The sequence below is a fragment of the Gallinula chloropus genome (assembly GCF_964237585.1).
Source record: "Gallinula chloropus genome assembly, chromosome: 4".
Taxonomy (NCBI): domain Eukaryota; kingdom Metazoa; phylum Chordata; class Aves; order Gruiformes; family Rallidae; genus Gallinula; species Gallinula chloropus.
In genome coordinates, this window is record NC_140088.1 from 50,370,159 (window position 1) to 50,514,337 (window position 144,179).

General features: G+C 43.6%; 4 protein-coding genes across 5 annotated transcripts; 1 reads left to right on the forward strand and 3 right to left on the reverse strand.

The window, feature by feature from the left end:
• Positions 1-14,969: 14,969 nt before the first annotated feature.
• On the forward strand, positions 14,970-20,828 carry EXOSC9 (exosome component 9; the record flags this gene model as incomplete). Its single annotated transcript, XM_084262772.1, has 12 exons — positions 14,970-15,035; positions 15,270-15,364; positions 16,740-16,859; positions 16,962-17,064; positions 17,483-17,620; positions 18,061-18,143; positions 18,455-18,587; positions 18,746-18,834; positions 19,043-19,189; positions 19,536-19,717; positions 19,990-20,068; positions 20,591-20,828. 12 exons carry the CDS (start codon positions 14,970-14,972, stop codon positions 20,670-20,672), a joined length of 1,317 nt encoding a protein of 438 aa, XP_084118898.1. The 3' UTR covers positions 20,673-20,828.
• Positions 20,829-26,861: 6,033 nt separating this feature from the next.
• Positions 26,862-32,070, reverse strand: CCNA2 (cyclin A2; the record flags this gene model as incomplete). The annotated part of the gene is made up of 8 exons (XM_084263653.1): positions 26,862-26,913; positions 27,377-27,510; positions 27,957-28,070; positions 28,903-29,107; positions 29,675-29,898; positions 30,236-30,351; positions 31,491-31,722; positions 31,942-32,070. The coding sequence occupies 8 exons, from the start codon at positions 32,068-32,070 to the stop codon at positions 26,862-26,864; spliced, it is 1,206 nt and encodes a 401-aa protein (XP_084119779.1).
• Positions 32,071-33,039: 969 nt separating this feature from the next.
• BBS7 (Bardet-Biedl syndrome 7) lies at positions 33,040-54,496 on the reverse strand. Its single transcript, XM_084264062.1, has 19 exons — positions 54,418-54,496; positions 54,023-54,088; positions 52,864-52,926; positions 51,850-52,025; positions 51,032-51,218; positions 49,787-49,859; positions 48,068-48,184; positions 46,605-46,735; positions 45,508-45,592; positions 43,721-43,823; positions 42,962-43,154; positions 41,403-41,477; positions 40,312-40,377; positions 38,001-38,140; positions 36,941-37,105; positions 35,775-35,884; positions 35,548-35,651; positions 34,159-34,282; positions 33,040-33,209 (listed from the first exon to the last, which is right to left on the reverse strand). The coding sequence occupies exons 1-19, from the start codon at positions 54,451-54,453 to the stop codon at positions 33,073-33,075; spliced, it is 2,151 nt and encodes a 716-aa protein (XP_084120188.1). The 5' UTR covers positions 54,454-54,496; the 3' UTR covers positions 33,040-33,072.
• A 990-nt stretch (positions 54,497-55,486) lies between these two features.
• TRPC3 (transient receptor potential cation channel subfamily C member 3) lies at positions 55,487-100,028 on the reverse strand (the record flags this gene model as incomplete). Of its 2 annotated transcripts, XM_084263315.1 has the most annotated exons (12): positions 55,487-55,781; positions 57,927-58,002; positions 59,473-59,556; positions 60,872-61,081; positions 62,798-62,993; positions 64,717-64,981; positions 66,504-66,737; positions 68,350-68,566; positions 70,766-70,930; positions 77,595-77,780; positions 90,072-90,843; positions 99,805-100,028. In XM_084263315.1, the coding sequence occupies 12 exons, from the start codon at positions 100,026-100,028 to the stop codon at positions 55,639-55,641; spliced, it is 2,772 nt and encodes a 923-aa protein (XP_084119441.1). In that variant the 3' UTR covers positions 55,487-55,638. The 2 variants fall into 2 exon arrangements, with proteins under 2 accessions (XP_084119441.1, XP_084119442.1); XM_084263316.1 differs by lacking the exon at positions 59,473-59,556.
• Between the last annotated feature and the right edge of the window lie 44,151 nt (positions 100,029-144,179).

The following is a 144,179-nucleotide window of genomic DNA, read 5'->3' on the forward strand; positions in this document are numbered from 1 at the left end:
AACGAATGTCCCTTCCCCCCTTCCTCCTCCTTTCTCTCAACTTTTACTGCTGAGCAGATGTGATACTGCATGGAACATCCCTTTGGGTCAGCTGTCCCGGCTGTGTCCCCTCCTGAGATCTTGTCGCCCGAGCCTACAGGTGAGGGGAGATGCGTGCTGGCACACACCAGCTCCCAGGAGCTGGGAATACACCTTGGTGATCACAGCAGACTTGTAGTTACTTCAGCATTTAAAGATACTGAAAGCTGTATATTGGACAACAGAAGCGTCATTTACTAACACAGAGATTCTGGTGTACAAAGACTGGAATGGACAGTAATTTGCATTCTGCTGTCATTCCATATCTCCACCTAGTAGAGACCTGGTCTTTTAACCCTTTTTGCAGAGTCCTGTATCTATCAAGACAGATTCAGAAAAAGAGTACAAAATTATTTTCTAAAGAACACCAAGAAAGACAGAAAAAATAAACCAAGCAGATTGAAGACATGCATTTCATCCTTGATTATTAAAAAAATAATAAATCCAGAAAAAGTGGAGCATTATTTTAAGACCATTGCTATTGACATACTCTCTTCTGAAGTCTGTTTTTCTCAAATAAAAAATAAAGGACGTGCATTTTCAGAGAGAAGTCAGCAGAAGGATATGTTGCTGAATTTCACCAAAACCCCCACACTTTTAGTGAAAAATATATAATATTTGAATTTGTGAGGCTTTCCTTAAACAATTCCTCCACTAATTGCCACGGGCTCGCATAGAACTGAATGATACTTCCACTTTTGTCACTACATCAGGTAACGTATTCCCCATTTTCTAAAACTTTCAGTCATTACCAGAATGGAAGTGATAAAGTATCAATCTAACAAAGCTCCCAAATTTTCTCTTGTAAGTCCAAATCAGATGGACCATCATTTTCTGCATTGAAAGCTCTGTGCATTTAAAGTCCTTTCCATCCATCTGAAAAAAGCATCTGATGTTTCCTGCACGAGGGAGATACAACCGCAAGAACTTGATTAACAACCTTCCTCCCTTTCAAACACTTTCTTGCATCACAGGATCTAGAGAGCTTCCTGAAAATGGAAACAGATGTGTATCCACCCACCTGAATCCAGGAGCTGGAACTCTCAAACCAGCACTGAGCCTTCTGAGCGTGACACAAGCTGCAGGAGCCGGTGGCTCAGCTCAGATGTGAATGGAAAACCTTTCAGGCTTAAGTCCCACCATGGCACCTCAAAACAGGCCTTAAATGACTGTGAGAGTTTTGATAGCTCTCCATAGAAGTGGATTTTCAAAGTAAAGTTTGAGAGATGCAACAACATGTGAAGGGAAGCAAAAGAACAAAGAGCTGCTTGGGAATGCCGAGAAATTAAAGCTACTGAGCTGTGGCTGTGAGTAGAGCTACCCTACATGTCACTGTGAAAACACTCATACCACATTAACCATCAGGTTGTCACAGTTGGTTTAGAGTATTTGCATATGCCCAGAGTAGGACATTCCTGATGTAATTCTTCAGGCCTCACTGGAAATGATTTTAGTCCGCTGAGCCTTTGTGTCTTTTAATGTGGAGATGGGAAAAGAGGTGGTTACATAGCCAGTGCCTCTTCATAAAAGCACAGCTTTATTCCCTCCTGTGCACGGTCTAGTTTTCAACACACAAACACTGAGCTTTGTACACTTTCCTTGGGAGATTACTTCTTAACACATTTTATTGACAAGTACTTTCTCCTGCTATTAGTTTTACTAGTCCCTATCTGTACTCTGTGTTACTATGACTAGTTGCAGATTATGTGAAATGAATCATCTTCTTCCTCAGTGTCTGTATCTCTCAAGTATTTGCAGATGTTGGGGTTCCCCTATAGCTGCCAGCTAAGGAAAGCACACATATTTAACTGCTTTATTCTTTCTTTCTAAATTCCCCAAAGGCTTTTCACTGGTCTTATCTGAATTTCCTCCGGTTGTTAACAGCAGCCTAGTAATGAGGTGTCCTGACAGCACCCAGGCCAGAACAGGGCTGAACATAAAGGAGACCTTACCCCCTCCTAGGACAGGATATCTGTGTGTACACAGTTCATCAATGCACAGGACACTTCTGTTGCTTTGCAAACTCAGGATTAATTTACTACTAATGATCACATCTTGTGTTTCTCTCACTCCACAGTTTATTTGTTTACGTCTTCCCAGGATGATTCATCTGCCTAATCTTTCACAGCCTTCAGCTGACTTCTGCCTCTCATCACTGATTAAGAAAACCGGTGCATGTCTTTCTTTGTGAAGCTGGACACTGGGAATATAGAAACTTCCCAGAAGAGCTCTGGACAGTGAGACAAGCTCTCTTTGAGCAAAGGATGGCCTGTTCCCCTCTCTGAGCAAAAAGACCAGGGGCTATCAGCAGTGTCAGTCTTCATCTGGAAAAACAATCGGATACCACATCAGTGCAGAGGAGCTTGAGCTCCATTCACCTTTCTGCCCCGTGACCATACCACTGGAGGGGAAGGTGTTGCCTCCACAGCTGTGCCCTACAAACCGTATCAAGAAAAAGAAATTCATTGGAACGGTGCAGATGTTTGATGCCTCTCGTGTATGTGACAACAAACAACTCCCCTGGTTGTCCTTCTAAATTATGCTGTGAGTGACAGCATTGAAATATGGAGATTACTTCCAAGGAGCACTCCTCTTGTTTTCATACCAGTACTGCATTTCAAATAGGAATAAATACCCCACATTTCCACGGCAAGCAAGACAAACCAAAGAACCGATAACCTCCAACTTATTCTAAACGTTTAACTGAGTAGTCCCTCCAAACTTTTCTATTGCCCTGCAGATATATCAGAGCAAAATCATCTATTAGTTTCCATTGTCCAAATAAAGGTAACTCAGCCTGTGCCCCGTCAGTCACACTTGTGAAGAGTCATTACAAAAATCAGATTATCTCTATTTCATGCAATACAGTATGAAGTGCTTCTGCAAGCCAAGTTATTAAAAGTGCCCCAACTGTTTGCATTATTCTGAAATACTGCAGGGCTACTTATCTGCAAAGTCAGCTGGTATAAAGGTGCCCATGCAGAGAATGCTTTACAGTTTTATGGCTACTTATATTAATTGAGCAAAACCATTAATGACTCTTCTTTCTAATCACCGACATGAAGCCAAAATCATCCTCTCCATTTTCACAGAGGAAGAACAAGGAAACCCTACAGTTTTAAGGCTGACTGGTCACAGTCAGGAAAACCTGCACAGTACTCTTTTCTCATAATTTTCTGAACCACGAGTCTGAAAAAGCCCACCCAAGAGCACAGGAAGGCAACTGGGGCACCAGGCATGGCCAGACTAGGGAGAATTGAGGCTCTGGCCTTCACTCATGCTGCAGCTCTGTATGATTTTGACAGACAGAATTTCCTTCAGCAAAGCTGACTTTGTCCTTGTCACCCTATGCACTGAAATCCTCGTGGTGCAGGAGCATGCTGGGAAGCACTGCCATTCCTGCCTGTGTGACCCGTTTATGGCCTCAGGGTCCAAGAACCACAGAAGAGCTGTCTTGGGCAGTGGAAGGCACAGTCTTGACCTCCCCAGATCCAACCAGCTGGCTACAGACAGAAATCCCTGTGGCTGAGGTGTGTGAGGCAGGATGACACCAGCTCCAAGCTTCCCATACTAGTAGTGTCCTGTAACTCACAAGTGTTCTGTGACTTGCAAAGCCCTGGGAAAGCAGATAGGTGTTGTATAGGTGGTGACAGGGTCCATACTGATGCAAATAAGAGGCTGACATAAAGCACAGAGCACACAGTAATTTCAAAAGCTTGCAGTCTAACACCAAGGCCAGCCATATGGAAGAAGAACTAGAGCAGTGCCAACACCCTCTGGAGTAAGGCCTCTCCCCACTTGTTTTTAATGTTACCCCTGCACTCTCAATAGGTTCTTCCCCTGATGACAAATGACCCAGCAGTCAGCAGAAGAGGGTTCAGACTGACTGCAGCAGGGGTTGGGGAGCTGGGACATTGTATGGGCATTGTGGCCTCTTTACGTAGCCCTCGTCCTCGCAGCATGCTGCCTTGCGACAGAGAAAGGCGCGGCGGGTGTGAACACAGCAGACTGTGTACTGAGAGGAACTTGTTTGAATTAGCAGCATCCTGCCCTGTAAAATACACCCCACAGCAATGCTGGAGATCTGGCTGCCTCCAACAGCTGCTTTAATGTGACATAAAAAAACCCTAAGAACAAACCCCACGCATTTAAACAAGAACACCAGCTCTAGAGCACTTATATTTCCTTTTGCCAAGCTTACTGCACAGCTGATACACCTATCCTTAACTTCTCCACACGACCTTCCCGTAAGGACAAATCAGAGTCTACCCTTCACCACGGTGTAGAAACTCACTGCAGAGCTTTCCTTCTTTGCCCTGCTAAGTAAAGGTGGTTTGCTTCAGGGTCTGCCACTTGCCATCCCAATGGCTCAGTAAAGCCTGGCTCAGTGCATTACCAAGCAGTTTCCCTTTGCCTCAGGGACCCAGCAGGTATCTGCATGCCATTCGAGCCATCCAAAGCCATTCCCAGATGCTCCACTCTCAGATTGTTGTGCTGAGAAATGTGGGAATGGTGAGAGGCTTTCATAAATAAACAACAGAACCAAAACGTGGCAGGGTGCGCGTCATACACAACCACAGAACTCACACTTGCTAGAGCGCTCTTTCTGAAAGCCACCATAGTACAAAAGAGCTATTGAAGGCCGCCAAAGGTCTTCTTCAAGCAGACCTTTTAGTTCCCTAAAGGCCCAGTAACAGAGTCACTACTCTGTGCTTCGCTCACAGGATGTGGGCAGCAAGCAGGAGGGTGCACCATGCCCCAGGGCCCCCTGACCACACCTTGCAGACACTGGCCCCCGGCACTGCCCAGGGAACAGCAGGGGCTGTGCTGGAGCCAAAGCGGACCCTGGGGACATCAGGGATGGGGAGAGGTCAGCCACAGGATGTTGCCAGGTCTGTCCCCACCTATGGGGACTGAAGTCTACTTAGCATTTTATATGAAGGAATAATTCCTGTGGGATAAAGGGAGGAAAACTGGGTTAGATGTGGTTAAAGTAAAAAAGAAGTAATTAAAAAAGCTACACGTAAAAAGCCTCTAATCGGGACAAATTCAGATCTCGGTACGCCAAGGTAAAATCAACATAATCTCCTCTGCCAAGGGGGCCCATGGGGCATTTTGTAATACTTTGTCACAGAGCAAAAGCTGCAGGGCGAGCTCACCTCCAGCCCCCCGCCCGAATTTTGCCTTGCGAGCCCAGCCACTTCAGAGAGCAGCGGATCAGAGGGCGGTCGCGGGGGAGCGCTTCAGCGGGGGAAGCGGACAGAGCAGGAGCCGCAGAGCGCGCCCGGACGGTGCCTCCCCAGGGGACACGGCGAAACGGGGGCGGCCCTCCGTCCGTCCCTCCCTGCTTCTTGCCGCCCGGAGAAGCGGTGGACTCACCTGCGGGGTGGCCCGAGGTGGCGGCGAAGACGGGTGTTTCGCGGCAACGGGTGGTTCACAGCTCCCGGCACGCACCCCAGGGCTGCCGCGGCGGCGGGCGGCGGCGTGGCGGGGCGCCCAGGGCGCCGCCCGCCGACCCCCGTAGCTGCCGGAGGAGCAGGCAGAGCAGCAGCAGCAGCAGCAGTAACAGGAGGAGGAAGAGAGCCAGGTAGAGGAGCAGGTTGAGCTCCCAATCCATGCCGCCCGCGGCACGGCAAGGCGCGGCACGGAACGGCACGGGCTCGACTCCTCGCCGACCGCCCGGTTGCTGATGCCCGGTGCCGGTGGCGACCGAGCCGCCGCTCCTCTCGCCGCCCGGAGCCTCCTCCCCTGAGGCAGGGCGGCCGGCGGGCGGAGAGGGGCACCGGGCCGAGGGGCAGCGGCCGCGCTCCCGCGGAGCCACTTTGCCTTCAACCCCCGCCTCTGCGGCACCTCCCTGCCCGGGTAGGGCAGGACGGGGCAGCCCCGGGCGACAGGATGGCACCGGGGCGCTGGGTGCGGAGGACACCGTGGCTACAGCTTCTGGGCCCGTGGTCCGAGCTGGGGCGCCCCGTTACAGCAGCGATGCTCCAAAACCACCCGTCGCCACAGAGAGAAGCTCAGTGGTGTGACTTGCTCTGAAACCGAGCCTCCCATCCAAACTGAGATGCCCACATAGCAGTACTCACAGGCAGCATCCAGCCTCCCTAACTCCCCATCCCAATTAAAGGCATGTCCACCAGCATGGTCCAAACAGCTCTTTCCTTGATGACATTAGAGAACTGTCCCCTTGGCCAGGAGTGAAAACATTTGTCAGGTATTGCCATGGGAATAGATGTTGCTCAGATTTTTTGGCCACTTGACTCAGATTCAATGAATGATAAAATTGTGATGAAGCCACCACGTCTCTGACATGAAAAAAATATACGTAAAAAATACCAGTTGCCCTTCAGCATCTTGTATTGCTAATATCCGTCTACCAGGCAGGTAACAGAGCAAACCACCCTCAGAGCCAAGGGGCACAACAGGGTTAGACCTGGCATGACCCAGTGTCTCCCGCACAGACTCTGGGAAATGCTCTGCTCAGTGTATGAGCCTCCAGACTTAGCAGGCAGGTTACTGAGCAGCAGAGTCACTGCAGTGGCTCTCTGCCCCCTCGGGACAGCAACACCCATTGGAAAAATCCTCAGATGTATTTCACGCTCACAAACTATTGCTTCAAATCTCCCTCTACTTCTCTCAGCTCCCCAAAGACCACGCTGAGGCTGCAGGAGAGCAGATGAGGCGAAGGGCGCAGAGGGATGTCAGCGAGCTACTATCCTCAGGGAAAACCCTACTTGCACTTCTTGGGTACCCTCTGTCACTCGACCATGATTCACCTCATCTCAAACCACATTCCCAGTGCCACCGTGGATTTATAAGCACAGGAACTGAAATTTCACAGAGTGAAAGTGAGCACTGCTGCATATATTGGAAATTTTGTCAGGGCCATAGAAAGTTTGCTACTTCCTGAAGAAATACATCAAAAAAAAAAAAAAAAAAAAAAAGCAATACAAAGCATAAATTCTACTTCTTAAGGCCTACCAAATTCTTACCATAAGTACAGCATCACAACAAGTTTGAGCTAAGGAGATAACTACATATTGGGTTTATCATTTTACACTGTATCTTCTGTCTTTATTTGACCTCTAGAATACTACTTCCTAATAATGCTCAATAAAAAGTTTGAAGCCATTTGGAAAAATGACCGTTCACCTTTTCCTGAAGTACCAAAACTTCATTCTGACATCCTCATCACTACTGGAGAAAACATCTGATCAGCATCCACCATTTGCCAGCACTCCCATACCACCCAGCTCTGTTCTCCAAGGCACAATCACCACTTGTGTAATTAGTGAGGAATCAAACTACTCAAAACACGGTATTTTTATAACAGGTGATTCACAAGCAATTGAAAATTAGGCTCTTTCTGAAACATGTCAGGATTAACACTTGAGTTTGATACACAGAGAATATTGATCAGAAGCTCTGTAAAAGGGTCTGCTCTTGTGCAAGGGACAGCAGTGATACAACGCCTGCTGCACAGCTGCTATACACAACGGCAGGTACTTCTACACCACATGCTTAACCTTTAACAATGACTGTGTCTCATGAAACAGCTGCAAGATGTGAAATAGTATTTAAAACCATCAACAAAAAGATGTATTGACTTGGGGGTTGTTTGTGGGGTTTATGACCGAAACAGAATTCTGAAATTTCTTAAACCTGTATGGCAAAGAAATAGTTTGTCTTCTTTTTGCTATTAAAATGCTCTGTGTAAACTGGTAACTAAATAATGCAGGGTGTTCTTAGAGTCTGAGGAGGAAAGTGAAACATGCAACCTAAATAAGGGTATATGCCAGCATTCCTCCCCAGTCCTTACTCCTCAGACAAAAGCAGCAGTCAGGCTCTATGGAACAGTGGCAACAGAATTACTCAGAGGCAGCATAGGAATACATTTTCTAAAATGTATCTCCTGATTCAAGAGAAATTTTTGTACGAAGATTTATTAGTCTGGGGAGAGGTCCTCCATACAGAACCATGAAAAGACTTGCCTGGAGAAGGTTATGACTTCCAGCATTTCAAATAACCAGGCAGTCAAGAATAATTTCTGGCTTGTAACAGATACTTGGAACCTGAATAAGCAGGAGAAATAATTGAGGAGAGCCGTTCTGAGGTAACGGTTTAACTCAATCACTTATTATTTACCCCACCTATGACGGGGCTGGTGCCACCTGCCCTGTAATTGCGTAAAGACACTCTGTTCTAACACGGCTACAGCTGGTGACACCGCCGCGCGTGCACAGCGGCACTTCCCCAAAGGTTCAGTTATCGCTCCGAGTTACGATGGCACTTCAGGGGCTCTGGGAATGGGGCTGCTACTGGTTTGTTGGAGCTGCAAAGCTGTGCGGATGACGAGAAGGAAAATAAAACGGACACCAGCAATCCAATATGAATCATAACAGGGTGCCAACTTTATTGCGCCGCTCGTAGCTTTATATATGTTCCAGCGCTGGATACATCTGGAATACAGCCTGCCTATAGGTTAAGCCCGAAAAGGTCGCATTTGCATACCACGCCCACTTGTTGTTTCTTGTTCACGGTGGAATTCCCCTTCCACCGGTTCCAGCCGGCTATGCCTCGGTTGTTTTCCCCCTTGAAGGATGTGGCGACCTTGCCGAGCCTCCCCCCACCCCAGCTGTGCCGGAGGCCTAGCTTGGCCTAGGCATGTCGAGGCCATTCACAGTAGTTCCCTCCAGGTGAATGTCATTCTGTTGGCCCACCAGCTGCATATAATCCGAATGGCCCCGTTCTGCGAGCCATTCCCCAACATGCGGATTCAGTTCAATGGCAGCGGAAATCCCGATCATGCTACCCCGGGCACTCGGTAGATGCTGCTTCCACCAGCACACAGCAGCGGCATGACCTGGCGTTGTGAGAAGGGCGGCACAACACTGACAGGAGCTCTTGTATCAAGTACTTACCCGGTTTGCAAGTAGTAGTTAAAATCAGGGTATGAGAAGGTGGTTTGTTGGGGGGGGGGGGAGGTGTTAACCATTTTGATTTATTTTTGCTTACTCTACATGAAAGAAAACGACAGTTTCCACTTTACCAGGAACATCTGCTACTTTTTAGGAGGATCTGAAGATGCTTCCAAAAGTTTGAAAATCTTAAACAACATGAAAATCTTAATCCAGGTAATAGTTTTGCATGTTTGGAGCCTTCAGCTCTGTCTGTAACAACTTTGGCTGAACATGACACTTAACTCTGCAACTGCCTTCACTGGAATTGATAACAGATCCTGTACACAGTTTGTCTTGAGTCAGAAAAACTGCAGGATGCAGAGAGAGTGGACCTCTGGGTATTCAGCTGTTGTGTTGAGGCTCAAAAGCTGCAGATTAATTAACTGCACTCACAGTGGCAGAGCAGAATTTCAGCCATTTCAGTTGCTCATCGGAAGACTACAGAGTGGAACTGGCAGCAGTAGCAAGAAAAGAAGGGGTGCAATTTCTTTCCCCCAACTTTGTTGCTTGTCTAGAAACTAGCACATACTTCCCAGTTTCCCAAAAGGAAAGTGCTGAATGCAGCACTGTCTGTAGGACCCGCACTTTTTGGAGAAAAAAACATCTTTCCCAAGTATAACAAAACCCAGGTGATTATGTGAAGGCTAAGTATGGGTGGAAACAGCAACACTATTTTGGGGTTTAGTTCGAAATCTAGCCTATGAAAGACGATCAAACAAACATCCGGCGAGCAGATGAAGCAGAAGTTACAACCAACTCGCTTTCAGCTGATCTGCTGACAGTTCAGAGTCCCTTCTTTTGGAGTAAAATTACTTTAACATATATATCTTAGGCAACTACATTCCTAAATTTCAGCTGTGCAAGCTGTGACACCTACTTTCTAGTAAGTACGGGACAAACATGCATGCGACTTGGCTTCAGATAAAGAGCTTGTTTAAGTGCTTCTCTGGATGAGGGCCAGAACACCCCACACCTCACTGCATCAAGCTGGTACACAAGATGAACTCCTAACACTTTATTTCTGCCAGCTGCACTGCTCGCAGTGATTACCTGTCCTCCCACCTGCATGGAACTGGAACTGTTTCCAAGCCTCTGAGACTCTAAAAGCAAACTATAAATTATATTATTACATCGATGCAGAGCCTTCCTCCCCAAATAATCTTCTTAACAGAAATCCTGTACACATCACATGGCACACACGAGAGCAGGACTTGCAGCTAGCTGGCAAAGCCCATTATAGTTAAGGCTACCTTGAAAAGAAAAGATCAATATATATATTTTTTTTATTAGGCCATAAAATGTGGTTGCTGGAAGCCTGCTGTCAAGGCGCTGAGATTCTGATGCAGTTTGCTTTTTTCTTCAGCCCTCAAATGTGATTTTCCCTCCTGTCTCAGTTTGGTAAGATAATCCAATTCAAGCCTTTCACCCTACAGATCATTCATCTCAAACAAAGAAATGCTTCTGTGTGGGCACAATAGATCATTAGGCTCTTCTTTCTGACAATTCCCCCTTTAGCCTAAGTGCCTGTGATTTATTCACTCATTTATTCACTCTGCGGCACAAAAACACTCATTCCTTTTCTTTCTGGTTTCAAACACCCCTAGTGTTTCTATGACTTGATTACAACTGTAACTCCACCTCTCACCATGGAGAAAAGTAGTGATTCCTCAACCTCTATTTTATTAACCTATGATGTTGACCTCATTTTCCGTATAGCCCGCTTCAGATTCCCAGCACTGGGATTTTATGCCTCCTTTATTTGCGTGTGAAATTCTTCACCCTTCTGAGTGCACTTGCATACCCAAAATCTCCAAAGAAGATGGCATGAATCAAAAGAGAGCGCTGATTTCCAGCTCTGCCCCTGTCTTGGTTCCCCTGGAATCACGTGCAGCTCCTCCTAAAGTTCACCAGCAACTGCTCTGTGTGCTAATCTCCAATGGGACCAGCATCAGACGAAAGAAATCCACCATACCTGCCTCCCCAGCAATAAAGGCATGGTTAGCACCTCTGGAAATGTTTCTGATGGAACACGCATTAGTGCAAGAAAACCTGATGCAAAAGACTGACACCACCGCTGGATGTTCTGGTTTAGTGTTCAAAACCACAACAGCTTAGAAAACACTATTTCATCGAAGCTTCTGTAAAACTTCTTTTATGGAAAAGCTGCAACTCCTGCAAAGCCCAAACCCGCAGTCGCTCACTTCTGTCAAGAGAAGCGAAGCCAAAGGACACTTTGCCGCCAAGCTGAGAGGTCGAGGCATGGGATGGTTCACCGGAAAAGCCGGGACAGGAATTTTTCCCACTCTGGCCCCAAGCACAAAACTCAGCATATGCCGAAATGGACTCTTTTTATAACTGATGGAGAGTGGTAACACAGTTTAGATGGCTCCTAAAACCAATACAAACCCTCCCAAGGTTGGTGACAGCAACTGAAGAGAGTAACGAAAAACTCTTTGGTTTTGAAGTGGAAACGCCTTCCATGTTTCACAAAATCAGTTCTCATTCTGACCGCTCTACTGAGCAACCACTTACAGTAAAAGTTCCACTGTCTATATAGCTTACAATATTAGCATATTTTAAACTATATGAATGCTTTGTTGAGTAATACTTCTATTTCCAGGTTTCAGTTTGTTTTCTCAAGGGGTGGGTGCTATAAGCATTTTCTCGGAGAGTGTCAGAAGGATTTTAAGTATTCCTGTTCTTTTGCAAAGCCTGCACACAAAAGCGTAACGAGAACGTGCTAGTGAATGAGAACAAAGTAAACTGAATTAACTTATCATCAAGATAAACCAAATGCTGAATAAATAACCCAGTGAAAACCAGCCTACTCAAGGAAGTCCTCCTCTGATCAATATCCCAACTGCTGGATTACTCAGGGGCTGAATGCCCCGCTTAAGAGTGAAATTCAACCCCATCGCCTCTTCCATAGATGCTACCGGAATCCGGCTAAGCTGAAAAATGCTTAAACCCAATCGCTTGCCCGCTATGATGGAACCGAATACAAATACCAGTGTTCCAGTCCTCTCACTCGGAGCACAACTGACCCCAAATGAAGATGGTAGCAAACAATTAGGCTATGAGTCTGTGCTCCTCTAAACCAGGGCAAGGAAGAGGAAACTACCCTGAAATTCTTGCGAATCAAAAATGGGAAAACAAAGTTTGGGTCTTCAAGAGCCCACTTCTAAAGAAAGGTAGATGGTCTCACTCATCTTTTATGATAACTACTACTTTTTTACGGTAGTGATTTTCAACATTATGCTTGTCCCCTTATGCAGTGGGTTGTATTTTTTCCTCCTAAAGAAAACCAGAGGAAAAGCTGGAAATAAATAGTAAAGAAAGGTGAATTTAATGTGGGTTACCGCAACAGAGGTGGAGATCACTCACTGAAGAGAAGGGCCTGTATCGGTGTTCCTAGCATCGCAATCAAACAGTGTGCAACTCCTGAGGAAGACCTCCCTGGTTGCAAATTCAGCCTTCCCATGCCTGTATGTCCTCTGCCTGCTCTCCAGTAAACATTTGGGTTTTCCATGCAGAAAAACGAAGAGAAGGCAATGTTGTCGGTGCGCATTATGCCTGACTGTAAGCTGACAAAATGGCTCAGCAAGGCACTATGTCCCACCACCTCTCTTAGGAAATGTCCCACGAAGACATCTTCTCCTGCCTGTAAGCTGTCGGCTTTCCAAAATGAATCAGGGTTCTGCAATTCAAACAGGGATCGCTCCATCATCACCAGTAATGGCCAGCCAGACCAGGTGTCTAGTGAAACCTATGCAACCTTACTGACTGTGTGGGTTTCCCGCACAGCCCTTCAATCTGAACTTAGAAACAACCAACAGCAAGGAAATAATCCAGTTCATTTCTGTTCAGCCACTTGATCCATTCATGCATGTCAGAAAAACATACGTAATACCGCTCCTGCCGCTAATGTCGGTGCCTTTGAATACGCACAGAACTTGCGTTCTGAGCAATGAGATACCTCATCTAAATAAAGCACAACGACTTTGCAGCACTGAGCTAACAGCTTATGCTCCTCACAGGAGACTTTAACCATTCCTGTATCCGCTGAGAAAGCAGCGTAATACGACTGTGCTTACCAAGCAAGTTCTGTTCGCTGAGATGTAGAAAAGATTGGATCTCTGTTTATGTTATGACAGAAATATTTCACCAGCCTGCTTTCTGAAAATACTGTGACTTAAAACATGGGTGAAATGGGCTCCTAATAAGTATACAGAATCACAGAATCTCTAGGTTGGGAAAGACCATCGAGTCCAACCATACCCATCCTCTACTAAACCATATCTCTGAGCACCTCCTCTACCCGTCTTTTGAATACATCCAGCGTCAGTGACTCAACCCCCTCCCTGGGCAGCCTGTTCCAGTGCCTGACGTCCTTTTTGGTGAAGAATGTTCTCCGAACATTTAATCTGAACCTGCCCTGGCGCAGCTTGAGGCCATTCCCCCTTGTCCTATCACCCATAGCTTGGGTGAAGAGACCAACACCCACCTCTCTACAACCACCTTTCAGGTAATTGTAGGGGATGATAAGGTCTCCCCTCAGCCTCCTCTTCTCCAGGCTAAACAACCCCAGCTCCCTCAGCCGCTCCTTATAAAGTTTGCTCTCCAGCCCCTTCACCACAGCCTGGTTGCCCTTCTCTGGACTCGCTCGAGGACCTCAATGTCCTTCTTATGGTGAGGAGCCCAGAACTGGACACAGCACTCGAGGTGCAGCCTCACCAATGCCGAGTACTGGGGCACAGTCACTGCCCTGGACCTGCTGGCCACACTGATTATCACGAAATTTAAGCAATTAAAAAAAATCAAAACCAGACAGAATTTCTACTTAAAGTCCAAGGAAAATTCTCAGCCAACCACAGAGCAGCGATGAGAGAGAACTGTATGCCAAACTTTTATCGTTTTCTTGGCCAGAAAGTTGCCAACATTACATAACTTTGTCCCTTGTTATCGTTGCACATGCAGCACCATTTGGGAAAACTGTTTGCTTACTTTTGTCCCATCAGAAAGAGGGTCCTTTTATAATCCCATCTGTATCCTTTCATGCTGAATATTCGTGCAGATATTCACGTGTCATAACGTTAAAATAGGAAGCCAGTGCAGAAACACTTGGGACAGTGCTTGTTCTCGCTCACAGAGAGCTCAAGTTTCTGAGAGGCTCTTTAGTTCGCGCCAGACCTTCGGTACTCTGACAGGGCTTAAAAAGACCAAACGCAGATACTCCGGTGATTTCATGCGAGTAAAGTCAGAGGTTTCACACTGGCTTAAAGACGCAGCAACCCATTTTCCTGTCTTAACTCCACCTAAGCAGAAAGGCCACAGGCCAAGGCCTTTTTTACTCACAGACAATGCTCAGGAACAAGGAAAAGGCCGTTTCTCTGGCACCTTTGGAGCTTTTGAGGCATTTTTGCCCACGGGCCCATCTGTCTTGCCACACATGCTGCTCGCCTGTGCACCAGGGCTGTGGAACTGTCACACTGTGAGGGCCGGGTTGGGGGGCTACGACACTGTTAACCACACGAGAGGCCTGGTACCCGGCTTTGCTGCTTCCAGGCGGGCACACTGGCGCAGGCCCGCGCGGCCTCCGTGCCCCCGGCGAGGCGCGGGGAGCCGTCACGGGGCGGATACCGCATCGGCCCCATCCCAGGCGGGGGGTGGCCGGGCCTCCGAGCCGCTGTGCCCATCGTTCAGAAGGGCTCTACCAGGAGACGACTGATAGCGACCGCCGCCCCACCGCCCCGCCGCGCCTCACCGTCCGGGCGGCAGCACTGAGGACTGCGGCCTGCGGGCGGGACGGAGCGGTCGGGGCGGGAGTTTCGCGCCTGCGCACTGGCACACCGGCCGCTTCCATCCGTCCTCCTGTGGCTGTCGCGCGGCGATGACGGAAGCCGCGGCGCGCGTTGCTCCTGAGCGGCAGCCATGAAGGCGACGCCGCTCTCCAACTGCGAGCGGCGCTTCATCCTCCGCGCCCTTGAGGAGAGGAAGGTGCGGGGCCGGCTCGGCCCTCCCGCAGCTCCCTCCCGGCTTGGCCCTTCCCGCCCTGGCCCTTCCCGCAGCCCCTGCCCGGCCCGGCCCTCCCGCAGGCCTTTCCCGCCCCATCCCTTCCCGCAGCCCCTTCCCGGCCCTTCCCTTCCCGCAGTCCTGTCCCGCAGCCCATTCCCGCCCCTCTGGGGACGGCGCGTTAACCCGCTCTGTGTTTGTGTGTCTGTGGGCCCGCAGCGCCTGGACGGGCGGCAGTGCTATGACTACCGGAACGTGCGCATCTCCTTCGGCACCGACCGCGGCTGCTGCATCGTGGAGCTGGGGAAGACCAGGTGGGTGCGTAGGGGAGAAGCCGGGCAGGCCGCGCAGCGCTCAGCGGCCGAGGAGAGGCCTGGCAGAGGCTGCCGTACGCTCTCACCTCAAGGCATTCCAGTTCTAAGCCTGCAGCAGCAGTGCAGGGGCACAGCGGTGCATGTTGGGTGCCACAAAGCCCATCGAGGGCACAGCAAGCGGGTTGCGAGAGCTGAATCCAGAGCTCACGGTGCTCGAGGGCAGGACTGTGGGAGTGGGACAGGATGGGGCTGCTGTTGTTCTGGGTCATGGATATTTTATGTAGTACAAAGTGATTATAACACAGCGATTGTAACTTTTCACCCCTTGATTCCCTGATCTCACAATATATTGTGCATTCTTCCACAAATTGCACGTATGTGGAAAACTGAGATACATGCACTTAGGTCTAGGGAAGAACAGCCCCAGATACCAGCACAGGTTGGGGACTGGCCTGATGGAGAGCAGCGTGGGTGAGAGGGACCTGGGGTCCTGGGGGACAGCAGGATGACCATGAGCCAGCAACATGCACTCTGGGCTAAGAAGGCCAGTGGCATCCTGGGATGTATTAGAAGGGGGGTGGTTAGTAGGTCAAAAGAGGTCCTCCTCCCCTTCTACTCTGCCCTGCTGAGACCGCACCTGGATTAGTGTCCAGTTCTGGGCCCCTCAGGTCAAGAAGGACACAGAACTCCTTGAAAGAGTCCAGTGCAGGGACACCAAGGTGATGGAGGGAGTGGAACACCTTCCTTATGAGGAGAGGCTGAGGGAGCTGGGCCTCTTCAGCTTTATGAATACGTAAAGGGTGAGAGTCAGGAGGATGGAGCCATGCTTTTCTTAGGGATAGCCACCGATAGGACAAGGGACAATGGGTGCAAGCTGGAGCAGAGGAAGTTCCATGTGAGTGTAAGGAGGAAATTTGGCACTGTGAGGGTGGTAGAGCAACTGGGACAGGCTGCCCAGAGGGGTTGTGGAGTCTCCTTCTCTGGAGACATTCAAACCCCACCTGGATGTGTTCCTGTGTGATTTAGTCTAGGTGTTCCTCCTCTGGCAGGGGGGTTGGACTAGATGATCTTTCAAGGGCTCTTCCAACTCCTAATGTTCTGTGATTCTGTAGGTAAACATTTATCTATGGATTCACATGTATTTAAGTGTTTTTAACCCTAAAAGAGAGAAGTTCTGATTTCTACGTTTGATTCTCTCAGTTGTTGACCAGAGTTTAAATACATATGACAGGCATTGAGTGAGCAATTGCCAGGGGTGAGAAAGACAAGCTAAAAAGCCTAAGCACATGTTTCTTCAAAGTATGCATTTGATTTCTAGTGGTAGGAGGATTTTTCCTGCTCAATTTGTGACTTACTGGTTTGTTTGCCTTTGCAGGGTTCTTGCACAAGTCTCATGTGAACTTGTTCCCCCCAAACCAAGTCGCCCGACAGAAGGTATACTTTTCTTCAATCTGGAGCTGTCACCAATGGCTGCCCCTGGTTTTGAGCCAGGCAGGTACGTAACATTCTTTAAAAGAGTACACAAGGATGACGGAGGAGCCATTGCTTGGAACCACGTATGTGTATCTTCAATTTTGGGCTGATTTTGTTTTAACAGGCAACCCGATTTGCTGGTGAATCTGAACAGGCTGATAGAACGATGCCTGAGAAATTCCAAATGTATAGATACCGAATCCCTCTGCGTGGTTGCTGGTGAAAAGGTACAAAAACCTACTGATTTCAAGTGGTTTTGAACTACAAGGTGCGTGTAGTCTGATCTTAAGGGGGACTCTGTCTTGTTTTGGAAACCAGTAGTTCTGTTTCGGGTAGCCGTAAGGATACACACAGCAGACGTCATGGGTGTTTTTAACTACCTGGGCTCTGAAGTAGGTGGGACACTGCACACTCAAGTATCTCTTTGCAGAATAAAGTTTAAACTGTACTTAAGTGTTAATGTATTTTGCCATAATAAAATCTAGCACTCTGGAACATGGCAGGATGTTTCATCTGCTGCAGCAAAGGCCTGAGGAACAGATGCTGGTTCTTTTTATGGTTCAAAACCGAAATTATTGTGAAAAACAGCGACTCCTGTTGAATCCCCTCCCAAATTAGCAAGCAGTTTGGTCGTCTTTTCCTCAGGTTTGGCAAATTCGCCTGGACCTGCACCTGTTAAACCACGACGGCAACATTATTGACGCTGCCAGCATCGCGGGAATTGTCGCGCTGTGCCACTTCCGCCGGCCCGATGTGTCTGTGCAAGGAGAGGAGGTCACCGTGGTGAGTGGCACCCGTTCCTTCCCAGTTCAAAAGGGAGAATCACATGGCTGTGTGAGCAGATAAAGGCTGAGATACCCAAGGTTTAGGGTAGATGTGTTGCTGTTCAAAATGTGCTGAATACAGAGTTTTATCACCCCTGGTTTATGGGAGTATTAATTGCAGAAGGTAAGTATTTCGCAGCATTATGACCAAATCAAGCACAGGGCTGGTGTGTGCACGCTGTATTTACCTGTAGGTCACAAACACAATTGCACAAGGAGCATGAAAAGAGGGTTTTTTTAATACTTAGATGACTTTATTTAGAAGAGTTTGTTTAATATTTAGATGACTAAACATTTACTAGCCTTTTTTTCATTGTTTTTGACTTCTTTAGCTATCTTTGTACAACACATAAAGTGGGTTTTGTAAATAATTGTTTTCTGGGCCAATTCTTTTCCAAGTACACGCCTGAGGAACGTGATCCTGTCCCCTTGAGTATCCACCACATGCCGATTTGTGTCAGCTTTGCTTTCTTCCAACAAGGGTAAGATTTTTTTAAGTCCTTTGACAGAAGCAGCTTATTGTCTGTTCTGCAGAACTGATTTTGCGAGTCCTAAGGATATTTATCTCGACAAACAAGCTTCTTAAAACCAATTTATCTGAGGTCAGATGCGTTCTGCATGGTGTAACTAACCAGCAGCTTTCCACTGGTGATGTAGAACAACTTATTTTTGGGGGGTGGTGGTGTAATATACCCATTAATTACTAAAACCAATTCCTTTGTGTAATTTTTCTAAGGGTGGTAACTCACCCAAAATGTTTACTGTTGCCTTATATTTAAAACCTTGATTCTAGGACCTATTTATTGGTGGATCCAAGTGAACGTGAGGAAAGTGTAATGGATGGCCTCCTTGTAATTGCCATGAATAAACATCAGGAAATTTGTACCATCCAGTCCAGTGGAGGGATTATGCTGGTAAAGGATCAGGTAAATCCTTGCCTTTCTGCTGTTTCAACTTGCAGTCGGTGCAGTCCCTCATGCTGAGGTGCAGCATTTTATATTCAGGGTCTGTGACTCCCAGTGTTCTAAGTTGGAGTTAAAACCATCTTGTTTTTGGGATCATAAACTCTATCTGTAACGAACAGGTTCTGAGATGCAGTAACATAACGGCTGTTAAGGTCGCAGAAATAACAGAACTGATTCAGAAAGCCTTGGAGAATGACCAGAAAGTGAGGTGAGTGTTTTGGGAAGGAAGGGAAATGAGTGTTTTTAAGAAACATACTGAAAATTAACACCCAGCTGTAGCTTGAGCAGCAAACTTTCATTTTTCTTTGTTTTAAATGGCAATATTTAAATATATATATGTAAAAATATATTTGGACTTGGAAAGTGGCTTTTAAGTGTGAAACACCCTGAGACAATGTCTGTCTTTGAATGGCTAGGAAAGAAGGTGGGAAGTTTGGCTTTGCAGAATCGATACCAAATCAAAAGATCACCGCCTTCAAAATGGGAAGCGCCGCTGTGGATACTAACGACGTGGAAGAGCAAGCGGAAGAAATCATCGCTCAAGCCGACCCTCCTTCGGACGTGTATCTTTTTCTGTTGCATTATTTGTGGGGGAAGCCAGGCTTCCCACCCCTGTGCTAGCACAACTAGAAGCTTAACACACACACCTGAGGTTCCTCACACCTTAGGAAGCCACCTGGCCTGCAAAGGAAGACATCGGCATTATCTCGGTTTGGGTTCTAACTGCTTTTAGGCAACTTAATTCCTAGCATAAAGTGCCAAACTGAGGTCTGGGGTCACAAGTTGTTAGACTAACTGGAGAAGTACTCGTTCTTGTGTCCCCTTTAACCATGTTCTCCGCTGGGGAGAAAAGTTATCGCTGGTTTGCTCTCAGAATACAAAGTCCAAGATTTTTCTCAACTACTTCAGTTTTGCCACAGCAATATTGCACACTCCTGGGACGGCACAGATTGGGGAAGGAATAGAAAACTCCTGGGGAGACCTTGAAGAATCTGAGAAGGAAGAAGCAGCGGAAGAAGATGAAAGTGAGGCAACTGCTCTTGAGAAGATAGAAACTGAGGATGCAGACATGATGAGGGGAACTAAGAAGGGTAAATATTTTGTCTTGATACCAGCTGTGCTGCTCATGTCCCTTCATTAACAGCCATAGCAAGAAGGGAGAGCCATTGTAGCCATTCTTCATTTGCTACACCCATTTGCTGTTTGCTTCACCTGGTCACTTGTTTCCTTCAAAAGGAAACTGGATCGCTGTGGTATATGGAGGACTCCAAGCTGAGCACTGTCGCCCTGTTTCTTTACAACTGCTCTGGCTATTAGTTATGTTTGTGTAAAACTGATCATGTTTGTGGTTGGCTTTTGTTAGGTGAACCTATTGTGCTGTCTGACAGCGAAGAGGAGGAGGTGGTGATTCTGGAACCCCAGGAGCTACCAAAGAAAACAAGGTAACCAGCACAAGGAAGCAGGAGGGGAAGAGGGGTTGGGAGGAGTCTTTTCAGAAAGCACGGGGTTTTGGCAAGGCTAGGAAAGCTCTCTGCTGACCAAGGGGACAACGTAGAGAGCTGAGGAGGAAGTTGCAGTCTAGGCTAGCTTGCCCTGTACAAGGAGGCCAGACCTCTTGGCTGTTCAAAACCTTTGGAGGTATTTGCCTAACCTGTGCTCTAAAGGGAGTGAGGGCATAAACGTGGAAGTGCATCACCTGCTCCTTAAAGGTGCCACAGAGATTTTGCATGCTCCACTACAGCTAATCTTAAGTTTTATTTCCAAGAGGTCAGGGTTACGGCCATACCCCTGCAGTAGCCATGGAGCCCCTCCTTGTTTCAGGCAGCACACTTCCTAGATGCTAAGTTTCGCCTCTGCTTCGAGTGTGGCGGGTGGTGGCCTTGGTAGGGGGGGGATCAGCTGGTCATCTCTTGAAATTAGGCTATTTAGTGTGTTTCTTTAATACCAATGTCACTTGCTCACAGAACGCAGACCAGCTTGAAACAAGAAATCACAGGTAAGAAAGCATTTGCCAAAAGGAGAAAAAAGAAGAGAACTGCTCCCTGAAGCCATCACCCTCCTCCAGGAATGCTATATATCAAATTTGGTCTACTGTTACTGAACCTGGTTTTGTAGATAATTTTATTTCCTCCCACCCCACTTCTAGGTGGATTTTATAAGACTATTGTACACAGCTTTAAATAAAAAAAAAATTGCATGTAAGTGAAATTGTATAGTTGGTTTGTATCCAGCTGCAGTAGATGCTCGCAGTGAAGACTCTTAACATTTCCAGGTTGAAGAGCAGATGCAGGATTTGTTACAAAACAGCCTCTGCTGTCACTGAACTGCTGAGCCTGGATGGTAAAAGGAGTGACAGCTCTAGTTCAGTGCTAGGAAAAGCTGCTTTGCATTAAAGTTGTTATTACCCCCTGGGGGAGCATTTCATACACCTAAGCATGTTCTACATAGAGCCAAGGGTGTGCTGTGCTTAAGACCCAGCTTCTCACCGAAATAGCTTTGTAGGAATAACAAGAGATGCTTGTACTTAGCCCGCAGCGCTTTGGGAGAGAAGTGACTCATACCAGCAGTGGTGTTTCTTAGAAAGTTTAATTAAATATTACATGCAGGGGACAGGAATGCTTCTTCACACTGGATTCAAAGAGCGATGCTCCAACCTTTGAATTGGGTAAAACAATGAGACGACAAGGCGCTTTCCCAAGCAGCTGACTGAGCCCCTTCGTGCAAAACCCAAGTCAAATTGGAAACATACATGCACATATTTACAAGAGCAGAGTAGGACTATTTTACATCTGACCTTAGTACTTAATGAAAGACGAACAAGAGAGAAAATCCCATTGCAGGTGTTACATTCCCCAAATCAGGTTTAGAATTTAAAAACGCTAAAAGCCCCTGCTCCCCAATATGGAAAGCTTCACTCAAGTTGTGCTCCTCCAGAAAGGGCCAAACACTAAGAGCCCCATGGCTCCAGGAGCAAAACCCGCATGTTATCTTAGTGGCAGTTCTTCCAACCTAAAGTCACTCGAGTACAAGTGAGGCATTTGTTTCTTCCCCAGTACCACAGGACAGTAGCTTCTTCCAGGCAGCCCATTGGTACTACTTGCACTGCTAATTCTTTGTTGACACACATAAGTCATACCCACAGCCTTAGAGGCTGTTTTGGAAGGATCAGAAGTTAAATGGGATAGGCAGAACAGCGGTACAGTACAGCCAGGGGCATTGGTTGAAAGTTTAGGAGCAAGAGCTAGAACCGCCTAGCAAGAGCTACAGCTTTGGAGAACGAGAGGATGAAGGAGATGCTGCTTCCTGCAGGTGCTGTCAGGGAGGAGGAAAGAACCTCATCATAGCAGGCAGAGATGCCAGCCCCCAGCTGAAGCATTTTTTTTAGGCTGTAGAGGAAGTTGCAGCACCATGTTGAAAATAATGCTGGGTGAGAAAAGGAGAATTGTCCCCTGTGCCATGGGACCAGTAACGGAACAACTTCCACCAAAAACGTACGTTTCAAGGAGATGTTAAGCAGCAAATCAGTTCCATGAACTGCTGAAGTCCTTCCACTTAAGTACTGCTACTTGCTCTTTTCCGGGGAAAATAAGTTATAAGCTTCCTCTACTTTACTCCTCTTCCAGTGTCCCTATTTCTCAGTGGTCTTGCAGAGTTTCCAGCGTACCCCACAAAAAGAGAGGAAGGCAGAATCCACTGTCTTAAAGAACAAAGGCCAGGCAGCATTTTTAGTCGCCCTTCTGAGGTGACAAACCAGTATCGTGACTGGCAAACGTGTTCCTGTCGGTACAGGTTAGAGCACTTCCAGTGCTATGCACCAGACACAATCCATGTTTTCTATGATGTTACTGGAAAGTTATGATCTAGTTGCAATCATGGAAACATGGTGGGATGATTCCCACAACTGGAATACCCCTGTAGAATGGTATCTCCTTTTTAGAAGGGATAGGCTAGGTAGGAAGGGTGGTGGAGTTGCCCTCTATGTTAAAAAGTGGATAGACTGTGAGGGGCTCTCTCTGAAAAGTGGTCAGGAGCAGGTGGAGAGCCTGTGGGTCAGAATTAGGGATGGGACTAATGAGGAACAGCTGGTGATAGGGGTCTACTACAGGCCACCTGATCACAGAGAGACTACTGATGAGGCTTTCCTCCTTCAGCTGCAGGAGGCATCCTGGTCACAGGCACTCATCCTGATGGGGGACTGTAACCACCCAGACATCTGCTGGGAAAAACCACACAGTGAGTTGCAAGAGATCCAGGAGACTCCTGGAGTCTGTAGATGACAACTTTCTGGTTCAGGTTTTGGACAGACCGACCAGAAATGATGCATTGCTGGACCTGGTGCTCACCAATGCGGGGGAGATCATTGAAGGTGTTAAGGTTCGAGACAGCCTGGGCTGCAGTGACCATGTTCTAGTTGAGTTTGCGATCTCAAGGAATGTGGGCCTGGCAAAGAGCGGGATCAGGACCCTGAACTTTAGGAGAGCAAACTTCAGGCTGTTTAAGGACTTGTTGGCCAAGATATCCTGGGAGGTGGTCCCGATAGCAATGTTGAGGAAAGTTGGCTATTCTTTAAGGATGCCTTTCTGAGAGCTCAAGGGCTCTCTGTCCCTTTGAATAAAAAAGTGGGCAGGAGGGGCAGGAGACCAGCATGGCTGGGCAAGGACCTGCTGGCCAAACTGAGGGAAAAGAGAGGAAAATACAAGCTCTGGAAACAAGGGTGTGTTGCCTGGAAAGAATACAGGGATGCTGTTTGGACTTGCAGAGACGGGATCAGGAAAGTCAGGATGCAGATGGAAGTGAGCTTGGTGAGGGATGTTAAAAACAACAAGGGATTTTACAGGTACATTGGCCAGAAGAGACAGGCCAAAGAGAGCATACCCCCTTGGTAAATGAGAAAGGAGAATTGGCTGCAACTGACATGGAGAAGGCTGAGGTACTGAATGAGTTCTTTGCCTCAGTCTTCTCTGGCAGCCAGGATCCTCATAATTCTCAAGTCCCAGAACCTTGCATCCCGGGACCTCTAGGTGGGAACTGGGGGAGTAAATCCCCACACACTGTAAGGGCAAAGCAAGTCCAAGACTGCCTCATGAGACTGAATGTCTACAAGTCTATGAGGCCGGATGACATGCATCCCAGGGTCCTGAAGGAGCTGGCTGATGTGGTTGCCGAGCCACTCTCCATCATATTTGAAAAGTCGTGGCTGTCAGGAGAGGTCCCTGGGGACTGGAAAAAAGGTCACGGCACTCCCATTTATAAAAAAGGGCGCAAGGAAACCCAGGGAATTACAGGCCGGTGAGCCTCACCTCTGTGCCTGGGAAGATCCTGGAACAGATCCTCCTGGATGACATGCTGAAGCACATGAGGGATGAGCGCGTGATCTGGGTCACCAAGGGAAGGTCATGTCTCACCAATCTGGTGACCTTCTACGATGGAGTGACAGCATTGGTAGATAAAGGGAAGGTGACCGATGTCATCTACCTGGACTTGTGCAAGGCCTTTGACAGAGTCCCTCATCACATCCTTATCTCTAAATTGGAGAGATGTGGATTTGATGGGTGGACCATCCAGTGGATAAGAAACTGGTTGGCAGGACATAGACAAAGGGTGATGGTCAATGGGTCTATGTTCAGGTGGAGGCTGGTGACAAGTGGGGTCCCCCAGGGGTCTGTCTTAGGACCGCTGCTCTTTAACATCTTTATCAATAATGGAATTGAGTGCACCCTCAGCAAGTTTGCGGATGACACCAAGCTGAGTGGTGTGGTTGACACAACAGAAGGAAAGGAAGCCATCCAGAGGGATCTTGACAGGCTGGAAAGGTGAAGCTGGGTGAACATAATGAGGTTCAACACTGCCAAGTGTAAGGTGTTGCACTTGGGCCAGAGGAATCCCAGACATAGATACAGACTGGGAGAAGAGCTCCTTGAGAGCAGCCCTGCTGAGAAGGACTTGGAGATTCTGGTGGATGAGAAACTTAACACGAGCCAGCAGTGTGCTCTTGCAGCTCGCAAGGCCAATGGTATCCTGGGCTCCAACAGAAGAGGAGTGGCCAGCAGGGACAGGGAGGTGATTGTCCCTCTCTACTCTGCCCTCGTGAGGCCCCAACTGGAGTCCCGTGTCCAGGTTTGGGGCCCCCAATACAAGAAAGACATGGAACTGTTGGAGAGGGTTCAGAGGATGCCACGAAGATGATTGAAGGGCTGGAGCATCTGCCCTACCAAGAGAGGCTGGGGGAGCTGGCCTTGTTCAGCCTGGAGAAGAGAAAGCTGTGGGGGGACCTCATTGCAGCCTTCCAGTCCCTGAAGGGAGCAGAGAAACAGGAGGGGAATCAACTTTTTAAAAGGGTAGATAATGGCAGAACAAAGGGGAATGGATTGAAGCTAAAGGAGGGAATGTTTAGATGAAATATTAGGGGGAAGTTCTTCACAGAGAGTGGTGAGGTGCTGGAACAGGCTGCCCAGAGGTGGTGGATGCCCCATCCCTGGAAGTGTTCAAGGCCAGGTTGGATGGGGCCCTGGGCAACCTTGTTTAGCTCCAGGCCTGGAGGTTGGTGGCCCTGCCTGTGGCAGGGGGGTTGGAGCTCATTGATCCTTGGGATCCCTTCCAACCCATGCCATTCCATGATTCATTAACCATTAGAAGACATATGAAAGTCAATGTGCATCCCAAAGAGCTCAGATTGGCCAAAACCCCCAGGCAGCCTCTGTTGCTTACTTTGGTCTTTGCTGGGTAAGCCACTGTCATCGCTCGGCTGGACCAGCTTTGCAACTGAGGCAGAGCACGGGGGGCTCGGCGTGTGGTCAGCTCCTGCCTCAAGAGGTGCGAGCTGTCTTGCTGCTACACCCGTTGGTCAGTGTGACCAAGGGCTGCTGCTCTCTTCAAAATTTATTACAAATACCCCGTGTGTAGTGACAGCTGCTGGACATCTGCAAAGAGCTTACACTGGGTCCTGCTGAGTGCTACCTGCAGACACCCAGCGTCGAATCATGCTCAGGTAGCGCAGGTGTCACGGGGCAGCCCATGCCAAAGAGCTTTAGAAGTCAATGCCAGTTTAAGACGGTAGTACTGGTTTTAAGGTATTGGCATGACCACTAACATTAGATATAAAAATTATTTATTAGCCAACCTGGAAATGGGTTATTTAAACCCATTTCCATGCACCCTTTACATGCAAGAAATAGCAGGTAACAGGACAGCATCATGCCCTTTACACAGGCTGAAGGTTAAGCGTCTACTTGATCTACGCGCTAGTTCTAGAAACCTCTATTAGTTCTAGAACTAAGGGAAAGCGATACCAATTGGTCTGCGTGTTTGCTGCGTGCCACAGAGAAACCTTTTCCAAGCAAAGGGGATGTACAGAGTTCATATGGTTCCACACACCGCCCTGCCACGCCAGAAGACGTCCCCTCCTCCCAAAGGCACTGAGCGGTACTTCACCATTCTGCAGTTTAATCCCACCCCTAAAGACATACAAGCTAAGACAACTGATTTTTAGTAGGTATTGACAGACATTCAGGACAGCTAACACATCAGTGGGAACCTGGCAAGTTTAAACTAGTACCAGCTTTACACCTTGACTATAAAATACCTGTAATGAGACTGATTAATAAGTCCAGGAAGAAAGGAGCATGAACTGGTGTACCAGTTTGAGCCCTGCAGCGGTATTAACCTTGAACCTAGTAGAGATGTGGCAATACACGACACTGCAGTTACAACTTCCCGTAAGCGGCACAGTCTGAAGAGCCTCAGAGTCAACCCCAGCGAAGGGTTCTCCTCACAGCTATGTAGTTTCTTCTAGTATTACAGCCACTAATTAAAATTTCAGACCTATACTAAGTCTCAGTTTAAACTAGACAGCATAGAAATGCTACAAATACTGCTCTGGAGTCCAGATCATCCCTACTTAGGGAAAAAGCCCTATTCTAATAACCCACAGCTAATATTAATGTTTAGTCTGAAATTACGCAAGTATTTCACTTGGTTTGCATGATTAATCCCATGCTTGAAGAGAAAGTATTTATAAAAACCCAGCTAAATATTTTAACCAGATAGCATGTACAAAAAAAGATTTACATTAAAACCATGTAAAACTAATTTCATAATTAAATTCATCAAAACCTGTATTACTATTCCGAGCGATCACACCTAGAATTGTGAACCACATTTTAAAACTGTACATCATTTCCTTATCATAAACATTTAAAAAATAGTAATAAAAAAGAAAGATCAGTCTCTTGATTACTACAATATGTTTAGTGTTTCTGGTGGGTCAATAAGCGATACTCCATGGTACCTAGAGAGGGGAAAAAGAGATGCAGGATGGTCACCTTGCTCAAGTGCTCTCTGCTGTGAAGAGCATACTTCTCTCTCCACAGCAAAGTGCGTCTCTCTCAAAGCACAGCCAGCAGAAGACATTTTGGGGCTTGTCAGCTGCCATGCCTACACATATTTATAGGAGCATCAGTACTATCTCCCACCTGCCAACTGTAGGAACATCAAGACAGCTCCCCCAGGTCCTACTAGACAGTTTGGGTAACGATAAGAGGTCTGGTGGTGAACACCAAGTGTTGCTCCACAAAACACTATGCAGAAACCTGGGGGCTCTCTTCACCATTTCACTTAAGTGGTAGATTTGGTTGGTGGCCCCCGATGAAGACTCAAGATACACCCCCCCCCCCACACCCCACAAAGTAGTTACATACTAGGCAGCTCGGGTATAACATCCCAGCTTCTCACATGTTGCTAGGGATACTTACTTCGTACTCTTGTATTTTTCCCTTATGGACTGTTGCGTGTGCTGTGCTGCTCTGAGGTAGGTCCCGTGTAGGTCCATGAGGCAAGGCTTGATGTCTTCAAGGGTGTAGCCTGTTACTTTGCACAGGGATTCAGACTGAGGGAAGAAGGAAAAGAAGAGGGGCATTTAGCCGTTTCCATTCACTCACGCTGACCACCACCAGTGTGGTTCTTAGCTTCCTGTTGAACTGCCACTCCAGTAGCCTGGCAGGGTGTCACCTTCCCAAGCACAAAGCAGTTCAGTTCTCACTGCACACACTTTAGCGGTCCATGTAGATTTAGAGTAACCCTCAGGACTGTCACATTCTCTACAAGCATCCCTTGCCTTCAGGGCTTAGGCTTCTTTACCACTCGTCTCCTCATCCCTTGGAAGTTGCTTACAGCTTTGAGGGGGATCACCAGGATGGAGCGCATCGATAGATGCCTCTTCCTTCCAAGGAAAGGCGCACGGCGCAGCGCCCACCCTGGTTTTTGTCAGAAGAGCGCACGAACAGGCAGAACACACGTAAAGGTGAGCGAAGGCCCAGGTCTCAGTGCACCTACCCATGTCTGTCCAGTGATCGTATAGCCCGCTAGGTGAAACGCTGCAGCAGCAATAACTGACGGCAAGTATTTCAGGTAAGGATCGGCATCGATGAGACTCAGCTCCCCCAGGTACTGCAAAGGAAAGGAGAGAAGGGGAATCACCTGCTTTGGAAAGCAAGTAGAAGAGCATCTAACAGTTGCGCTAGAACCCGGATTTCAGCATCCAATCCCGCCACCAGTCACAGGAACAGCTTTTTACCGGTTTCCGCTCACTTTCTCTTCTAGCAGCTACCGTTAGGTACTGTCAGCATCCCCAGACACTCTTTCTCCCCACTGCATTCTGCACTTAGAGGTATGTGAGAACTAGAAGTAAGAGCGTAGCCAGGTGTGACCTTTACACAAGGGCTTCCATGTAGGAGCTCTGGTACCTGCTATACAGCCAGGATTGAGTATCACTTTAGCTGGCACGTTAACCACGCTCTGCTCTGGAAATCAGCTCCTGGATTTAGAGCTCGCTGCCCGTTGAGGGGAAAACCAAAATAAAGCCCTTCTCAGCCAAAGCAGGTGGGTAGGTGTGATAAGCTTCAGGTAAGACAGAGGGAAACGTCTAGCAGTGAAACAACCACCAAATTCAAGATCATCGATCTCTGCCTGCCCTGAGTAAGCACGCCATCCTTAGGCAGGCCAAGTGCTGGCCTGTGATAGGAATGGAGTATCTTAATAGTAAGTGGCAACAGGAGCGGGAGCTTCCAGCGGCGTGGCACCAGTTCTGGAGCATGCGTCAGACCGTGTGCACTCTCCACAACGCTCCCAGAGAGACTAAGCATTGAAAAATAGGAGGCTGCAGGGAAGCCTGGACTGAAAAATCCTTTAGCCTTTCTTTTCTACTGGGATTATGAGAGTTTGGAAAGCACATTAGGAATACCAAAACTCTGGCTACGCAGGCTAGGCGTAGGTTCCTTACCATTGAAAGACTCTCCACTTTAGCATTTGTCTGCTGATGTAAGAAATACTGAGTGAGGAACTGGTTGATTGTTGGAGCTGCCAAGTCAAATGACAAAACCTTCAAAATTAAGTGCTCCATCCTTAGAACCTGCTTCTTGGTATAGGTGTCATCTGTGATGTAGACAAACTCTGCCACTTCGGGAGGGTAGATTTCTTCAAACTTCCTGCCAAGAGAAAAAAGTTATGAGCAAATGATTTGGTACTAGGAAACCAGACAACGTTTGAGGAAAGCCATCATGAAACGTAAACATTGACTTGTGAAGCAGCTAGGTACTGTTACCCAACAAGTTTGCTGCACTTGGTTCAGTAGCTCTTGAATCACCAGAATTTGAAGTTACGGAGCTACAATAGCCTCATATTTTAGCACTGAACAATGTGGAAACCAGTCTCAGTGAAATTCCAGAAAACCCCACTACACTAAGCAACCAGTGCAAGCAAAGCTTCCTTGTGACGTGTCTTGCACGTGTTCCCTCAAATACTGTTTAGAGGTCTCCTGCAGCTGCAGCTAGAACGAGCAAATCCTCACATTAGGGCAGTGCCCAGAGGTAGCCTAGAACCCCTCTGCAGAGTTTCATGCAAGCTGCCAAGCTTTCAGGTGGATAATTCCCCGTTTTTCTTCTAGCATGAAGAAAAAGTCACTCTGGCTGCAGGTAACAGAAGAGCGGCAGCCGCAAGGTTTCTACCTGTATGAGACCAGCAGGGGGAATTTTAAATTAAGCAGTTTCACTTACGATGCAAGCAGCATAGCTGCAGTACCCACGAGCTGAAGTTTTCCTCTCAAGACAGACATTGAAGAAAGAAACCTATCAATGTAATTTACAGCTAAGTGCAGAGTTTCATTCTGTAATTTGTATTCCTCTCCAACTTCCACCAGCCAGTCCACAAGAATCGCCCGCATGTTGTTTGTGATATCGGGTTGCTTCTTCATGTAACCCATTTTAGGCTTGCATTTCACCTGTAAGTGTAGACAACAGGTAGGATTTGAGTTTGGACTAAACACCAGTAGGGAAGCAACAGCTTCAGCTCCATTTACAACAGTTTAAGCAGATCAGAAGCAAATGACAGTAAGCCTGAGATCAACAAGTTTTATTTCCATAATCTTGCTTTCCAGCTTCTGCTCAGCACATGGCACTCAGCTGGATCACAACAAACCAGTCTTGTGCTCAATGCAGCAGACACAGCATCTTATTTGGCTATTTCTAGAGAGCTTTAATTCAGTCACTATTTAATGTTTGCGTGCATTTCTCCCCCATGAACTGGATACAAATAAGGGGAAAATGACAACAGCTCACCTCCATTTCCCTGAGGTAGGTGTGGATATCGTTGATATAGTCTGGCACATTATTAACGTTTGTTTTTTTCTCTTCTGCTTCTGAGGTTATAGAAATATCCATAATACTGGGAGAATCTAAGCAGAAGATAACAGCCACATTAACGCAGGCACCCCCAGACCACCCCCCTGCAGCACAGGCAAGTAACCCTGCTCTGTGCTATGTGACAGAGGCTCTCCAGGACTGTCTCTCACCACCTAAACAGGTAGGAGAGGGCAGCCATCACTCAACTAGGCTGGGATTTGAGGGAGCGCTGGGGAAGCCAAACTGTTTTCACAACAGGGAAGCTTCCCATTCTCCTGCCTACTCTTCCCCCCCCGAGAGCAAAGGGATGGAAAACTCTTTTGCAATATGTAAAGCTCACTGGGTTGTGTCGGCTTGTTACACGGGTGTGAATCCCGTAAGATGAGCTATCCTGGGCTAAACCAGGGCTGGAGTAACTGAGCTATTTGTAGACGGCAGAAGGGGACCACGATGGAATCAGTCCTCAGACATTCGCATACGTATTACAGAAGACAGATCTGACACCCCCCCATTTCTTACATACTGGGAAGGGCTTAAAATACTCTAAAGTACAGGCTGTGACCTGGGAGAAGAGTCCAATGACCCTCAGGATCTGCCTGAGTATAAAATCACCTTCTAACTCTATAGCAGTAGCAAAGGGTGAGGCTTTAGGGGCAGCTGCTCTTCTCTGCAGTCTGGTTTCCCTCAGGAGATACCAATAGCTAAGGCTCAGGGCATAACACGACCCACAAAGAGTATGGGGTGCAAGTGCAGGGGCTCAGGTAACTGACAGGCGGAGAGAAAAGCCACTGTGCAGCAATGGCAGGCTCCAAGGAACCAAGCCAGTTTTGGGAACTTAAAAGCTACCTCCCAAGCCAAACCAAACCAGAGTACATCCCACCAGCCTCAGGATCTGCAGTCCCCGGCCAATTCCCTCAGGGGATCATTCCCGGGCCAACGCCTAGGCACAGCCCTGCTCCCCCGTGATTCCCGCGGGAAGGCTCCCGCGCTGCCCGGAGGGAGCAGGTGGGTGGCACCCCGGCACCCCCAGCGCACCGGGAGCCCGGGGCCGCGCCGCCATCCCAGGGGCTGGATCGTGGATGAACCCCAGGCAGGGGAAACCGGGGGCCTGCCGATACTCTGGGGGGGTTGGGGTGGGGGACAGGAAGGCGGGGAGGGGGGAGAGGGGAAGCGGCGTGCGCGCCTCACGTACCGAAGCTCATGTCTATAGCGTTACCCAGGGGCGCCAGGGGCCGCCGCTGCCCCATGGCGCTGACGGCCGCACGCAGTCCCAGGGCTGCTTCCTCCTTCTGGGTGGCCGGGGCGCCCCGCCGCCGCCGCTGCTGCTCCCCATCCGGCTCATCCACATGGATGGTGAAGGCCTGCTGCCCGCCGGCCGGCCGGCCCGCCGCCGCGCCATGGCCCTCGCCGCCGCTCCGCGCCGCCTGTGGGAGAGCGGCCCGTCAGCGCCGCAGAGAGCCCAGGCCGGACACCGAGAGCCCCGCCCGGCTGCTGACAGCCGCCGCTGACAGCTCCCGCCGCCCCAAGGCGGCGCGGCAACCCCCCCCCGCCCGCCATCCCCTCACACGGCCTCCCGGGCACGCCGCCCACCCCGCACATCGCCTCCCGGGCCCACCACCCCAACCCTCCTCCCCCCCCCTCACCTGCAGCGGGAGCCCGGGCCGCTGCTGGGCACCATGGAGCAGCCCCAGCGCCACGCGAGCGGCGCAGGCGGGCGGCGGCTCCTTGGTGGCGGGAGGAACGTTCTCCCGGTTCTCCTGCTCCTCCAACATCGTCGCGACCGCGGGCGCCGCTGAGGGAGGACCGGGGCGGCCGGAGGGGGACGGGGGCGCCGCCGGATGACACAACTCGCACCGGCGGCCGCCGAGTCCCGCGCCGCGGCGCCGCTCTCGCCGTTCAAGTAGCCCGCGACTATTGAATCGGCCAATGAGAGGGCGCGGAGCCGCTGCGCATCACGCGACCTACGGGCGGCGGCGGGGGCCAAAATGGATGGGACGAGCCGCGGGCGGGGCTTACGGCTGCCAGGCGTTCCCGCCGGCGGCCGGGGCGCAGCGGAAGGATGGGTGACGCTCCTCCCCCTGGGAGCGCGGCCGGAGGCGGGCCCGCGCCGCACCCTGGTCCAAGGGCGAAGCGTGGCATTGCCTTCGCTAGGGTTACTGTAACTCTCACTCCCTCCCGCCCGCGTCGCTGCAGGCGGGCTGCTAGTTCACCTGGGACACGGGGTCCGGGGAAGCAGCAGGGGGGGAAGCACGGCAGAAACACCGGGGCGGGGGGGTGGGGAAGTGTAACCCTGCCCGCCCCGTAAGCGAGGCTGTCCGGGCAGCTGCTGGCGCCTCAAAGGCAGAGCGCGCTGCCCCTCGCCCGCACAAGCCCGGCGGGACCCTGACGCAGGGCGGCAGACACACACAGCGCAGTCACACAGCGTTTAACGCTTCCGATTTATTCAGAACCTGGCTGGTTCTCGGGAAAGCCAGCTGCTTCACCCATTCCCGCCTCCGTGGCGCTGAGCTCTGCGCCCAGCCGCCAGCCGCAGGGAAACCAGCACGGCAGTGGGTGCAGCTGAGGCCCAGCTTGCTGTAGCGATGAAGAACAGGGACACGACCGCTTACAGAACTAAAGGGGACTGCTGGGTTCGGTAGAGTAATAAATATGAATAAAGCCTAAGAGGTGAGGGTCCAACAGAACGGTATTTTTTCTTAAAAAGTGTTTTTTTTTACTTGAACTGCCTTGATTAAAAAATAATAATAATTACCAAAAAATACCCTCCTTCCTCATCAGGCTGCCGCCTCAAAAAAAGCAATTAGTCCATCTAGATCACAGCCATCCAGGATTTCCAGAAGAAGAGGAACTTTAGTTTTCACATTGGTGCCTTTAAATTTAAATTTATCTATGAAGAGATCTGTGATCATACCTGCAAAGGTAAAATGCAAGGACTTAGTATTTGCCCCTGTTTTCATTATGAGGTATCTCTACTATTAACACGTTACGATGTACCATCTATGCTAATGGGTCTGGGTTTAGAGACAAGACTTTTTTTAAACTTCATGTTTCAAACAATTATTTCCTTTCAAACAAACCCAGATTCTGGCTTCGTGCCATGGTGGGCATTTCTGCCTTAGAATTACCCACATCTGAAACACTGGAGAGAGAGGAGCAATCACAAGGATCTACTTACACTGTACATACATCGGCTTAGTAAAGCTGGTGTCTGCAGAGATTCTCTGAGCTAGAAGTGTATGGAGAACACCAGAAGAGGGTACAGAATTTCCCTCAGATCATCTCCCAAAAGTCTCTCCTTCTCACCCCACGTGCATTTTTTCTGTGCTTTTATGATGTTTTCTAACACTTGGTTACTCAAAACTTAATCCCTCCTTTCACTTGTATACGCTCTTAAATGCCATCCTGAATTTGCATACAATCCTTAATCACTTGTGTAAAAACAATCATCATCCAGATCTAAGAAGCTGCCCGTGTGGGAAAATCACTTGCAAATAACCCTGGTCTTTTCATCCTCAGTGATAAGCTTCTGATGCCACAGTTGTTCTCAGGTGATCAATCCTCCAGAACCTCCGGAGAGTTACTTGAAGTTTTTAATAGCACACAAACCATTGTCAGTATGTGCCAGGTTTTACTGCCTCACCTTTAACTTCAGGTTTTTCTGATCAAAACCATGATGCAGGCGTGCAGCCTTGGATGGGTGACCAGACCGACACACCTACTGTTCTCCTGAAGCTACCCCAGTGTACCCAAACTATTTCAGTTCTGCCAGCACTAACTCAGTAACTATTTCAGGCATGTCCAGCACACTCTCTGGACCTCAAGTTGCATTTAAATAAAAAAAGCTGAACTCATCCACAAACCGTAAAGTCTCTCGAGATGTGCAGGTTGGCGCTTGTATTCCTCAAGCAGCTGATCAGCCTCTTCCAAAATGCTGCGGTATTTGGGTAGCAGGAAGTCCACGCTGCCTTCATGAACTTGTAATTCCTCAAAGACATTTTACATCGTAACAATTAACAACAGTTAAGTATCACAAGGGCATAAAAGTAGTCAGTAGTTAAGCTCGGGTCTGACAGGAGCAGGTACTTCAGAGACAAGACAATCTGCTTCTAAACTAGCAAGAGGTATTTTCAGAGTGCCTCACTTTCTAGTCTTGTACTGAAATGCCAGGTACTACTTGTCACTTTTCATAGACTAGATTCTCAAAACCCCGTGCATTAGAGCTCACAGCTCCAACTACCACCCAAACTCCCACAGAATTGAGCCTAATGAAGGCTGGAAGCCTTCACCATGTCTCCATTTTCAGAGTAGGTCAATTCCTAGAATGTCCAAAACATGCTACAGTCTGAAGGAAAAAAGAAACTCTGGAAGTGTCGCTCAATTAATGACAGTAAAAGATAATAAAAAAAAAAAACCCAACCCCAAAAAAACCTGCCTAAAAAAAGCCCCAAATGGTCAAGATGTACAAGATGTGCAGCACCATTCTTATTGCACAAACACAACATGCATTTAAAATTAATTCTCTGTTATTCTCTAGCTCCCCAGTTTGCCAAATGAAGACTAAGTAAAATACTTCTAGTGATAATACAGGTGCACACTATTGGTAGTCAGTTTTTCTACTAACCAAAGCTTCCTGACAACTAGTATTGGATCCCCCCCAAAGGACAAGGAGAACCAGTTTTGCATTTTCACCTTCCCTCCTCAACAAAACAAAAGAGATGATGGCAAGTTTTTGATAGGAAAACCCTGGTTGCTGGAAAAAGTCCAAGAACTGAGAGAAGCTGCCTAACTGGTACCACTAACCACTAAGGAGGGTATTAAGATAAACATTAATGAGTAATTTGGAAATTATGACACACTGGGATGAAGCCCCAAAGCAAGGAAGTCGCATCTGGATCATCCCAGATCTAAAAAAACCACCCCACTTTCAAAGGGTTAGTGGGATGAGACAAAAGAAGAACTGGAAAGTAACAGCAGACAAAAGGAGAACGTTAGATGATAAAGCTGGCTGCCTTCTCCTGTGCGATTTAAGCATCCCAAGCATCACTCAGTAATCCTGCATCTTACTCACTAGTTGCACAGTACAAGTGGGAGGTTTACTTGAGGAAGTCTGCCTCCTGCATAATTAAAACACATGTCCTGGGAACATAAACTGATACCAGTAGGACATGCATCTGACTTGAGCCTTACAGCTTGGTATCTGACAACATAATACCCTCCAGAAATCCTTCCACAGGGCTTCAGTTACTTACCCTCAAGGCATCTATTAAGTGAACCTTCTTGGCCAACAGCTGCTGATACTCCAATTTAGGGTGGATAAGCTTTAACGTATGCCTCACAGATTCTTCATTTACATCTAGCAGGGAGCCAAAGAAAACACCCAACTTAACAACAACAAAACAACAAGCAAATGAATAAAACATATTCCATTTGTAAGAATACAAAACGAAGGCAAGGACAACAAAATGCAGAGTTTTACCATATGATATATTGAGATTAATCTTCCTTTTAGTAGCCTCTTTGGAAAGCACATCTTTTAGGATGGATATTGTCGAAATGTTGTCAGACTTAAAACATCCCTCACCTTTTCTGTAAAGGAAGAAAAAGAACTTTAAACGAACAAATTTTGACACATGTGCATGCATTAGACTTGTCCCTACATTAAAACAGAAGGCTAGGGAAAACAGCCTTGTATATGGATGTATGGAGAGTGTAAAAATGACTCTCAGTGTACCAGGTGGCTGTATACACACCTGTGCTATTCCCTCCTTCCCTTTGCTCAGCGGCATCTTCTCAGAGAGCGATTTGAAGCAAACAGTAAATAAGACAAAGCCTGTAGGCAAACCTCAGGTACACACAAAGCAGTTACCTTGTGGCACTAAGGTATTCACTCCTCCTAAGCTTTGTCGTTGCAATACCTTGAAGCCAAGCAGCAAGCTTCAATACCAGAAGGGGAAAAAACCCGACTCCCCCCTTCCCTCCAAAAAACCACCACCCAGCTACTTTGTACATTATAAGCAGACAACACATACGGTGGGCTGGGAGCAGTCTAGAATCTACCACTCTACAGTAGCATTTTCAGGTGGATGTGTATCTTCCCTCAGCAAATTCTGTAACTAATTAATTTGAGAACTGAGTATTAATGTTAAACACAGAAATACCATTTGCCTAATACAAGTTGCAGAGAACAGTTTTCACCATAGTGCTTATCACATTTTTCTTTGCATGACTATTAAATGCTTTTTAAGTTATTTCTGCTCCTCAGTACAAAAAAAGAGAACAAAATAAAAGAACAAGCATTACACAGTAATTTCTCGGTATTGTTTAGCTGTGTTCTTTAAATTCTAAAAGCAAGCCATCATCTTAAAAACATACCAAGCCTTCTCCCCCTGGAATTTTTTGGGTTTTGGATCATCTTGGAAGAAGCTCAAGCTACAGATTTCATCATTAAGTGCTCAGCCCTGGTAATGTTTGACAGTCCTTTTAAAGAAAGATTCCTGTTCTCTTTAACAGGAGTTTTGATGGGGTTGAGGGTGGAGAAGTGAACAGTAATACATGTGTGAAACAGTACTTGCAGACTGGTCAAAAATGAAGATGACAAAAGCCCCAGCATAGTCACATTGTGCCTTCAGAACTGTATTTTACCTGTAAGTACTTTCTAGCTGCGTATCCAGGAAGGTGTTCTGAAAATAAAAGGTGATACTCTCTCCAGATGGAGTCTTTTCAGGCACCTCAGGCAAGCAGAACACAACCCATGAGTGAATCTCAGCAAAACTGAACTGGCCTTTGAGTGTCAGTGTATTCATGGGTCTATGGCATTACGGAGAAAAAAGAGTTAGCAGTTATGAAGGAAGCACACTGGTTATCCCTGTAAAAAAGTTGAGTTCCACCTGGTGGTCTCCTTTTAATCAACATCCTGTAACAAGTCGGGCATCTTGCAAAGTCATTACATACAGCTACTGTTCCCTACTTGAGCTACACACATTCAGGTTTCATCTCCTATTAGGCATGGGAGAACTGGGTAAGAAACTAGCTGGAGGTTTCTCACAGAGCCCATTTCAAGTTGTTAAACCTGAAATTTGTGGAAAAGGTAAATAACTGACAACACAGCAAATATGACAGCGTCCCACGCTGTAAACCACAGCTGCAGCACTTCTATCAAGAACAATGCACAACGGAGCTCGTTTGCACGTTGAGAGATTTGAACATTTGGTATCATCCCTTCGATCTTTCAGGGTTTTTTTTGAAGCAGGCTATACTTTAGTGGCAATACAAGGTGTTAACTGAGCATGGAGAAAAATAAATCAAGTAGAAACTGAGTAACATACTAGGTTTCCAAGAGAGAGGTAAGAGGAAGGGGGAAGTCTTGGCTCAGTTTTGGAGCCAAATTAGCTATGGGAAAGAATTACATTAAAAGGGTGGAGGGCATAATGAGGTTGAAACTGAAGACTGTGGTTCCTAGCAGAGGAGTTTCCTTTCTGCCACACCCTCAGCTCATGGGGCTGCACCAGAACCCAGGTCAGTAAAATGAAAAACAACCTGAAAGCAAAGATAAAGAATGTCAAGGAAAGCAGGAACGCATTAAATTTGCTTTTTCTACATGCTGTTGTAGGTTAGGAGGCAGAAATTGCATGCTTGAGTTTATATCAACTGGATTGTGTCAGGTTTTCACAAGAAAAAGGCATTGATTTTTCTTTGCAAATACCTGTCATGGTCAACAGAATGAGTTCTCTGATGAAGTGAGAGTGGTTTAATTTGATATTGATGAACTTGGCAGGTTTTTGGTTGAATTCTTGGAGTTACATATGCTTGAAGTGTCCCGTACTGTCCTTCAATTGATCGAACCTGCAGAAGAGCAGAAACACCCCCCCAGAAATTACAAAAGGTAGAAGATTTAATTTACCATGATTTGGAAAACTGGCATTTAAAATACATATAAACAACATATGAAATACATATTTTTAAATATATAAATATATAATTTTAAATATATTTTTAAAAGCACTGGGGTACTTGAAGAATATTTAGAGTACTATATTTACTTGATAGTGCCACTATAAACACAGCAGATCAAGTACATACAGCTAGTGTTCAATCAAGTGCTGCTGAATGAAATATTAAGAAAATAAAACCCATTAACTTACTTTCTGATCAGTTAAAATAAAAAAGTCTGTAACTTCCTTCTAATTTTTCAGTGGCCCCATTGGTTTTTGTGGGGGTTTTTTGCTATTGTAGGTTTTTATGTGTGTGTTTGGTTGGTTGTTGCTTTGTTTTCTTAAATCAATGAAAAAGTACCCTCTGTAGTGGTTGGTAGCAGAGAATAGATCAAAGAATTTAAAAGAATAAAGTGAATTTCAAAGTACAAGTTTTGTATCAAAGTTCTTCCTGAGCTGTTTTTGGAGAAATAAGAGACCAGATTTAATTCACAGAACACCCAACAAGCAGGATGTACAAATGCTTTCAAGACACACCTCTGAGGACACAGCAATGCATCAGTCACTTCTCTGCTGAGGCCAGTTACCCAACCTACACTAAGCAGCCTGCCACTCACATGGACTTCACAAGAAACAGGAGTTTGCTCCCTAAGGCACCAACCCAACGGTGCAATTAGGCAGAGGAGCTACTGAAACAGCTTTACAGAAACACAAGAGTTCACTTACAGGTTTGCTTTATAAGCTTGAGTACGTCCCCTATTTCCTAGGATCTCAGAACACAAAACCCAGTGTTTTGCAGGAAGTCATCCATTTCAATGGATGCCTTTTTAATAAAATGAGTAAAAAGTTCTCTTTGGAAATAAAATCTTAAGAGTTCTATTGTCTGCATGTGCATAGAGGAAATACAAGAAGAGAATGAACTCTGTGTGGCAGGTGTAAATCACTGGAGATTGCTGCATTGCAGCAGGGTGGCAGTAGAACCTGTGCAGATCGAATCCATCAGGATCCAGATGCAAGAGTGACACAGTGCAGTGTTTCGATGACACACTGTGCTATGATGACACGCAACAAGTAGTTCATAAATGCTCTTAGCAGGAGAGTAAAATGCTTTGTGTACATCTTGAATGTATTTGATTCAATTTGCTTGTGTTATTTTCCCATTACCTTGTATTTTCAATATTACAGGCAGCCAGGCTCACACTCGTAAATTAAAACACAGGAACTGAGAGGCAGGTAAGACCTGCTCAGAACCAGTAAGCACACTGAAGCATTTCCTTAGGAAGGGGATCTGAGAAGTAAGAGTCTTAATTCTGCGCACTACTGCAACCTCACTGAGAAACAGATAACCACCCCCCACCTCCCTGCTTCTGATGCACCTCATGCAGGCTTGTATTTCTAATGATAATCTTTGGATTGAGAGTTTTACATAAACGCATATCAGTTTAGGAGGCTGCAGTGTTAGGTGACCACATAAAGAGAAAACCTAGAGTCTATGTGCATGTTGAGGACCTTCCTAATGATGATTTCCTTCACTATTTCCTCTGGTGGTAGCCACAAAACGTGCAGATTTGGTGAATCATTAAACATAAACCCCCAAACACTCACATGTCTTTAGTATAAGCATGGAATGACCAGATTTGCTTCCTTTACAAAACACAAATCCCATCTAGATTTCAGTGGTTACTTCCCAATGTAGCTTCCTTCAAAGACTTCCGAGGACAAACAGCACCAGAGATTTCTTTCCCGTGCCTCTCTCTACTTGAAGTTCCACACACTGTCTCCAGAACCAAGGACTGTCACAGTCTGTAATTTCCCCACTGCTTTCATCTTAGGGACACTCAAGGAGGATCCCAGGTTCTCCTCTGAAATAACACACTTTTAGAAGCCTTTAGAAACCCTACAGACAAATATAAAGGAACACAAGCCCCAGGTGAGAAGGTTGTCAGGAAACAACCAGCAGTAGAAATCGCACTGATCATTTGGTCAGGCTAAGCAGTCAGTCCAGGCAGAGATCTCTCCATTCTTATGCAGGTGTCTACAGAATCGTTAATTCACCACAGAAAACATTTTGGAGAACTTTACCTTAAGTTCAAGTCTCGTGGTATTTGCTTGACATCGGTAAGTCGCAAGAAGAAAGTTGCTATTTGGCTGAAAAAAGAAAAAAAAAATTAAATAAATCCAAAACAAACTCCAGAAAAAGTTACAGGAAATGGGTCTGTGCATTCACCAAAGTTCTACTGGTTTGTTTTAACTGTGGACTTGTACAGCAAAGTTTTTGCTATTTATGTACACCTGTTTTACCAAAGGTAAATTCCAACTAATTTGAATTATGGTAGAATTGAAGAAAAATAATAAATCTCTATAAGAACAAATCAACTGAAGCCTCTTATATGCTTTAATAACCACTATAAAAAGTACATAGAAATCTACTTTCTGTATGAAGAATGCCTGTCAGCCTGCCCTACTCATCTCCAACAGTAGTCCAACATCCAAAACTTAAATAAGATCAGGAAGAACACCCCCCCCAAAAAAAAAGTAAAAGCTAAGTTAATCATCATAAATGACACAAAACTTAAATTAAAAAGTTGATTTCTGAAAGCTCCAGGGTAGACTAATGATCAAGTTTAGTTCTTAAAATAAAACACATAGAGGACTGTAACAAGAAAAGAGACTTCACAGACTTTTTCCTAATCCTAAGGGAGATTCTGTATTTCCATCTCGGCCCTAAGCATCATTAGTAATTCTGCAAGTATTTAAGTTTATAATTGTTATATTAAAAAATGCACTCAAATGTATTAGTCCTCACATGAAAGAGTTTTCATTTTCTAAAGTGATTTTTAAGAGACATACTAAGTAAGAAATGAAATGAAGTAAATATATGTGATGCTGGCAAATCCAGAGAAGAGAGCAGTACTGAATCTGCACTTCACATTCCTGATCAGGCATAGGGAAGCAAAAGAGCAGCTGCTTCTGGATCCTTTTGCACATACTTAGCTTTGCCTTATGTAAAGCCACTAACTCCTAATTCTGCAGGATCTCTAACAAAGCTGAGTAGTTCAACCCAATATATTTAAAATTACAAATACATAAATCCAAATTCTATTTTTAATATACAGCATTAAGAGCTTTCACCATGTGATCTCTGTGAGCATCATCTCTTTTGTTCCACTTACCTCGGAATCGCAGCTGCTGAAACTAACCACCGCAGAATTTTTATCCACATCCAGCAAGTCTATCGGGACATCGCTCTGCAGAACATAGGAGGAAAAAACAAAGAGCTTAAGTTCCTGAGTAGCTTCTAAGTCATTTATCCCCTAACTATCATCAGGTTTTTTAGTAAGAGAGAGGCAATGATTGTTTCATCCAAGAGGTTAAAGCCTAACAGACACGCAGCTTACTACTTAATCCTGGAGTAACATGGATTTTCTCGTACAGAGTCCTTGTGTGGCAGGCTTACAACTTCAGTGTAAGATGTGTAACCATCTCTCAGACATGAAAGTATGCTTCATCCATATGCACGAAGTATACTCAGCACTGAAGTGTTTTCCTAGTTTAATAGGGGGATTACAATATACACTCAGGAAACCAAGGATCATATTGCATAATTATTAATGATCCTTTTACTTACAGTAATGTTTCTGACATGGACCACTTCTTACCTAGATGTGTTTTCATTGAAAATTAAATCTGACACTGCTTTAAAAATTAGATTAATAGTTCCTTGATTTGCTCCTGCTTTATAACTTCACAGAAGTGTCAGGAAACACTAATAAATATCCAACACACTTCCTAAAAAAATATTTTAAAAACAGTTTTACTGTCTTCTCACAGCAGACGAACACCAGAGATTATTTTCTATTTCTTTAAAAAAAAAGATAAATGGTAAAAGATACATTATGTTCATGGGTAGATCAAACAATTTCATTATTCCTCACTTAGCTATGGAAACAGCAGATACTACAGAGCTACATATTAGCTGCAGCATAGTATTGCTCTAGTAACAGCCTTAATAAAAACGAGACGTTTCTTGAGAAGTGAAAATTAAAATCCTACAGCACTTCTGTCCCATCAGTTATGGGAAATTCATCCCACAAACACCTCCTTGCCAAATTTTTCTCCCTGTGCATATCCCCAGAGAAGGTAATTCAGTACCACCACTCTCTCTGACTACCAAAGACACACTCATTTCAGCCGATGCAGCAGGAGGAACAACTAATTAAGGTCGCTCTGCTTGGCAGGAGCATTTAGCACCAATTGCACACAAGTCAGATGCGGTTCCACACAGCAAGGGCACAGCAGGCCTGTATCGCTCCACAATTAATTTTCCACTACAGAGGGTATTTAACTGGTGAGTGAAGATCTGTACCTCACTGAAGATTTTTGATTTTTGAAGATTTTTGAAGTTAATTGCTGTTTACATTTAAAGGAAGGACACGTAAAACCAAACACAAAAGTTATGTAGAAAACTGAGAGTACAGCAGGCATTTTGGTCTGTTGTAGCAGTGTAAGGTTGCTCTGTTCAGTAGAGGTTTAAGTTGTATTTTGTTCCCTAAGAAGCATTTACACCAATTGGATACTGCAAGGCTACCCAGTGCAATTTCCTCTTACAAAAATTCAGGCATTTTAAAACTCATGTACTTAAGATATTATAACTCAGGTCTTCAAACTAGAAAAGTCTCCGAATGTTTTACTTAGATATCAAGAAAACCAGCAAGAACAAGACCCCACTCACCTGTACCAGGACATTATCTATAGCTGTCTGTACCTCCAAGATGAGGCTGTAACTGGCATCATCCTTATTTAATGTAAACTTATCATTCACACTAAATGCAGGTACTGAGGAAACAGCAGTACTGGATTGAGAAGACTGCTGGTATTTTTCACGTTCCTGAAGTACTTTGATCTGCAAGTGTTCCAATTCATTCCTAGAGAAGGGAAACCACAAACAATGTCTTGAAAAAGCCCACCCAACTATAAAAGCCACCCTGGAAAGTAGGTAGATTAAGCTTGCAAGGCAATCATGTTTATCTTCTGTCCACAGTTTCCCCAACCAGAATTGACTAGTAACTCCCCTTCCACATACCTAACAAAGATAAACTGTATCACATGAAAACGTTGATGCTACTGTACTTCGCTTAAAGAGATCTCCACATGTCACAGGAAAGGACAACTGTTTTTCCTCCAAGGGTACAACACACTTGGAATTATATGCTAGTGACTACTTTCTTCCCATCATTCAGAAGCTATAAGCAGCAAGGAAGAGGGGAATCCTATCTTGCTGATACTGAGAAGGCATGACATCATCATCACGTGAAGGCAAGATAGAAAAAGACTGAAATGAAGCCGCTGTTCATTTCTACTTTGAAAAGGCATAATTCTACTTCTAGATACATAAGCAATACAGAAAATCCAGTGAGATAGGAAGGAAAGATGACATTTCAGCTTTTAACATTCCAATTCTTCCAGTTAAGTTTCTTTCTAGAGCAGTTACCTTAAGGATGAAATCTTGCTCTGCATTTCTTGACTTAATTTTAGTTCTTCACCTGATCCACCTTCTCTATGGACAGGTTCTGTAGTCAATCCTGTCAGCCAGCCTAAACCAATATATGAAGTTTATATTCCTTGCAAGCTATAAAGAAAAGCCTACACTCAGATTCTGTATGTGTGAAGCGATGTCTGTTCCACACACTGGGTAGAGAGAACAGAGACTTAAGTTTAATCCTTTCTTTGGAGCATTAATCTAAATACTGAGACATTTCTTAATGGATTTTTTTTCTAGACATTTTTAATGGATTTAATTCTTACCTTACAGATTGGAAAACAACACTTACTTGTTTTTGTGAAGTACTTTGACCAACAAATCCCCTCTGTGGCAGTTTTTAATTTAGTGCTTAATTTTTTCCCACCTGTTTCTCTGTCAAAAACCTTGACTAATTGGCAGTAGTACAGTTGAAAACAAAAGAAACCCCAACTGTGAGACATACTTATAGCAAACTACATTGCACAGCGTGCTTTTGGATTGAATCCTGCCACTTGAAGTGGCAAAAGAAATAAATAAAAAGAATCTTTTTGTTTACTTATAAAAGCAAGTACTAGTTGATTAAATCCTGACACCTCAGGTATGACCTGCAGACACTCAGAGGTGTTTAGAGCTCTGGTTACATCATACACCAGATGCAAACAGTAACACGACATTAGTATAAAAGGCACCATAAAAGCTGACAAGTCCACAGCCTTTCCCGTTCCTCAGCTATCTGCTTCAAGTACCAAGAAAGCCCAACGACAGAGCATGAACTTCAAATATCCCCACGTGTCCTTCGCTGCCAGGCCTCAAACCCAACTGCTACTGCTGGAAGCACTGCTTTTCCTCACCTGCCAAAACCTGCCAAGCCGTCTACTGTACATCCTACCAGAGTTTACCTTGAAAACCCAGAGGGGAACCTGGTCTTTTGGGGTTTTTTTTTCTTCTGGCATTCACTGAGCTTTATAAGATTCCCACTAAGAGCAGTCACAAAGGCCTTTGGCCACAGTATTGTTGCAGCCTATCATACCAGAACACTGCATGAGGCAAGGTATAAGAGTCTTTTAATATTTAAAAGAGGTACTGGAACACTATTTCGTCTGACTGAATATTTTATTTTGCTGGAATACCTGATTTCGAATACGAGAGGTTTCAGCAGGCAATCTTTCCTAGCACTGAAGCTAACTGAAGACAGAGAATTAGCAATATTTTAACTCCCAGCAGTTACGCAGCATCTTTATCATGGCCTCTGCAGCAGTCAGGCCAATACCTCGCATCCTACAGAGGGGCTGCTGGGACCCCTCACGTGGGGAAGCTTTATCTTCTAGTGAAAGCAAAATCAACCCTCTTTAAAGCCCTATGAAGCTGAAAAGGAATGAAATGACATAAAAGATGGGAAAATGAAACAAAGATACGCATGTTTATCAATACTTTCAATTAAAAAATACCCCAACTTCCTTCAGACATAATCTGCTTGTTATTTCATCACAGTTAGGCAGTGGTCTATGCCAGCTGCTGTGTTACACAGAGGAACACATTATGAATATCTTAAAATATAGAAACGTAGTTTAAGCGTAGGAAACACTTTTTTGAAGTGTAAACGTTAAATTAGCAGAAATCTTTTCAATAAAACATTATCCTGCTCCTAATCAGAACAAAAATTTTCAGAGGTGAGAGCTGCACTAACAACACAGCCTGCTTAATTTCTGTCACATCACCATAAGCAGCAGTAATTCAGTAAATAACATGGAGCTTACCTGAATACGTGGATGCTAAAATTTCATCGTACCCATCTTTTCCTACACAGCCACCCTGGATTGATGCAATGCTCTCTGAGAAAGCCTTCAAATGAATACATTGAAGCAGAGAGAAGTATCACTGCACTCATTTTAGAAGTTTGGGGTTTTTTTTGGTGAGGGTTTTAAGGGTTGGTTCCTCCTTTTACTAGCATCACAAAATACCTATGCAGATGGACAATACCTAGATCTACAAAAGAGTAAGCTGGCTGATTGCTACCCCAAATAAACCAGGGTGCTTTATCAAGGACATTCCAATCCTGTTCTGCACAAGGATATCAAAAAGCAAAACACTGAAGGATGATTTTTTTTCCAGCAGGAATTAGCTGAAATAACCACTATGACTCAAATCTACTTTAAACAATTCCTAGCCAAAGTAGTTATGCTCAGTAAAGTCCTGGCAGCTTACTTTTATGATTTTACATGTAAAGCAGAGACTATACTCAACAAGGGGTTGGTTTTTTCACCGAGAGAGAAGCATGGTACTAGGTTTCACCAAGAGGAGACTTCAGTAGAGCCAGAACAAAACACACCTTCCACACTACTTTCATTTTTGTTCAAATCGGGACTATTTCCCTTTCTGGTTCTTAAATATTAGGACAGCCCTTTGAAGCTCATATTGGCAACATACAATAGCATGAGAGGAAATGGTCTTAAGTTGCATCAGGGGAGGTTTAGATTGAATATTATGAAAAGTTTCTTCACTGAAAGAGTGGTCAGGGACTGGAACAGGCTGTTCAGAGAGGGTGTGGAGTAACCATCTCTGGAGGTGTTTAAGACGAAGTGGAAACATGGCACTTCAGGAAATGGTTTAGTTGACATGGTGGAACTGGACAGACAGTTGGACTAGATGATTTTGTGATCTTTTCCAGCCTTAAAGATTCTGTGATTCAGTAAATTACAGAACTCATAAAATTAAAAAAAAAACAAAAAACAAAAAACAAACCAACAAAAAACCCAAGCCCATGTAATACTCTTGTAAATACTGTAAGTTTTGAAATACAGATTTTTTTCTTTATTTTGTCCATCAAAGAGGAGTAGGATAAATGTGGGCTTACATGGTCATATCGAAGGGCAGGATCATCTGCACTCTCAAAGTTATAGATTTCTAGCGCTCCATCATCTCGCCCAACAAGTAATTCTTTAACTCCATCTCCCAGGATGTCAAAACTGTCAATACATAAGATGCCTAATGAAAAAGAAAACGAACCCATTTACTTCATCTTTATTCCTCCATGACACAATAATACACAGGCTGGATTCAGTTACACAGAAAGAGATTCTCAGGTGGCTTTTAAGGTTTTATTAGTGCTCTTTCTGTACGAGTCCACTAGAGGGCTGAAGTCTCCCACCCGTGCCCCATGTTCACCACTCTGCAGTGGGTTTTACAGCAAACAAATCCAGATCAAAACCACTACAGCTCCTTCGGTGAAAAGCACGGAACAGAGACCCCTTCCTGATGGTCCTTTGAGCTATTTGTCTGTCCACACTACTGTAGTTTTGCAAGTTGAAGAAACAAGCATTCTGTGTTTCCTATACTTGACTTAAAGCCGTTGGTAAGTGGACTAATACGAATTCTGGCTAAGGTTCTAACTCATGCCAGATCTGGACTAGGTAGTGCTGTTTACTGGACAAACCCACTAGTAGCAGATGTGGAAGCAGCCTCTGACAACTAATCATCTTTGGACAGGAAAGAGAGTTTGGATTTCAAAGAAGGGAAAAAACGCCGAGAGTTTGTACAAGAATTAATTTGAAAAATGAGATGGAATTTAACTTTCATGACTCCTTCATATTTCATATGGAGAGCAAGGACATACTAGGAAGCTTTTAAAGAAAGTAATTTAGTGACAGCTTTTGTGAGATAATTTTAAAATAAAAACATATAAATAATTACATATAATTATTTATATAATAATATATAAAATATAATAACATATGTATAATTAAAATATGTATTATATTCCAAATCATCTCATTTCCAAAGGTGTATGGGCTCCATGAGGCTGCAGAAGCAGCATACCAAAGATAAATGATGGAAGGTGTTGTTCTGTGCTCTCCTCAGTTAAGCCTCACTGTAGAGCTTTATTGAAAGCCTCATTCCATCTTCAGAGAAAAACCCTTATAATGGCTTTTCCAAAAAAAACCCAAACAAACAGAAGAAGAAATGAATCTTGCAGGGAAGATGCTAACCATGCCTCTCCAGAGGCTTTAAGACAACTGAACATCTGAAAAATATGGCAGACATATTTGCACTTAAAAAACAGTCACCACTTGAAAAATACTGTAAAAACAAAAGGATACCGAAGGACTGGAAATAATACAAACAGAAATCCCAAAGCAAGACAAACCAACAGAATTATTTATGAGAAAATCAGAGGAATGGAAGAGAGCTTACTCATTAATATCACATACTGGCATAATTACAATATGCCCCCAAAATATCTATGAATAAGATTTCCTGATTTTTGTGCTTGTAATAAAGCCTCAGATATGCTGGAATGCTAACGAGTGGGACACATACCTCCCCTCTTTTTTTCATTTCCAATTTCCCACTTTGGTGCAGGCTTGGAAGCAGTGATCTGGATAAGGCCCAGTTTGCCATCAGAAGTTCCATACACAATTTCTTCTCCAGAATCACCTAAACACACAAACTGAATTTAAAATTGATAGTGTCAAGTACACCACTTAAAAGTAAAATAAAATAGTCCAAGTATTGCATAGCTACAGTCTACAGCCCAAGGGGAAAAGAAAATACTAGCATTAGTGTCATGTAACAGAACTGTCAGGCTTTAAAAACAAAACCAAAGAGATGAAAGCTACACTGGTTCTGATAATTTCTACATGACTGTCACTCTTCTGTGTATGAAGAAGAGTTCCGCCTAAAGGCCAGTCATAATCTAGTACTTTAAATTTCAGCAAAAACAGGCTGTTGAATGGCCTTTGCAGGAGAGATTTATTCAGAACACACATCCTACAGCACGTGTTGTGCCAAGACTTAAGCAAGGCAGAACTACTTTTCCAAACCAGCGCTGAATGTCACTGTCATACAATCCAACTGAAACTAAATTAAGCACTGGATTAACATACTAAAGCGATTGCTGTTAGGTTAGAGCAGATTAGCCAGAAGGACGATCAATCTATTTTAAACTTGACCCTTCACAGTCTTAAGTTTGTGTGCTCAGTACTCTCACCTATCCACAGATGGATGTAACCAGTGATTCTGGTTACGGAAATCTACGCTAAGAACACTCAAGCCCAGAACTTTTGACAAGGCCCCTGTCCTGGTTTCAGTCAGGATGGAGTTAACTTCTTTTGTAGCAGCGGATGGAATGCTGTGTTTGGATGTTAAAATGGGAGCAGTGCTGATAACACCCTGATGGTTTTAGTTGCTGTCAGACAGTCAAGGACTTTCTCAGCTCTTCATATTTCTCTATTAATGAGAAAGGAGGGGAGAAGCCAGGACAGGTGACCCAAATGGGCCAAAGAGAGTATTCCATGCCAATTCCATCATGCTCAGTATAAAGGGGGCTGATGGAAGGAGGAGCAGGGGCGGCTCCAGGACGCGCGGTTTTTGGGGGACAGTTGGGGGTTCTGGGACTGCTCTGGGTGGCACAGCCTGAGCTGTGGGTTTGGTGAGAAACTGCATTGTGTATCAACAGGTTCATATATTTTTGCTCTAAAGTCCTGTTAGCATTGTCATATTGTATCTTTCTGCTATTCTAGTAAACTATCCTTATCCCAACCCACGGACTTTTGGTTTCTTGGTTTTGGGGTTATTTGCCCCTTCCTTTTCCCTTCCCTTGCCTCACACCCACCCCCTCCCCTCTTCTCCCCCTCCTCTTTTCCTTTAAAGAGCAGGCAGCTGCGTGGATCTCGGCTCTCAGCTGGGGTGAAACCACGACAGCCCCCTAAAACTGGGTTTGCATTTACACAGTGAGACCACCTTGTGTCTCACTGCTCTTGTGGGAGGCTTTCACGTGTGAACAAGATTTAGAACTAAAGCAGTATGTGTGTGTACATATTTGGAGCTCTATGATCCTTGGGGTCTCTTCCAACCCATCCCATTCTATGATTCTATGATATTTATATGTATTTAAGAAATGTCAGCAGTTTTCTGCTGCATTTTAAACATCAGCTTAAAAATCAAGGCAAAGCCTAAGTAACAAATACAAGAAATAAAATCTTAGAAACACAGTAAAATAACACAATTTGGTTATGTGTATGTTCAAAATCTCGTTACCCCCGTTTCCGTTGTTTAGCGCTAGGACAGTAGGTGGTCCAGGAACTTCTACTTCATAGAGTAAATCAGATCCCTGAAGACAAAGACAACTGTATTGAATGAGTTGTGTAAAAGAAAAACAAACACAAAACCAAAAAGCACCCACCACCCCACCAAAACCCCACAAGCATATGGACAAAATCATTATGCATAATGGTAATGAATAAGCTTCACTAAGACAAACTCCCAATACCTGCATGAGATCCATTTCTACATCAAAACAGGGTGAAGTTTATATAAATAAAACACAGGACTCTTGAAATGTGTTACGATTACAAAGAATCTGTGATTTTTGTTTGGCAAGTAGATTTCTTAAACCACTTTCTATCACTCAGACCTGTTGCAACAGTAATTTCTATGAGTAAGAATTTCCAAACTGTGAAACACTTACATACTGAGTTCCCTTATGTGAGCACTTTTAGTTTGTTACCTATTCCCACCTAGAAATTCCAAAGCCTATTCATAGTGGTTTTATTAATCCTCATTTTGCAAGTTTATTACCTTGATTTTCCTTTAAAAAAAAAAAAAAAAGAAATGTACAATCATTATAGACAGTAACACTGCCCAGTAAGATACAATATGCTTATCCTTATGATGTTTAGGCAATGCTGATATGCAGAGTCCCTTAAGAATTAGTCCAATTCTATGGCATCAATATCATAGATTAATAGAATGGTCTGGGTTGGAAGGGAGCCCAAGGATCACAGAGTTCAAACCCCTCTGCCACAGGCAGGGACACCAACCTCCAGGCCTGGATCTACACAAGGTTGCCCAGGGCCTCATCCAACCTGGCCTTGAACACCCACAGGGATGGGGCATCCACCACCTCTCTGGGCAGCCCATTCCAGCACCTCACCACTCTCTCTGGGAAGAACTTCCCCCTAATATCCCATCAAAATCTTCCCTCCTTTAGCTTCAATCCATTCCCCTTTGTCCTGCCACTGTCTACCCTTTTAAAAAGCTGATTCCCCTCCTGTTTCTCTGCTCCCTTCAGGTACTGGAAGGCTGCAATGAGGTCCCCCTGCAGCCTTCTCTTCTTCACACTGAACAAGCCCAACTCCCTCCGCCTCTCTTCGTAGGGGAGGTGCTCCAGCCCTCTAATCATCTTCTTTGCCTCCTCTGAACCCTCTCCAACAGTTCCATGTCTTTCTTGTATTGGGGGTGCCAGATCTGGACCAGTATGTTACAGATAACTAAGTATTTAACCTGTAGAACTCGGAGGACTCTATCCTGGCACGCGAGTACTGGTGTAATGCAATTCACTTTATCTACAGGAAGGCAGAGAACGTCATTGATTTTATCTCCCGATAGGTAGTAGTGCTGGTCTTTGCAGTCACAGTAGTGGTTATAGATGTAGCTTGCACAAAGAAAGAGATCTGCTCCTGAAATGTGCCTGAGAAAAAGAAAACAATTGCTGCAGCCTTTTCCCAGCATAGTTGCAGTGAGAGCATTTTAGCCTGGCTATATATATATATGTATATGCATGCACTGCTGCCCACAGCCTCAAGGCATTAGTGGGCCTCACAAGCATTTTCCAGCCATTAAATAAAAAGTTCCTCACAAACACTAACACCCCATGGTTTCTATAGCTCTCCAATTGCCTATTTTGTCTCCATGTAAAATCTTAAGAATATTTTTACAGAAATCTCATTAGTATCTTTTGATACCAATAATCCTTCTCAAGCCAGTTTGTCTCTGGCAGCACCTCACGACATGATCCAAAGAGAAACAGGACAACAGCTGTCGGTGTTGTGCTGCAGGGTGCACTGCGGCAATAACCCCCGTGCCGCTCACCTGCGTTTGCCCTGGTACAAGTGCCTCCAGAGCCCTCCCAGGCCTCCCTGCACCTGCTAAACTTCACCATCATCTTCCAAGTTCCTTCCTGTGTGTCACAGCACAAGCTCAAACTGGACGGGCACTCAGCATGCCCTACAAGCACACGGTAGGGCAAACAACTCTTTCATAAAGCCAAACACTAAGACTCTGCTACTGCTGTGAAGAGGAACGCACAGGATCATACGTACATGGCTTTGATGTTCTCAGTAAGGTTGGTTTCAAAGGACAGAAACTGCTTCCCCCTTTTTGTGAAGCCTCTAACTTCTGACCCCGTAGCCACAAAGATCTTCTCCTGTGGCGTGTTCAGAGCTCCTCCTAACTCCAGCCTTGAAATTCTTTGCCCTGGCAGTGTCTTGAACACTGGCTGCAAACAGAAAAGCCATTCTCATCATCGCGATAGCATCCTGACAGTCAGCTGTTAGCATAAAGGATAAGAAACTTGCTTTACAATTTCTGGCAAAACTAAGGCACTGTGGGTTATACAGACTAAAATAAACCTCTAAGTTTCTCTTCAGAGTCACTAAGCAAACACTTTATGTCAATAAATACAGAAACCTGTAAATCACAGCAAATTAAGACTTTATTATTTCAGAATTATTACTCTATAGAAAAATTTCACTGATGGTAGTTACAAGTTTTTTGTTGTTTGTGGGTTTTTTTAAAGACCAACCCCCCCCTACACACACACACACACACACTCTCTCCCTTCCTCTTACACATTTCACACATATTTCAGAAGACTACACAGACTTCTTTGCATTGCTATGGAGCCCTTGAGAGCTAGCTATGAATTTCCCCAAGGGGGGGAAAAAATTAAAAATTGAATTATATTTTTTATTAAGCTGGGTATAAGTCTAGGCTCTTAAAAGAAATCACTTTCACTGACTTAGTGAATTACTGTAGGTTTCTGTCCAGTCACAGTACCTCAATATGTGTACATGCTTAAGCCCAACAGAACTGCAAAGCAAAAGGTGTTAAATCATAAACTATATTCTCTAGTGTCCAACTGTGGAGGACCACGTGCCTGTCCAGGAGTGAAATCAGCATTCCCTCATCATGGCTACGTAGCAGTCCACAGCACCACCCGGACACCTCTAGTTATCTGATTTCCCAGGTCAACAAAAACAGACTTTCAACATTCATTAGAAAAAATATGTAGAAAAAAAAAAAACCCAAAATTTTAATGGAGCATTTCCACTTACCACAGCTTCCCCCTTTTTTATGCCAAAACATGTAATGACCCCATCCTGATCTCCAACCACCACCTTCAAAAGTACAATGAATGTGCTGTTATTTTTTTATTACATGCATAAATATTTTTAAACACCTTCCCTGTATTAATCATTTCCTCTGTATTTAATTACATTAAATAATACTTAATTTACAAAGCTTTGTATAGAAAAGCTAGATAAACCCCTATGGAGAGGACACTCAAGCCCAAGAACAGTAACTTAAGTGACAGCATTTCTGATCCTTTTCCTGATTCTAGTTGTAAATACCAGCAGCCATCAGGTGGGACACTCCAGCAAGACGTGTTTGAAAACAGCTGTATTTTCACATTGAGGACTTATTATTACAAACAAAAAATGGACTGTTGTTTCTCTTGAATTTTCCTAACCAGGTTTCCTAGCTTGAGCCTGTATTAAGGAAAATGAATAAGTATTCAATCTATACTAAGCGTTAACAAAGCAGCATCTGAGAAACACGCAACAACTTCACAGGATCACACAGAATCACAGAACCGTAGGGGTTGGAAGGGACCTCCAGAGATCATCAGGTCCAATTCCTCTGCCAAAGCAGGTTCCCTAGGACAGGTCACACAGGGAGGCATCCAGACAGGGCTTGAATATCTCCAGAGAAGGAGACTCCACACGCCCCTGGGCAGCCTGTCCCAGGGCTCTGTCACCCTCACTGGGAAAAAGTTCCTCCCCATATTGGTGCGGAACTTCTGTGCTCCAACTTGAGGCCATTGCCCCTTGTCCTGTCCCCACAGACCACTGAGAAGAAGCTGGCCATTTCCCCCTGTGTCCCACACTTGAGATATTTATAAACATTGATCAGATCCCCTCTCAGTCTTCTTTTCTCAGGGCTGAACACCCCCAGGTCACTCAGCCTTTCCTTTAGGGGAGATGCTCCAGGCCCATTGAAACTTCCCACGGTTTCAGCAATGCCCTAAGTGCTGAAAAGTTCTTTATTGGTTCTGGAAGTTCCCCAGAAACAAACTCAGGCTGTTTTTTTTTTTTTTTTTTTTTTTTTTTTATTAAGCTTCCCCAACAATTCCGAGAGCTGGTTCTAGGCCTCTCGAGAGATGCCCAGATCCGCGGGAGCGCGGCCAGGCTCTCCCCTGCCGACCGCCACTACCTTCTGTGTTGCCTTTCGCCCCGAAGCGGGAAGAAGCCTCATAGTCTTCTGTGCCGTCACTCCCACCTGTTGGAAGACACGCTCTTTTCAGCGGGCGCGTCTCGGCGCCGGCAGCCTGCCGCTGCAGGAGCCGGGTGCCCTGGGAGGGGAGGTGCCAGCCCTGCCGAGAGCGGCTCTGGAGCCGGGGGCGAAGCGGGAGGCCTATCCGGCCTCTATCGCACTGGAAAATGCTTCCCGAGGCGGCCCCGCCAGCGAGAGCCCCGGCACCCTCCCTCAGGTGGCAACCGGGCCCCTGCACAGCTCCCTCTCGCCGGCCGCCCTCGCTCACCCAAGCCGCTCGCCCCAGGGAGGTGCGGGGCAGCGGCAGGGCGGCGCCGCCCGCGGCCCGGGCCCACCTGCAGGTAGTCCACACGGGCCAGGCTCAGCTCCATCGCGGCGGCGGCGGGCGGATCGCAGCCCCAACCCCAGCGTTCCCGCAGCTCTCGTCACCGCAGCAACCTCAGCCAGCGGCCCACACGGCTCCTAAGCCGCCTTCCCATTGGTCAAGCCGCACGGCGAGGGGGCGGAGCCTCGGCGAGGGCCACGCCGCGATTGGCGGAGCGGGCGGGGCGCGGGCGGCGGCAGGCAGAGCGCCGAGGGCGGCACCAGCTCCTCGGCCCGGTCTCAGCCGCCCCCGGGAGGGGCGGAGCGGTGCGGTGGGGTTACGGCTCGGCCTCTCCCGTGCGGTGCGGTGGGGTTACGGCTCGGCCTCTCCCGAAACAGGGGGCTGTCCGCATCCCAGCGGCGCGTGGCCCCGGGGCAGCCGGCCTGTGGCGCCAAACGACGGGGACGCGGCGGGGTAGCAGTGAAGTGGGAGCATTTTATTTAACAGCCAAGCTTCGGAGGCGGCGTGTGTAACAGCGTGACGAAATGCCCGCCCCGCATCCGCTCCGAGTGTCTGAAAAACCCCTCCCAGCGCCTGAAGAGGCGCTTTGGGCTGAGGGTCACGTTACCTTCCCAAGCTGGGCTTTAAAAACACCCCAGAAAGCTCTGGGCCTGCCTCTTGCAAGCACCTCAAGCACGTACGCACACGCATTCAGCAGCACTACTGGGATCCCGCTCAGGCCTTACCACACTCATCCTCCTCAGTTCCAACACCCACACCGTGAGTGCTCAGCCTGCCCGCAGCCCTAGCACGGCTAACAGGCAACTGCGGCTTCCAGCAACCCCCTGATTTAGGATATCATGAAAAATCCTGTTCCGGCCCTGTTGCTGCAAGGAACAGAGTACCACCTGCTCTTCCTGCAAACCTAGTGCAAAGGCTGCTCCATATGCATTCATAAACCTGTTAAAATATCAGCGATTGACACCATTTACTTTTTAATTAATAAACGCAAAAAAAAACCCAACCCAAGCCCAAAAGAAGGTCTTGCTTTTAGACAATCAAAATGAAGACAGCAATCTTTTTTTTTTTTGTGGTGGGTTAATAAAATTTCATAAGACTAAGTTCCAGAGAAGCTGTACATAAAGTTATTTAGTGCTAAAAATCTACAATACATTTTTCAAGTATAAGATACTGAAATATTATTGCCAATAAATAGTTGTGCTGTAGTTGACGCCACGGTTCCTCTGTTGAATCATTCACATCTCAACATATTAGGGTTCAGTTTCTCACTGAGTTTATGTATTAAAATCGCTAATTCTTCTGTTGCTTGGGACTTGTCCTCCAGAAGTTCATAGCGAAGGCTGGAGATATCCTGTTTGATTTCCTTTAATTCACCTGTATTGACCATTAAAAGAAATACTTGTCAGCGTAAGTTGAACACTCATTCAACACTGCTGTCACATCAGTGCATATTTCAGATTATGATCTCAAAACATTCATGAGAGCGGGCATAGGGGTGGGACAGGAAGCTTTACCTCTTCTTCATCCTCCCAAGATGAGAGTGTGTACCCACCCCTAAATAGCATCAGAGGTATTTTAATAATCCACTGAACTCCAATGCTGTGCTCCATGTGTATACAGAACATCATCAAAGAGTCAAAAAGGCTTTTACATGGGTTAATGAATTAATCACGGCAACACTGCTGGACAGCTGGTAAATATTAGTATCCCTCTTGTAGAGAAAAAAGGCAAAGAGAATTTCTCTGAAGTGATGTGCCAAGATCACACAGGAAAAGTGTGGCAGAGCTGACAAGCAAACTCACAGCTTCTGAGTCTCTCTCCTCTTCCTTACCAATATCCTTTGAATTACAAAAAGCCAACCAATTTAAAGTTATGTTACAATTTGACACAAGTATAAGAAACACATTAAAAAAAACCCCAAACCAAATGTCAAGGCCAGGCTCGTCACAAGCAACAGCAAGTTTTCCATTATAGGATATTCAGGTCCAGAACAGAAGCTTTTTAAAATATTCCAACACTATTCTTCCACCAAGTGAGATGAGGTTTGTGAATTCTTGCACAGCAGTAGCCACCAGAGGGACTTGTCATGTAGGAAATAAAGACTGCGAAAGAATACCTAAATTCTGTTGAGATGCCAAACAGGGGAAAAAAAAATCCCTACACTTTTAAGTAGTCTAAAATAGCTGCAGTAGTTTTCTATTTAGAATACAAGAGGCTTCAAGAATTGTATCTTTAAAGGCTGGATCTACACTGGAGGTGCCACCGAAATGTGCATCACTTTGCTATGCAGCTGGACTGAGGTCCAGGGGCCAGTTGACTTGCTCTAAGCAGACTTTCCTCTACAACACTGATGATAAAGCAAGAACCACGATGTCTGTGAACCACAGTTCTTCTGCATTGCCTCGCTTACACAAACCCACATCTACCAACACCAAACAGGCGTTGGGGAACTGGAAAGAACTGCACACCCCTCACTCCTGGGTTAGAGAACAGTCTTTTGATGCATCACCAGGTAGATGATTTCCCCCCTCACAGAGCACGAACAGGGGGAAAACAGTGGGACTTCAGAAGAGGAGCACAAGGGGCAGACCAAGGAGGAAGACACTTTTAGGACCTCCTCTGCTTTTGTGACTCATGAGCTGCGCTCTGTACAGCTGCATAGGATGGGGAAGAGTCAGAAGTAAAATGGGGGACAAAGCCATTGCCAGTGTATTACGTTTCCAAGAGCAGTGCCAGCCTGGAAGGGCCATCAATCTGTTGCCTCATAATCTTTTTAGCTAGGTGCAGAGCCAGCATGCTTCCTGTTGCACACACCCATCTTTTTCTTTTCTTTGGGGATCTGCCCAGAGCTCATGAGTTTCTTTTTTGGCCTGTAGACTGTTCCGTTCATGGAAGGCAGGAGGAAGGAGAACAGCATTCATCCCAGTCCCATCCCAACAGAGTCAAGATGTGTGCCTGGAGCACGCACCCCTCACTGCTGCTCTGTCAACAGACACCAAGCTCAGATCCATTGCTTCTCAAAAGATCTTCCATTGCATGCTAAAACAGCGGCTAAGGTTGCCATTTTTCTCCCCCTGCAACTTCACCAATGAGCATTCCACACAGCTTTATGAAGGAAGGTTAATAAAAGGAGTTCGTGGTGTGAAGTGGTAAATTGTGTGTTCAGCTGAATGAAACAGAGAGAAAGATGTCCTGCAGCTCCAACTAGGACTAGCACTGCCAATACAGGTTGCGGCTTCCTCACAGATTTCCTCTGTAACTATGCATCGTGTCCATGCTCCCCACTTTCCACCTGTCAAATAGGGCCCATAATGTTTTTCACTTCTACTTCTTCAGTCCTACTTGTCCATTTTTGTTGTCACAGGCATATTCCCACCACTCTCTATCCGAGTGCAGTGCATGTGAAGTAGAAATAAACCCTCTTTATACCTGAAACCTCCATGCACTGCTGTAATACAGATTCCTAATACAGCATCACAAAAAAGCCTCTGAATATTGCAAATGCCATCTTGTTCTTACCTTCGTTTACTTCATCATTTTCTTTGTCCACTTGTGCTTTCAGTACATAACGTTTTATCAGTCTTTTCATTATTTGCTGCCAGATTTAAACATTTACACAATCAGGTGAGCATATGTAATTAAACACTAATCACTTTTCTTTCTTAACCATCTCCCTTCATTAGTGTGAGAACCAACAGCCCCAGATCAAGCAATAGCCTTACATGGGCTTTTTTCGGTAGCATACTGAGATTCATCATTGCAATAAAGCACCTTGCTCATCTAATTACCTCTTACTCATGTAATGCCACAAGTTTTTGTAGGGAACAAGACAACAGGAAAATGTGTCTAAACACACCTAATTTAGGCTTTACGTAGCTTCACAGAATCACAAGGTTGGAAAAGACCTTTAAGATCATTGAGTCCAACCATCCTAAATACCTCAGCTACCCATCTTTTAAATACATCCAGGGATGGTGACCAAACTCCCCTCCCTGGGCAGCATGTTCCAGGCCCTGACAGCTCTTTCAGTGAAGATTTTTTTCCTAACATCTAATCTAAACCTGCCCTGGCACAGCTTGAGGCCATTTCCCCTTGTCCCATTTCCTGTCACCTGGCTGAAGAGACCATCACCCACCTCTCTACAACCTCAGGTTGTTGTAGGCAGTGATAAGGTCTCCCTTCAGCCTCCTCTTCTCCAGGCTAAACATCCCCAGCTCCCTCAGCCGCTTCTCATATGATTTGCCCTCCAGCCCCTTCCCCAGCCTGGTTGCCCTTCTCTGGACTCGCTTGAGGACCTTGGTGTCCTTATGGTGAGGAGCCCAGAACTGGACCCAGCATTCGAGGTGCAGCCTCACCAATGTCAAGCACAAGGGCGCAATCACTTCCCTGGACCTGCTGGTCACGCTGTTTCTGACACAAGCCAGGATGCCATTGGCCTTCCTGGCCACACTGCTGCCTCATACTCAGTCTGCAGTCACCCAACACCCCCAGGTCCTTCTCTGCCTCACAGAGAAGAATAGATCTACTCTTTCTTACACGTTCTTTCACATGCAAACTGAGATTAATAGTACAATAAATATTTACCTTTTAAAAAAAGAAAGAACACATGAGATTTTAGAGTACGATGGTGCTACACCCACTGTAAAGGATTCATTAAAATGGTGTCTGTGTTCTTATACCATAACTGTCCAGGTTCCTTGTATGTACAGCTATTCTTGTCCTGTGTTACCATAGCTGATCTAACATAGCTCACCAAACAGAATTTGCACAGGTGGATTACGTGACTTCAGTGCTTTCACTAGGGGAACAAGAGCCCCTATTTAATCTTTTATTCCTGAGCTTGCAAGAAGACAGGAAAGTATTCTCTGACAGATGACTCTTACCACCAAGGAGCATTCCCACCTATAGGAGTGCTGGATGTCACACATCAGATAATAAATGCCTTTTTTTTCCAGTAGCATCCTGGAGCTTTACCCAGCGCAACCAAAATGTATTTGAAACACAAGGTTCTAGTACCTTCACACAGTTCTATTAGTGAAAAACAGAGACCACCGTATGTGCTTACCTGATAGCGTGTTGGCTGATTGAGGATGCTGTTAAAACTGTGCGATTCAAAAACTCTGGAGTTCGACTGAGTGAAAAGATTTAACTAGGAGGAAATAAGACAACATTGAAATATATTACAGAATTTGCAGGTAGAATTCAGCTTCATTTTTACTTTTTTTTTTTTTTTGAGACATCTCTCTACAGTGTGATTACACAGTGTGCCAGCCTAGGCTGACACAGAGGAGGCTGTGGGGCTGCCTTTCCCAGAGAAAAACTACTGGGTTTGTAGTTCAAGAAAACTAGCTCCACCTGACAGGTCTCAGCAGTGACTTATATTCCAAGGCTGACAGTAAGTACTGCTGTATGATATGTAAGCCCTACTAAATGCTTTCTTATAAAAGTATATCTTAAGGGTGTTGAGGTTTCTTTGTGTTGTTTTTTTAAACATCTGTAGAGTGGCTGGAGAGAACTAATGAAGTTCAGGCACTCAGAGCACCACAGAGCAGAAGATGAAGAGTTAGTACCAAAAAATTGCTTCTTGCTAAACTGATTTAAATGGACATTTCTATAAACCTGTGTCTACTTTCACTGCCTACAGAAAACCAGAGAAAATATTTTTCTTTACTGAAGATTCAGTAACAGAACCAGCTCACAAGTCCAAGGCTCCTGACAGAGCTATCAAAAAAGATGACTTGACATCTCTGATAATTTACAGTAAAACTAATAAGAATTATTTTCAAGGTATCGCTTTCAGTCTTTGTAACACACAGTGCTTTGAGCCTAACTTGTAAAAAAGCCACGTGTGTTGTCTTTAACCCGTCTGTGCCCCAGTCTGCCATCAGTAAAACTAGGGGAATTGTTATCTAATTCTTACAAGGGTGCTGTGACACTGCATTCCATTAATATTTGTAAAGGACATTTAGATACCTAAATTTAGAGTGTCACGGAAGCACTGAAGATAATTATTACCAACCCAGGCAGGCAGTGAGTATCATACTGACCACATTTTATCCTTTTCCTGTGCTGGTGAAAGGGGAAGTTTTCTCTCCTTATACCCCTCCCCCCTTTTTTAACACTGACTGAAGATTTTTCTAATGGAGGCAGAAAGCATCCTCATTCAATATTTAGGTCGCTCCTTGTGGGAATTATTTGCATCTTTGAATAGTCAGTTATTTTTATTTTAATTCATTTTTCCAGTCATTGGACCTTGTTCTCTTAAAAAAACATATAGCTTTTTTGGTTTCTTTTATGCAGTACATTTAGTCTGTCTGAAATACAGATATATGAATATAAATGCTTGACTAATTACTGTACTATCTCATCTGAAGCACAGATGACTTAAGGAAACTTAAAAGAAAAACAGAATGCTGCAACAGACACACGATTCTTCACTGTGATGAAAAGAGTTCAGTACCTACCCTAGATTTGGAATTGCCCATTCCCATTTCAACGTCCTTCTGTAGCCGTCGCCTCCTGCACTTAGAAAAGTTAATGATCCTCATGATGAAATAGAAAAAAGATTTGGGGCTCGGTACAAGGCTGAACGGTGGTGGTAATGTTTTCCCATCATCAAAATAAGATAACCAAAGCTTAGAACGAGCAAACTTCCACTCTACATCACTGTCATCCTGCGTTAAGATACAAAACCAGCAATGTGCTTTACTTTTATGAAATGCCAAACTTCTTCCAAATTCAACTTCTTTTAAATATCAAGCCCTTTCTGGTTTTACATAAAACCTTATTTGCCAGGAAGACTCACAGTAGTTCTGAAAGAATACAACCACTTTATCAAGTCTATATTAACTAAATCTCAGCGTCTCTTTACAGCACCATCTCACTGACAATACACAAAGCATGTGAACCATTTAAACAAGTGTTATTTCTGCACCGAGTGAAAGCCAACCTATAAACTCTTTGCTATTTAAAGTGGAACCTTTTTTTGGATTTGTTAAGTCTTGCTTTTCTCATTAAAGCAGTCACATGAATTTGGTACTTGCACAAGTGACGAATTATTAGGTTCAAGGCACAGTTATGTAAAAAGCCTTTTAAACCATGGAAAGTAACTCTAATTATAGTGGAGTACAGAAAATACAAACTTTGTCGTCATTAAGAAATTGTGTTAAGCTGTGACAAACTGATTCTGTTTACTGAAGTATTCCAAGGCTGATCTTTGTTTACTCCAAAGGTAAAAATTTTGTTTATTATAAGTAGTTTTCTCTTGCTGAATTCCCTGACATATCCCTGAAGTTACTGAAAATACCTGACATGACACACCTGTTCATACACTGTGTCTTAGGCAATGTTTTTTACCTGTTAGTATGGGCATGCACCCATTTCTACCTGAACATAGTGCTCTTTGAATAGTATCAGAACTCATGGTTTGGAAAACTGGCACTATAAATGTACTTTTACTTTCATTGCAGCAACTTGGAATTTATATCCCAAGCATCTTCTCTACTTAAAGTTTTCTGGATTTTTTTAGTTGGATGTTAAATTCTCTAATTAATTATCTTTAGAAATGAAGATACTTTGTTATAATAAAATTCAAATAAAATCTCTCTCTAATAAGCAATGCAGCCAATAACTGTGTGAGATTCAAGCCTTCATTCACTGAGCCATTTGGCAGATTTGGAGAAACACTGCCACTGTGTTTTCAGGGCACATGCCCAAGCTCAGTAAGCCTAGAATCAAGGTTTGATATTGTATCTGAAGTGGAAAAAAGCACATCTTACAAACAAAGTGTGTAAGCTTTGTGGTGTGCGACTGAGTCACAACTGCCTTCATCAAACCTGTATCAAACTCCACATAGGTATATAGATGTAATAAATACATCCATATATATATATATATGTATATATGTATCTCACTGCTGTGGGTATCTAACTCCTGCACATTTAGCTAAAAAGTTTGAGGATCGGAACTAAAAAGCCAGATTTCAATTAGGGAGCACGTGAAAATACATTTTAATTTGTATCCTAATGATCTGTCAAAGACTGAAGTGCACTTAAGATAACAGGCAATAAACATCCTAAGCAAACTGGCACTTCACAGCAGTCTTCAGCTGAGTATTACTTTAGATTTTAAGACTTCAGGATGGATGACATCTCCTTAGATACGTACACATGGCACAAGATGAACTACTTGTTCAGACCCTGTAAGGTTCTGCAGCTTAGCTGGGTTTTTAGAGAAAGTCAGACTCATGAAGGTAGTATTTTTTGTGATCTTCACTGAAGTAATTTCTTCGCTGTACTTTCACATATCAAGATGCACTCACTGAAATAATTCCTAATCATTCTGCCCTTTTTCAACTTTACAAAAAAGAACAACTTGAGAACAGAGCCCACCTCAATTTCTTGATATGAGCTGTTGATCATAGCAATCAGCATGTTGAGCAGCACTACCACCATTGTTACATTGTATATGCCATAAAGAACATAACCAATGTTCTCTATGAACTTATGATCATATTTGAGGACAACAGAGGTTACTTCTGACAAGCCAAATATTGACCAAAATAAGGTCTTGAAACTTTCTTCCACTCTGTAGGGGGAAGAAAAAAGGAAAGCATTATTACTAACTTTATAAATATGTAAATTGTGTTTACAGTAAGTGATAATCTCATATAATCTGTGTATTTGTTTGCAGAACACTGATCAAACAACAAACATGCAAGGAAGTACTTTTCATGGCATGTTCAATCTCTCTACTGTGCTAGACCTACCCATCACAGATGAAGTGTTTGTACAATACATGCAAAACAGCAGCCCAGGAATTAGGTTTCTATTTTCAGGTTTTGAGATGAAGCACATTCTTGTTACTTTCCAGTCTAATTCTACCGGGGGCAGACCTTCCCTGTCCTAATAAAGCTAAAAATAGGGCTGTTGGAAAGGAAACTCCTTTCAAGAGCTTCTGGTTAAAGCTTCCGTTAGGAAAAGACCACTCAGTGAGTACCAGCAGGTTCAGCAGCAAAACTGACAAACCAAAGAGATTTCATGGGATATCTTCAAGACTTGTTGGAATCAGTAGGATCCAGGCACCTCAATACCCTTAAGGCTCTGGTTCCAGGACCCACCACCTCTATGCTCTTGACTCCATCCCATGGTCAGGGCGGTTCCTGAGGAACTGAGCTGCCAAAGGCTCTCAGACAGCTGCCAGACAGTTCTTCAAGCCATCAGGGACTTGGAGGGTCTTCTTCAAGCTCTCCTCCTCATGCAGCCAGTCCTCTTTCCACCAAAGCAGCTTTGCTACAGATTCACTTGTCATGCCATCAGGACACAGCTCATTGCAAAGCTCTATCCCACCTCGCTGAGAAGTAGGCTAATGAATGCAAGCTAAGAGACCTTGATATTCAATAAAAATTTTGATGTGCCTTTCATTATACCCTACAGAATTTCCTGGAAATTACTTCTTTTTCATTATATTTCATTATTTATCTAAAGAAAAGACTATGAGTAAGTATAAGGGCAAAAATCAGGCCCAAACTAAAGAGAAGTCATGGAATCAACCACATGAAAATATGGCTGGTTTTCCATAAGTCATGTCTCCTGTAAGAAGATGGGAGGAAAGGAAAAGTTCCAAATTCCACCACTGTGTGGAATTATGTTTGGAATGTTCTACATATTAATAACTTCCAGCATCGTCTTGTTTCAGGAAGTAAAAAAACCCCAAGCAGACGAGAAGAACCAACTTCGGAGATGATACAGTCTCACTTGTGTGAAGAGACGCTTCACAACAACCGTTCTTCTGTACTCACATGGCTCATAATGAGCCATTATCCTGTTGATTGCAAACCCAGATCCAAAAGAGGCCAATGCAGTTAATAGATTTGTTTCAGTACCCACCTGGGAAAGAAACATGCTATCTACACAATCACTATTTCTGATTCTTGATAAATTAAATCTGGGTGACATCTAGGCTAAATATCTCTGTATCAGTTTGCCTTTTGCTTTGGGAAAATGTCATTCAGAAGAAATCAGGAATATTTTCTTGCAATTGGTTGCCCACAAGTCAGTATGATTAACATAGTACACAGGTAAAATTATTTTAGACTGCAATGAAAGTTTCCAGTAGACAAATAGGAAAGATTTGTTCTTTTGTTTTCGGCTTCTTCAGGCTCTGTGACATCTGACTTCTCATCGATTTCAACTGTCTTCAATTGTTCTTTAATGCTAGGAGACAGCATGCAGTAACTCAGACTGCTGCCTTAGTGAAAAACTAGAAGATTCGTATCAGCCATTTAACTCAAACATAACTTGATACTTACGTTGTGAAGGCTGGGTTTAGTTTGGCTCCAAGGTAGTAGGAATACAGTATGAACATTCCAATCATAAATGCAAGAAATACCATAATAAAAAGGACCATAAACTTGAAGATGTCTTTAACAGTCCTTCCAAGTGAAATTTGCAAAGGCCCAAAACTCTCATTTGCAGGCAGAATATATGCAATCCGAGAAAAGCTGAGAACAACAGCAATTGCATAAAGGCCTTCGGATATTATCTGAGGATCGGATGGGAGCCATTTATCCCTAGCTGGAAGATATGAAATACAGGGGGAAATGTAAGGAGTTACTGATTTGTCACAATGGTTAAAAATAAACCTTGACAGTACTTTCCATGAACATGCCTGATTTTAGTTGCAACAAATATTTGGAAAAGCCTAGCAGCTGTTTCTCTATCCCTGTTTCCTTTAAGCCACAAATGACAAATACGAGTTACAGTGTCACTAGAAGAAAAACTGTACTCAAAGAAACATAGCACTTTTCTTCCACAGTTTGCATTTTAACCTGGACTACATAACAAGAAATAATTTCTTATTGCTTTTCTTAACATGACTATTATTAGCGATCTTAATAAGCACTATGCTTATTTAGGGGGTTAGACTCGATGATCTCTTGAGGTCCCTTCCAACCCCTCCAATTCTGTGATGTTAAAGCCAGAAATTCATTGAAGCTTTGTGTTTTATTGATGGGAAATTAGCAGTGTTGGTTGATGAGCGATTTCATTTGTTAATCATACCAAGACTTTGCCATTGTTACAAGTTTGGTATATAACCAAAGTTCCTCTTGAAACCATGAAGATTTGTACCTATTATCTCCATGGAAGTAGGACTGTGGGGGTTTTGCTTTTGTTGTGTCATATTTTGGGTGGGTTTTTAGTGAGTGTGGGTTTGTTTTTTTTTTTGTTGAAGTGGGTTGGTTGGGGTTTTGTTTGTTGTATTTTTTTCCCTCACATACAATATGCACAGAAACAATTTGAGTTCTATATAAATTCATAAACTGTTACATGAATTAACTCACCATCTTAGCCAAATACCACTAAATTAAAATGTGTTTCATATCGAAATACCGTGTGTTTCTAAATGTGTACTTACATAGGTAAAGGCTCCCATTGTTTGTTATATAGCAATTAATGTAAGTAACAAAACTAAGTCTGCTATTATAACCTACTGAAGTTCATAAAGTACATGCTAAAATACACTGTCAGGAAATACAACCTTTGCTGGTATTGCAACTAGACATTCATCTCATCTTTAATTACAATTTCTGCACTGCATCAACTGCTTAGTACTTTTGTTCTATTTGAGGAGATCCTTACTGGGTCCAGCATCCTTCCTTTGTCCTGAAGTGCTGACAGATCTGTATGAGCATGAATGCCTGGATCAAACAACTGAACCAAAAAAAATTTCACATCAACATTTTCTCTGTTGTACAGTAAGTCAAGACTAAAACATAGCTTGCAAATATTTAAAATCAAGAGGGTCAAATGTAGCTCTGAGATAAACAGTTACAACAGAATTATGGACACAGCTACATTTGAACTGATTTTGTCCTTAAGCCTATTGTTTTGAATGAATTGTCAAACTTATCTGTCATGTTAGCTTCATAACAACTATTTTTTAAGCAGCACAGAAAGAAAAATACTGAGGCAGAAATGGTTAGACAATGCTCTGAACACAAGCACACACAAATACTTGTTTTAAGGCTCTGAAATGTTAGTGCATCTTATCAGTTTTTTCATGTTCAAATCTGTGTTGCAGAAAAGTGAAACTCACCGTAAGTAAAATATTCTATTTCTGGAGGAAGCGTGACCTCAGAGAGGTCATTCTCCTCAATGTAGTTGTCCACGTATTGTTGTGCTTTTGTGGCCTGCAGGAATGCCAGAAGCCTCGCTGTGAAAGCAGCAATGAAAATAGACAGCATCCCAAAATCTAAAACATTCCATAACTGCAAAATATATTCCCTAGGCCCTTCCAGCCACAGCTCTTTGCATTCTGACCACATCATACCTGCAACGAGAAACAAAAAAAACCCCAACATAGCAACATCAGCCAAACTCTTCTCATGTAAACCCTCTACTTTCCCCTGTTTTGTGAAACCAGGTGGTACCAGTAGAGAAACAAATTCACTTAGTTGCCGTGTCAACAGCATCATCTCGAGCAAGGTTCTCTTGCTTTCAGCAAGGTTGATCAAATGGTGAGGTATTATTTGCTACTCAGGGATAAAGCTCAGGCAGCTCTCATGGCTTGGGGCCATGACTTTGCAGTGGAAGTATTACGGCCTAACGACTTAATAGCACACTGTACTTCTAAGGAAGGAAAAATGATAAATGTGGAGAAAACTCCTCTCGTTTCCTTACCATTTATATTCATAAACCATTTCGCAATCAGAAGCACAACTACCCAACTACACAGATGACCAAATACAAATATCACAATTATATTAATGCTTCCCCACTATACAGAATAAGATGTTTTTCAGCACAGTGAGTGGAATTTGGCTATATGTAATTCCATTTTCTTACTCAAACTTCTCCTCAGAAATTCATTTACATGGATTTAATTCAGATCACAGCCTCATCATAACCTTGAGATCTGGTTGCTGGGAATGAAGACTTTTTCTTACTTCAAAAAGGTTTCTTAGGAAAAACCAAACCAACCAAAAGCACCCCAAACAACAACAACAAAAAACACAATCCCACAGCATTTTTCTTGTTTCCCCAGCTGGGTAATTCAGAGGGGATTCTGCTGCCTTTCCAACCAGACAGACAGCAGGCACATATTGGATTTGTTCAAGGTTGGCTCCCTCTCAGTGCCCAAAATATTTCTCACGGTGACTGAGTCCTAAAGACCACCAAAAACTCAGTCCTTGCCTCAAATAAAGAGGCTGCTCTCGACAAATATATGCTGAGACTACCAAAAGGCAGCAAACAAGGCATACACAAGTCCCTACTCTAACATAGCTTTATCAGGAGATGCAGGGGGTTCAAAAGGCATAGCGAGGGACCTTGGCATAGCCGCCACAGTAACACTTCCTTCTCTTCTACAGCCCCTAAGAGCTATCATGAGGCTAACTGACATTTGGCTACATAGAGCACCTGCCTCATGAAATGATAGAAGATAGCATTTTCTGCCATACAGAGTTTCAAACAGGCTGAGTGCTGGTCAGGTTCTGTGAAAAAAACTTGAGCAACAAGCACTGACTCATTAGCCCCTTGACACTGGTAGAAACTGTGATTTCCCCATATGCCAACTAAGCAGCAACACCACATAAGCACATTAACACCAAGCAGCAGGAACTCCTGACCTTCCAGCACATACAGCAGCGTAGGCTTCCTGATGTTACTTCAGAAAACCACTTCAGTAAAGTATAATTTCCATGGTGCTCTCTTCAGCAAACCTGTGCTCCTGCTAGAAATGCCAGCTGACAAACCCTGTAGGCAAAAGCTTTTGCAAGAGGGGGCAGCACAGCTCTGGTGCTCTCTCCAGCTCTAAACGTGCTGTTATCAGCCCTAAGGGCTTATTCTAATCACAGGGCAGATGGGGCAGAGGTTTACGACCTGTGCTTCTCTCCTTTCTTTTCGAATTTACATTAATTAATGCAATTAATCAATATACCTACCAAGTACCCACACCATGATCAGCATTTCTGTCCAGGTGAACTGGGTAGTCTTCACCCTAAAGATCTGCTTTGGGTAATCAGTGACAGTGACATTCGGTAGCGTCGTTATGCCTTCGAATCTATCTGAGGCATTGAACACCAGCAGGCCTAGGAAAATAATGAAGGATGCTGCGTGTGCCACGAATTTCATAAAGGGGCTTCGAAGAATTCTTCCAAGCTGCAAAGGCAGAATTGAAAGAGGTCATTCGGTTTCTTCAAAGGCATTTTAGAAGCATAAACGGGCACTCAGAGCTCAGGACAGTCAAACTTGGCTTTGAAAGTGCAGCGAACCGTGATTTCAGACACAAAAAGTCTTCTAAGGCAGCCTCATGGAGCATGTTGTCCTGAAACTGAGTGGTGTTCTTATTCCATAAACGCTAGATGGCAATGTTTGAGGGGAAACTCAAACTTGTTCCAATGCCCAGATACCGATGAGGGGCAGAAGCCAGCCCATGGGAAATAAATGAATGAATGAAATCTCAGAGCAGCAAAATGCTTTCCCTACCAACAAGAGCATACTATGAGGGTATCTATGACTCTAGGAAAAATGACAGACTTATCTTCTCATCTCTGGCTATGATATTCCATCCAGAAAATACATACTCATAGCTCTAAATGCCAAAAAAATAACCTCTCTACTAAAAATAATGTCTGTTACATTACAATGGATTAAGAAGGATAAGATCAGAAATATTACTATCTTGAAATTAATTCAGCTGATTTTGTTCACATCTGCACCTGGCAGAAGGACAAAATAGCAACAGCAGCTTGTTCCATCTCTGCCCAAGGTGTGACAAGGTAGATGCTAGACAGACTTTGTCTTAGCTGGCGCACACCCCACCACAGGACAATATGCTGCTCCACATATAAATCCTGACCTTTATTAATGTTAACACACAGTCCTAACAAAGTGAACTATCCCATATGTCACCGACATAAAGCAATATTCTAAAGTCCCCTGTAAGAGCAAAGCTGTCAGCAGCATCATTTAAGAAAAACAAGTTCAGGAGATGGTGAACTGGAAGTAGCTTTCTTATTTCAGGGAATGGTCTTCCTGACACTGGGGTCAGCACCTAGCAACTAAGCAGACCAACACACACTAAATAGCATTTACTACCTGTGCAAACAATCTCAGGTTCCCTTCCTGCTCCTGACCTTTAGAAAGCATTTTGAAATTACAGTATTGAACAACTGATCTGAATGTACAGTACTTTTATTTGACATGAGCACTAGGAAAAATGTCAGGTGTTTCTGGTACTGGGAATTAAAGCTGAAGGACAAATGTCACTTTCCCATATTAGACACCAGCTAAAAATATATTAATATGTTTCTATGATATGGAGCTGTGAGTGCTGGATGTCTTTACTACAGATACTCAGTGACATTTCAGAGAATAATGAGAGCAACAATTATACTATTGTCATAAGTAAATATTTTCAAGTAAATAAATATTTAACTCAGTGAAAACATCAGGTTCCCTTGAAACGTGCAGAAGATGAGGAAAATCTTATCCTTTTGAGGTGAGCTACAAGAGCAAAATAAAAATAAAGTTCTCATTTTATTTGTTAAGGAAATAAAATTGAAAGACCACGTAAGTTTTTTACTCAAAAATCTTCAAAGAGTTAATGTAAGAGAGAAATCTTCCTTCTGATTTACCAAAAATCTATCAGCATGCTTCATTTGCACAGAATTCACATGCTATGAAGACTTTGAAGAAACTGCTGTTATTTTCCTTGTGATATCAGGAGAGCTAGAAGCATCCATTTATTTTCATATAATTTTAAAGAGGAAAGAGTTCAGAGTTGCACTCTGTTAGGAATATACCCCACTGCGTATTGGAACACTGCATTTAATTTCTGCTCTATGGTTCACCTGGGAAACAAAAGTCCTAGGGCAGGAATAACAAATATTTTATTTAATATTTCTTAAGTTCTGCATCAGTGAAGTCAACAGGTGTTCTGCTAATGGTTAACACAGGAACAGCACTGAACGTTAAGATGCCATCAGAGGAGACCTAATAAGAATTTGAGGATTAGCGTCAAAAAAAATCCATATTACTAATACAAATCAAATTGCATTGCAGAGATTGAGGTGAGCACTATCTACAGAGATTTAAAAAAGAAAACAAAGCTCTCAGAATGTCTTGTCTTTCTGTAAGAAACAACAATTTTCATGCTTCATCACCGTGGTCTGCTTTTTACAGTACAAATAAAAACAAAGAGCATATTTTGGCTCAAGACTAGAGACTACTAAAAATATTAATCTGTTAAAATTTGGAAGCAGCATAACTAGAGGTACAATATTGCATTCTGAGTGTCAGAAATTGAAAAACAACTCCCAGAATAGTACAAGATAGGAAATTTATAAAATGCAGTACCCTGCTGCATGGTGCAATCCAGTAACCAATGGCTAGAAATGGAAGGCCCAACGCCACAACCAGCACAACCAGACACTTGATAGCTATGGTCTGCTCCCGCAATCCTGAGAGGTTTTCATACCAGATAGTCAGTAGCTGTTGCTGACAGTTTGGATGGGCCACAAACTGTAATGAAAAAAAAGAAAACAAGGTCATATTATAATTTATACAAAGGGTTATATAATTGCCATATAGAATCACAAGGTTGGAAGAGACCTTTGAAGATCATCAAGTCCAACCATTCCCATCCTATGCTAAACCATATCCCTAAGTACCTCATCTATCCTTTTTTTGAACACATCCAGGGAAGGTGACTCAAACCCCTCCCTGGGCAGCCTGTTCCAGGCCCTGACAACTCTTTCAGTAAAATATTTTTTTCTAATATCCAAAATATACATGATTATTTTAAGTTTAGACCTTAAGAACAATGGGTTGGGGTTTAGTTTTCCCTTTTCTTTAAAATAGAGGTGGTTAATAAAGAAAAAACTGCTGGGCTGATTTAAAGCAGCACTTTGGGGACAAGATTGTACACGTGGACAACCATCCCTGACAGAAGCCTTTCAGGCATCAAAAGAACAACTTTGCATACACAGCTGGATCCCATCAGAGTCGACCCCCAGTCCTAACTTCCAACAATTCCTCAGCAAATCAAGCTGATCCAAAGTACATGCAGAATTTCTGCAGAGTCTGAAAATCGTAGTCTGACCCTAATCCACCACAAGCTTCTCCCCTTCCTGTGCACGCTCCTCACAGACTCCCTCAAACATCATTGCCACTTGATTCAGTTCTTTTGCCAAAGGGTCCAAACACTTCTTTGACTGCCTATATATATTGTCTAAAACCCAGCAAGGCAAGAAATAAATGAAGTGAAGCACAGGATTTTAAACATCACCAGAATGCCAATAGATGAATATTGAAAGGGTTTCTTTTTTCTCACTACCATCAATGGTGCTAGCTACCCTCTCTAATTAAATGTACATGGAATCTGAAAAAATAACTCAGTATGTAAATAAAATTTAGCATTCAATAATACAAAGAAATTGCCTTTTGTGAACCAGATGAAAAGGTCTGCATGATGGACTCAAAATACAACAGATTGTGTTCATGCCTTTGATATTCTCTCATTTGAAAAATTAGTAAATCCTCAAATTTGAGAGTTTTCAAAACCAGTTTTTCCTTTTTCACCATTTTAGGATTTTAAAAGATGCTGAGTGTACAGATTGTTATAACTACATGGCGTCTTAACTCATTAACAGCTTAACAACAGAGGGTCAAATAAGATCTGAGGTGTGTAACAAAATGTAAACATTTCAGTGATTTCTGAGCAAGATGATTTTATTTTTAATGAATTCCTTTATGAGATGTTCCTTTTATCTTTGGTGGTGAGTTTACATTACTATTTATCACTATTGCTCATTTATTTCCATACCAGAAAGACTAAATGGTGTCAAACTTACAGGAAATGGCAGGAACAGATGTGTATAAATACCTGAATAAATATAGCCTCTGATAAAATGACCAAAATTTGCCCTAGTCAGGCATTTGAACTGTCCTTACTGTCAGTATTCTAAGCATACAGAGCTATCACTGACTTTTAATTCATTGAGTGTTGGGACATTTTTGGAATACTTAACCCTACACCTAAATTTTGATACTCTAGTTTTCTTGACATGAGTATCTTGACATGTCCTGACATGGACACAAAGATGGTATTTGAATATACTTACTCTCTTTTCACCTAACTTTGATCCCTGCTCAAGTCAATGATAAAATTTCAACTGACCTTAACTAAGCAGAGCCAAGACATCCACAGGGAAGGACACTTGTAACCAGCTGCTTTGAAATAGGGGAGGAGGGAGCCAGACAAACATCAGGACAAGGAAATAGGGCATCAAGTGAATTTTTCAGGATTTGGCCATAAAGAGACAGACAGACAAGTGGAAAAATAGGTTCTCCTCAGACAGTTACCAGAACATAAATTTGCTCTCTTGAGCCTTTTGGATAAGTTTCATTAGTCTCTAGCTTCCACATATTCCTCTTTAAGAGTACAAAAACGGAAGGAGAGCAGAGATGAAACTAAACTGGCACACACTAAGGATCTAGTAACCACAGAAAAAAAAAAAAACCAACAAACCCCAGGCAATTCCCATCGTTCTCCTAAGCAGCAAATACATGCAAATGTTATTTTCCAAGCTTCAGTAAGATTCCAATATGTTCGCAGGGAAAAGTAATGAATTCCAAATTAATTATGGAATGATCAAACAAGCTGCTGCCAACAACTGCATTTGCTTAGATGTGCTTTAAGTTTTCTTTACTAAAATCAGTTTTGGTGAAGCTTGTTGAAGGGTGAGCATGTATCATAGTATTTCTAAAGGATCTCTTTAGCATGAAGCAACGTGGACATGAGGAAAACTCTGCAGCCACTCCATCAGGACTGTGTTGTGTAACCAGGGGTACGTAGCTCACGTTGGGTGCTGCTACTGAAAAAACATAAGGGGTGTGGAAGCAGAATCCTATAGCTCCTTATGTTCTTTGCCCATTATGTTTGGATTTCTGGCAAAGTGCATTTTTAAGGTGTTACCAATATCACTATTACACCACGTCCAGTGAGACTGCCTCATCACATGGGATTAAGCATACAGGTAAACAGTCTAGTTACTCCAGGGTTTGAAGAGATCTGGTAATATACTTGCCACAGTGGTTGATGATAATTAGCAAGTCCTAGGAAATTGCTGCCTTGACCTTTAAAAAAGGGAAAGCAATCTTCACACTTCAATCTACTTTGCTCTAAAAGTGAAGTCCCAAGGTATTATGGTGTGTGATTCATTAATCAGTTGGATCACAGCTGAATGCAGCTTTTACCTATAGTGGAACGGCCAACAGAAATAAAAGTCTTCAAATACTTTTATTTAAGAAATTAATATCAACTGGTTTTTGTTCTTTGAAAATTAATGTCAACAGGAAGTATGTGTGTATTATTTTTATTAGCTGTTACCTTAGAAATCTTATGTACCATATAAACTGACAGCTTGGCCCATTTGAAGAAACTAAAAATAGAGAGACTATTTTTTTTAAATTCTGACATATGCCATCAGTCTCTTATTTTGCCAAGATAAATTTCATTCTCAACTCAAAGGACATCAAGGGACAAACCCCACAGCAGATTAATCTGTGACCAAAGACCAGAAAGTAAATTGTTTCAAATTATAAAGACATTTTTTAAAGGCAAGCTTAAAACTGTAGGGAAAAGGAGAGAGAAGAAATACATTACCAAAGGGAACGGGGAAGAAACAGCAGAAGGCTTTGAGGGAGCTGGCCTAGGGCTATGAATGAGCCCATGGGCCCTCTTGCATTTTATCCAGAGCTGCATGCTGGTCTGTTCCTCCTGGTCTATAAACATTTTGATCCAACGCTAAGAGGAGATCTGCCTGTGCTATAATTTCCCCCAGAAAAGCAAGGAGTTGGTGAATAAGATGCCAATGGTTATGGCAGGGACTCCTAAGAAGATCTTAGCAACTTGTTTAACTGTTGGTAGCTGCAGGATATGTGCCACTTCCAAGCCCTTGGAGCAACTCATGTCACTTCTCCGATATAGAAAAGCTCTGAAACTGATCCTTCTCTCCAGCTCTCCCGAAATATTTTAATTTTTTTTTCAGCAAGTGCAAGTTCTTCTGTGTTTTTGCCCCTGTATATTTGTTTCCCCTAATTTCATCTCTTCTGAGGACAGTAGAATTACATCATATTTTCCCTCCCAATCATGTCATCCTTCAACCTTGTTCCTTCTGCATTTCTCCTCTGTTCTTTCATCCTACTTTCCATTCAGCTTCTTACTTTTCATTACATATTGATCTTATTATCATATTTATCTAATATTTTTGGATCCATTCCCTAGTGAACAACAAAGATGTATGAGGACAGTATTCTGGTCAGTAAAAAATAGAAAAATATTTTAAAAGATCCCAATTTTAATTCATCTTCTTTTCTAAGCATGATTGGCTAACACTTCACATGCATTCAGTTCCATGAACCAAGTCATCTGTATGTCAATATTTTTCTGTATGACTAAGAATGATTATAATGCTATTTATTCCTAATGGCTGAGTTTAGACATAGCAAGAACAGATCCTGGCACACTCTGATGCACACTCAAACAAACAAAGAGAATTTTCAATCTTATTTCTTATCAATTGATTCAAAACAGCAGTGTTTGAAAATTAAAGCCTGTGCTTTTACTTAAACTCCTACTGATTGCACTTGGAAATTCCACTCTGACTTGTCTCAGCACGAACTGCAGAGCTTGGCCCAGCATCAGCAATTTCACTGAAATTGTGTTGGCAATCTAAAAGACAGAGTTAAGATACAATACTAAAAGCACTGCTACTGCAGCAATTGAGCACACAGAGCAAAACTGCTTCTTCTAACTAGTTTTTCTTGCCTTTTTCAGTCCCTTAGTCCTTCACTATTGGGGCTGCAGTTTCAGTCTGAACCTTAACAACAAAATCATATCCTGTTTACGAGACGTGATACAGTTTAATGCAGTGCTTCGGGTATTAACTGCAAGAGCTTCATTACTAATAGAATTAAAAACGCCATTTCCCTAGCAGTGAACTTCTGAGCACACATTTGCTTACTTGTCATACGCTTTTCCCTGCCTCCCCACCCTCTGAGAAAGGCATGCGGCTCATTTACCATTTCATGGAGCTGCACTTCAGTTTGTCTAGACTGTCCTGCAACAGTGACCTGACTTTAATGCAGCTGACCCAGAAGCACAGCTAGAAATACTGAAAGCTGAGAAACCTAAGGCACATCCTTGCCTGCTTCCTGCAGTTAAGGCAGTAAACGCATCCCGTGTGAAGTTCCTACATCTGATTCTCTTCTCCAGTCAGAATATCGCTAGAGTCTGCCACAGTTGTAACAGAGCCAATACCAGCATCAGAGTGCCATCATGGCACATGTCGGGGCTCAAACCTTGTCATGCCCTCTCTAGTGGCCATTTACATGGAACAGCACAAGTACGACTGCAGTAGCAACTCTGCACCACCTATTTCTTTCTTTCTACCAAGATCATTAGTCTGGTAGACTCTCAACTGTATTTGTCATGAAATGATGTTTATCCATAAATAATCTCTTGCAAGAGAAGGGAACAAGTTTGCTATGTGGAATTGCCTTCTTTTGTACTGTGTAAACTTTTGTTTTTAACAGACCAGTGTGGCCCTTTGCTCAGCAATGAATTACATCAGGGACAACCACCTCTTAGAAGAGAGAGGCTACAGCAAGAAAGCCGAGACACAAATCTAAGCCAAGGTTTGGTAACATTAATATGTAGCAGCATAAAGAACTCTTATGTTATTTAGATATGATAACACACTTAAGTACTTTGATTCTTCCTCTGTTCTGTTCTTTTATAATTAAATTAAGTTGTATGTATTTACCTTGGATTTTGGTAATTAGCATGCATTTATCTGCTGTAGGCCAATTCTACATTGGAAACAATGATTTGCTGTTTGGATCTGCATTTGCAAATTTTTATTAACTGTATTCTGAGGACATAATAAACACCACCATTTCCTAGCTGTTCTGACAGGTTGTTTACAATTCATTTTATATGGCAGACTGGCTCAACAGGTGGCCACAGAACACAGCCTTATTTATTCCGAAAGACACAAGACTTCTTGCAGAGATAATGAAATTATAATGGCTGATAAGAATGGAAATGATGCTATGTAACGTAAATAGGTAGCTGTAAATAATACACAGCCATTGCTATACTTCTTGCTGTCTTAAGAGTAGGACACCATATTAGCTAATTTCCATGCTGGGGTAGTGGGATCTTGTAAAGAACACCACAGCTGTAAATTGAAAACTGCTATGATAAATGGTTATGCATTACAGCAGAAGTGCAATACACAGCTCCATTTTTCCAACACATAGTGTTCATTCACAGAACTACTGCTCATGAAACAGTACTGTGAGAGAGACATCAAATGAAAACACATTGATAAATACAGGTGCAAAGGTGAAGGACTGGAATGAACTGGTCAACTAGCCACAAGTATATTTTGTACAGTCTTCAGGACTGAATTATGAAATGTGTTTAAAGGAACACACAGAGTAAGTCAGGTAGAATTTCTATTACAACCCATAGTTGAAGATGAGATGTTGATTTCCTGTCATATTTATATACTTAAAGGCAACTTGGAAGTTCTCTTTTCCTTTTTCAAAGTAGTAAAAGGGAGACATTTATTATAGAAAGACATATGTGTTTACAAAGATACTAGTAGAAAGCTGCAAGACTCACTTCTCAGAATTTACTTGCCTGATTAAGTTATTTAAGGCAGGAAGCAAAGGTAATCAAAAGAATTAATGTACAAACCAGTTATTTTCATTGGTTGAAACCACCACTTTCAGAAATACAGCTTTCTCTTTGGATTAGATATTATCACACAGGCTGGCAGGAAGACATCCTTACTCTCGTTGAGTGAAAATCTGGCTCCACTGAAATCTCTTATTTTGGATTAATCAGGAGAAAGATCTGACCAACTGTGTACAGCCTTGCCAGCACAGCTGATTTATGTCATTACAATCTCCTGCCAGTTCTCTGCTGTGAGAAGTAGATTAAAAGTCCTTCACTGTAGTCCCCCTTCTGCCAGCTTCTGCCTTGTGAGAATTCTGCCTGCACGCGCTATGTCTCAGTAATGCACCTGACCACTTGTTCAGAACACGGTGGAGTAACGAGCTGCCGCTGCGTTGCTATTACGCTGCCCGAGGGCAGCGGCTACGAGGAGTTTACCTTTTTGACTTCGTATTTAATGGCCAGCTTCACGCGGCTCAGCGACGCTCTGTGCCTCTGCGCTTCAACTGGCTCGGAGTTTAAATCTCCGTTCAGAATGGCCTCCACTTCTTCCGAGTCCCGGCAGAGATCGAGAACACCAACCACAAAGTCCTTGCACTGCATAGACAGCTTGCGGTAGTCATTCTGAAACAGAAGGGTTAGAGGAAGCGGGCCGTGAGGAACGCGCTTGCGAATGAACGGCAAAGGGAAAAAGAACCTGTGCAAGTTGCTAAAAATTAATAGTGCATGTCAAGTTCGGGGTGTATCAGACATTACAGAGCTCTTGCGCAGTGGAATGATTTCTTCTCTGACACAGGGTAGCCACTTGGATAGAAGATGATGACAGCTGTTTAACAGAGCACGGGAACATCACAGAACAGCGTGATGAAAAGAACTCAACTGGGGAGCAAGGGGAAGTTGAATGGACAAGTAAGAACTGCACAAACAAACCAGGACCAGAACTCCTGAAATACTGATCTCACCCTTGCAGAACCTTTGCAGACAAATAATGAAATTATGTTGACAGGGTTGGCTCCCAGGCTACAAGTCTATTTCTGCTGTTTCTGCACTGCTAAAATGGCTGCCTGCTCTTTACTCTAATGTATCACATATTAATTTCCTCCCTTTTCCCCTGCTTCCCACTTGGAACCACTGCGTACACACCAATGTGTATAGGGGGTTACAAAGTGACATGAACTTGGACACCCATGTCCTGGGCAAAATACCCCAAATTTCCTTTATAAGCAACACAGAAAACAGCTTCTTCGAAGGACAGTTCAAAGATACTAGGGTCCTGAGTCATCCACTAAGAGACAACTTTCCACAGACAACAGACTACAGTAAGACATTTCTGCAAACCTCAACTCTTGTAAGAGCTTTGTCCATCTTCCTTTTCCTCTTTCCTTCACTATCTGGCACAAACCATTCCTCTTCCCCAAATCACCTATTATGTCAATCTCTCTTGTGTTTGCTCTCACTCCATCAGTTCTCACTTCCATTACTGTTGGAGTCAACATTCCTGCTTGTTTCACTTTCTGAAAGTATATAAAGCAAATATCCCCCTTCTTCCCATTCAGATTTTTTCTGAACTGAACCTCTTAGCAAAGCATTTCTTCTTCACTCCTCACAACTTCCATTTTTGCACAGTTATCTTTGGCTCTTTCCAGACTTGTAGCTCATTCACTACAGCTGTGAAGTCCTGCTGTGTGATGCAGAAAGACAACTACTTTTCACTGGTCCTTACTCTTTTCATCTTTCCCCAAACACCTTCAGCCCTCCAACACTTGGGCATCACTCAGGACACGGTCCCAATGTGCTGTGAACCCTTCTGTGCAGGTAGGGTGCAATGGTACAGCTTTTTGCTGTGCTCACACCTTGTATCTGGCACGCTGCTCACAAGTTTAACACTCTCCATCCTTAGTCTTTTTGCTGCCTCCTTACAACCAAGCTTATGTCTATCTGTGAGGGGCTACCTTTAAACTTCTCAGTTGCTTGCATATGTCAAAGATTTCCAATCTAATCTCCTCTCTCTTCTGACAAAACATTTGTGGCTACATTTCAAGAAATTAGGATGACCCTAATAAATGTGAAGTTTTGATTGCACTTTTATTTATGCCTGTATAAGCCTGCCACCACCTCTGCGACATTAACTATACACTCTTACCTGCTATTTGCTTTAGTAGAAAGCTTGGTCTTCATTTACACAACCATGTCCTCCCAGTTAGACTTCTAGGAATTCTTTATCCGACATAAAGCACCTGACTTCCTCACACGAGGCTACAGTTGGAGAAGGGAACTTGACTGAACCTGCTCATTTTACCTTAGTGCATCAAATGTTTCAGTGCCTGACTAAAAATAACATTGCCCTCTCCTTCAACAACTGCACAGTCTTTCTTGATCTCCCGCCCCGGCTCCACTAGCCCATCAGAAGGCTAGTGTGAGTCCTCTGCCTCTCTATTCTTGTGTGTTTACTGTCAATTTTCAGACACAGCCTTTTTAAAAGTCACTTTGCAGAGGGGTGGGGGGTGTGTAGGGGTGTACAGATTTTTCCTTTCTGGTTCCTGTTGTGTTAAAAATTCTTCCTTCTGGCTTCCACCCTCATAATTTTCTCATTTAATGTCTTTTTTTTTCCTCCAACCCTCGCTATTTCCCCTTTACCCAGCTAGCTTTTCCCTCCTTGTACCGCTAATTTTTGTTCAATTTTTAACTTCGCATCTATAAAATGGGATAGAGAAATTAATGTGCTCTCAGCTTCAAATTATTCTGGGAGAAGATTGGAAAAGAGGCTGCATAGGATAATTTCAGGAATCAGATATCAATCCCATATGTCAGATTAAGATATGGATCAAAAGGAAATATTACTTGTGATAAACAAATACTACTAGGAATTGTGTTGTTATGGAAAACTATCCAACCAAATAGAGACTTGGAAACAACCACTCCTACTGAGAGACCTAAACAGGACCCAGTTATTTCCTTTGGTCATAGATGACAAATTAATTCAGTTGTCAGTGAACCAACAGGATGTAAGGCTATTTTAGATTTTTGGTAACCAAGGAGAATAGTACAGAAGAGCCAATTATAAAAATAACACTGGGATTCATGATTAAATTCAGTGAAAGGATAAGCAAGTATATTTATGACTAAGATTTAGGACCTTAAAAGAGCCAAGTGTGGTAAGAAAGCTGGTCAAGGGAGTGAAACACACTTATAAGCATGGAAGTCTGAATGTAGAGAAGGCTTTCACTTAAAAGATGTGGAAATGATTAGACATCAGATCCTACAGAGAGAAAAACTTTGCAGAGGAAGACTCCAGAGCGGTGGCTAGAATGGCAGTTTTAAATGTGAACAGTCTTTCTAGGCATTCTAGTCAAGAAAGAAAAGTTTCATCATAGAGACCAAGAACTGTATGTATAAACTGCTAGAAGTCAAGCCTGCAAGGGATATTAAGCAAAGCACAAGGAGGTAAGATGATATAAAAAGAAAATGGGGATTTTTTTTTTTTCTTAAAGACAAAGAAGACTAAAGACAACCCTAGTAAAGTGAAAAACAATACTTTGCCTTCAGTTTACTGAAGTCCTATAAACTCTGTTTATATCGTTTTAAAAACAGAATTATGTATCTGTAAAACCCTGGAACACTCTCCCTTAAATTTTCTATTTCAAGCAAGAGGCGCTTACACATTTCACTACAGCTAAAGAAAGAAATTTACTGAGATGCCTGAGCAAACCCCATGATAATCACCACATACAACATAATGTTAATTCAAAAGGAATAAGACTGGTAAGTAATTTTACTTAAACACACAAAGTAGTTGTAAATCCACTACTCGCAGCACATGGGAGGATGCACTGATTTTACTGGCTACAGTAGGAGTACTAGATAGCCAAAAGAGAAAGTACATTCTTTCTCTTGTAATTTCACAAGGAAAAAAAGGAGTCTTTCAGTGTTATTTCTATTTATCCTATGCTAAAAGGTGACATCTGATTAAGGTTTAATAAAGTTTAGTTTCAATGTGTTTATATTCTTCAAGCAATATATGGCATAACACAACCCAACTTCTGTTACTGTGTGTTATGGTCATGAGCTGTCCAGTTGAGGGAAGCAACCTCACTTACAAGGTCTTCTCTCATTTCTTTGTTAACTGTGAAGTAAAAGAAGGAGAAATAGGAGACTTCTAATAGGAAATATCAAAAGTTACCCCTTGCTAAAGTTTCACTCCATTTTTTTAACCATTTTACTACTCTCTTTTTCCTTAAAATAACACAGAAATGTAAACCCAAAATTACATTACTAAGAAGTTACTTCTCTAGCAACTTCCACAGAATCACAAGGTTGGAAGAGACCTTTAAGATCATCAAGTCAACCGTTCCTGTCCTATGCTAAAGAGAATCTGTGATTCTGTAAACCATATCCCTAAGTACCTCATGTACCTGTCTGTTAAACACATCCAGGGATGGTGACTCAACCCCTTCCCTGGGCAGCCTGTTCCACATCCTGACAGCTCTTTCAATGAAAAATTTTTTCCTAATGTCTTATCTGACCCTGCCCTGGGACAGTTTTGTCCTATCACCTGGCTGAAAAGACCAATACCCACCTCTCTACCTCTAGAAGACAGGCAAATCTGATTTCGTTTCCTAGAGTTTAAGTTATAACTGTGCCTCACACACATCCAAGTACACAGGTGCAGCCTTTTATCAGGTTCATAAAACATAAACATTCAACTAAGTTTCTACTGCAGTCACATACACAGTTTGAAAGATCATTTAACACTGTTTTCTCCATTAGGACAAACTAAGCAAGAAGAATACACTTCCCTGGCAGTTACAATTGTGAAATATTGCCAGCAAAGGGCACAGTGTTGTAAAATCATCTTACTTGGCAATAGCGGGACAAACTGCGATTGCGGTAGTACCGTGAGAAGACTGCTATTCCATCAGACTGCCGACTGTTTCCATTTCACTGTTCTCCCATGAATGGAGACTCATCCCCACAAACGTGTCAGAGCTCCTGACTGATCCTGGCAGTGTGCAAAGCTCCTGCCCTCACAGCTTACACTGGCATCCTGAAAAATACACCTGTCCAGGCTGTGAATAGCCCTGCTGATTCGTGATGGACAGGCTGCTTTGCCGACCACCCAAGTTACCCACATTTCTACTAAAAATTAACAGTGCTACATGTTTCTTGATAATAACCATTCCTGCTTATAGAAGTGATGCCTATTGGCAGATAAAATTAAAGATATGATGGATTAAGTTTTATTCTATCCAATTTGAGGATTAGATACAGGCTACATTACTTACAAACGCTGTTAGAATAACTGAAAACCGGAATATGCATTGTTAATGTCTGACTTTGAATCTTACACCAGGAAAACTTGCCAGATTTGCCTCTCCAGTCTTCACTTGTGTATTAGCAAATCAAATCTACTTCAGTCAATTCCAGAGTCAAACAGACTGCTTTTCTGGAATTAAACAGACAAACATTACCCACATTCTAACCGTGGGACCCAATTCTCAATCTTCTACCTCTAGGGTATTCTGCCAGTAGCAAAAAACAGAATCTGTGGTCTCAGTCACCCACATACACCTCTGCTTACTCTTGAGAAGCTTAGGGTGATAGCTGGACGTGATAATCTAAAGGGTTCTTTCCAACTAAGACAATTTTGTGGTTCTAAATGAAGTCACCAGATCACTCATATCTTTCCTGGCCTAAACAAGGTTACAAGAAGTCCCTGTGTGGAATATCCATCTTTGAAAAGCCCTCCTACACACTGTGCAAGTTGCCAATTTTTTAACATGAAGCTAATCTTCAGGGGAACACCACAGTAAGGGACCCACAGACCTGCTTATACAGTGGGGCTCTTTGCCTCTTTTTCATCATGATACGGGGACTTAGCTTCTAGGATCAACAAAGCACTCTCTCAGCTAAGCACTCCCTCTATTGCACGCAACCTCACACAGCTGGCTTTACTAGCTATATCATCTTAAATGAGAGAGGTATCAAAAAAATTAAGAGTTACACAAACATCTTTGTAACATCAAAAGTATCAGCCTGGATTCTGCATTCCACAGATGCCGTAGTTGACACAGGTACACACTGGACAACTGGTGATGACAGACAGTGCACACAAGCAGTTTTGGAGGACTCTGGCACACATCTACAGTTGGATCTCAGCCGGCTCAAATCTGCATATTCTGTTCTCATAATGTTAAAGGACTACCTTGCGAGTTCATCCCAAATTTTTACAAAGAATATATCAATCTGCCTGCAAAGAATGAAGCATATTAACAAAATAACAATCTTCAGCTGCTTTCACCCGTAAGATTTTTAACCATGACTCGCAGTTTTGCGTATCTGGCTGCTGGTAGAGACCGGGGGCTGCAGAAAATGGCTGCTGTAAGGAGCAGCTGGAATTCTCTGCAGGCCCCAAAGACTAAACATCAGCCAATTCAAGGCCAGAGTTGCTGCTGACCAAGGCCGAGCCAATCAGCAATGGTCACAGCGCCTCTGTGAACCACATATAGCAGGAAAAAACCTGCAAGCAGCTGCATTTTGCCAGCAGAGAAGGGAGTGAGACTATGTTAAGAGCTGTGCATACACCAAGGACTGGGAGGACACGGGAGGAGGTGCCCCAGATGCCAGAGAGAAAGATGCCACTGCAGCCTGTGGTGAAACCCATGGTGAAGCAGGTTTCCCCCTGCAGCCCATGGAAAAGGCTGAGACCTCACTTGCATCTAATAGAGAGGCCCCACGCTGGAGCAGGTGGAGACATACAGGAGATGCTGTGACCCGTGTTGGACTAAGCCCCTGCCAGTACTTGCAGCCCGTGGAGGCAGAGATGAGTGAGAGAGAAATTTGCGCTGGAACAGCTTTGCTGGGGGAAGGCTTGTGACCCCCTGGAGGACTGGGACTGAGAGACATTGTGATTTATGACTGCCCGCCATAGCAGTGATCCACGGCAGTGCAGCTGATGAAGAGATAAAGCCCTATGGGAAAGGACTCACATTGCAGAAGTTCATGGAGGACTGTCTCCTGGGGGTGGGACCACACAGTGCATCAGGGGGAGGGTGTGAGGAATGCTCCACACTCCCCCACCCCTGGCCAAGAAGGAAACCAACTTGCAAGGAACTGACCGAAGCCCCCATTTTCCCAGTCCCTGCCCCCCCTCCCTGTGCCACAATGCAGGGGAAGAAGGGAGTGAAATCATTAATAGAGTGAAGTCTGCTAAGATAGGAGCAGGGGTGGGGGGAGGTAGAGGTGTTTTAAGGTCTGGAAAAGAAAACAGTTCATGAAGAAGTGACCAAGAAACCCATTTCCCCAGTCCCTGCCCCACCCTGTGCCACAACGGGAGAGAAGGAGGGCGCAAAATCCTGACTAAAGTCTGCTAAGAACGGAAGGATGGGGAGAAGATGTTTTAAGATCTGGTTGTGCTTCTCATTATCCAACTGATTTCACTGCGCATGTAGTGTAGTGTATTAAATTGTATAGTTTTCTTTCTTTCACTCTGTGTTGAGTTTGTTCTGCCCATGTCATTGATGAGAAGATGATCTCTCCCTGTCCTTACACTGACTCTTAAGCCTCTCAATATATATTTCCTCCCCTGTCCAACCATAAAGGGGAGTGATAGACTGACTTTTGTGTGCGTCTGGCCTCCAGCCAAGGCTAAACCACCACACCCTGCAAAAGAAAATGTACACTGAGCAATCATATACAAACAAAATATATACATTTTCTTTTGAGAGCCACAATCCTGTAAGCACGCCAGCTTGCAACTGTGTACAACCACCTATCTAGTTCACACACATAATATGCAATCATAGTTTTATGTTGCCTATTACGTGTTAAACAGATGGTTTGAGATTAGGTATATAGTCAGTTTGCATATATAACTGCAGGACCGGTATATGCAAATCAAGCACATAATTGCACTAATGATTATGGAGCTGGGCTTTGTCCTTTTAAATGCTGGACCTAAACACAGTTCAAGCTTGAACACTCTTTGTTAGTTCAGCTGAGATAACACTATGTAAATTTACTTGGAACAGTGACAGATCCCACTTTTAGATGCACGTCCACATCTTCCGCTGGTTTCAGTAGGAGCTTTCGGCAAAACTGGGAACAGGGATTTATCCTATATAAAGCAGGACCACAATCTTTTTTGATCCTTGCTATGATGGACCAAATTCTGATGTGGTATCAGCTAGCGCAATTTCCACTGAATTGAGTTTGCTTACATAGGACAGCATTTATCCGCTACACAGAGACTACTATCACGTGGCTTTTTAGCTACCTTGTCCTGTTTTTTTTCCTATGGTGACTCCAGAGGAAAGTTCCATCAGCTGTTCTGACTGCTAGAAATTCTCCCATCACTACACAGTAAGAGTTTTAAAGTTCTCAGGGAGGAGGGTAAATAGCAATTAACTTTAGTAACCCAGAGGAGCTGCAGTGGCCAGGGTCTGCTAAAAATACAAGAAGAAAACATAAGAAGCAGGAATATTTGCATTGCAAAGTATCTTGTGGTGCTACTGGGATTGGAAAACACAATTCTCCAACTATGGTAATGAACACTTTTTTACATTAAGATACGGTTCCAGACTGAGCTTCCCTAGCCAGTCTGTCAGGTAGAAAGCAGCACACCTCAGAGACCTCTAACCACACAGAGACAGATGCCAGGACAACACCGCTCTCTAAGTTTTTCTAACTTAACAGGTTTTGTCTTTCTCAACACAAAAAAGGAATTAAACCAGCAGTTTTGATACACTTAGAAGACACTTCCTGATGAGACATGTTGGTGATAAAAACCTCTCATAAACATCAAAACTTGTGAAGCCCAGAGTGAAGCAGAATTCTGCTTATGGATCTTCGACACAGAACCTGATCAACACTGCTGCCTTCTTTCTAGTTATTCCTACTACATATAAAACACCCCTAAAATACAGGAGAGAATCTAATCAGCTGCTTTGAGAGACTGAATTTTGGTGTGATATCAATAGGTGTGGAAGAATGAAGGGTTTTTTGGTTGGGAGGTTTTTTGTTTGTTTTTTTAGGATTTCTTTTACGATTTGTTAGCAGATTGGACTCGGGTAAAACAAATTTCTGATGTCATCTGAATTCCTGCTGTCAATCCCTGGAATAAGGACTAAGATCTCCAAGAAACTATGCTGCTGTACTGGCTGCTAAAATGATAACTTGCTGCTTTGACAGCCAGACACTGATAATCTCTACTGTTCCCTTAGGTGGTTTCCAGACCTAAAAAAGGAGTCACTATCATGTTCAGACAAGCCAGATGCACATTACCAAGATTAGAAAACGCAAAAAAAATCCTAAATGGAGGAAGCTAGAGAGAAAAAAAAACCCAAACCCAAGGAAAACTAGGTAAGCATTTAGAAGGGAGACTAGAAACAAGGAAACTGAAAGAGCAATCTGGACTGAAGAAATACAGAGGAAGAAGACAAGTGGATACAAAGAACAAAAAGGGGCAGCAGTGTCTACTATAAAATGGATGAAGAATAGCAAAACAAGCAACAGGACCTTGTAATAAGGATTTCATTAAGTAGTAGGAAGCAAGGAAGCTTGATGATTGAAGCAGTAGAGTGAAATGGTTTTCAGGGCTCTGGTTTCCCCATGTATTTTTATTCATTTTTATTACTTCTTTTTGGCTATGTCTCTTCTGTATTTCAGGAAAAAAGAAAAAAAATACCAAACAAGTTCACCCTATGTTCTTTCTCTGTTAGAAAGCCACCTAGAAAAGCGTACACATCCAGGAACAACATTGCTGTGAGTGTGCACAAGAAATGCTATGGGCCTTAATGTACCATCAGAACTGTCTGTTCAAACAGATTTGTCTATTTCCTGTGGGACATGAACTTTTTTGTCCATTTTTCTTTACCCTAAACAGTTCTGCTCCCTGTTGTGCTACAGCTTTGACTGGAATACTTAAGTATTTTCCAGCGATGATCCTACAGAAGACTACACCAGAAGCCTATCAGTCCCTCTGCCTCACAAGAAGTGAGTATCAGGCTAGAAGCCTTCTGCTCCGGTACATGACAAAGCACATGGTTGTGAGCAAAACGCATTCAGATGACATATCTATAGAAAAGAACATGCTGAACAGACAGTTACAAATTGGACTTATATCAAACATGGCAAGCTCTCACAACAGGCTTCTTAAAGCAAAGAAGTGCTGCATGCTTTCTCCTTGATCGACCTCTACAGCTCTCAGGGCAGCATCTCATACTACATCCATGCCACAAGCAGCCCCATGATACCTGCCCAGAGCCCCACTGGAATACGCAGCCTTCTACTCAGCTGGAAAACTACAGTTCCCCCTGGATTTGGTTTAATAGTGATGCTACAAAATTCCTTGCCTGTTCTTTTTTCCTCCCTCCTTCTCTCTCTCCCTCTTCCTGTACCCCTTCTGCCTAGGAAGGGGAGCCAACCATTGATGCCAGAGGAAAACAAGGTATTCTCCTACCAGACCTGGTAGAAACAGAAAGACTACTCTGAGACACATAAGAATCAGAAGGAAAAGAGACAGATGTGAGATCAATGAGAATAATTATTTCACTTGAATGCTTTGATGTTGATGAGAAGCTTGAATTTCCATGCTTGCAAAGAGCTTGGAACAATTTCTTCTCTAGGTGGCAAAACTGAATTCTCTTATACACAGCTGCTAACCTTGCCAGGTGTAAGTGCTTTCTACAGCCACTGAAATCCATGAAAACAGAGGATTTCTTGGGTTCTTAGGCATCCCAAAATATCAATGAATAGAGGCTAAGCAGTTAAGAAAAGAAAGAAAACCAGTATATTTTATTCTCTGACAATTTAACATTTTAAAAACTGAAGTATTTTTTAAAGTTCTAGTTTGAACTGAGAAGTCTAACCAAAAGTCATCACTTTATCCTCTCCAAAGTTTCAAACTTTTTTTTTTCTCTAGTGAAGATTGTATTCATGGTATTGGTATTTATTACATGGGAGCTTCCCATGTATTTCTATTTTTACTGAAATTTTTCTATTTGGTTCTAATTATCTATATCCTCCCCTTAAAACAACATGATATAGCTTGCTTTAATTTAGCTGACAGTGGCAGAAATTGTATTTTGGGTTCTTAGGGAGTTGTGTTAGACTTAAAGCGAGTCCCTAAGCCCACCACTGTTGCTGAACACAGGTAGACACCTAAAATTCGTATGGAGTATCACAAAGAAAAAGATGAATGGTAGAGTTTCTAAGGTGCTAACATGGAAAAAAAAATCTCTCTAAGAAACTGCAAGAGGAAAAAAAAAAAGCATGTGGGGGCAGGGGGAGGAAGACATTTGTATCTACAACCACCAAAGGATTATTCTGAAAAACCATAAATCTCCATCTCAGGCACACAATTCTGGAGACTCAGCGGCTCTCGGGCTGTTGGCCTACTTGAAAAGGAATCAATGATGAACAGCACTGAGTTACACACATCAGAGGTTTAACCTTCTATAATGGTCTCTAAATGAGGCGCAGAACTGTGAAGCACACAACCCAACAGGCTCTCTGCATGTGATAAAATTCTCTAATTCTTCAATTTTATGTTCATAAAGAGCTTTCCCAGGTCAGTACTTTTTCAGCAGAGGAAAAAAAAAAATCTGACATTTTTCCTTTAGTGCTGAATAAATACATTGAGGAAGCACTCAGTCCAGCTGCCGAATTACACAATATGCAGCACGGTACGTGGACATCCCTTCAGCAAAGGAAGGACAGGAAAGATTTAAGCTCATTTTTTAAGCTTTACTAGCACACAGCATAATACATGAATCCTTCTCAGCACTGCAACCTTATTTTTAAATTATATTTGAACTCACTCAGCTACAGCTGGAGCTGCTCCTTCTTAGGAGTCTAAACAGTTTCCTCCTCTTCTGGTAAAGTTCACTTGATTTCTGCCTTTATTTTTCCAGGTTGTTGTATATTTCTTCCAAGTACTCCACAGTATTAGCAACCCTTGCTGTTGTTTGAGAAGGTTAGTGCATCTTTTGCCTCCCTCAGATCATTCATGAAGATATTAAACAAACAAGCAGTACCCAACCCTGACGAAGCCCATTAGATTTTTTTATTAAAAATAGACACAGTGCTGTTAATATCATTACTCACTGAGAACAATCTGTCATTCCCCAAGATGAGCTTTTCTTATTACATGCAGTCTACTGGGGTTTGATGTTTTGGTGGGGTTTGGTTGGGGAAGAGGCGGGGGGCAAGGGAGAAGGTGGGTGTTGGTGTACTTCTCAAGGTATTCAACAGAACTGCAAAATAATTTACAAAGGAACAAGCAGTGGGCAGCAGTTAACGAAGTTGTTACTAAAACACATGGAAAAGTCAGGGCACTGACATAGTAAACCAGATAGAGCTTAAAAACCGGTAACAGGACATAACATCTGTAATCAGGCTAACAGATGGTTTGTAACAAGTGACATTTCTAAACGTGCATCAAAAAACATACTTCACGTATTCTTAACAATTTGGAGACATCATTCAAAATTAGTACAAATAAAAAAGAGGGAATAAGGTCAATGCTGTCAGTGCTGCAGTATACTCAAATTCACAACATTTTGGCTTTCTGCACTTACACTACTCCGCATCTATAACTAAGACCAAATCATGCCCGCTACAGCAACCAAAATTGTTTTCCATCTGCTGCAAGGTTATCAGAATACATGCTGTCCTTTTTTCCAATTTTCTCCGTACTCAGTAGGTGCAAAAGCAATTTCATTTCATTAAAAACATCTTTTTAAAGGGTTATGTATTGAAAACTCAAAATCAAGAACAAGCGAGACAATAATGTCACAAAAGCATTTGCAATTGAAAAACTACAGACACAGGAAGTAATTTCAAGCATCTAAGGACATTGTAAAGTAGCAGCAACTTTAAAACAATAGCAAAGACAGAGAAGCACCAAAACACTGTTACCTTAAATTCTTTTTCGATGTTGGCCAACTTGGCAAGTTCATTGCTGAGTTCTAGAGCAGTGAGTACCGGATCTTCGCTGGAGAGGGACAGGTAAGCTGGACTAGCCAGTCCTTTGTATGCATTTATTCTTGACCTAGAGTGACTGAAAGAATCATGCTTTTGCTTCTCCGTACAGTCATTACATTTGCAGAAATAATCATGAGGTCTTTCTATCCTTGCTCCTTTCATCAATAGCATGTGCACAACTTCGTATTTTTGGCAGTGGGCAGCTAAAATTATGGGCGTGATATCTGGAGAAAAGCGGGTACCGTCTTCATCATAGGAATAAAAATCATCATCCTGGAGCTCCTGCTCACAAGGGCTCAGGGTCAGTCGCTTGTTTACTGAAAACCCAGGATGATTCAAAATTGCTTCCACTATCCTAATGTAGCCCTTGCTGATTGCGAGCAGCAGGGCATCTCCAATCCGTGCCAAGTTCTCTTTTTTTAACAGAAGTTCTGTCACTTCCAAATGTTCATTCCCTACAGCAAGCTGTAAGGCGTTTTGGCCCATGTAGTCAACACAGTTGACATTCAGTGTTTTTGACTCCTCCAGCATTTTGCGCACCACAGGTATGTTCCCGTACTCTGCCGCGTCTAGAAAGCGCTCTTCTTCAGCCGTCAGGCTGGTGCCCCTGTTGTTGAACATGAACGCTGGGCCTCTAATGGCCTGTCGCCTCCCTTTTTCCCTCATCACAGTCATGCGCCTCAGAGATGGACTTTCTTCAATGTACCTAACGAGGAAACAAACAGGTAACAGAATTTCACTGTGCTGGTTATTTGTAGCTTTCATTTCTCCTGTGGCTACAAGATTCATGACTTGTTTTGTCCATCTATTGATAAGAAGTACCTTTAATGGTGAACTCTCTACCTTTGTGCTTGCTTATCTGCAGTCTGAAGGCACTTACAGATGCAATGCCACAGGCCATTTCATTTTTGTTAGCACAGTCAAGAGTGGTTTGTTGGTGGGTTTTGCTTGCGTTTTTGGGGTTTTTTTTACTTTATGTAAGACATCACTCCCAATTCACTTCATCATGGGTATAAAATGAAAGCTTATCTACTATACTACATTCAAATCTACTATACTACATTCAATAGTAATTAATACTATCCACCACAGGTATTCAAGCTGATCCTGTGGTTTAAGGCAGGCAATAATTATGTATTACCGTATCACCATACTTACCATATTGCATTTCACCTAATGCAGAGGTGAGAACAAAAACAAAAAAAGGAAAATCAAAGAGCTATTGAATAAAAATTGTGATGGCAAGCTGCACTGTAAAGAGGAAACCTGTGTGTAGGAAAGCAAGGTTATTTTAAAAAGGGAAGTGAGAACCAGGAAAGCTGTGAACTCCCCTCAAAAAACTGGTTGCAAAAGCAGAAAGAGGGAGAAAAGTGAAGGGGGCTAAGAGAAAATAAAGGACAAGCAAAGTCATTCAGGAAATGCAGAAACTGGAATTATGAATCAGTGAAGATACTGACTGAGCACAGTGAGGAACAAACAGGAACAGGCTGAGAGGACAGATCAGATACTGAGGTGAATCTATCCAGGTAAGAAAGAGAAGGGCAGAGAGGAGGTTGAGAGAAGCGAGACTAGGAGTTGCGAAGAAAATTGACCTAGAACAAGAAGTTGAGGAGCAGATGCTACCTAGCTGGAGGAAACAACAGCAAGCAACTGCCTGGTGAGGTCTGAAAAAACAGAATAGATGGGATTAGACTGAAGTGGTCACAGCTGGGAGAAGAATAGAAGCATTTATGCCTGTCAGAGCAGAGGCCAAAGGCCTAAAAAGGTACTCAGGATACCTTCCTTCACTACCATCTGCAAATAAATGTGAAACCCATCAGCAATCTCCCTTTCCTTTCTAGTCCAGCTCAATATTGAGCAAGACAGCCTCCAGCTGCTATCAGTTAATCCATTAGCTCAAGGGATGGAGATCACTTGAGCTGATTTGATGGGCACAGGGACACCAGTGCAGCTGATAAACAATATATGAGTTAATGAAGCGTGTGCTTTGAATACATATAACACTATATGTATGCTTCATAGAGACAAACAGGTCTTATAAATTTCAAATTTAGTCCCTAAATTCTCTGTTCTTCATCTATATATATACAAAAAGAACAGTTGGCTCCCCTTTTACAGAAGCATTGTGAAAATTATTTCATTCATTTTGGTGAAAAACTCAGATACAAGAGGAAAAGATCAGACAGAAAAACTGAAGAGGAAATTAATCCTTCTACCTTCAGTGTAAAAGCCAGGTAATGTGCATTAGGAGAGATGTGGGTCCATGTAATGAATGCCAAGGGTGAAACAAAATATTAAACAGCCCTTTTTAGGCAAACCCTGACAGTCTGCAAAAGGGAAAAAGGAACCAAGGGAAAAATGCTACATTAGGTGCAAAGACCACACCTTTAAGTGAACACAGTGAAACCTGCACGGGCAAACTCAAAAACTACACATCTGAATTGCTGCAGGTTCAAATCCACAACCAGAGTGACAGCCCGTTCAACTCAGGTGGGGTTTTACTGTGTGTATGATCTCTCAGAAACAAGCTTAGCTACATTGCCACGGCACAAAACGTGCCTCTTCACACCCCCAGATTTCCCCATACATGGCAATGTCAACCCTAACAGTTTTCATTAGGCATAACTAATTCCATTGAGGTTATAAGAACATGCCTAGCCTTCCAGCTATCTGCATCACTTGCAGTAAATTCAGCAAAGCATAAAATCTTAATCATTTTATCACAGCTACAAATATCATAAAAGCTAGTTCATGCTCTGATCATTTCCGTTAACACAAATGGGCAGGTCCATTGCAGACCAAGTGAGAGACCAAGGGCAGGTCTCTCCTGGGATGAAGCGTTTGATCTTTTTACATTTTCATCTGTGGTTGGGTATTTCTGGGCTACCAGAAATTTCCTGCGTGACACTGCAGTATGAGCAATCCTAACTAGTATTTATTTATTGAAATATGTGGCAAAACTGCTGTGCCAAACATGACAAGATCCTTTCCTCCCTTCCCTCTGCTTCTGTAACACTTTAAGTCCATGAAAAAAAGCTATGTAACAGAGAGGATCTGTGACTCTGTTAAACACAGAATTGATTTAAGGTCTTAAAGCTCAAGCATATTTCACATTTGGGAGTACTCGTATACAAAGATTTGAGCCCAGAGTACATATGTCACCAGCCCCAGTATGCTACTACCTTATTTCCCAACAAAATCAGAACTAAATCAGAAGCATCATCTTCTCACTGTTACCTTATAAACAAGATCTTACTGTCTGCTGTGATGTTATGCTTCTATTCTTCCTCCACATCAAAAGCTACAGCTACATAAATGGAGTTTTTTACTGTAATGCTATAAAGAAAAAAGCTATGTGTATTAAAGTAAAAAAGACAGAGAATAGATTGGCTCATGCTGACTTCTTGATTTAAGATTCTAAACTGCTACCTTCAATCTCATCTATCTTCAATGAAACACATAACAATACGCTTCCCCCTATATACTCAGTGTAATTTTTCAGAATATTTTGAATTATGACACTTACTTTCTGTTTTATCTATTTCAAACCCCACTGTTTGACTGAGGTGACTCATCTGATTTCTGTGAAGAGCGACGTATCTTTCTAATGCAACACCTTTTGGAAGATCTTCCCAAGAAGGAAGATATCATTAGCTGTAAATCTTGTGGCAGAAATTATGTATTGGAAGTGACTGAGGTACCTTCTCCAAATAAAGATGAAAGTTGCTTTGTATTTCAATGACTAAAATATTGTCAAGACACCCCCTGAAAAAAAAAAACAAACCCAAAAAATCTTGTACAGCATCACACATTACGGACTGTTAGGTTGATCCATGGCTTCCTCCTCTCTTCTTCCCCTCTTCCCTCAGCAGATTCAAAGACCTTGAAGCCAGCACAGCTTTTAGTCAAAGTACTGCATGCACAAGGCATCAGGTATAAAGTTTCCTATTCTACTTTCAGCTCTCCTGTTCTTGCAGCTAACATTTTTTGAGCTACCCCCAAAGCACAAAAACTTGAAATGTTACTTTTACCTATTTAACTGTTTTCAGCACATGTTATATTTTGTATTTGCCAACTTAAGTAATGCAAACAACAAAAAAGTTGCATCTCTAAATATCATGACTGGCTTAAAATATGATTAAAATAGAACTAAGTGTGCATTAATTATTTGTGTTCTCTTTCCTAAAGCCTTTAAAGTTCATTTTCTCAAACTTGTCTCTGTAAGGAGCTGACAACTTACATTAAAAGAGGGCAAGAGAGATGGAAATTGTGATGCTCTTCTTCCCAACTGTTCCAAATATTTGAAAGAACACCAAAAATTTAAAAAAATAAAACTAGAATGCATGGCAGAAAATGCACAAGAAGGCCAAGCAAGAAAAATGCCTGATTATTTTATGTTAATTCTTCAGCAGAGATAGCACCACAACGTTATAAGCTCTAGTCCTAGCACACAGCTTGCATAGCTACACTATGTGGTATGCAGCAGGAGGGTGAGAGGACAGAATTCAGGCCCCAGTTTGCTGACACACAACAGCAGCTGAACCCCCACGTTTTTTTCCACGACTACTTTTGAGATTTCACAGCACAGAAATGGCCAAGGGCCTCATGCCTCTGTTTGCTCCTCAGCACAATGAAAAAGGATGGAGCTGGAGACGCGCAATGGTGTTAGCTGAAGTACACCAGTTCCACCACATCAGGACAGTTCCTTGGGCGCTACACGTGTGCCAGTTCAGCAGCTGCTTCAAGGAACCAAAGAGCTTCACTGGCAAGAATGAAGAAGTTCAGAAACTGTACACCAACCTTCAGAACAATTCACTCATCAGTATAAAACAAAGATGATCTCAGGCTCTAAGTTTTATTTCCTAACGATACTGCCAGCATTGGCCATTTGCCAGCTTAAATCTAGTTCATTGCTTCCTCCCTTGCAAACTCTCAGTAGTTTCAGTGAGAGCTGTAAATAAACGTAACTCACTGTAAGACAATTAACCAAGATGTGGCAGGACCCTAACTCAGCCCCCTGTTGAGCAATATCAAAGCAGGACTCCTCCATTTCAGCCTTGCAGCAGAACTCTCACATTAGCGAGGCTACAGCTCCTGAAGGAGTGCACCACCTTTCAAGACTTGCACCTAATCACTAGCCTTCAGTTGCTCTGAACAGCCAACTGGTTCATTACATACCAGATAGCATCATAACACACAAAACCCTACTGTACATTATAACATTTATGTTTACCTTAAATATTTTCATCTAAAATGCACGACAGAACCACAGAATCACAAGGTTGGAAAAGACCTTTAGGATCACCAAACCCAACCATTCCCATCCTATGCTAAACCATATCCCTAAGTACCTCATCTACCCGTCTTTTAAACACAGCCAGGGATGGGTGACTCAACCCCCTCCCTGGGCAGCCTGTTCCAGGCCCTGACAACCCTTTCAATGAAGAACTTTTTCCTAACACCTAATCTGAACTTGCCCTGGCACAGCTTGGTGACCTTCACACATGCAATAAAAAAAATTTTTAAAAAAAGATTTCCACAAAACAAGCAATGGCCACTTGTCTCTTGAGTTTTATATGCATCACCTTTACTATGACCTTGTAAATTGTATTGTTGCCTGGGCAGTTACTCCTACGTACAAGGCTAGAAACCTGAGCAACGCAACTGCAAAAGACGGAGTAAGCATTATGGTTCCTCTGCTTCTACCATTGCTTCAGTGGCAGATCGCAGTTGTTTCAATTGCGGATTTCTACTCTTAGCCTACCCATCTCCTCTCACGGTCAAACTTTCAGAAGCAGGACAGAAACATGGGAGAGCTGACCTGAGAATTCCTTATGTCCTGCTGCTCATTATTCCATTAACAGCCAGTCAAAAGAGTTATAATTTTGTTTCTCTTTTCTAACACTGTAAACTGTAGATGTTATTTAAAAATATCCAACAAAAGAGGAAGAAGTTGGAGAACCAGGTTTCACTCCCTGATCTGTGGAGCAATTTTCTAACATTTGTAGTGAAGAACAGGCTGTTCCTCTCCCCGAACTATTAAATGCAATGAAAGTTGGCATCGGCAATTTACCCCACTGCTAGACTAGAGTACAGCATTAGTGATGATTCTATTCTAGCCCTGAAAGGGAAACACAGTCCAGTGAGGATAGACAAGTCAGGTGAGTACAGCACAGAAACAGGAACGCACTTGTGCATTCAAAGCCAACGCCACCAAAGTTGGAGATGGGATTGTGCCTCTTGTTCTGCCAGAAGTAATCACTGAGTTTTAGAATTACAGAATGATTATTGGATTGTAATGATTATAGAGGTGGTGGATGCCCCATCCCTGGATGTATTCAAGGCCAGGTTGGATGGGGCCCTGGGCAACCTTGTCTAGATCATGCCTGGAGGATGGTGGCCCTGCCTGTGGCAGGGGGTTGGATCTGTGATCCTTGGGGTCCCTTCCAACCCAGACCATTCTATGATTCTTGCTGTGCTCCCAGAAGTAAACGCTCAGACATGCACACACACATACAAGCAGCATTTTAGCTCATGACTCCTGAGATCTCTTAAACTAAGCAATCTTAAATGTTTGGTTTGTTACCATCACAGGAGCAAACCACTGTGAGGCAGCAGCTTCTGGCTCTGTGCAGGCCACAGGCTGTGTTAGAGGAACAACCTCCCAGCCTCACTGCCTCTCCCAGATGAAGGCTTTGCCATCCATCCCTCCAAGCTCTGCTACAGCCACGTACCAGAAGAGGCTGCTGGTAAATTTATTCGTTCACCAGTAAAAAAATAGACTCATGTTCATGCACATTTGCATGGAAGCTTACACATGTTCCACAAAATTCGGGAATCCCTGCACTGAATATAAAAAGTATGAAATAAGAGAGCTTCCGCCTCCCTTCTGTGAGCTACTGCCTGGGCTTTCCAGAAGAGGGAGGCTAATTCAGCTGAACAGCAGAACATAAATCAGGCCAGCTGCAAGATCTGACTCAGGTCTATACTCTCCCACTGGTCTGAAATGACATAATCCATCATCCAAAATGCCCCCATGTCAGCTCACAGAAGTTCTGGCTCTGAACTGGAGAGAATCAGTTAAAAAAAGAAACAAAACACGATGAGATATCAGGAGGAGATGCACATACCCTTAGCTTTTTCCTTCCCCTCCCGCCCCACAAAGCGTGCAGAGCTTTTTTTCCTACCATTACTCTTCACTAACTCCTCAACAGAAAATACCAATCATCTGAATTCCTGTGGGAAAAAAGGGCTACATTTTGATGACAGGAACGCATCTATGCACATACAGAAAAAGGCAAACCTATCACCAGGAAATGATCAAGTTAACAGGACTGCACCACCAAAAAAAAAAAAAGTAAAGATCCTTTTACACTCAGTCCTTTATTTGTATTCTGTTGCTCCACTCAGAAAACTAAGACATGATTTCCAGAGAGGCTCAGGAAATCAGGCATCCAACGCCTACTACATTTAATTTACAGGTTTTGTCCACATTTTCCCCACTGGGACACATAGTATCCTGTGAAACAAGTATTACATCCACTCTGCAACCTTAGTGGGAATCTGAGGTTAATTACTTTTTCCAGCTATATTTGGCACAGGAGGGAGCCATCTGTACGCTGACAGGCACCTTACACAGGTTACAGCTACCAGAGTGAAGACCCAGCAAAGACCATCCTCCTGCCTCTTTGCCCTTGCTTGTCCGTACCAAATATTTAGACCACAAATTCTTCCAGTCAAGGGATTCTCATACTCACTTTGTGCACACTGAAGCCTCACGTGTGTCAGTCTGGGCGCGCTGTGTGCAAAAGGACGCTCATCGTCAGTTAAGATGTGCTACGATTTTAGGCATTGCCACCGAACACTAAACGTTACTACCCCACTCCTGTGCCAAGGATGACCCACAGGCACATCACAGAGGAAACAGCAGTTGCAGGTCTTCTGCCTGTGTGCCCCTGTCAGTTCAATACACTCCTATTACATTGATTAATCGCAGCCCTTTTGTCAGCCCACTGGGCCACGGCTCGCAATCACTGCTGTCGTAGACTCCCAGGACAGGATCACAAAAATCATATCCTGGGAAGCAATTCCAACGGATGGAGCTCATTCCAGGCTCATATGCCTATAGCTGTGCAAACGGAACTCCAGTTTTACTTCCTTGTGGTCTACCACCCGTTCCTCAAAGAAAGGAACGTGCCAAGAGTGCTAGGAGGACACTAACATAAAAGGGATCCAGAAGTTTAGGACTTACCGCTTACAGATTGACCTGAGCTAACTTCAACTGTCTAAAACTAAAGTGTTTGAGTATAAGCTAATCCTCTAGGCTCTTACAGTGAACAGAAAAAGACAGATACCTTAAGTAACAACTGACTAGGCTGGAAGCCACTGCGGTTTCCCCTCTCACCCCATTAACTACAGAGGAAGCCTAGACAAACACCTTAAGCACAACTGACTTTCAGGCAGATAAAGATGTGGGAAAGACTGCTTCACTTCAAGGCAGCATTGCCGAGTATGGGGTATTCGTAAAGAAGTTCTGCACTGGGATGGTAAAAATCACTTTTATTTGTGGTTATCCCATTCTACACACTGCTTTTAATTATTTCTGTGCTTTACAGTTGTCTCCAGGGTGATTTTAATTAAGCAACCTTCTATAAATGCTGAATACGTTATCTTCAAACTCAAAATAAAGTGTTTGTCATCTGGCCATTACAATATTTAATTAAGAACTGAATATTGTCCTGAAAGCATAAAATACCCAAGTAATCCTCAGAGGTAAGTCTATCTAAACTGCACCATGTTATAAGAATAAGTTAATAATTCATGGACAACCTACATTTTGCTAGTCAGAGAAAAGAAAGTTAACATCCCTATTAGCGAAGCTGAATTTCTTTCTCTTGCTAAGCCTAATAACGGCCGGTATTCACATGTATATATGATTGCAACTTAAAAGCCAACAAACTGAAATGTCCAAAGACAACATCAAAACAGGAGAAGGCGCATCTCAAGAACCGAGGCTTTTCTGCACAGGTGTCCTAGATTTCTGGGGGGAGTCTGGTTTTATCACAGCCTAGATTTAAAAACCAAAAAAACCCAAACCAAAATAAGAGATGCCTTAGCACTGCTACTACAAAGGGGTGTGATGGGCTCCCTAAATCTCAGCCAAGCTAATATTTAGGGGCTTTTTTTCGGTAGCTACGTTGGTAGCCATGAAGAAAAGATAAAAAGACAAGCCAAAACCAGAGATGACAGGGAACATCTCTTACGCCCCGGCACCCCTGCCTGACTACGTGCTGCCCCCGCCTTACACCGTAGGAGCAAAGCCAAGGGGCTGGGGAGGAGAGAGAGCGTCCGGACTGTGCCTCAAAGACACTTTCTCCAAAGTCTCCGCACCTCAGCCACGGGAAACCGGCCCCGTCCCTCCCTCCCTCCCTCGCTCTCTTGTTTGACCGGTCACGCCCGTTTGCTGCCAGGCCGGGCGGGCTGCGCTCCCGCCGCGGGGCCCGGGTCGGCGGGACGGAGCCGGGCGCCCCGCAACCGGCGGCGCTTCCCGTCGCCAAGCGCCGCAACTTGTCGGAGGACACGGCGGGCGGGCGGCCGGTCCCCCGCGGCTCCTCCGGGAAAGTTGCCGGCCGGCACCCCATTAACCCACCCGCGGGGCCCGACTTACATGGTGCTGGCAAACGGGGGGGGCGGGTAGTAGCCGTAGGGCTCCCGGAGGGTTTTAACGGCTCTTTGAGGCGGCGGAGGGGGCTCCGGCCCCCCATTGACGCCTCTCCAGCCGCGGCGCCGGCGCTGCTGCTCTTCTTCCTCTGCACCCTCCTCCTCCTCCTCCTGCTGCGGGGGGAAGGTCACTCTCCCCTGCTCCTTGCTCTTCCTGCTCTTGCTCGACATGGTCAGGGTCCCCTCAGGCGGCGATTCCCGCTCCCGACCGACCTCGACCGGCAGCGTGCGCGGCGGCGAATGAGGCAGGAGGAGGAAAGCGCTGCCCGGCAGGGGAGAGAGCACCTGGAGAGGACAAAACCCTCACCATAAAACCACCACCGCCCCTCCGCCCTCTCCTCCTGCCGCCTGTGAGGAAGGCGGCGCGATGCGCAGCCCGACAGCGGGAGCCGGGAAGTGCCGGGGAGGCGAGCAAGAGACAGGGCTCCCGGCGGCGGCTCTGCCCTTCTCTCCCTGTCATCATCCCTCGCTAGGACAGCATCGTTACTGAGGCGGAGGGGGCGAGCCACGCCGGAGAGGAGCAGCCGCCTACCGCAGCGGGCGCTCCGGAGAGGAGGGGACGCCTCTCCCCACCCTCCCCTCCCCTCAGCCCGCCCAACAGCCGGCTCGGCCCGGGCCGGGAACGTGAGGGGGAGGCGCTGTTGCCACAGGGCCCTTACAAGTAAGTGTTCTCCGTCGGCGCTGAGGTAAAACCTCCCTCAGGCACGATCAGACTTGAGGTGCTAGTGTAGCCGGTGCTGCAGGGAGCCCCCGAGGATCCCCGTCACGGTACGAGCTCCGAGGGAGCCCGGGGCCGGATTCTCGACTAGTAACGGCGGGAGACGGCAGGCTGCCACCGGCAAGGCAGTTGAAGCTAAGATGGCCCAAGCACAAAAGCAGTGCACAGCCGGGTCACACCTGTATAAAGCTCAGTCCTTTGTTTCCATAAACACTCTGGCTTACGCTGAAATCAGTCGGAAGTTAGAATTTGCAGGTCAAAAGAACCCCCTGACTGGCTTATGGATGATAAAAGACTTCTAAAGTGTTCCAGACATCACTGGCCAAGATGCGACTGATTCAATTCTGTGTGGTGTCAAGCTAGAACATAATGGGAGGATGCCCTGTAGGTATTAGTCACAAAGATTCCTGCTACATGGAGACGTATTATTGCTTTTCTTACAAGACTTTCAGTGCATGATGCCATAGGGAACATTATTCTATAACAAAATTGCAACCCCATTAGAATCGAAGCAGAGTATGTGTGGTTTTGTATACTGGGTATGCAGAACAGTAGGCACACAGAGACTGCATGTGCCAATTTACATACACAATAAAGCTATTCCTTTTTCTCTGTACTGCTGAGATGCCATTTTCCTCTTTCTTTAAACTTTTCTGAAGCATTATGTGGCTATTCATATAAATTTGCATGAATCTTATTGAAGAATGCCAGTCTTGCTGTAATTGAAATTCATCTAAGTTTTCCAATTACTTAAAAAAATTGTTCTAAAATCCATATGGGTGCTTAGATAGAATATCTTACTGTCCAGCATCATTAAATAATATCGGTATAAAACGCTCATTACCTCCTACTGTATGCTGTTTTCAGCATCAGCCACTGCTTTGCTTTTCTATACGTACAAAATTCGTACTCAAGAAGGACAAAAAAAGCCAAATTAGTTTTTACAGGAGATATTTACTCTGCAACAACTTTGGAGAAAGAATTAGGGCTTGTTTTTTTGTCAGTTTAGGTAGTTTGTATGTTGAACTACTTAGGAAAAGGGTTTTTTTATGTCCTTTGTCATATGCTAAAACCCATCGAGCTTCAGTGGCATTATGTATCAGGTAGATGAAATTTTGCTCTCTAGGAAACTAATATAATGTGTAGCTACTGTAACTCTGAAGTACTTAAGGTTACTCATTTAGGACAGGGTTGGCGTCTAATCTAATTATATATACAGTATCAGTGCTACTTGTTTTAGAGCATAGCCATGCAATAATGTGTGCATCAAAACTTGTGTGCTTGCAGGGGTCCTTTGACTTATACTGCCCATATTTTATTCCTTTAAAAAAAAATCCTCAGTTGTTACAGTGGGCTACAGGAATTGCCTTTCAATTGCCTCTAGAATTTCCCTTGAGAACAAAACATAAAAGTACAGCTGAAAGTAGATAAGTGCTCTTGCTTCCCAAACGTATGCTCAGAGCAAGGCTTCCATGTGCCCAGGCTTATTTTCTTTTCAGCAATATATAAAAGGAGGGGTTAATATTGATTCTTAGTTTCAATAAAGTCACATTCTTGGTTTTTGTATCGTGCTTTCCGTCACTAATTTGAATTTTGTGTTCTATGGGCTGTGTTTTTCATTATTTGAATATTGTCTAAATAGAGCTTGGTTTGCTATTTCTACAGTCATGAAAGGTAATGACTGCTATCTATTCAGTTATTCAAGTCACTGATAATACTCAACTTGGAAGTCAACCTTGCAGAACCCTTCATGATGCATCTCTCCATTTCAAGGGGTAAATGATGCATCTCGCCACATAATTATAATATTATAGTATATATTTCATGCCATACAACTTCCACTTACACTGTTGCTGTAGTTTGTTTCTGAGCATACCATGTAAGACAGGCAAAAAAACCTTGTTAAAGTCAATATCCCCCCATGATGGACTTCTGATTTCCCTCTCTGCCTATGTCAGAGAAGAAAGGCCAGTCAAATTTTTCAGGAAGTAAGCATTTCCTGTAGGAAAAGGATAATGCGAGAAAAATTGACCAAATCCTTTTCTCTTTCTTATCATACTGCTACAAAGCCACCAAGCTGAAATACGCAGTTCCTAATGTGCATTTAGATTAAGTGTTTTTCTTCTTCCTGCCTTTCCTGCTTTACTTGCTTTCTGGTCAGTTTTGGCCAGCACTTGCATTTGAACTCCACAGCACAGTAATAGTGGAGAAATCTTCCCATTTGTTTACTTGAAGGAGATCCTACGTGAAAAACAGCCAGGATGGCAGCAACAGAATCCATTTCAAATCTTAAATGCAATTTGTATGTATGGTTGTAGTCTTAATATTTGTTTCCCATACACATTTCAATTGGAAATACATTTCAGTCATAATAAAATAATGTATAGAAAATTTAAAGCAGTTTGAAGCATCAGACTGCTACCAGAACCTGGTATCAGAACAAGGATATGAGAATCTTTGTCGGATTAAACTTCAGCCATCACTGCCTTACCCGATAGCAAGAATTTTAAAAATTATTGCTGTGTTGTCTTGGTATGGTTGAGGCTCCAAAGTGTCATATTTAAACAAAATACACAAAGCCACACTTTTGAAATAGCAAAATAAGCAGAGAACCATAACAGTAATGAAATTGAACCTTTGAAATCCTGGGCATGGCTGAATGGTCTCAAAGAGATTTCTGTTTATGAGTCATTTACACATTTTTCAAAACAATAATGTCAATAATGCTGATGTTCCAAGATTATTCTTCTCAAAAATATTTATACACCATCAAAGTATCAGAGCCATGTCAACATAGCCAAATGCAGAGAGCAAGTGAGAAAAGATGGCTAGATTTGAAATACCAGGCAGAGTGATACAGAGAACCTTGCGTGATCTGTTGTTTCAACTGGTTAAAGACTTTACAGTCAAAGTCTGCCAAGATAGTACATTTTGTGAACACTGACTTGAATTTACAGGGTTTTGAAGAGATGTCATCTTAATTTAGGAAACTGCTTCCTGGAAGTTGCTTAGACAGGAGTAAATAATGAAAGGTATATTTCTATAAGAGACTGAACAGAAAAACCTGAAAGATTTATAGCAAATAGTGAAACATAGTATATGCAGTATTATATTCCTGAAGGTGCTACATTATTCTTCATAGGTTTTTTTTTTTTTTTTTTTAGGACATGGATTTAATCTCATAAGTATTTCATGTTTGGGTTGGGATTGCAGCCAGAATACAATCCCTCATTCTTTTCACTGGTCTGGCTTGATCAAGGTAGGATGGAATTGGATTGGCACAGAGTTTTGGTTTATGGATCAAATTTTTCTGTCCTTCTCCAAACGATGAGAAATACATGATTCAGATTTTAAAATTCCTATTGGCAGTATTCTTCAGTTGGGAGCGATCAAAAAGTAGCTTTTCTAAATTGAAATAAGGTGTCTAAAGGGCCCACAGAAAAAAATTTCTTTGAAATATTGTCCAAAACATGAGTCCCATATTTCTCTTTTCCATTTTTATTGGCTTTTTTAAGTTAGGCAAGTAGAGTGAAAATCTGAAATATGAACACAGGTAACATAGCTGGCACTGAGTATACAAAAATATCAGGAACTATCATTCCTATTCTTAGCCTGAACTCTCACAGGAGTAATACCTCCCAGATCTGAGAGGCACCTGAGGGGATATGTAAATCACTGTGACAAGCAATGGGAAAAAGGGCATCTAATGAATATGCTTCAGGGCTTTCTCATACCACAATTTCTCCAAGAAAGGTACTTTTCAACAATGTTAATTTGAAAATAAATCTAACCTGCTTGTTGAAAATTGGATTGTTGACACCAAGATCTTCTTGTTGAAACTAAAGGATTTAGATTTAAGAATCAGCAAGATCCAGGAAACTTCTGGTAACAATTTCCCTTGCAGAACAACCTTGTGTGTCATATGATGATGCCAAATTATTATTTTCCTGCTTTATAAAAAAGCAAGAGTATCTTCTCTCAAGAGGCAAGCCTGGTTTTTATTTGCTTGAAGTGATGGGTGAAGAGAGGCAAAAAGACACTCATGGTAATGCTAGAAATAGAATCCAGGTCGTGCAGTACACTGAACCCTTCGCTAACGTGTGTGTGTACTACTTTCATGAAAATTGGGAAGTTGGTGGGAATAGCAACAGTGTAATGAAAGAAAAATTGGCCGCCTTTGCCTCATACTGGGAATTTGCCTACTTGCCAAGAACCCAGTGTTTTCAAGGACATTTAGCTCCTACATCAAGGACTTGTATGAAAGTCTAAACAGGTTAATCAGTGTGAAGAAAAAAGGAGCGATGCAGTGTCACTGATCTGTAAGCAGAGCTCAGCCCCAGAACTAATATTATGGTTCAAGGCTTTTAAATTAGATGAAAAGATAAATTCCTGAGACTCAACCCTGTAATTTCGGGCGCACCGTGCAGCCATTCAGGCCCATGGCAAAGTAAGTGGGTATAAAATACTGTCAAATAATCTACTGGAAACCAGCCCCTCCAAGCTGTGTGTTAGAGTTGTATTACATGGCCTATTTTATGATATTAAAAGGGTACTGAAGTCTCCTGCCAATAAAACCATTAGATAGATACTAGCTGCATTTTCAAATGTCTGCAAAATGTCTGTCTAGACAAAATGGGCAAATACTCTTTTTATGCATTAAGTGGCAACTGTGTGTACATTTAGTTTTGTACCTGCTAGTTGCTTTTTCCAAGGCAAGCCAGATATGCCTTTAAACAAATCCAATGTCTTTACTCACTTTTGAACAAATCCACTTGACCCTGAGCCTCTGCTAAGTAAGTTTTATTCCTCTTTTTCCACTCTTCCTAGTAGAAACCAGAAGTTAACAGGAGTGCTACTGGGAAAGGGACTACAGAATCAATTCCCTTACCTGTACCTTGCCCTGGTGACTGGCAAAGGATACCTTTGTAAGATTTGCTTTACCTACCTTTTATATGTAAGGTTGGATTTTTCTCCTTAAACTGGTTTCCCTGTCTCTCTATCAGTCAATTCTCCTTGAAAATGTAAACACGAATCTTAGCCTATTGCTGAGTGCTGGCAACCACGTGAGAAGGAAATGTATTGTCACAAGATCACATCTTCAGCAGCTAAGTTTTGACAGTGGCTCAGTTGTGGGTGGATGAACACCATGCACCCTACTGTCCCCTTGCTGGTTGATCAAAAAATTTATTGCATGGATGTATTCAGTGTTTCAACTAATGAGACTGAGAGTCACAATGGATGTATGGAGTACAGAGTAGCACTAATTTTAGCAAATCAGCAATGATTTTGGTCCTGTGCAAGTAATTAACTCTGAATGTAGTTGGATACCATTCAATCCTTCTCTAATTCAGGGAGCAGGATTTGAGTCACTGTGGGGATCAAAACAGGGGAAGCAGGACTTAATGAAAATAATGGCAAGAGACAAAACAGGTCATGTGATGAGCTACAACAGTTCACAGTGATTTTTAAACCCTGAAACAACTGGATTTTTCACATTGTTTTGTGAATTGCTATTGTAATATATTTCAATTTGTGGACAAATTCTCCCTTGTGACACCTTAGCAGGAAGAACTTTAAACAGCAGCTTACCAATATGAAAGACAAATCTGAGTGACAAGCATGGCTCCATGAGGAGGAGAAAATCCTTCATCCTGGTTTGCACCATTCAAAGCTCTGCTGTCCAGGATGTCTGGCAACTTGGACTGAAAGATTACCCAATTCTGTCATAGTTCAGAGCCTAATTTCCTTAAATCACATCAGAGCCCATGGATAAATACCATCTGGTAGTAACTACTTGCCATACCTCAAAGTATTAAATTCCTCTGTTGGAAGAGAAGCAAATACCACACTGCACAGTGTTGATTGAAAACATAATCTTACCTTCCATGGGCTGCTGTGGAATAGGTGATAACACTCGACCACAGCTGCTAAGTCTTTGAGTGACAGCAACTCAGTGGGTCATCCAAAACAGCTGCTTTATATATTGGAGGAATGGGCAACTACAAGGAGAAAAGATTAAAAGAGGATCCTGCTAAGTAGTGTAGCTATCCTGTGAGCAGGAGTATATCCTCCTGCAGAGCTGCCAAGCCGTTTGTGGCCAAGTGAAAAAAAAAAATGGTTCATTGTCTGCTATAGCAAAAATCACATTTCCAACTCTACCAACTAACTCTTACCCTTGAAATGTTTTGCTGTTCAGTGCTTGGTGAAACCCCAAGCACTTTGAATATCATCATTTCCAAGTGACCAGGAGATAATATTGGCAATCTGTGGATTAGTCTTAAGCTGCTTGGTAACACACTTCCTGTGAAAAGGCCACATCTTATCTGTGAAAGGAGATGATCTCAGAGACATTCATTAGGATTTAATCAGAATTGATATGAGAGACACAGTGAAGCTGTATATTTGCCTGATTAAAGCAGCCACCATGTGCCAACAGCCTGCTTTCACGTAGCACACGGCACCTTAAACTCCTGACAAGTTAAGGTGCCCTACAGGGTTTGGAGATACCACATGCATATTCTGTGTTATGAAATGAAAAAATAATAATCTTATATATAATTGTTACAGTTTCCCTGCCTTGCAAGTAAGAAAAGTCACTTTTCAGAAAAAGGAGAGAGGAAATGCCAGAGTTTCTAGCAGTTGAGAGGTGCTCAATAACTGAAAGAAAAGAACAAGCAGGATGTTTTTGTAAGAAGATACTACACTTTCTGGTAACAATCTTCAGAGTGACTGTCAGGGAAAACAAGAAAGTATGGAAAAAAGGCAGATGTGGCAGTGTTGTAAGTTATTCCTTGAAGCAAATTTAAAATATAGTGAACATGCATTACCTTTTGCCATGAAAATTAGAATGCTGCTGTTGGTAACAGGCAGATGTCCCATTCAATTCTTAGGTGGTTTGGGGAGGAAGATGATTATAGGCATGAAAGCAAGGTTAAAGAACCTCAGCACTGCCATCCTTCAGCAGTCCCTGTGCTAACCCAGCATGTGTAACCAGGTGCTGACACAGAGATATGAGGTCTGATTTCCTACTGCACTTTCCTACTTCAGGGAAGTGAAAACCTTTAAGGATATTGTAATTTTTGGGGGGTGAGTTCAGGTCAGTGGAAATACTGCGATCACTTTGTGGGGTTTGAATTTCTTATCTGGCTTTTAATAAAAACTCATATTTATGAAATGCTGGAAGAAATTTTCACAGGATTTCAGAATACAGCCAAGCCCAGCTGGACTGGTACCTCAGACATATTAAGGGAAAAAAGTAAATCTCAGGAGACCCTCACAGGTCACATCAATTTTTAAAACACCCATGGACTGGTTTTTAGGAGTGAACAGCAATTACAGCTCCCATTAAAAGTCAGAAAATGAGACCAGAGATGCTTATTCAACAGAAGAGCAGCAGAAGGCAAACTGTTTTGCAATGATGTGACACAGACATAAGGAAATGTCTTTCATGCAGAAAGCACTTATATGACCATAATAGAGGTATTTCTATGATGTCCTTCAATATTTTTCATTACATTACCCCAGCTGCTACATGGAAACTGCCTGCAACAATGAAGTTTTTGTCTAGGAATCCCCCCTCAAGGCTTCTAAATCCAACTAACAGGCATTTGGTACCAATAGAGAGCTCAAATAAAATTTCATCTTAATAGTGAGAGGTAAACACAAGAAAATTGGAATACTCAGCATCAAAATTAGCCTATAAGGGAGAAGTGATACAAATGGTTTCCTTATCAGATGAAACAGCTGTTGACAGATGTATGTGCCTGGCAACTCAGATTTTGGAAAACTAGGAATCTACACATTGTGGATTTTGATGTGAGCATCATGTGAAATCTATGGAATTCATTTGAAGGCATCCAAAGGTTATTTAAGGGCATGTTAAAAACACACACAGCTAAATAGACATCCCAGGTGTAAAAACAACATGTTAAGACATCCAGGAGGATTAAACAAAAGGCAAAAATACAAATGTGGCCAAAATTGGATTCTGAAATTAATGTGTTTTACATATGTAATGATAAAAAATAACTAACCTGCAATATTAGATGCAAACATTTCAAGAGCTTCATGCACTCCAACTTTCTATTGTTGAAATTGGATCAGAAGCCATCTAAGAGGAACCCTGTAACTTCCTAACAGTCGAGCCACTTTCACATTAAAACAAGCTATTATCTTTGTCCATTTTTAGATTCAGATAGTGCTTAACACAGTTCAGCACCATTTCAGCAAACCTTTTAGCAAGAGTGAATCTGGTATGTTACCCGTTCTGGCTGACACGCAGCAATGGAAAGGATTGGTGCACATGAGTACAGGGCAATCTGACAGAATTGGTGCTGTAGTCATACAGGAGTGACAGAAATCTACCTTCTCTGTTCTTTCCTCGTGACACTTTGTAATGAAGATCTTTTTCTCAGATACAAGGCACCCAAAATTATATACATTTACATTGTAAAAGGACAGGTAAAAATGACTGTGTGCACAAGCAAATTTCTAAAAAGGCCAACAATGATACACTGCCTTGCTCAAAGCCAGTGAGATACACAGGATAAAATAAAAGACTTTTGGGGAGGAGGCAACAGTTTGTTTCATTCTTCTTCAGAGAGGACTTCGCCACAGAAAGGAGGTAGCTATTGAGATGGAATGGCAAGAAGAAAGCATGAGTATATTGGCATTTTTGTTGTTTTCTCCCTGTGACACCCCTAGAATTAACACAACACAGCTCATTAGATGCTGAAAGAACTGCTAGATACTTTCCTTAACAGCATCTCCCTGTAGCCCTATTAGATTCCCCATTGTGTGATTTTCGGAGCCAATTAAATAACCAGCATCCAGTTTTGTGGAAACCACAAGTGAAATCCAGATAAAAGCCACTTGACTTTTGTAAGAACTGAAAGATCCATATGACACACTGAGATGTTAAACCTTACTATTCATCCCATGAAGAAAAATAAGCAGGAAATTTTGTGTTACGAGTCAGATAAAGTTTGTATAACAAGTCACATCATGAAGCTTGCTCTTCCCTACTTGTATTCCTTTACTTTGTCCATCTTTCCTCTTGTCCTTACACTGCCATCCCCACACAATGAACCAACAACAATTAGTGGTTCTCACTGAGGCATCTGGAGCCAGTTCAGCTGCAAAGCCCTGGCAGAGAAGACCTGTCATTGCCATGGATTCTGTTGCAAACTGGGGGAGATGTCGAGACACATGTTACTAGGGCATTTTAGATCAAACCTTCTTGTATTCAATGTATTGTTTTACTGAACTTCAAAGTTGTGATTGTTCTCTTCTGCCCCCTCAATCTCTGTGTTTTGCATGAACTTTTTCTTCCATTTTTCTTCCATCTTACTTTCCAGTCCTCTCCTATTGCCGTGCTTTCCGATACCTGTGCATTGCCCAAAATACAAGATACTCTTGATGTAGGAGGGTGAACCTTACCAGCATGCCCAGAAAGTGATAAAAAATAGGCAAATTATATCAAAAGAAGTCATGAAAATCTCTCCCCGTGGTTTCTAGTATCTAGCAACACACTGTGCCCATTAGCCAGCATTTCACTGGCATTTGTTCGGCACAGGTCAAAACTGTGAAGTATTCAGATCTGAATTATAAACTTTTCTTACCTCAGGAGTGAAAAGATACTCCTGTGCAGGAACAGAATATGATACAAATGAAAGGAATTCAGCAGAGCACTATTGCAACACTCTGACCAGTGCATGCTGCTTTGGTACACCAAGTACCTGTTGTAAATAGAACTATTGTCCAATGTCTATTTAAGATCATAACTGATTTTTTTAAATACTGGTGCAAAATTATGAGGATTTGTGAACTCTGTCAATTTGCTTAACTGCTGAATTGGAGTAGAAATTGGAGATGGAATTGATAATGAATGTGAGGAGCATTGTACACAAACCCAACTGACAGTTCAAGGGAAACAGACCCAACCAGAGCATAAACACAGCCTTAAATATTATTAAAATGGTACTTTAGGTCATTCACAGCGCTTATTACTTTAACATTTGTAACCGCATGGGACAAGGACTTGACATGAAGAATGGAATGGCTTTTGCACAATGGACTATTGAAATTGAAAGATTGGCCAAGTGCACGATGGGCAATTTGCCTGCCTTTGAAGCATCTTGCATTTGCCAAGCAGAGTGGAGAATATTGGACTTGATGGATCATTGGCTTAACGGAGCATGGCAGGTCCTATGTTCCTATTAAAACTGACTGGTGGAGGGCATTGTTCCAAACACAAATTTGGTATTAAAAGTAAATGTATATGTTCTCCTGAGCTTCCCTTGTATTTAAAAATTACAAGTTGTCTGAGCTCTGCTAGCACTTAATTTCTGTAACCTGATTTTTTTAGTGCTGCGCTCTGATTTACAGATGACCTCATAATTATAATAATTTATTATGAGACCAAGTGAGAAGAAAAAGAGCTGTTCTGAGATCTAAATGGGAACAGTGATGTTGGTGAGTTATTTTGTGTCACATGTCTAGCTTGCTCTGCTAGAACTAGATCATGTGAGAGGAGGCTGTTCTAAATTGCCATGTAAACAAACAAGGTGTTAAGATTTGGGTAGCTGAGAAACACGGTGGACTTGTGACACAAGAGCAACTTGTAACTAAAACAAAGGCCTTGAGAAACAGATACAGTGCAGCGGTCACTGCCTTTATTATCTTTCAGAAAGTATGATGCCACAAAGCTACTTAGCTCCCAGCCATAAAACCTCTTATCAGAATGAACCCAAAATTAAGAAATAAAACCCATTTAAAGCTTTTTACAGGCAAAGACAGGGCTGCAATGGATAAATATCTACACTTGACATCATTCTTCACTGTCATCTTTGTGTCAGGTCCATAATGATAGAAAAAGGGCAAGGCAGGGTGTCTAATGTGGTTGCCTGGCTGCTAGTTAGCACTACAAAATCCTCTCCCTAAATTTACAGGAACCTGTCTGGAAAGCAGTTAGGTTTTTGACCTGCTTCTCTCCTCCTTTGTTAGAAAGATATTGTAGAACCTTACTTCTCTATCCAAATAACTCCTTTTCTGTGGCCAGTGTCCTGCTGAACACCATCATTCTGGTCTAGTGACCACATGCAGTAATACAGCATCACACAGCAGACTTGTACACATCACTTTTTTTTTCCAGGGCACAAGTTAAAAACTATTGCAGTAAAATGCAGAGAGCCTTTAAAATCAACATTCTGAGTTACTTACATCCTAATTATTAAATTACTTCGGAACTCAGGTTAACATCCTACAGTGAGCAGTAATCAGAGTGAAAGAGGCCATCATGCTGCCTAACTTCTGATATCTTAATTTAAGTAATAAGAGTCTGTCTCCCTAGCATTTGATATATAAAAGATGTATCAGTTGATACATAAAGACATATCAATGGAGAAGAAGGGTGGCTCCTCCAAACAGCCAGTCTAAATGCATACCAGATCTTTTGAATTTAGCCACCTATACATGGCCCCTAAAGTTTGGTGATGCACTGCAGTCAGGAAAGGGAAGCTCTAAAAGAAATTGTAAGTCCTTGCTCTGACAGAGGATATAACTTATCAGCAACAGAACATATGTGGGAGAGTTGTAGAACTTGTTGTGCTGAGGTCACAACATGAATTGTGTGTGATTGTATGCGATGTCTTAACTGAACTAAGAAGTAATTTAGAGCTGCTAACAACTGATGACTGCACCTTGGTCTTCTTTACTAACAAATTGTATTTTAAAACTTCAAAATAGCAACAGGATTGAAGGCAAAGCTGAAATACTATGTGATGGTTCAGCTCCAAGCATTGGCTAAGCACCACACACCACTTGCTCAACTCCCACAGGAGAAACAGACAGAGCCTCCATGGGCAAGGACACTTTACTGACCAAATCACCAAAAAAGGGGAACAATAACAGCCCATCACAAATTTCACTCACACCCAGTGATAACACAGAGTACCTTACTGATGATAACAGGGTGCTGCATAGTACAAGGACCAAGCCAATGCCCAAGCCACACACAGACTGCCCTGAAAGCCCCTAACAGCACCTCTCTCCAACCAGCCCCTTTTATGGGGGAGTGATGTCAGGTGGGGTGGAAGGAGCCCAGGCTAACACAGCTCACCTGGGGTAACTCAGCTCACCTGTGCTGGCTGCTTGGGAAGGGTAACTCTGCTTTTCTACATCTATTCTGTTCTACCCTACTCTATGTATGCTATGTATAAAAAACCTCTGCAGAGGTTTTAAAAGAACAATCCTGTCTGATAGCCTCCAAGCTCATATTAAACATCCTTGACAAGAAATTCAACTTGGTAACTCTTGGTTCTTTGTCCAAGTCAGTGCATTTTTGTAAAAATTGGAACAAAAGAGAATTTATAAACATATAGAGAAAGAGGTCAAAAGGTATCAGGAGTGAAGAAAAAACAGCTACTGCCAATGGTGCTTGAACTTTAGCCATGCAGAACTGAAGAACAGAAGTTTTGCTCTTCCGGATTTATTTAAGATTTTCTCTGTTTTCACAGGACTATCAAAGCATTGTTACACACATTGAGACACCAGCTGTACAGGAATCCATTGCTGGAAGTGGCTTTTTAGATGCCAAAGTCATTATTGTACAATTTGTTTTGAGTCTTGTCAGAGTTGGACACTTCCTTGGGAGAAAGAAGCAAGGAAAACATATGTAGAAGGCATGAGGAAGAAGTGAAAAAGAAACCTATATCCTAGAGATGGTTTATGACAGAAAAGTCAGGAAAACGCTGATGGCACCTGGTTCAACATTTCCACCTGAGCAGAATATCTGTCCGCTTCAGATAAATGAAAGCTTAGCAGCAGTGTACGTGAGAGGGATCTGGGGGTCCTGGGGGACAGCAGGATGGCCATGAGCCAGAAATGTGCCCTCATGGCTAAGAAGGCCAGTGGCATCCTGGGATGTATTAGAAGGGGGGTGGTTAGTAGGCCAAAAGAGGTCCTTCTCCCCTTTTACTCTGCCCTGCTGAGATTGCACCTGGAATATCATTTCCAGATCTGGGCATCTCAGTTCAAGAAGGACATAGAACTCCTTGAAAGATTCCAGTGCAGGGCCACCGAGATGAACAAGGGAGTGGAGCACCTTCCTTATGAGGAGAGGCTGAGGGAGCTGGGCCTCTTCAGCTTGGAGAAGAGAAGACTGAGGGGTGACCGTACTAATGTTTATAAATATGTAAAGGGTGAGAATCAGGAGGATGGAGCCAGGCTCTTCTCAGTGATGGGCAGTGATAGGACAAGGGGCAACGGGTGCAAGCTGGAGCAGAGGAAATTCCATGTGAATGTAAGGAGGAACTTTTTCACTGTGAGGATGACAAAGCACTGGGACAGGCTGCCCAGAGAGGTTGTGGAGTCTCCGTCTCTGGAGACATTCAAACCCTGCCTGGATGTGTTCCTGTGTGATTTAGTCTGGGTGATCCTGCTCTGGCAGGGGGGTTGGACTAAATGATCTTTCAAGGTCCCTTCCAACTCCTGATGTTCTGTGATTCTTTGATTCTGGCAAGTCTGGAAATGGAAGGTACCAAATTATTTTTAAATAGTGAAAGACCCAGAAAGACATTGCTTAAATCTAATAACAAGAGCAAGCTTCCAATGACCAGTTTGGAAATGAAAATTCTGGCTTCATACTATTTCATAAACTCTCCAAAGGACTTGAATAATCTCAAGCAGCAATTATTTCCATTAGACCACTCACATGCTTTATTTTACGTTATTCCAGTATGTGGCCTCTTTCTAATATAAAATTATAAAATACATTTGCAAACTAAACAATTTTTCAAACACTTACTTTTCTGAACATTTAAGAATCTCAGACTTGACTACTAGTAACCATTCTGTTGCTATTCCAAGCTGCAAAGACAATGAAACTGGATGGAATTTAGACAGTGCAGAAGAAAATAATCCTGATTCAGATTTCATCTGTACATCACAGCATGCAGAGCCACTGCAATGTTTTTAGCTTCAAAATGCCATTTCTAATTAAGACAGTGCTTCTGTCCTCGATGTTTACACAGGGATAAGAAAACACAGCTTTGCTTAATTGTGAGACTGTCACTTATGATGGATAAGATTAAATCTCACTGTACATGCTACAGAGTTTTATGTTTGAGTCCTGTCTGGAGAAATCTGGACCAGGAAATCTGTTTTAAAGCCTATTAAATATCTGTTTCTGCACAAAATTATTTCCTATATACCTGCCCCTTGTAGGACACACATACTGAGAAGTGATCACACCTGCATTTGCTGATGATTGCCTTCGAAGTAAAACACTATCTTAAATATGGAATTACTGAAATGAATAGTCACTTTCTCATACTTGCATTTCAGGACCTAAGTTCTTTACATTTTACCCTTCCCTTCCCTTCATAGAATCATAGTATGGTATGGGTTGGAAGGGACCCCAAGGATCACAGAGTTCCAACCCCCCTGCCACAGGCAGGGCCACCAACCTCCAGGCCTGGATCTACACAAGGTTGCCCAGGGCCCCATCCAACCTGGCCTTGAACATTTCCAGGGACGGGGCATCCACCACCTCTCTGGGCAGCCTGTTCCAGCACCTCACCACTCTCTCTGGAAACAACTTCCCTCAAATATCTAATCTAAAGCTCCCCCCCTTTAACTTCAATCCATTCCAATTTGTCCTGCCATTGTCTGCCCTTTTAAAAAGTTGATTTCCCTCCTGTTTCTCTGCTCCCTTCAGGGACTGGAAGGCTGCAATGAGGTCCCCCCGCAGCCTTCTCTTCTCCAGGCTGAACAAGCCCTTCCTTTCCCTTGTCTTCTCCATATAATTTTGGATTCCATTTCTCATCTTTTACTGAGGTCTTACCAGGGAAGCTGCTTCTCCTTTCTATTCACATCTTGCAGGGCTTAGCTTCCTCCATCCTCGTAACGTAAGTCATCCCAAGAGACTCACTTAGGAGAAGCAACATGAGTGGGTGCTGCTTAGCAAGGCAACACTTGCAGGCCCATGAGCACAGTCCAAAAAAGAGACCTGAGTATATCTGAATTTTGTGCTTCTTAGAAGTGCCTTCCAACATCGTGCAAGTACTCCCCTGGGAATGGCCACGTTGCCATATTTAATGCTTACAGAGTGCTTTAGTTTTTCAGAGCGCTCAAAGAACATAAATAATTGGTACAGTGTACCTACTACTCAAAATGTTAAGCAAAATCTGAGTTAGTAGCAAGTTTAGGGTCAGATCATCTTCTCCATGGCAAAAAAGGCTTGAAATTGCTTTCAACATCAGTCATGTCTGGAAGCTGTAACGAGAAGATTATCACTTCTCGCTACAGCAACCAGAGAAGACACTGAAAAGGTACAAGCTGTCATGAGTAACATCTTTCCTGTCACAGGACATGCAAGATTTTGGGAGATGTGGAAAATGATGAACGAAGTATCAGCTTTTCACATTGATGACATCTTGGGCACACACAAGTCATTTCTGAAAACCCTTATGATGAAAGAGGAGGTGACAAAGAAGGTTGTGGGTAATAAGTGAAGACAGCTGCATGAAGAGGTTGTTTCTCAAGTTGCCCGGTCTGATGCCTTCTCCTTTATGAACATGTTTCTTTGGAGCATGTAGGTAACCGGTGTTACATCTCTTGATGCTGCATATGCCTGCAACTGCCTCCCACCTTCCAGAACACAGTTAAGCCTAAGGTTTATTACAGTTTTCAGGTTGCAGGGATTTATGAGAAGCTTGCCCTCATCTGTGCAGTTCTGGGCAGACAGGAAATATGAGGTCTCAAGGGCTTTCCTATTTATTAGGACAAAAACATTAGTTTTATGAGCTTTTAAGTAAAGCATTGGCAAAAAGCAAAAAAAAAAAGTTGATATGAAACGTGCATACATCTTTATCTCTGCATGAGAAATTAAATTATTTTCATTCATTTTCAAGGATAAAAAATAACTTTGACATATATTTAAAATCAGGACAAGCTGGGGATAACGAAAATGAAACATTCTGTGTGAGAGCTGAGCTCAAACCATCAAAATTTTCATTTCTCATTGATTCACAGATCAGGAAAATATATTTGGGTCATTGCCTGGCTCCTTTTGCCCAGGGCTTGGGTTGGCCATCTTGCTGCTGTATTAACAGCCACTGCTGTATTCCAGGGAGCGCTTCTGGGAATTCGATTTTGTATTGGGAATGCAATAACAATAAATACAACTGGTCTTTCAGATTATGAAGTACTGAAGGTGGACAGTTCACTCCATTTAGTTGCGGCTGCTTTTTAAATGCACTTTTGTCTCCTGCCTTTTTAGACAGTGAGGTCAATAGGTTGTCCTGATGTGATCAGTTTCTTAGTCAGATTGTAGAAAATGCATATTAATATGCAACCATTACTAGCATACAGAATTACTTATAAATAATGCATTGAACTTTCTTGCCTAGAAAACTATTCAGTGACCATTTTAAGTTAATAATACAGTGTAGCAGGGGTTGATTATAAGATACCGTATTTAAATGAAGATCTACTTTGCTAGAATCAAGGTCTCAGAAATCACAGAAGTGAAGGACTAGGTATAACCCCCAGCTGTCAATTCCATTCTCTGGGATCAAGTCTAGTAAATCTCACACATATTTGTCTCGCCTGTTCTTAAGCATGTCCAGCAATACAGATTCCACAAATTATGTAAATAACCTCTCTTAGAGCTAAAATGTAGTTAGAAAGTTATTCCTAGTATTTGAGATGGATTCTTCCCTTGCCATAAAGGAAGTAGATTAATTCTTGTTCTGCTCTGGATGTCATGGAAAATACAGTTGGTCACCATGCTTTTATGACAGTGTTTTACACATTTGATATCACCCATCTTTGTCCACATTCTCACTTCCCCATGCAGAAAAACATCGACTTTTTCTAACTCTTCTACAGAGGCCTTATTTTCTAAACCTCTCACCACTTGCTTACCTCTCCAATCTGTCCTAAGCCTTTTGACACTAAGGTTGGTACTCAAAAAAGGAAGGCCTTTTGTTCTAATTTAGGCCAATCAAATTCCAAGTACAACAGAGTACCTCACTTACCTGCTGCACTTCTGCTGGTACAGATGTGCGGAAACTGACTTCACAACGCATGGACCGTTATAAAGAAGGTATGTTTATTCAGTGCTGGGTGCACGGGGCATCGCTCCACCACAGACTGGACACCAAACGTGGTGATTCACCTTAACTTTATACAGCAGAATGTTACATATTCATGGTATTTCACAATACACCTATACATGTGCATAACCTGTCCTGCTTCGTATTAAAATTAGTCCCATGAACTCATCTCCACAAACTCCTCCCAATTGCGCCTGCGCACTGTCTCCTGGTGGTGGTCATCGGGGGTCTCAGGATGAAGGCTCAAAGTCTTCATCAGGTTGAACTTTTCATCTCCTCCCCCTGGCACATGCATAGTTGTGATTGTTCTAGATGGGCACAATTATCCTTGGGATGTTTCCTTCTTATGTATCCCAGGCACCACCTTCCTTGGGATCATAGAATCATAAGTATGCTTCCTCCTCATCAGTCCTGAGTCCGCTTTAAATTATTTCAAGAACACTAATCACTCAAGACTAACTACCAGAAACTAGTTGTTCAAGTGAGACATTGTTTATGCAAAGTCACCTGTGACTATGACTATGGCACTTCAGACCATCCTGTTAGCAAGCCCCCCTTAACAAGCATCTTGTTAGCAAGCACCCTTTAACCCTTTGCAAGCATCTTGTTAGCAAGCTCCCTCTATCAATATTTCTTAGAACAATCGCTATTTTTCTTTTGGAAAGAGTGTTACATAAAAGCATTCCCTATCCCTATCATTTAGGCTGTTAATTAAAACAGTAAGTAAGCTCATACCCAGGTCTGACACAGTCAAGAGTGAACTCTGAAACACTTACCTAATAACATAATTTTATTCAGTGTTCCTTAGTTTTCATGTGGAAATTCCACTCTTGATGTAGTAAAATTATATGAAGTCTTAATTAACGTGAAGTTATATCATACTTACAGGTTAACCCCTACCCATCAGGCTGGATGTTTCTTGTATGAAGTAGAAGAGCTGGAATTGACTGGTATCAGTCGAGTCCACAGTGGGTGATTTCATCCCCTTATTGTCTTCTGGGTAAGTACAAAGTACTCTATAATTGTTCCATTATCAAAGCACCATTGCCTGGTCTGTGATTCTTCAAGTCCTATTCTTTTGACCTATCTCTAGTGAATATTACGAAGTAATTGAGAGCAGCATGAAGGGAAGGTGAGCCAGAAACTACAGGGTGATGACAAAACAAGCAGGGGCAGTCACCTTGCCGGCTTGGGTGCAGTCCCACAGGACTCTAAGAAGGCAGGTCAGGTCTGGTAATACTCACCAGGGTCAGCTACAGCCCAGCAGATTGCCAAACAAACCCACAGTGATGGGGCAGTCCAAGACCAAGCGAAGTTTGACCTATTTTGAATGCAGACGTGGCACCTTAACATTAATCTTCTGAAGCTTTAAAGACAGTTTTCCTACAGTTAGCTTGCACTGGTAGTACTTATCCCCTTGCCCATATTCCCATGGGCTGGAATATACATAACTGCACTCACACTGGGTGGACTAGTATACGTCTCTTATCCAACAACAGTGTCTCTCTCCTCTCTTTTTCCCCAGTAATCTCCTGCCTGCGACTCATCTTGTAAGGAAGGGAAGTATTGGGCTGCTTCAGTATCTCTAGACAGATAATATAAACAGTGAGGTTGCAAGTGTTCTTACGAGTAATGGGACAATTTTTGTAGCCATTAATAATCAGTAAATAATCATTGAACTGGCTGAGAATAGAAAATCTAGCCAATTCAAGCATTATTTTTAAATGATCACAGTTCTACCAGCTTGGTATAGGACTTCTTTGCTTTTCTGTATGCATTTATCAACAGTTTTGGAGGTAATATCACTGTTTTAGCAAGAAAAATATTGTGTGTTTTCATTGGCAGGAGTGCAACATTTTTCACTAGAGATGTTAGGACCATATTACCAGGCATGAGGTTTCTGTCCTAAGGAACCTGCTTTGGCAGGGGGGTTGGACCAAATGATCCCTTGAGGTCCCTTCCAACCCCTGTGATTCTGTGATTCTGTGAATGTGCAGACCAGGATTACCAGTACAACTTTAACATCTGATATAGCTCATAAGCCCTTATATACTAACCAGCTAGCTGACAGAGATGCAAAATACTCAGTCAGCTAGACCATGTGCACACCCTTTACAGAAACATGTAAAAGAAACTATTATTAAAACAACATTTCTCCAGAATTTGGTGTGGAAGAGGAGACTGTCTGCCTTGATAGACAGATACACAGAAAGATGGTGGCCTACGAGAGCTGTCACTTGCTCCAGTCTGGCTGAAGACATTCGAAGTTGTTGCAACCTAATGGTGGCTTAATCCTCCAAAGCTACCTAGTAGTTATCTTAATGGACAAATAACTATCTAACAAAGGTCTCAGTCCCACACTACCTAGCAGTTCTGCTGGCAATTTCAGTCAAGCAGCAGAGTGACTTGATGCATGTTCTCTGGTACTGTTTCCAGGTGGCTTGGAGACCTGCCAGTAGGTGCCAGCCATGCAGGGCTGGCTGCAGTACTGCTGCTTCTGCTCCACCTGCCCACAGAAAGGTAGTCTGAACTGATTTCCAGAACTGTGAGTCCAGCTTTTCAACATTAGTACATCCACTCCTTCCCACTTCTCAGAAAAAGCACTTGCTGGGGAATTGCAGCTTTGCCTCATTCTTCCTGCCACAAGCCTCAGTGATGGGTTGGAATAATGTCAGCTGTCCTGACGATAAGAAATGCTTATTTCCTTGCCACTGTGAAGTAAAACAATAAGTTGCTTTAAGATAATATTTGCCTCCAACTACACTTAGACAATGAACTGAATTTCCACTGAGAGGCTAAACTAATACTTTAAATTCAGCTCCGTGGGTTATTTATAGATCCTCTGCTGGCTGGTGATAATGATCCTCCTCAGGCTTAAGTCACAGGCAGAATAATCCCCTGAATTTGAGATCTTTTATTAATCGTTCATGTATTTTTGCTTTGTGGGAGGAGAGCTACGTCCTACCTGCGTGCTTGGATGCTGTTAACAAAACACCTCAAACAGCGTATTGTATTTTTCCAAAGGAGTCTTGCCTCAGAGAACAGGAACCTGTAATACTTTGGCTCCTGCAAACATAATCCCAAGAAACTGCGCAAGCAATGGGTTTTATCTTGAGACTATACTTGCTCAGAACCACTGTTGCTGTCCTCCACATACCACACGAGTCGTCACACACCACACAGTCAAGCAGCTGTGTTGTCTGAGGTATCCAACACTGTAGAAGACTAAAATAGCTATTTTCCTCTCTCTTTTTTTAAATTTATTCTTAATTAATTTGGAGAGTAGTGAGCACTAATCAGATAATAGGAAAGGTTGCTCGTTATTCAGAAAGAAACAGACATGGAACAAACATTCCCTCTTCTCTAAGGCACCTTTGGGAGAACAAGAAGGAGGCAAATTGGAGCAAAGTGTCTTCACAAGGGAGAAGCGACAAAGCCCTTGCTATGCAGTTTCTTTTACCAGCCTCCCTCAAGTCCCTTGCATGATGTCCTTGCTAACAGAACAGTGTGGGTGCTACACAGGTACTTGGGGGCAGAGGGAGGGCTCGCTGTGTCCTGCTGCCACACCAGCATCCATCTGGGTGCCGTGGATTCAGGCTTCACGTTGGGCTTTGACACTGCTGCTCCTGCCGGTGTGGAGAGATCAGGAGTCTCTGGAAGGCACTGGTTTCTGTGTATGGCAATGTCCGACCCCTCGCATTTCCTGCAGAACCTAGAGAAGATTGGTTAAGAAGGTCATGCCCTGTGTTACTCCCCTAAGGTGCATGTAAGTTTATAGAAAGAGGGTGCATTCTTTTTTTTATTTTCATATAAATAGCATATTAGAAAACAGGTATTTTCCCGAGTGATAAAGACAGTTGTAATTTTATGTCCTTCACCAAATTTAGGCAGCTTTCTGCATATGTAAGCATGGGAAAACAAAAAGCATCCAATGCATATTTTGAAGAAGGTGGGAGCATTTGAAAAATCTTTGGCATTACAGAGTCCCTACCAGCTATTTCACTGCGAGAATGGAATGCAAAAGCTAATGGCAGATTACTTCACCTCACCTCCCATGATCCTAAACCCTGTTGAGATTTGCAGGTGAGAAATAATACCATAATAAAGCCCATAAAGACAAGTCTTGCACTGCTCTGCAAAATAAAATGGGTCAAAACTTTGTCAGAGAGTCAGGTCCTATGCTAAAGGTAGGAAACAAAAAATTCATTGACTGGAGGTGAATCGTACCAAAAGCAAACAGACTCACTGAAGGACAGATCAGAAAATGGAGACAGAAAGGTCCTGCAAGGTACTTAGATTGCACCGGCGAAACTTAGAAGTAAATAGTCAGATAATACTGCAAAGTAATAATGCCCCAAGAACAAAAAACACAGCTGGAAACACAGATTATGATCATGAAATTCTCGTGTTGCTGCTTCTGCCTCACAAGGGACTGTCTCCTCAGCAGGATGAGCCTCTGTAAGTGCAGCAAGAACTTCACAGAATCCTAGAATCACAAGGTTGGAAAAGCCTTTTAAGATCATCAAGTCCAACCATTCCCATTCTATGCTGAACCATATCCCTAAGTACCTCATCTATCCGTCTTTTAAACACATCCAGGGATGGTGACTCAACCCCCTCCCTGGGCAGCCTGTTCCAGGCCCTGACAACTCTTTCAGTGAAAAATATTTTCCCTAACATCTAATTTGAGCCTGCCCTGGCACAGCTTGAGGCCATTTTCCCTTGTCCCATCTCCTGTCACCTGGCTGAAGAGACCATCACTCACCTCTCTACAACTGCCCTTCAGGTGGTTGTAGGTCTCCCCTCAGCCTTCTCTTCTCCAGGCTAAACACCCCCAGCTCCCTCAGCCGCTCCTCTTATGATTTGCCCGCCAGCCCCTTCCCCAGCCTGGTTGCCCTTCTCTGGACTTGCTCAAGGACCTCAATATCCTTCTTATGGTGAGGAGCCCAGAACTGGACACAGCACTTGAGGTGCGGCCTCACCAATGCTGTGTAGAGGGGCACAGTCACCTACCTGGACTGCTGGCCACACTGTTTCTGACACAAGTCAGGATGCCATTGGCCTTCCTGGCTGCCTAGGCACACTGCTGGCTCATGTTCTGTCGGCAGTCAGGCAACACCCCAGGCTCCTTCTCTGCCTGACAGCTCTCTAGCCAGTTTCCCCCAAGCCTATGGCGCTGCATGGAATTGTCATGCCCCAGGTGCAGGACTCCACACTTAGCTGCACATGGGACATAACAACCCCAACAAATAAAGACACTTTCTCATTTTCGTTCTGCTTCCTGCAGAATGGAAGATTGTGCTTTCTACCAGGAATAACATTTAAAGGCTATTTAGAATAACAATGGATACTGAGAGTGTTTGAGTAGGTGGTCCACTACAAAAAAGTCTGGATACACTACATAGCATAGCAGTGTACAGATACGTCTATCAGTTGACCAGGTACTTATGCTTAGAAATTAATATTAGACAATAATAAAAAAAAACACCAAACATGTATTTGTAGCCACATTTTCTGTGGCTGCTGCTGGTAAATATGAAAAGGGATCACACAAACAGCTGCCTCACTTGATTTCAAATAACTAAACTAGTAGCAATGCCATGAGCACAAAACATATTATTCGGTCATAGATTTGCAACGCTTCTGCACAGTAAGTAAACAAATAAAAACCCAGAGATTTTGTTAAAATTCTTCAAATAAGCCTACAAAGCAACACTTACCATAGAACTTCATTAAAGAGAATTAATGACATAATCTCTCTGTGTTAGCTTCTTCAGAAAAATTACGCGAGGCAGGAAATCTTTAGATAAAAACCTCTAATGATGCTAAGTCTCCTATCTAACGTCCTTCCCGAAAACATTACAGTTAATGATGACGAATTCTTTCCTTTTCTATCATAATAAAATTCAGCCTTTGTATGTGGTTCAATAAGAACAATAGACGACTTGGCCTCCTTCTTTCTGATTTTAAATTGAAACTGGTAATTAACTTATAAGAAGTTCACAAAGGTGGAAAAATGTTTTTCTGCTTATTTGTTCTGAACTTGTAATAACTAAAAGATCAATTTTTAACAAAGGACAGTGAATCTGGCAGGTTCTTTGGCACAGTGAATGAGGGACTGGATATGCTTTCCTCTTTCAGAGGCTGCACAGAAAATAGAATAAAGCTACGAGCTACAGTCAGAAAGAGCAGACTGGGCAACAAGGAAAATGTACAGCTACAGATGGAAGAAAAACTACTTAAGATCCTTAGTAGGTAAAACTGACGAAAAGCTGTCCTAGAGCTAGTCATACACCCCAAAGCTCTGAGTTGATCCCAGCCATCCCTACTAGAAGTCAGCACATCTCCATAGCATCCCAGCTATCGTTGTCCACTGTTGCAAGCTGAGCTCTGAGTCCCTGCAAACAAACACCTGGCCGCTGTGCTTTGTGTGGTGCTGAGGCGTACAATGCTGTGAAAGGCAGGAGCTGTGAGAAGGATTTACCTTTAACTGGTACAACAGAACAGAAAGCAAATAGTGCTTGTTAACCACGTGCTTTCTGCAGCGTGTTGCTGTCAAGTCTAGAGCACAGCATGTAAGTACTTGGGTGGGAGAGCTCCTTTGTAGATAATAGTAACTAAGGGCCACATGCTGTCTGGAAGCACAAAAGTGTCAGCTGATCTGCTTACCTACTGATACTGTTAAATATAATGGGCATTTATAATAAATTTTCAGTTATTATGCAAAAACTTAACTTTTGTCCAGTTCTACCTATATCTGGTGAGAAGAGTCTCATAGTTCTGCAGAAGAAATGATGGTGACAGGGATTCTGCGTACAAGTTAGGATTGTAGCGTCTTTCTTCAATTTAAACATGATTTCCATCTGAGCTTACAGCAAGTCCTATCAATAATATTAGTGAAAACAAGCCCTCTGCTATGGATGGTATCTGCACCAACCTTTTGTCCTTTAAAATACCCACCACTGGGAACACGCGTGTAGAGAAGGCTCTGAAGACACCGCTACACTATAATGTTATCACACACTCCAAGTGGATGATACCGGGGTTTATATCCCAACAGTAACTGAAGTGTTTCCACTATTAAAGCTGTGATCTGACAGTCATTGCTGGAAAGGTGATGGCAGCTTAAGACATCCACGGCTGCTCGTTACTTCTCTGCCAGAAATTACCCCAGGAATTCAGCTAGTAGAACAAATCATCACAGAATCCAGCCTGTCCCACTGGAACTGCTGCCGTGGCTGTGAGAAGTCACTCGGCTGATCGTACACTGGAGCAGGAGAGGTCTGTTCCCTGGCTGAATCACTGGGATGTGGCTGCCTGCAGACAGCGGCTGCTGACAAACCGGAGCGATCTGCTGCAGGGATCGTCTGATGGTGGCCTAATGCTGCTGCCCATGCTACCTTTGGCAGACTGGAGTAATTAACAGTTGCTGTAAAGACTCCTTATCAGCTGCCTCAACAGAAGCAGCATCTTAATGCTTGAAAAGCATAAAGCTGACTTTGAGGCCACGTACATCTACGGTTCATTATGAAAGCTCTTCATGTCAATGAAATCATACTAAATATTTAGTCTGAGTATGCCCTCAGCGTTGCGCGTCTGAAGGAAGAAGCAGCCCATTTCATTGAATATTCCATGTCTTTTTCTTTCAGGGGGACTGGGTAACTGTAGGGTATCAACAAAGTTGTTCCAAGGTCATCAGGAAGTTGTTAGCTGAACAGAAGGTTTTGGGAGTCACTTTGTTACTGAAACTGAGGCAGGAGGCCTGAGGAAGAACTTGCACAGCTCAGAGAAAATTGCTTATATGTTTTAATAGGTCCAGCAGCAAATAGTATATAACATTCTTCTGAAGTATTTACTGGAGCTTCCTACTTTCTGAATTTAAAATACGCAGCATTACAGTTCAGGAAAGAAAACCAAACCAGCACACACAAGAATGGCCTCTCTTGCCCAAGTCTAAAGTGTAAACAAAGCACCTCGTCAAACAGATACCCCCAAAGGTCCAAGAGCAGCCCTTCTAAGTGTCCTGAGTTTTGCTGTGACCTACAAATGTCAGCAGTTTTTACTACCTCCTCATACTCAGAAGTAAAACTGATGCTTCGTATTTTCAACTCCTGGATAAGCAACTTTCCTAAGCTGTCTAAAAAGAAACACCCAAAGAACTAATTATTGCTCTATGTCCTGCTTCTGACCAAGCCAGAGTCACAACCTCCCCAAGCAACCAGCACAGGTGAGTTGAGTTATCCCAGGTGAGCTGAGTTAGCCTGGGCTGTTTTCCTCACTACCCGACATCACTCCCCTATAAAAGGGGCTGGTTGGGGAGAGGTGCTCCTGGATGTTTTCAGGGCAGTCTGAGGGTGGCTGGGGTGTTGGACTGGTTGGTCCTTGTGTTGTGCAGCACTCTGTAATCGTCAGGTTGGTAAGGTACTGTGTGTTATCACTGGGTGTGAGTGTAATTGGCTGTTACTGTTCTACTTTCACAGTGACTTTGTCAGTAAGCTCTCTTTACCCCAATGCACAGAGGCTCTGGTTGTCTCTGCTCTGGGAGTGTGTGGTGCTCAACCACTGCTTGGGGCTGAACCACCACACTGTAAAACACTGAAGCTCTGTTTAAAAGTAATTTTCCATGTCCATATTGTTTTACATCCTCTGGGAAAGTGTGGATGCCTCCTGCTCCCCTCATATTGCAGTGGGCAAGTCAGAAGTGCTGCGGCATGTGTGTGCTCCCACCTCACCCCAAATGTGTAACAGGTATGGCCTTTCTGGGAATGAAATGGGTGTATTTTGCTCAGAGGTGAGCCTAATGCTCATGGTGAGGTCCTCTGTTGTGAGTGGTAGATCAGATGTGTTAACCACATGCACTTGCTTGGCACAATAGGCATCACCTGGTCCAAGGCAGACACAGATTAAGGGAAGTGTTTCTTGAGAGTGGGATGACTGTTAATACCACTAAATGGCTGTGTCAAGGTCCTGGGCTGGGATCACTTGGTCAGAAGACAGACAACAATGCAGCCAGCAAATGTCCATGATGCAGCTTCTCAGCCTTTCCATGCTTCCCACCCACATCATCAGCCTTTTCATCTTCCCTTTCTACTCTGCAGGAGGAGTATCCACTAAGGATACCTAGGGATGCCCTAGGAAGGGCAGCAGAGGCTGCTAGATCACCCTGTCAGAAGCTTGCTGCTCTGTGGTGTGCACTGTCTCCTCATTCCTGCTCTCCCTGCCTCTTTCCAGTACATTGGCATCAGCATCCTCCATCCTCAAACCTTGCATATGACCAGACATGCCCAAGGCTCTGAAGCTGGGGAGGGGTTGGTGAGACATGCAGCAACAGGTGGAAAAGAAGGAATCACAATGAAGATGGAGAACAAACACTGAAAAATAAAGCAGCCTTCAGGAGTGTGATTGCAGATAGTTAAATCAAGTTCATCACTTCTGTCATTATCATCAGAGCCCTGTCAGACCCTATCCTCATTGATTTTTAGTGAGCTTTGGGTTAGACTTGGAATCAATATAAAGCATTAAAAAAGCTGATTAAATCAGTGGCAATTCCAGGGGCTTGAATGATGTGTGCTGCTCAGCAGCCAGCTGCATTGCTGTGAGGCTGTTTGCTTTGAGGGGTGTGTCTGTGGGTGTTGGTGACACAAGGAAATACATCTCAGAGACACCACTTGATGGAGAGCTGGGACAGGGCTGCTCACTGCCAGCAAGAGCTGATGCTGGACTGGCAAAGATGTTTGTTCTAGATTGCAATATGAAGTTGGCATCTAAAACACAGTAGGCTGAAAGAGTAGGTCTGCTCTTTTGTGGAAGTGCTGGTGCTAAAGTAAGCAGTTCTCCTTTTTGCTAGGTCTGCAAAAGCAACGACTGTGACTTCCAGGGTCAAAGGAATACTGTCAACTTAGCAGAAACCATGTTGCTAAAGAATTTCAAGCCATACTTGTAAAATCTGGTAAGAGCAGAGTTGTTTATGTTGCAGAGTTAATACTGAAAATACTTTACACATTAAGCTGGATCTTCAGTTTCACTCCTTGTCCTTTGTAAATTTAATAATAAAATGTAAACTCCGTAAATGTGTTTCAAAGCAAAAATCTAAAAACCTCCAGTGTTCCCTAAAACCTCGTCTCACATCTCATCCTCTGGTAGCATCTCTAAGATTAGAGTAAGTCTCCAGCCAAACCCTTCTTTTCTCCATGCATGTTGGGTCCAGGCAGCATGCAAACGACAGGCTGAAAGGGCAGTTGTGCAGCTCCTCCTGCCAGAAGACAGGCAGCACTTCCCCATCTGCCTGGAGTAGTGTGGTGGTTTAGCCCTGGCTGGAGGCCAGATGCCCACCAAAGTCAGTCTATTATTACTCCCCTTCTTAGTTGGACGGGGGAGAAAACATGTATTAAGAGGCTCAGGAGTCAAAGTAAGGACAGGGAGAAACCATTCTGTCAGCAATGACATGGGCAAAACAGACTCAACACAGAGTGAAGAAAGAAAACTGCCTAATTTATTACACTACAGAGAACAGTGAAAACTGGAGTTGGAAGTGTGACCAGGTCTTAAAACAAATGCAACCAGATCTTAAAACACTTTCCCCCCATCACTCCCTTCTTAGCAGACTTCAGTCAGGATTTTGCTCCCTTCTTCCCCCCTGTTCACAGCACAGGGGGGACAGGGACTGGGGAAGATGTGGTTCTCGATAGCACCTTCCCCACACCCCTCCACCCTAAGCAGACTTCCCTTTAGCCATGATCTTGCTCTCTTCTTCCCCGTGCTTGCAGTACAGGGGGGCAGGGACTGGGAAAAAATGGGCTTCTTGGTTACTTCTTCATGAGCTGTTTTCCTCTTCCAGTTCTTAAAACACCTTTACCTCCCACCCTGCTCCCTCCTTAGCAGACTTCACTCTAGTCATGATTTCACTCCCTTCCCCCTGATTGCAGCACAGGGGGGCAGGGACTGGGAGATGGGGGCTTCGGTCAGTCCCTTGCAAGTTGGTTTCCTTCTTGGCTGGGAAGAGGGGTGGTGGTGGAGCATTCATTCCACACCCTCCCTTTGCTGCACCATGGGGTCCCACCCACAGGAGATAGTCCTCCACAAACTTCTCCAAAGTGAATCCTTTTCCACAGGGCTTTATCTCTTTATCACAATGTCTCTCAGTCCCAGTCCTCCACAGGGTATAAGCCTCCCCCAGAAAACCTGTTCCGACACTAATATTTCTCTCTCATCTCTGTGTCTCTGATTCTCGTCATGGCTGCAAGTGCTGGCAGGGGCTTGTTCCAACGTAGGGTCACAGCATCTTCTCTATGCCTCCACCTGCTCCATCCAGCATGGAGCCCCTCCACGGGCTGCAGGTGGGGTCTTGGCCTTTTCCATGGGTTTCTCCATGGGCTGCAGGGACATCTTTCTCTCCGGCACCTGGGCTGCCTCCTCCCCCGCCCTTCTCTGGCCTTGGTGTCTGCACAGTTCGTTACATCTTCTCACTCCCTTCTCAGGTGGCAAAATGCAGCTGCTTCCAGGTTGTTTTCTCCTATATGTGATTCTCAGAGGTGCTATGATTATCTCTAGCCACGACTTTGGCCTTGAATTGTCCGAAGTTTACACTGAGACTGGCAGAAAACTGTAACTGCTGCTTACAAAAACCATCTCAGCAGCACAGCCTCACAAAACTGCAACAAGCAGGGACCCAGGCATTGCTCCTGCACTGCCAGGCTCGGAGACTGGGAAATATGGGAATGCTGGAACTGCTGGAGGAGCTTGATTCAAGCAGGTCAACTGTGTTGCCTTTTGCTCCCCCAAATAATTTCATCTGGTTTTCAGCTGGAGTTTGGTTTATGTCCTGCCAGTGCTAGGGAACGAGCTTGTGGTCAAAGGTTTCCTTTTGCCCTGAGCTGAGGCCTGCTGTCATAACATGAAGCCATTTTTGCCACAGCCCTAACAAGCATCTGAGGTAACAGCTTTTGAAACAGCACAGAAATGGTTACCTGTTTTATCTTTTTAACACTGGCAGTTGAAATAATTTTCCCCCTTAGTCCAAGGATACTTGCTGGGGAGAAGTGTTTCCAAGGATGGTTTAGGACCTTCGGGTAGATGGAGAGGACACAGTGAACAAGCAGAAAACGTTGAGCTATCGTTTTCCAGCTACATGAGGGAAAGGAAGAAATGAAGACAGCTGATTTTAAGGCAAGAAACAACTCTCTTGCACAGTGGCAAACAGCAGAACAGTCAAGTCTGAATGCAAGCAAGGAAGCTACATAGTTTATCAAATGCAAATATGACAAATTGCTTGTTTATAAATCGCTTCTTTCTTGTAAATATAATTTGTGATGTGTTTATTGGGTAAAACCATCAAAATTGAATGTCTCCAAGGTTGTGATCTGTGTATTAGCAATGACAGGTTATCGTGAGGTGTTACCATAGGCCTGTTTTCATCATGGTATTTTATTGCCAATAAATAGATTTATTTGTAGTGCTTTGTGCACTACCAGGTTAACAGGGATCCCTGAAGATTGTGCTGAAGATGTGTCAGCATATTTTGTCTGGGTGCCTGGGCAATATTAGGGGCATGCACCCTGCCTCTACAGATGTCATGGTCAAAACTTCCAGTAATTTCACCAAGACCAGGACAAACCCCTGTACGTGCTGCACTGCTCTCTCCTGGTGTGATACCACTACATCAGTCTCTGAGATCTTGGAGGTCTCCAGGGGTCAGAGCTCTGTGGCCCATCCTGGCTCCTCATTGATTAATCCCCTGAACACAGCACATCTTGAAGTGGTTCCCCATCTATTTCTACTGACGGTTGTTATTTTAGTAACACTTTTAAAGTCACCTTGCTCATCCTTAACTGTAAGCCTTAAGGTAAAATGCACTGTCTTTCCAACACAATGCTACAGCCTTTAAATGTGGAGGTATCCATAGTGAATTAAGACACTGTCCTTACAGCTTTGTCAATGCTTCCACCTATATTTTTCCCACTTACCCTGGAAGATTCTCAGAAGATCTGGAAAATGCCTATACAGCAGTCAGTCCACCTGCTCAGCTGAGTCTGGTTACCTCTGTGGTCTCATAGTAATACCGCACATGCAGCTACCCCAAAAGATTGGAAACAGGTGGCATGACAAATGTATAATGTGTCAGGGGAGCACACAGGCAACTTCCAAAGCCCCTGGTCACAGAGGGCACAAGAATTTCAAAGGCAAGGACATGAGTAAGTTCCATCCCACAATGATTTGTTGCACAGCTGACTACCCACTGTTGCCTGTGGTGAATGGTTCTCCATGAGCACAATTTTGAGAGCCTTAGAGCTCGTTTTCTGTGACACCGTTACTGCCTTTCCAAAGACACCTTTTCTCCCTCCAGTGTGTGTCTGACTCTTCCCTTTTTATCTCTTTGTGCACCTCTCAGCCATTTACCTATAAATCACGCTTAAGCATGAATATTCCCTCAGTTGCACAATTGCGTCGCCTCTTAAAAATCCATGTTATATTTGTGCATGAAGCATTCACTGTTGGAGTTCTCCACCCTTTTTTCTTCTTCTTCTTTTTTAACCCCAAAATATAGTAAGTAATGAAAGGAATAAACCTCCACAAACTCTGGGTATTCTCCTACCACACAGCAGTCATTGAGACAGCAAGTGAAAAGTAGCTTCTCCAACAAAGACGCTAGAGGAGGTTAAAAGACATGTAGGTGGGTATTTGTCATTACAAAAGGCGTATTGTACAGACCTAGCATTAAACATGGGGTGATATCCTGCGTATGGCTTTGTACACCCAAACTTCAAGTCTGCGGGAATTTCCAAAGAGCAAAGAACACAAGAATGTAAGCCAGAATTATTTGTAAACATGGCATAGATGAGATTTATGTAACAGGCTACTGCAGATTTATGAATCCAGGAAAGGAAATAACTACAAAGGAAAGGAAAGTCAAAAATAGTCAGGAACTGCTAAAAAGACTGTGCTTTTACCTCTTTCTCTGGCAACAGTGTGTTACACCCACTTGCTATGTGCCAGTTCATTCTTCTAGATAACTAGCAGGGCCAAGAATGGGGTCTCCAGTTTAAAAAAGAGACTTTACTTGGTAAATACTTCTCATTGTATTTTCAAAGTAGGTTTTAGATTGCCTAGACAAAAGGCTTATACAATTTGCCTATACATCTAGCACAAAGAGTCTTCTAATAGCGTGTTTCAGTACAATGCCCTTCTTTTGAAAGCAGGAAGACTAAAAATAAGATAAATTTAAGAATGAAAACTAAAGCTAACCTACCATCTCATGACATCTATTACCAGCAGAACACTGTACTATGTAATGTGTTCTTAATAAAGCGATGCTGCAGAGCTTCAAGACGTGAAGGCTGAAGGGACGGACATAACTGCTTCTGGTTACCCTACAGACAATTGCAGACAGTTACTGGTAGGGCTGTAGACACCCAATAAAATCCAGTGTAAATCAATAATGCAACTAGACAGAAGCAGAACGGGGAGGAGGAGTCAAGATGCAGCTCTGTGACTCTGGATACCGCTGTTACCTGTGGTGGCACTGGGGCCACATCAGGGAGTGATGCACCCAATGCCAGGCAGGGATTTTTAACAGGTTCGGTGAATGTATTCTAGGAAAACACACAGCAGGCTAAAGGAAACCTCTGGGACAGCAGTAACTTCCTGAATAGCAACAATTTCCTTAAGAGTAAGGAAGTTATAATCCATACAAAAGAAAATTCATATCAAAAAAGGAAGTGGTAACGCAATTAAGTTTGTGTGTGCACGTCTAGTGGGTGATGTGGGGGGCAGGTGAGAAGGGTGTGGTTTTAAAGTCTGAAGCGAGGGATTTTGTGATAAAATGGGTGCAGGTGCAACATAAGGACACTTGAATGTGGTTTAGTAACTGCCAAGATACACTGATCCCTACCTACTTGCTTGGTTTCACCTGCTAGTTTCTGAAATTGGAAGCAATGTTTTTTCATGGAAATAAGATTCTTAGTGCATTCTGAAAAAATCATTGATAGATGAGTTTTTAACAAGTTGTCAGTAAAAGCTTTTGGCTTCTACTAGCTAAACCCTGAGCTTGAGGAAGTCAGTGTTCATTTTATTAATGTTTCCTCACAGGATAGTCTGTGTGCAAGAGGTCTAAATGAGGTGTGCAAGGTCACAGAACCATAGATGTTTGGGAATCAGTTTTTGGGAGCTCATGAGATGATCAGCTTCCATTGAAAGACCAACAAGCTTCATGAAGCTCCTTGGATAAACACATTTTGGAAGCAGAAAAGACACTGTGAGTACTGAAAGGTCAAGTATGGATAAATTAATTCTGTAATTGAGAACAAGTGACTTCCAGCTCTGGCAAATTATGTACTTAATAGAGATTATTAATATCTGTTTGTTTTCTGAACCAAGTGCCTGTGATTTTACCCTCAGATGAAAAGAATCAAAGAATTTAAGATTAAGCTAAAGGACGTGTGTGTTTCTGACCCGTGGGCTGCTGGCTTATCTTACAGTGAGCTTTTCCAGTGTCGCAAATATTTTGTGTACAGAGTATTTCTATTTATTTACATCTAAGCTTGGTGTTTGCTTTTAATGTAATCTAGAATGAACTCTTACAGTAAGCACTGATGTCATTTAGAGAAAGCATAAACCAACTGGTACATCCATTCATAGACTCACAACTCCGGCAACTTCAAAGCGCTCGCTGAAGCACAGCTGAAGACAGAATTTAGTTTCATAAAATACAGATCATTAGTAACATGCTTTCTTTTCCTGTTCACTTGTGATTGTTTCCTCAAAGCTGGGAGAAAGAGAAATTCTCTGAGTTGGTTACTGTGCTGCTCTTGGCCCACAAGATCTGGAGCCCAGCCCTAATGTGCGAGATGCCGATGTCTGCACTCCACAGCCACCTGTGATGCTGGAGCAAGCAAACAGCTCCCCAGCGATACTGTTCAAGCTCCCAGCAAGAGGATTGCCTGACAAGGACTTCTCAGTCTGACAGATTACAAAGTAACCGATGCCGGTGAACCAGCTTCTGACTCTGCAGTAGCCAGTACCCAGGCTGGCAGGGGCAATTGTGGGAGTCTGGTTGCTTTGGGGGATGCAGATGGAATGTGGTTGTGGGAGATGGGGTGAGGACAGGAATGAGAGACGGAAGGGAAGGCTCAGGGCTCTGTGGTTGCATCTGGGGCTCGGACCCTGCCCACGCTTTTGCTGTTTGGGTAGAGGGTCCTGGGTCACTGTGAAAGGACATCCCTGGGACTAGTAGGCTCAGAGAGAGGCAAGATCCTTGCTGCTTGAGTGATCGCACATGGCAGTTTAGTAACAAGTTGCTGGCTTAATTGCAAGAAGAAAAGGTTGTCTGATGCGTTACTGAAGAAGGAGTGCTGGTGTGCCCAAGCCTGATTCACAGAATCACAAGGTTGGAAAAGACCTTTAGGATCATCAAGCCCAACCATTCCTGTCCCATGCTAAACCATATCTCTAAGTACCTCATCTACCCGTCTGTTAAACACATCCAGGGAAGGTGACTCAACCCCCTTCCTGGGCAGCCTGTTCCAGGCCCTGACAACTCCTTTGGTGAAGAACTTTTTTCTAACATCTAATCTGAATTCTTTGAGGGGCTGCGTCCTTGAGCATCCAGGTAATGTCAGCTGGAGGGGCAATGGCTCTGTTCCCCTGGGAAATGCCAGGAGTGCCCAGCTGCCCCAGCAAGATAAATAGTATAAGCCCAAGAAATAAGGCTGTTCCCAGCCACGTTGCTTTTGTTGAACAGGGTCACATACCCTGCAGCTTCTGGTTATGTATAAATAAATTCTGGCAGCATCAACATTGGCTTGACTTTGACCCCTGGTCAGCATCAACCAGAGATAAAACAAGAGTTAAAAGATTTGGGAGCTTTTGGAATGAAGTTTGGAGAAGCGTCTTCCACTGGAAAACAGTGGAGGTATGAATAATGTAAAGATGATGTTTTTATTCAACTACTCTTTCCTTACGAAGAAATACTTGGAGCTGTAGGTGTAAAAATAAACCTTGAGGCAAACAGGAATGCCACTTGATGTAAAATAAGTTAAAGCTTAGAGGATGGGGTTATAAACTTCCTTAGCTGGAAAGTTACCTAATGAGACCACATTTATAAAATCTCTGCTTAATTCAACTATTGATAACTAAAGATGCAACATTATAAGGTACAAAGAATTCAGCACAAACAATTCTCTGTTTTCTAGACCATGAGAGAAATTTGGGTAAGCTTGAAAAGTTGTACCCCAGGGATGACATTCAAGCTGGGGCTGTTCGTGCTGTGTGCGTGTAAGTAACACCATCGGAAGCTGCCAGCTTCCCCCCAAAAAGCAAATGAGCCCTCAGTATGTTAGAGAGTGGATGAGACTGAAAGAACTCCCTGACTTAGCTCCCTTCCCACTAAACATGAACTGAGATGTGACAGTCATTAAGTTACTCTACTTTTAAGACATTGAATCATGTTGCAGTGCATTATATTTCATCTGCTAATATCAAGCCACCTCAAGAATGCCTTGATGTGTTGGGAGAAGCTTTCTTGGTAATTCAGATCTAAATCATTGATTAATTACAGAAGAAAAAGGCCATTAATCAACTCCTTCCTCTCATTATGTGAGTGGTTTTGTTTATGTCGATAAACATCTCTTGAAGCTTTGATTATTTGTGTACCCTTTTAGAAGTAATTTCTACCAATAAACTTCAAATGTCAAATGTATTTTATTACCTGGCATCAGCATACAGAAGGAACAGCTGAAAGAAGCATCGTTGCTTATTGGGAGGAAAATGAAGGGAAAACTCCTTTAAGAAGAAAGAGAGGGAAAAGAATGCAGGAGGAAAATATCAGGAGCTCATTTGTGGACACTCCCCCCAGAAGGTCATGGGAGGCAATGGAAGGAATGAAACTGGTGATGGAAATCAGCAATGCAGACAAACATCCCAAAAAACGCAATCTTCAAAAAAGCAGCAGGTGATCGGGCAGGGGTGCTGTGAGAATCCACAAACCTCGTGTCAGCGCTAACCTACGACAGCCACCAGCTCCACTCGCGTCACACCCACGCAACACCCCTGCCTCCAAGGAACTGTGCTCACGGGGACAGAAACTCCAACATAACCCCGAGTGACCACTGAGAAATGAGAAGCCCAGCACCCAAGGCTTTCCATGGCTCCAGGCTGTGACGCAGTGACTCACTGTGGTTATCCCTGTGTGGGGTGAAATCCTTTTTGCACACTTTGGTGGGAGCCTGGAAAGACCACATTGCTTTAGATAGAGCCAGGCAGTGCTGATGAAATAACTCAGCTGTAAAGAAAAAGGGAAATCTGAACAGTGAATGTATTCAAATCTAATAATGAAATAACACTCTTGCTGCTAATTGCTAAAATTACTCTTTGTTATCAGATTGGAAAATAGTTCTTATTGCTGCATTAGCAAAGGGACCAAAGATATTTGAAAAGGCAATGCTGCTAGCTGTCATGAGGCAAAGCAAAGCATGCTGCTAGAGTGCATGCTATAAATATGCACGTGTACTAATTTTTCATATAAACACAGTGACATGTTAGACTGAAGCTGGCCTTTATTTAAAAATACTACATGGAATAACTTCTGCTCTTGATTTTTATCTGTTGCACAAGTAGGCTCAAAACCCCTCTGCATCTCCTCCCCACCACAGGAATTGTGATGAGATACAGACTTGCAACTACCCTGGCCTTTCTATTTCAATCCTGGTTACTTGAAATCATGGTATTATACTAAGACCAGAAACCATTCCCCCCTCTGCCTTAATTTGGTTGTTCTGGGACACATTCTGCCCTGTAATTGATAGAGTTTAAAAATAAATCTAGATTGGCCTTCTCAAACATAAAAATATTTTCTTGAAAAGTTTCTTTTACAGAGAAGATAAATATTAGTGCCCTTAGTGAAAAAAATAGGTTCAAAGTAGTAGAGGGGTAAATATTTTTGTTTGTGTTAACTCTGTAAGTCGATTTTCTAGCTGGGCCTGTATCAGCATTAAAGCTTTTCTTTCCATCTCTTTCACTGGGCAAAGGCCCACCTTCCCCAAGCTCCAGTGCTAGTTTTGAGCTAAAATTTCTTCATGTGACTTAGCTGCGTGGTTGTCATTAAAGCTTTCAGGCACCATGTGGATAAAAACATTTGGAAGAGTGGTCTGAGCCCCTGAGCATCCATCCCCTTGGCTTGGCAGGTCAGAGCATTGCTGGAGTACATTGCTCTAGCCACAGCAGGGAATGAGGTGGAAAGAGGCAGGGGGGTAGAAGGGGGGACTTCACAAGGAAAACCAAAAGTTTTTAAACAATATTTTTCTTACTATGCTTAGTATGATGAGAATGTATCAAAAACCCATGAAGCATAAATCTTGTTAGTTAACACATGCTTTGATGGCAGTTCATCTGCTGGGCGCAGGGTGCCTGAAGCTGTTCTGAGAACGGCACGATGGGGCTCAAGGGATCATATTGCTGGTGCCTTCCTGCACCATGTTAAGGGCTCTTACCAGGCACCCAGCTCCCTGGTTTCCAGTCTGGCTGAAAGCTAACTCTGCAGGGAAAACTCTGCAGTGAACTTGAGGCAACGCGGGGCAGGAGGCAGAACCACGTGGCTCATAAAGCAGAGCCACAAGCCCTCTGCTCAGCCCTGCTCAGCTTCACTTGGGCTCAAGCAAATCCTTGCAGCCCACAGACAGGTCTCATCAGGGCAGCGAGAGCGGGATCCTGGCTTAGCAGGTCTGAGTTTCCCCTCCAAGGGATTTACTTTGCAGCTACAAAGTGGTGAAACCAGCCTTCTAACTTGGGTGCTGTTGTAGTTTTGTGTGGCTGGGTTCTGGTGGAGAAGGGGGGCTGCAGGAGTGGCTGCTGTAAGAAGCAGCCAGAAGCTCTCTGCAGGTCCAACAGAGCAAACACCAGCCAGCTCAAGGCCGGAGTCATTGCTGACCAAGGCCGAGCCCATCAGCGATGGTCACAGCACCTCTGGGAATCACGTTTAGGAGAAAAAAAAAACCCACAGGCAGCTGCTCCTTGCCCCCGGAGAAGGGAGTGAGAAGATGTAAGGAACTGTGCAGGCACTAACGACAGGGAAGAGGGGGAGATGAGGCACTCCAGGTGCCGCAGAGAAAGATGCCCCAGCAGCCCCCGAAGAAAGCCATGGTGGAGCGGGTGTCCCCCTGCAGCCCATGGAAAAGGCCAAGACCCCACCTGCAGCCTGTGGAGAGGCCCCACGCTGGAACAGGTAGAGACACACAGAAGACGCTGTGACCCATGTTGGAGCAAGTCCCTGTCAGCACTTGCAGCCTGTGGAGGGAGGGGTAGGGAGGGAAAGCACGTGCTGGCTGTGCAGTGCAGTGTAATAAATTAGTTTTCTTTCCTTGATTCCATGCTGAGTCTGTTGTGCCCGTGACGCTGACTGCGGAATGATCTCTCCTTGTCCTTATCTTGACTCCTCAACCTCTCAAATATGTTTACTTTCTCCCCTGTTCAGCTGAAAAGGGGAGTGACAGAGTGGCTTTGGTGGACACCTGGCCTCCAGCCAGGGCCAAACCACCACAGGTGCTCAAGGCCGAGCACCGCTCGCCATGCTACTGCTGGGCCAGGGAGGTAGGGTATGGTGGAACGCAGAGCTCAGCTCCGGTCTTTACAGCCAGTGAGCAGCACGTGGCAAGAGGTGCACACACACGCAGACACACTTGGGCACCTTTTCAGTTTCCTCTGATACACCACTAAGGTTGCCAGACATATGGCTGGGTAACTGTAAAGGAATCTATGTGGCATTTACTACCTCTGACGGTCAAGTTACAGCCACACGTGTTCAACAGTGCCTGACAATTAACGTTTTATCTGCCTGTCTTTCGGGGGCCAGTTTTGCCTGCCTGCTTGACAGGAGATAGCCAAAAGACATAGAGACGAAGGGCCAGAAGACAGCAATGCCCAGCGGCTGGGCAAACAGAGCACTTCGGCGCTTCCCAGTTAAAGAAACGATCCAAGTGCGAGCAAAGGGGAAGCGGCAGGCGCTGTGGGATGAAAGCCACGCGCAGCCCCTCGGCTGCACTGCCCGCGCTCGGAGAGCGGGAGCCCGCGGTGGCGCAGGGCAGCACTTCTCATCGCGGGGCGCTTCGAGCTCGGCTCTGACAACCGCGGCTGTTGCGGGAGCCATCCAAGTGCCTAAGCTGTCCGGGCTGAGGACACCGGCGGCGAACCCGCGGCGCCACAGACACCTGGCCTGCACCCGCGCCCCGCCAGCTGTGCCACCGCCCGCGCATGCGCGGCGCACACGCCCACCCGCCGCGAAGGGGCGGGAGAAGCTGCCCCCCGCCCTCGCGCGCGCACACACACACACACCCCCACTAGAGATATACACGCTCCACACGCCTCTCGCGATTGGCGGTGCCCCTCCTTTCTTCCCGCCCCCTCGGGGAACCACCGCCTTTGCCATTGGCCTCGCGTCCCGACGGCGCCTCGCGGTTGGCTCCGGCGGCGCTCCGAGCCGGCGGCGCGGTGGGCGGGGCGGCCCGGCCTTCGCCGTGAGGTGCGGGAGAGCCCCGGCCGCTGCCGCTGCCGCCGCTTCCGGGTCTGTGGTGAAGCCGCCGCGGAGGGCGATGGCGTAAGTGCGGGGGGCGCCGAACGGGGGCGTGCTCCCGTTCTCGCCGGGCTGGGCCCGGTGCGGAGCCGCCGCGGGCTGAAGGCGGGGCGGGGGCTGGCGCGGAGGAGCCCGCCCCGCCGCTATCTGCGGGCCTGTCAGGCCGCGTCGCCGGCGGCCTCCGTGAGGGGAAAGCCGCTGGTGCGCGGGGCGGCTCCGAGGGCCGTCAGCCGCCGCCAGCCCCGGGGGGCAGTCGGCAGCGTGCTGGGGCCGGCGGAGGCCTCCGCCATGCCGGGGGAGAGAGCTGGGTGCTCGGGGAGAGGCGATCTTTGCGTGACGCCTCACCCGACCCGCGGGATTGTGCGTGGCCGGTACCGGCGCGTCCCTCTTCCTCTGCCCGCCCTGTTTTCCGTGGGAGCGGTGCGAGATGAACTCTCACCCCTACCCGTCCAGGGGTTCTGATCAATGTTTATAAATACCTGAAGTGTGGGACACAGGGGGAAGTGGCCAGCCTCTTCTCAGTGGTCTGTGGGGACAGGGCAAGGGGCAATGGCCTCAAGTTGGAGCACAGGAAGTTCTGCACCAATATACGGAAGAACTTTTTCCTGGTGAGGGTGACAGAGCCCTGGGACAGGCTGCCCAGGCGGGCTGTGGAGTCTCCTTCTCTGGGGATATTCAAGCCCCGTCTGGATGCCTCCCTGTGAGATCTGTCCTAGAGAACCTGCTTTGGCAGGGGGGTTGGACCTGATGAGCTTTGGAGGTCCCTTCCAACCTGTGCAGTTCTGTGGTTCCGTGAACTCATGTGTCTGTTACAATTTTATTAGTTTTAATATGAGAAAGACCACTGTTGTTGCCATAGGAGTTAATTAATTTCATTAATTAATGATACTTTTCTGTCTTTTTATTGTAGTTGTGCAGGTTGGTGGTTTGTTTAGGTTTGGTTGTTTTTTTTTTTAATGTCCAAAAATATGATGACCAGATAATCAGGCCAGAAATTTTGGCAACCAAGTGGAAAAAGCTGGAGTGTAGGGGGGCGAGTAATTTTGTTTGTCAAATTATGTTAATAGGTTATTGAAGCGATCATTGGGAAAAGCAGTATTCGAGGTTTAACCAGGTAGCTGAACCAAAAAGGATGTTCGCTTAGGGTTGTGGCCTGAATGTACACAATTCGAGGGCTTGTGAACACGTTAGTGCTCGAGTAGATCTTCCTTATGGCGAATTGTCTTGGGTTGGGTTGGGTGGAGGTACATGTGTGGCTGGGACTTCTTTAGGGAGAGCTCATGTGCGGCATGCTGAAGTAACTCGCCCATTTGGGTATGCTGTTAGAAAGCTTTGGCATGTGAAATGTGCATCAGCTGCTCTTTGGTAATTGGCCTTTTGCATAATTTCATCCTGTGGGAAATAGGCAAGAGTTTGCCGCTCTTTGTTAGCAGCATGCAGAGTTACACAGATTCACAGAGTTGTCGGGGTTGGAACGGACCTCCAGAGATCATCGGGTCCAACCCCCCTGCCAAAGCAGGTTCCCTAGGACAGATCACACAGGGAAGCATCCAGATGGGTCTGGAATGGCATTGAGATATGCTGCCGTCTCCGAGGAACTGCTTACCTTCTTATAGAACTTCTCACAGCACTTGTTGCTGTGCCAAAATCTTCAGGTGGACTGTAGACTGGGACCGACATTAATGGAGCCCTGTAGACCTATATGTAGCTCACTTAGGGATGATGTAGCCACAATACTGAATTTTAACTTCATCTATGGCAGATTTCCCCTTTTTCCCAAATTGGGGTGGTGTGTAGGAGGAGAAGTTTAGAGGAATGTACTTCTGGAAAAATTTATATATAAAGGTGTGGAAGACTCATTTTTTCATAGAGTAGTAGTTCAAGGCCAGGTTGGATGGGGCCCTGGGCAGCCTTGTGTAGATCCAGGCCTGGAGGTTGTTGTCCCTTCCTGTGGCAGGGGGCTTGGAACTCTGTGATCCTTGGGGTCCCTTCCAACCCATTCAGAAGTACAATGCAATAGTTCAAATAAAATTTAAGAAAAAATGTGAAAAAAAGTCATTGCCTTGTTGGTGTTCAGACCAGCCCCTAAAAGGAATATGTGGGGGTTTTTTTCTAAATCGAGGAATTCTTGTAAGGGAAGTTACTCTTATTTCTGCTGCCATGAGCTTTTTGTTTCTGCCGTTTGTGTCTTCTTGGATTTGTCCTTTTTCCATCTGCAGGATCAAAAGCTTGCAACGTAAGCAAGGAAGCAAGCCTCTCCCCAAACAAGTCTGGGTGCCAAGGTTAAACAGTGTGTTTTTATTTTTTAAAAATGAAAATTAAACGAAGAATCATCCAGAGCTCAATTAGGCCTTCCTAGGCTAGCAGTTGAGGGATGTTGGTTGCTGTAGCAGGAGTTTGTCTTTGATTTCTTCTCTATTAGAACTCATGTCCTGTACAACTAAAAATAAAGATATATCACTTCTGCTGTTTTGGTCACTGGATCAGTAGATACTTGATCTCACTGCTCTCAGAAAGGTGTTAAATTTTTTTACTGTACGTGCTTTTTTGGTGGTTTCTGTTTCTCCATTAGGCAAAATAAATCATTGGGTAGGCTACCGTAAGAACGTGGGTTTTTTTTAATCTTATAACAGTTCCGTTGAGTATAGTTGAATTTTGATTGAATTAATTTTAAAGTAAAAGTATTATTCACTAATGTAAGCTACTGTAGTGCAAATTATGTTTAACTAAGGCTGTCCACACACTGGTTTAACTAGGTGTGACTCTCTCCTCTGTGCTCTGTTTTCAGTTCAACTATTTCCGCTGAGGATTGCAGCAAGGTACCATTAGCATAATTAAACCAGTAGTTTAGTTTATTTACGGTTTACCCTAGCAGAGGGGAAAGAAAATAGGCCTGGATCTAAGAGCTTTCCTTAAAGAAAGACCTGCTAATCTTTAATTTGGTGTATGGTAGGAAGCCAGGGCGACATGGTAGAACTGCTGTGCAGGTGTTGTCACTCAGCGTGTATCTGTGGGGTTTTTTTGAGAACAACTTTTTTGCTCTTCCTTCCTCTTTCCCTTACTTGTTGATTAAAGAGTAGCTGAGTTTCCTAAGCTGTGGTCGGATGGGTTTGAAGTCTTGGGACCTAGCTGGAGTGTTTTGGGAAAGATGCCAAGGTTGGCAGCTTTTTGTTTTGTGAAATGTGTCTGGGTGTTGACAATATCAGGATAACTTCAGAGGAAAATTCAGTCCTGTTTACATTTGTGAGGCTCTTTTCTAATATAATTTCAATAGGTAGAGCTCTGATTTTGTGGCAGCTGTTGATGGAGAACCCGTGGAAAAACGTGTCAGAGTCGATAGAATGCAAAAAGGGAATTTCTTCTATTTTCTCTAAGGATCCGCTGTAGGTACAGCTCCCTTGCTGGAGATGTGAAGGTACAGCTCCCTTGCTGGAGATGTGAGGCATCCAGGCGTGTTATCTCAGGTCTTTTATTTAGACCAGGGGGATTTACCCCCTGTCCTTTAATGTGTCATTTCGGGTGTAATTGTGACTCTGCTGTCTTGGCAGTTGCTGTCGAAGTTGGGACTTGAGTATCTTCAGGATGGTAGTTAACCTCTAATAACAGCAATTAACGTATATTTGCTAAGCATTTTATGTCTGTGAAGACCTGAGGAATATGACTGACAAATTTAATTCCCTGATAGTTTTTTTTTTTCCCCATCTTCGGATATCACTTTTATTCATCTGTTTCTGCAAGGTGTGCCAGACAGTGTTACAGAGGACGTGACAAACGGGCATTCCCTTCTCTTTCTCCTCTTCTTATGCAGCCCAAGACCCGTATCACCCCATTCCATTGAATAAAATACCTCTTGCCTCCATCCTCAGCTATAGGTACAGGGCAGACCTTCAACAGCGGGGTGTTGCTGTCTTTCCCAGGCATCTGTACGCTGGTGCCTGGGCTTCTGCTGTGGCCTTTTTTTTTTTTTTTTTCCTTTGTCAACTCTTTCATGTATGCATGCCTTCTGTAAATTTTTAATGACTTTGTTCCAGCAGAGCTTTGTTCTCTGTGTTAAGCGTTAATGTGTCAGGCTGAGGTTAAAACTACGTTGCCTATTTGACGTGATTGAAATGTGTTTATGAAGGTTTGAAGTGGCCGCTTTGGAGTATTTGGCTTTTTAGAGATAGGATGTTTACTGTGAAAAGAAGTGGATTGAGTTTGGAATACTGGAAGCGGGCTGGAAGTGAAGTTCATCCCCCAGGGTTATAACATCACTTGCATGATCTTAGCACTGAGAAAACCAGATTAATATATGACACGAGTAATTAAAAATAATTTTTTTAAAACATCTGTTAAGTGTGTGTCTCTGCTATAGAGAAAGCCTTTCTGACCAGGAGGAGCAAGTGTATAGCAGTATCAAACCCTTACATCTTTGAGCCAGTTCGCTGACTGCTTTGAACACGCTAAGTGCTCTACTACACACGCACGACCTGAAAAGCCGGCCCCAACTATTTCAGTTTGGGCATCATAAATAAAGGATTTGGCCTTCATCTTTCCGTGCTTCAGATATCTCATTTGCAGAAAGAAGACCGCACAATGACTTGTAGGACTGCTGGGGAGATAGATAGAGGTGTTGGGATTCTGTCACTTCTTGCCACAGAATCCTTCTCCTGCTCTCCTCCCAGGAGGAAGCTAATATGTCGTGTATGTGTAATGTGGTACGTGGTCAGTGAGAGCCCCAGGTGACATGCTGAAAAGTAAAGATGTGCTTAAAACAATAAATAAAAAGGTGTGGGTGAAGGCAAATAAACCAAAACACTTGCTGTGTTTTGGACTATATTCTGGCATGTTAACTGAACTCATCACCACAAAACAGTAGAGGACTTAAGAAAGCGCTATAAATAAGTGCAGAGAGGTAAATGTGAAGTTGTGGGTTTGTCTTCCTCTGTGTG

Coding starts and splice junctions, on each gene's coding strand:
- BBS7 (XM_084264062.1), bottom strand. CDS start 54,453: ATGGAGCTGAGCCTGGCCCGTGTGGACTACCTGCAG. Junction 45,593..46,604: donor CTGCCCTTCGATATGACCAT/GTAAGCCCACAT, acceptor ATTCATTTGAAG/GCTTTCTCAGAGAGCATTGC. Junction 33,210..34,158: donor ACATCTCGAGAGACTTTACG/GTTTGTGGATGA, acceptor TTACCTTTGCAG/GTATGATCACAGATCTCTTC.